At 37.0% G+C, this 121,896-nt stretch overlaps 1 protein-coding gene and 1 pseudogene across 6 annotated transcripts; both read left to right on the plus strand.

The window, feature by feature from the left end:
- The first annotated feature begins 14,102 nt into the window (after nucleotides 1-14,102).
- Nucleotides 14,103-121,580, plus strand: MAPK8 (mitogen-activated protein kinase 8). Of its 5 annotated transcripts, none has more exons than XM_082407138.1 (12): nucleotides 14,103-14,271; nucleotides 77,767-77,937; nucleotides 81,612-81,741; nucleotides 91,950-92,008; nucleotides 92,096-92,234; nucleotides 106,135-106,300; nucleotides 109,599-109,670; nucleotides 111,449-111,631; nucleotides 111,950-112,074; nucleotides 112,624-112,687; nucleotides 115,556-115,633; nucleotides 120,030-121,580. In XM_082407138.1, exons 2-12 carry the CDS (start codon nucleotides 77,816-77,818, stop codon nucleotides 120,173-120,175), a joined length of 1,284 nt encoding a protein of 427 aa, XP_082263264.1. In that variant the 5' UTR covers nucleotides 14,103-14,271; nucleotides 77,767-77,815; the 3' UTR covers nucleotides 120,176-121,580. The 5 variants fall into 5 exon arrangements, with proteins under 5 accessions (XP_082263264.1, XP_082263265.1, XP_082263263.1 ...); XM_082407139.1 differs by lacking the exon at nucleotides 109,599-109,670 and adding an exon at nucleotides 110,038-110,109 and having other exon boundaries at nucleotides 120,025-121,580; XM_082407137.1 differs by lacking the exon at nucleotides 109,599-109,670 and adding an exon at nucleotides 110,038-110,109.
- LOC309635648 (cytochrome c oxidase subunit 6C pseudogene) lies at nucleotides 74,099-74,514 on the plus strand (annotated as a pseudogene). Its single transcript has one exon. The product of its transcript is annotated as a cytochrome c oxidase subunit 6C pseudogene (transcript).
- Nucleotides 121,581-121,896: the final 316 nt, after the last annotated feature.

A 121,896-nucleotide genomic window follows, 5' to 3' on the forward strand; every position in this document is an offset into this window, starting at 1 on the left:
GGATAAGGTGATCAAACTCATGGAAAATTCCAAAAGTGGCAGAAATTGCATTCAAGAGCACGGGAATGATTGATGATGAGAGGTCTTACAGAGGAGCAGGACCAGGAGTCACTTGCTTTAATGACAGTCAACTGTGTGTCAGGGCTTTTTATCACATACACATAGTATATGATTCCATATGCACACACCCTGGTAAGTGGGGAGTATTATCCCCATTTTACAGATTAGGAAACTGAGGCTCAGACAGTTCAAATAATTTGGCCAAGGACACATAGCTATAACAGATGAGTTAGGATTTGAACCCAAAATAGTCAGACTTCAAAAACCTGTGTTCCTTCCACTGGAAGAACCAACACAAGGGAAAGCCTTGGAGAGCTGGAGAGGTCATTCTTTCTTTGAGGTGGAAAAGAGGGAGAAAGGATGAGTGGAAGGGCATAGGAATGTTGAGGCCAATGGGGAGAATTTGAAAAATCTCATGTCAGATGGCTTCTATCCTTCCAGGAAAGCAGCACTCAAAGTCACCTGCATGATGAGGTTCAGACTTTAAAATGGAAAGGATTTGAAGTGAATACTGGGAAGACCGAGATGGTGACCAATTTGGGAGGAATAGGGAAGATGGTGAGCAGCAGGTGGGCCCAAGGGGCTGGGGGCTGTGCAGAGGGTCAGAGAATCAGGAAGGCCAGAGGGAGGTCCAGTGAGGGAGAGGGTGACTGTGACAAGGCAGGGACAAATGCCAAAGCCTGGCTCAGTCCCTGATACTGCATGTCCTGTGGGTGGGGAAGGGCAGGGAATTTTTAAAGACCAGACACCCAGGTTTCAAATCTGGAGCAGGCGGTACCTGGGTAGTTTTTGAAGACGAATGAGCAGAAAGGGAGCTTTGTATACAAAGGAAGGAGGATCCTGTTAAATGGCATAAAAGGGGCCATTCCAGAACCAGGCAGTGCTGAGCAGGGCAGGGCTAGGCTGAACTGGATTTGTATGTACAGAAAGGACAGGAAGGGCAGGGGCTTGGAGGGAGGGGGACAGAGCCAACTGAGACTGGCAGACCAGCCAGAAATGTGAGGATAGAAACTAGGACCTGCCAATTTACTTACCAGCCTCAGGGCTGCAGTTTCAGCTTCTGTTAAGCTTACCTGTCAGGTGCACAGGCATCTGGAATGACTGACCTTGGTTAGTGTTGTTACTACCTGCTTAGATAAAATGTGGGTGGTGTTTTTCTATGAACCATAATTGAAAGGAAGGCACATCCTTGACTAAGATTTCCATGGCATTGTCCTATGGTCCAGCCCCAGAAGTCATGAGGAGGAGGCTAAGGAAGGGTCCTCATGACCCACGCAGGACCACCCACCTCAGGGTCAGATGCTGTGGATGCAGACATCTTTCCCCTGCCCATGACAGTTTGGGTGGCTCCTTTTCAGGAGCGATGAGCTGAATGGAATGCTTTGGCCAGGAAGAAAAGAAGACAAATGCAGAGCTCAGAGACAAAGCAGCAGTGCATTGGGGTCAGAAGCCACTGAAATCAGCTCTGCACAGAGGAGGAGCAGACAAGGGCCCTCAGCAGATGGAGATGAACACAAGTCAAGTCCACCGAAGGTGAAGCTTGAAGACACGGAGCTCCCGTGTCCTTTCTTCTCATGGCAATATATTCCAGTTGTTGACAAAGTGCTAGGAAGAGACAAACAACCCCTTGAGAGCCCAAGTGAAAAAGGAAACACTAAATTCAGGACAGGGGCCCATTCTTTGGTGGTTTCTCTACTCAGTAGGTGAGGAGCAGTAGATCTTCTGGATTTGTTCATTAAGAAAGGGTCCGGGCACACTAACTTCCCACCACTTCTTGCTCAAGTATTTTCCTTGATGGATGAGACAGCTTTAATACATAAATGGCCTCCCCAAATGTGGGGAGGAGGCCATGATGAAAGAAAGAGTGGGATACATTGTCTGGGATGTTTTTCTTTGCCCTTATCAAGTTGTTAAAAAGAAAGTTTTTCCAAGAGCAGTGACAGGGCAGTCCCATGTCCAACAAGGCAGACCCAGCATGCAGCATCCCATCGGTGACCATGACACCTGCTGGTCACCACTGGAACTACGCCCAACCACCTCAATCGTGAAATGCCACCGTTCTTTGTCAGCTGACCTTGAGGGCTGCTTGTTGAGCAACGCCGCCTAATTAAGGCAACTATACTTTAGAAATTAAAGAACCTTCCTCCATGTGTCCAGGGCCTGATAATCAATTTGACAGGGCCAGGGCCATGGTGGCCAGAAAGATGGCAAAGAGGTAGCAGAGGTAGGAGGTGATGGAGAGGAGAGGAATCCCATTGGTGAGAAGGAGGTGGTATTTTAAAGACATTTAAGATGTCTTGTTTGAAAAGAGTGTTGGAAAGAGGGTAAAAGAAGAATGGAAGGATTCTTTCCAAAGACAAGGTAAAATATGGGGCTCTAGTCCTATTTAAGAGTTTGATAATGATTGCATTAAATCTTTAGATAAATCTAGGGAGAACTGGCATCTTTGCAATACTGAGTCTTCCAATTCACAAACATAGTATGTCTCTCCACACATTTAGGTCTTCTTTAATGCCTTTCAAACAAGTTTTATCATTTTTTTCATAGAGGTCTTGCATAATTTGTTAGATTTATACCTGGATACTCCATATTTTTTATACTATTTTAAAATGCCTTTTAACTCATTTAGTACTTCTTTATTTTATTATGTTTGTTGGTGGTATATATAGAAATATAATTAATTTTTATATGTTGATTACTTTGCTAAACTTGTTTATTAATTATAATAATTAATCTGTAGAGTCTCTTGGATTATTTACATATATTTTATAGTTCCTGAACAATGACAGTTTGGATTATTCATTACCAATTCTTCTACCTTTTATTTCTTATCTTGCTTTATTGTATTGGTTAGGACATACAATATTGATTAGTAATGGAGATGGGCTTCCTCATTTGATTTCTGAATTGAGAGGGAAAGTTTTCAGCATTTTGCCATTAAGGATGATGTTTGTTGTTTTGAGTAAACACATAATAATGATCAAGGAAATTATTTTCTATTCAGAGTTTGCTCAAAATTTTTACCATGAATGGGTTTTGAAAAATCAAATGCTTTTTCAGAATCCATTAAGATGATCATATGATTTTTTCCCTTTCCTCTGCTACTGTAGTCAATTTTTTAGTTGATTTTCTAAGGTTAAATCAGTATTCCTGAAATAAGTTCAACTTGGTCATCATGAATTATCCTTTTTATATATTACTGGATTCAATTTGCTAATATTTTACCTAGAAACTGTGCATTCACATTTGTGTGAGTTTAGCTTATAATTTTCTTTTCTTTACTGACCTTTTAAATTATAAAGGTTATGCTAGCCTCATAAAATGAGTTAGTAGTATAATAAGAGAATTATTTATTCTTTGAATTTTAACTTGTTGATAAATCTTTCTGGGTCAAACAGAGTGTGGTAGGTAGCCCACTACACAAGTCTCCACTTCTTGGAGCTATGAAAGTTAGAAAATAACTTGACTTTGTATTATCTTTTTTTAGCCTGTTTTGGTCACACAGTGCAACCATTAACAGGAAATTCCTCCTTAAGTCTGCCATGAATTCCATTGTTTTACTTGTTCTGGTTTTGGACGATCACCCCTTCATTTTTCTCCCCACTATTCCGCTCAGTGTTCTATAAGGCCCCATTTTTGTGATCCTAAGTAGCCCACATTCTCTAGAAGATAGGCAACGAATGCTCATTACCGTGAAGTTATCACCACCAATGGAAAATTCCTAGAGCACAAGGATACTTGCACACAGGAACACTCATTTTGGAGGTCTTCAACATTTATGTTTAATTGGGAAGTAGTTGTCCTCCATGCCCCATCAAGGTGGAGAAGCAGCATGGCTTCCTGGAAGCCATTCCCAGCATGATCTGGCCCATCTCTATACCTGTAGGTATATCGTGTGTGGGGCAGACACTGACAGAAGGCTGTTGTAGAGCAATCCTGTGCCTCTTGGATTCCACTGAGCACCAGTTTGGATTGGATGGTCCCACTTTCTCACCCTTCTAGCACAGGTGTGGAAGAACCAATAAGTTCGGCAAGGGAAAGTTCTCTGTGATTTCCAAGGCCCTCCATCCTTGGCAAGGTTTGGGGAAGTGATGGACTACAGAGGTCAGCAGCTCATAAGTAGGCCAAAGTGATATTCTGGGATCCCTGGAGACTGGAGGAATTTGACCAAATACTGAGGTCTTACTCAGGCCTCATTATCTCCAACCTTTTCTTGATGTAAACTTCCTGGTACATCAAGTGAGTTCTTATAGAGGTACCCTGTTTAGAAATATTGGAAAATTTCCTTGTAAAGATTCATCTCTTAAAACCAGAGTGTCTTGGGGCAGGACCCAGGAATGACCAGATCTGTTTGTTACTGACATCAGGATCCTCTTAAGAGTCTTCAGTTGACTTAGGGGAGCAGAGGTAAGAAGGAAGAGGTAGGAAGAAGATTTGAAGGGCACAGAGCATGGAGGGGAGATGAGATTCCTGGCACTTTACATGTGGTGGGATAGAATCAGATTGGAGAGACTGACTAGAAGCTGGAGAGTGAATGGGTTTCCTGAGGAATCCAACCAAAGACACCAAGTCCCTGGGACAACGGAAATGTCCCATTTCAACCCCATGTTAAGCACTCTCCAGATGCTTTCTTTGCTGCTTTCTGCACTGCACCACCACCCTACTTCAGTACCTTTGTGGGACAGGCAGACTAGTCCACACCTTTTATACCTGGCTCTAGGCCAGTGAGGATCATGTTCAAACATGGAGACATTTAAACAGAGCAAGAAAGAAAGCTCCATTATCAAGCTCCACCCTAAAACCCTGGTATCTGACCCAGGTCTCTGCCCTGTACTTCCACCCTAAACACACACACACACACCCACAACCAGGAACTGCCTCCTCTTCTCCATGGGAACTCTCCAGAGTTCCCATCATTGTTCCTGCCTACCCCAGGGGAAATGTAGCCAAGCAAACTAGAAAGCACCCTTCTTTCTGGCTAGCTTTGTATTCAGAGAGTTTTGAAAGAATCAGGAATATGAGGGCAATTAAGTAGCAGGTAGTTTTTTGTTATAATTTTTCTTAACTTCCCAAACTCTAATCTGGCTATGTTTCTTCTATAATATGTAATACGTATGTGTATATGGTGAACTCCAGGCCCCTCTATCCTTGACCAAATTATAATATATGTGTGTGTATATATATATATGATATATGATATATATAATATGATGTGATGTCAGATGATAGATACCATATATCACCATGTAATATATATGTAATATACATAATAAATATACCATATACACATACACAGTGCTGAATATCTTTGTTTGTTCCTGTAGATTCACTTTCTGCCCTCTCACCTGCTCTGGGCTTGGGGCAGGGTGGGAGGGAACCATCTGTATGGACTGTATCAGTGGGCTCCCTGGCCTTCTGCTTGTGGCTCTGTTTAGCCAATGGGAGGCAATGGGCAATGGCAGTAGACAGAAGATGAGAGGTTAGGGTATTTATTCCCTCCCTGCCTATGTGTCGAGGGCTGTCTGTATCCTTCTACCACAGACCACAGCTCCTGTCAAGTGGCTCTTTCCTACAGCTTCCCTGGCTTGGCACTGAAAACCACTCCTTCCCCTTGCCCCTCCAGACCCAGGCGTGGTTAAGGCTCCCAGGTTGTTGCTAGCCCTAGGATAGTGCATCACCACCTGGTGGTTTCCTTTAACCCTTCCCACACCTCCGGAAATTGCCCTTTACTAAACTCTCCTTAATTACCCTGTCTGAGTGAGGCTATTTATTTCCTGTGGGGATACTGACTGATACAAACAGATAATGCAAATACTTTGCGCAAATCTTATTAAAATTAAAAGTTAACCTCCTTATAAAGATGCAGATGTAGAGAATGGACTTGAGGACACGGGGATGGGGAAGGGGAAGCTGGGACGAAGTGAGAGAGTGGCATGGACATACATACACTACCAAATGTAAAATAGATAGCTAGTGGGAAGCAGCTACATAGCACAGGGAGATCAGCTTGGTGCTTTGTGTCCACCTAGAGGGGTGGGATAGGGAGGGTGGGAGGGAGACGCAAGAGGGAGGAGATATGGGGATATATGTATACGTATAGCTGATTCACTTTGTTATACAGCAGAAACTAACACACCGCTGTAAAGCAACTATACTCCAATAAAGATGTTAAAAAAAAAAACAACTTAACCTCCTTGATGAGTAAGGCAGCCCCCACCCCCGGCCTCATCCTTGAGGTAATCCCTTGCTTGAAGTTGAGCATGTGGGATTCATCTCCCCTGTCTCCACCTTCACTTGAACCTTGCTGAGGGGAAACAAACCGATCAACAACAATGACACTCTCCCTCCAGGGATTCTATAGAGACACTTCTCCCCTCCTTACCTCAACTGCCCTTGGCCTCCCTGAAGACTGCCTTTTCAGTCCTCACAAGCAAGTGCAGGCTCTCATTCCCCAGGGCCCAAGCCCTGCTGTTTTGAGGGGTCTACTATTCCTTTGCCAGGCTTCCTTCTGCCATTTCCTTATTTCCTGACATTCACAAGGTATTTGGGACTGTTTCTATCCCATATCAACATTCTGGGTAAATTCAATGACCAAGGCAGGGCCAACTATTATAACTGCAGACCCAGGACAAAATGAGAACAGGAGGCCCCTTGTGCAAAAAGCAGGAAAAAAAAAATATCATTAAAGTTACTAAAATACAAATCTTTTTCCTTTAAAGTATTTTACTACTCATAAAATGTAATAAGGGTAATAATGATTCATGAGTAACAGCATAAACCTACAAATTACAAAAAAGATTGTATTTTTGCTGCCATAATTTTATATTATTTCATATTATTTATATTTGGTATCATAATTTTTATAATGAATATAATACTTTGTTATTATGGTATCTTGATTGATCATAATATTTTTCTGGCTCACTTTTCTGCAAATTTATTTGTCAGGGCATCAAAATTTATAGTTTTAACAACTTTTTAAAAATCAACTTTCAATTGATATAATTGAAAATGACATCAGTTACTCTTGGCAAGTGAAGATCACAAATAATTTTTGATACTTTTAAAATTTGAGGGGAGTTCCCTGGTGGTCTAGTGGCTAGGATTCCCGGGCAGCCCGGGATTCAGTCCCTGGTCGGGGAACTGAGATCCTGCAAGCCATGCGGTGTGGCAAAAAAAATAAATAAATAAAAATAAAAAACCAAAATTTGAGAAGGATCCTTCTATGGATGCAACGGCTGCTTGTGCTATTAAGAGTATTTTATAGGCTGTGATAACATCAGGATAAATTTCTCATAAATGATGTAAAAATATAAATTTTAGTATATCTGGAAATGATGATTACTAAGGAAAAATTTTTCTAAAAAAATTTAACTCAGTTTTATGTCTTATAATTTTAAATGTAAATTTATGCGATGCCATTTTAATATTTCCTCTGACATCTTCCGTAACTTGTGCAAGTTGAACAAGAAACCAAAGTAGCTTCATGATTTATGTATATTTCAAAACAGCTATTTGTGCATTATTGCTGTATTGCTGTATCATCAATTACAGGGAAAAATTAATCTTAAAATTGTCTTCCTCATTAATAATTGGTTCATCTGCAGCTTCATATGAAAATGGTATTCTTTTTCATTGAATAAAACAATCCTTAATCTTAATTTCTATTTCTAAGCCTGTAGATATTTGCTTTGCCATGTTGCAGCAGTTTTCAAAACCAGGTAATCTAAACTCTTTGAAGAACTCTAATAATTCCCTGATATGCTTTACTGCAATGTCTATGTTGCATTTTTATTTTCTAAAAAAGTACAATTTTGTAGCTAACAAAGTTATCTGCCTGAGTATGGGCAGTGTCTGTCCTTGAGTTCAGGCCAAAGAATTCATATTTCTGCAGATGCCCCAGGGATGGGCTCTGGAGACTGATGGGAAGGCGCCTCTCACTGGGGTCCCAGCCCTGCCCTCATGCAGATTCCCTCCTCACTCCTGGGCCATGGCCATTGCTGCCACCACTGCTGCTGCTTCTACTACTGCCGCTGCCACTGAATTTAGTCATTCAAATCTGGAGACTTTTGAAAGTATGGGAAGCACTATTAGTAATTACACTGGGGCCACAGGTGTAAACTGGGCCCATCCTGGACAACCTGGGACAAAAGGCTAACAGTTCCTTGACTACTCACTTTGAGTGATCTTTAGTTCTGCTTTAGACTAACCATTCACATTGGTGAACATGCTAGGGGCTGCTCTATGTTGGAAACAAACTACATGGTCTCCTCAAATTCCTCTCTGGCCATCTCCCTCTGGCATGCCCTTATGTGCATTGACAGCCATTCTCAGTCCTAAAGTACCAAAAACCTTTGCTCCTTGTATGGATTTTGCCCCAATCTATCTGTCCTCAACCGGCCTCACTGTCCTTCTTGCCCGGCCTGGACCCCACAGTCCTTATCCTGATCCTCCCAGGAATACTTTCAATTTCCTTGCCCTCCACCTTTACATTCAACGTGCCCAAGAAAACCCCAGCTCCTGGATACCCCCTCCAAGTGTTGTCTCTATTTCTCTGAGTTGACAAGGATTCTAGAGAAATGTCCACACTTGTGCCATTTTGAATCCTGGCTTTTGATGGCAACTTAGTACCACTCAAGAATCCTTGAACTCACCATTTACTTGGTACTCTAGCATTTCTTCACTCAGATCCATAAGCTTGTAAAATAGAACTGTTTGGGGTGAGGAGAAATCTAGTACCTTGTCTAGTCTCTTCACGGGGATTTTTGTTTCTGTGTAGTTTTCTTCTTTTGTGGTTAAAATCTCTGCCCCATAGGCCAGCTCTTGACACTTGGTTTTCTCTTTGGCTTGCTTCTTTGGGCCCTGTCCAGTCTCCCTCTCAGGGCTGCTGACCTCTGAAACAATGGGGGAATTCTACCTCCTAGATCCTGATGCCACACCCTGCTGTGAGGGTAGAGTGAGCCATGTATTTGAATCTGTCATTCTGTATGGTCCTATCTTCTCTAAGTATGTGGGTATGTGCCCACAAAAGGGGATCCAAACAGGATGGTCCTCCTCTCTTCGTGGGCACAGCCTTGATTGGTAGAGCCTGCTTGATTGCTTGGTGATAGAGAAAACCTCATGCCATGGCCCTGCCTTTGAGAAGAAGATATCTGTGACATCCCTATTGTTCCTGCTGATTCTAAGGGAAGGGAAATTCTGCTTTCTACTCTGCATAGGCTGACATTTACCAACCACATTTTACAAGGAAATAGAACACTGCAAGGGGGATGGGGAAAGTGGGCTGGGTTTGAGACCTTACCCAGCCTTCATGACTTAGCACCTCCAGAAATAAATTTCTCCCCTATTTATGCTGCACTGTTTATCCCTCAAGCTTCAGTTGGAGCATAAACTGCCTTGGATTCAGGAAAGAATACTCACTTTCTTCCCTGTGCAGTTGTCTTTCACTTAAAAGGGCCGTACCTTGAAGGGTTATGGCATTTCCCCCTGCCTCTCCCCAAGACAGATAGAAACCTTACTCTCCTCTCCCCAAGATGGAAACCTTACTCTCCTCTGCCCTCTTCTTAGCCCCACAACAAGCCTCGAGCTGGCCAGGCTGGTGCAGCTATGTCAACCCTCAACTGAGAATTAATCTTGCTAGTTTGGGCGTGAGGGGCAATGAAACTTACCCACAGAAGCAGGGATGTTTTTGTGTGGGAATCTGCTTCAGGAACAGGCCAAAGGAGCTGTTGAAATTCCTTTACCAGGTGGTTTCGTAACCTCTGCTTTCTAGAAGAAAGAACATCTTCTCAGGACCACTGAAGGACTTCAGATCACCTCTGGAGTCAGGGACAGGAGACAAATCCTGTCCTGCCAGAGGCCTCTGCAAGGCAGTAGCAGGAAAACACCTCTTCTGGCAACGCTTTTGCTTTCTGAGGGGCTCAAAATCCTGCCACCTGAAGACAATGACTTAACTCTAAAGTGATGCCAGAATCTCCTTCTTGCTACCCAATAACACCACAAAAAGCCTTTCTAAATTTATCTGAGAATGGTAGGGACTTTTGGCAGCGGTTGGGAGTTCATAGGGGTCTCCCTGACAAAGGGTCATTTTCTGAATGCCAGCCAATCTAACATGAATTCCAGTTTTACATCAAAGGTAAGGGAGGGAGCCATGAAGGTGGAGATGGAGATGAAGGCAGAAATGGAGGTAGAGACAGAGATGGAGATGGAGGTGGGGATGAAGATGGAGACAGAGATGGAGATGGAGGTGCAATGGAGATTATCTTCCCTAAAACAACCAAGGAAGAGGGGCCAGTAATGAGGGGCTCTCTTCTCTCTGCCATGGGACCTAGACAAATTTTCTGCAGTACCGGAGTTACAAATGGCAAAATTCCACTGGGCTGGAAGAGACTGTAGGTGAAAGGATTGTAAATGAGGCACAGAATCCTTGTTGCGAGATCTGATGAAAAGCCTTCTTCCTAAATATATATTTATTTAAGACAACAGCAAGGATTTTATTGTTACAGGACTTCAACGACATATTCTTTCCCTCCCACTCAATTCCCTTTGTCTTTTCCTCTGGGGGATAAATATTGAATATCTTCAATACCTGGATGTGGATGGAGAGAGGGCAATTTAGCATAGGTGTATCTACGCTTGGGAGGTAGGGGCAGAACTTGAGAAAAAAAGCCGATAATGAAAGAATTCCTCAGCTCTTCCTCTTTTTCAGAGTCAGCCCTCAGTAGGTTCACAAGGTACCACAATCAGTTAACAAGGAACAATGCCATGAGAAGGAAGAAGGAGGCCCAGAGCCATGTCTGGGTTACAAAAACGATTTTGAATTTGCATAACATCAGAGGTGATTACATTCAATCACAAGTAGTGAAATGCCTTCTGAAATCACACACATGCACATATACATACATAAACATGCAGGATGTCCTTTCTAGATGTAGATAATAGGAAGCTGACAGTGGAAGGCTGATGCTAAATCAGAAGCTCTTCCTGTGGAAAGAAAGAGAGGTGGTTAATAGCATTACAGAACTAGGCATGAAAATTGGGAGCTGTTCTGCAATACCCCTCACTTCACAACTGCTCTGATTGTCTTTTGTTACCTCCAGGTGTTTAATATTATCTGGTGGGGAGTAGGAGGTACTTGTCAATACTTCCACCTTCATGTCCAATCACACAACCTCCACCCCTCCATGCCCCTACCTCGCTCTTCCAGGAAATTTACACTCATTTTTTTCCTTCTCTCTTTTTTTTTTGTAAATTTATTTATGTATTTATTTATTTTTGGCTGCGTTGGGTCTTCTTTGCTGCACGCAGCTCTCTCTAGTTGTGGTGAGCTGGGGCTACTCTTCGTTGCGGTGCGTGGGCTTCTCATTGCTGTGGCTTCTCTTGTTGCAGAGCACAGGCTTCAGTAGTTGTGGCACACGGGCTCAGTAGTTGTGGCTCACAGGCTCTAGAGCACAGGCTCAGTAGTTGTGGCGCAAGGGCTTTGTTGCTCCATGCCATGTGGGATCTTCCCGGACCAGGGATCAAACCTGTGTCCCCTGCATTGGCAGGTGGATTCCTAACCACTGCACCACCAGGAAAGCCCCTTTTCCTTCTATTCTACCCTTCCCTCTCAACAGTCTTCCTATCAGATATAAAATATGCTTGTGTCTTCCTCCACTGCCTGACTCATCAATATCCACCATCTCAATTTTCAATGTCCCATTCATTCCTTAGCCCACTCTAAACTACTTCTGGATCTAAGTGCTCCAGGATTTTAAGCCTCCTCTTTTTTTGATATTATTGATCACTCCTTCTTGAATCACTCTCTCCTGGTTTTCCATCTACCTCCTGGCAGCTCCTTCTCAGGCTCTTCTTGTTTTGTATCCATTTAATGCTGAAGTTCCTCAAGCCTGGCTCTTGGCCCTCTTTTCTTCTTGCTCAGTACCCTCCTTCCCTCAGGCCTAGGCTAACTCATCCACACCCAAGGGTGCAAGTAATCACTATCTGTCAATAATTCTTCTCTTATCCACCTGAGCCCAGCTCTATATACCTGACTGTCAACTTGGCCTCTCTTTTGGGCAGATCAGAAGCCTTCAAGCTATTTGCTCTCACAATCTTTCCACTCAATCCCGTCCTCTTCCAAGATTCCCATCTCAGTGAACCAGCACCCACATCCATTTTTGGCCACATGCAAGAAACATGACTTTTCCTTGATGACTCCCTTTCCTTCACTGCCCACCTAATCCATCACCAAGTCCTGTGCACTGGATCTCCTAAAGGGCGCTCATAACCTTCCTCTTACTGTTTCCATGACCATCACCCTAGACCAAGCCTACACCATCTGCCATCTAGACTACTCCTATGTCAACCTGGCCTCCTTCCAACAAGGAATCTTTTCAAGATGCCATTCTGACCATGCTACTCGCTTTGCTGAAGCATGTCAGGTGCTTCCCATAGCACTTAGGATAAAGACAAGATTTTCAACATGAGTAGTATGGCTGCACTAGGTTTGGTCCTTTTCCAATATTCCAAACTCCATCTCATAGCTCCTTCCTCCTTGCTTTTCAAGCAGCACTGGTCTTTTCCTCAATTTCTCCAACTAACCATGCTCCCTGTCATCACATAACCCTTGCACACTAAGTTACCTCTGTCTGAAATATTTTTTGCCTAGTTGAATTTATTCTCAGTTCAAGAGGCAGTTCCTCAAGGAAGACTTTCTAGGCATTATTAATTCTATCAATTGGTTCCATAATACTATGTATCCATATCAATTTGTATTATAATGCAGGGATCATTTTGCATTGGTTTACTGTTATTATTTCTATATTACAGTGATTAAGTCTGTAAGCTCCATCCTATTGCCAGTGTTAGCTCAGTACCTGGCACAGAATGGGCATATAATAAATATTTATTTGAGAAATAAAGGAAGGAAGCAAATAAAGAAGTCTGAGAGAGAGGGAGGAATTAGGGAGAGAATGAAGAAATGAACACTGACATTTATGTTTCATTTCAGAATCCCTAGAAACAGGTCAGCCCAACATGACATGGAAGTAGTCTACCTGAATTCACTCATTTATTCAACAAATATGTATTATTCATGATTAAGGTAATATTTTTTTCTGATTATGAACATAATTTGGAAACCATGGAAAAATACTCAAAATATAAAAGAGAACAATTCACAGTCCAGTGATGAACTACTGTTAAAATAATTTGCCATGTTTCTTTCCAGGTTTTTTCTATGTATATATAGTATTTATATAAGTAGGATCATTCTGTATATATATAGACTTGCTTCTTTCTCTTAGTGATGTATGATGAACATTTTCCTGTGTGGTTAAGTATCCCTTGAACACATGGCATTTAAATTGCTAAAATGTATTCTATTGCAAGCATGTATGTGATTTAGACATCTTTCCACTCGTCAGATATTTAAGGGCTTGCCAATTTGTCACTTCTATAACTAACATATACATGCTTTGTAGTCCCCAGAGACAAATAGGGTAGTGCAAGGACTTTTGTAGGAAGTGGATTTGGAGAAAACAGGAGGCAGCTATTTCCAAGTGGCTAATATTTGCTTAAGGATTGCTGGGCCCAAAGCAGGTGTCCTCAGAATGTAACGTATTGTTAGCCATGGTAAAGAGCTTTTCGTCTCTCAGGTGTGAGCCCGGGCCGAAGTGCCTGATCCCGGGGCGGGTCTGCCTCAATCGCACCTGACCTTCAAACCCTGGGGCGAGGAGCCCCTTAGGCTTTGGCTGGGACTAGGGTACCGCCCCCGTACAGATGCCGGGCGCTCAGGCCGCACGCCGCCACGTGCCAGGAGCAAGTCTCCACCCCCTCCATCTTCCCGCCACGCCCCTCACAGTCTGCTCTCAGAGGCTCTCGAAGGCTCTCCCCGCAGCTCCACCTCCAGGTGACCTCCGCAAGTCCTCCCTGCCCCCTGCAGTAGCCCCGCCCCTGGACTGCGGGCTCCGCCCCCGAAATCCGGGCCCCGGGGCTGCTCCGCCCCGTGGGGGCTCTCGCGAAGCGCGGAGGCGGGGCCCTGCGCGATGACGTTAGCGGGCGTGCGCGGTGACGGGCCGCGTTCCTGTTACTCAGCGGAGGGGCCGAGGCCGGACGACGCGGCCCGGAGCGCGGAGCCGCGAGAAGCGCTGGGTAACGGCCACGGCGACCGCCAAGACGGCGCCGGTTCCCGCCGCCGGGCTTTCCTGTCGCCATTCGTTGCGCTGCTGGGTGAGTGCGGCGAGTGCCGCAGGGCCGGGGCGGCCGGCGGCCCCGCCGTGTTTATGTTATTGTGCTGCCGCCACCGCCTCTCCTCAGCCTTGACCCCCTCCCGGGAGTGGGGGCGGGAGCGCGCGGCGGGCGGGGGGCGCGCGGCCGGCGGGGGCGGTGTGGGAACAATAGCAGCCGGGGAGGTGGGGACCGGCTAGTGGGCGTGGGGCTGCTGGACCCAGGCGCGTCCCGGCCGCCCCCCGCCCCAGCTTCGCCCGTGGGTCCTCGCGCGCCCTCCTCGCGGGGAGCGCGGGTCCCGCGTCCACGTCGGGAGGGGAAAATGGAGCGGGAGGTGGGTGGCAAGTTCTGAAACACTTCGGCGAAGGTCCGGACGGAGGCGCCTAGGCGGCCCGCTCCGCCCTGGCTACCTCCTCCGGCGGCGGGCAGCCGCAGAGAGCGCTCCGGTGGCCCGGTCCCGACGCCTGCCCGGCGACCACGGGGACAGTGTTTTGTTTCTTGGTGGTTTCTTTGTGCTGATATTCTGGGCGAACGCAGGCGGCGGCGCCGAAAGAGGCTGGGGTGGCCTTCAGCTCCGGGCTGCGAGGAAGAGCCCGGGCCCGTAGCTTGGGCAGGAGGTGTCCGTCAAGCTCGGCGCAAGCTCCAGTGGTCAGCGCGCATTTCTCTTGAGGGTCATTTGGTGGTGACCTTTTGACTTTTTCACCCCACCCTCCCTTCTCTTTGTCTTGGACTTGAGTCCCAGTCCTTCGATGGGAGCCAAATCTGTTTTAAAGTACTGTGATGAACACTTTTCATTTTAATTTCTGAAAGTTTCCCGTCATATGTTTACTGTGAATTTAACATGTTGACTGCATGGTATCAGACAATGTCCAGTGGTTACTATTTTTGCCTCTGAAATTCAGTGATCTTTACAGTAGAATTCTGGTCTGTCAGTCCATTGTGTTTTGAGATAAGCATCTAAAAAGTACTTCCTTGGTAATTAGAACATCTGTTTATTTCATTCATTCGTTCAGCAACTGTTCAGTGTTGTACCCAGATGAGAGTTTGAGGGTAAAGAGAAATATCCTTTAACGGAAGAAGATACTTTGACTAAAATATAATAGATGTACCTTTAAGTGAGACGATTGTATAAGTGGTATGTGTTAAAGAAGGTATAGTTATACTTTGGGTCATTTTACTATTTTTTTAGTAGTACATCTGGAACTTCTAGCGTAATGTTATACATGTTAGGAAGTAGAGTTAGATTTGGTCTAAATGTACAACAGCTTTTATGTATTTCCTTACAGTCACTTGTAACGTTTACTTCAGAATCCCCTGCTGTGGGTTAAGCCTAGGAGGTCATATGCTGTCAGTTAACATGTTTAGTGCTGTATCTGACATAAGCAAGCAATCAAAATGTGCCTTCCTTGAGGACAGACCTGTCTTGCCTCTGTGTCTCTAGCACCTAGCCTGGAATATAGTAAGTATTCAATAAAAATCAGATTGATGAAAAGCTCTTTATAATTGGTAATATCTAAACTCGAGCCTTAGCAAAAAACGTTTAATGTTCTCTGTGAAGTTTTGGAAGCCTCATGCAAACTGTCACTTCCAGATGGCTAAATGATCAGTTCATATATATTATCTGTCCCGACAGTAGGGGCTTTTGAATCACTTCAGTATTAATTTTTTTTTTCTATCACTTCTAAACCATTGGCTATCCTAAAATTAAACCTTGTCTAAAATATTTTTTTAATATGTGTGTGTGTCTGTGTGTGATATGTATGCACACACAGACACAGACACACAGTGATATTTCAACAGGGTCTAAAATGACTGCATTTATCCTTTTGTGAATATTACTTGAAAAGTTTCTGAATACTCCTTTTTAAGTGGATAAGTTAGAACAAAGGAAACACATTGCCTAAAAGTTTTTTTTTTTAAGTTTTATTAGAAATGTTTAATTTTAAATTCTTACTTGTACTAATACTATTGGTGAGGCATATGGACCTAAAACGCAAAATAATATTAATTTATCTACATTACATTTCTTTTCCACTTAATACGTTTTAGCATTTGCTTTGGATATGAAAGAATTTGAGATGAGCTTATTATTCTCTGATTTAGAGTACAAATAAAGAAGTAAAATGGTACTTTGTTAAGATAAGGGATGAAAGTCTTGAGATACTAAACTTTACTGCTTTACCTATGTCAGATTCCAGTAAGGGTTACTGATACAAATCCTCACTGTCAGGCTATACATGTGTCAAACCAGAGTGGTTTTTTTTTGCTTTGTTTTATAAATTCTGTTGGTTTTAAAAAATAACAGCTTTTTCAAGAAACCCCATACTTATTAGCAGTCACTCCCCATCTCACTCTACATTATCTTTAAAGGAAGAGATAGCATTGATTCTGTTAGTATATTCCAGTAATGAATTTGAAAAGGGTTCCCTTTAAGTGTCCTCGCACAGAGTAGGAAACTATATCCTTCGTATTCCTTTATATCCTGGGAGAAAGGCCAGTTGGAAAGAAACTAGTTTAAGAATGAATTCTACCAAAAGTAATGAAGTTATAATCTTAACTGTTTGCTCAACGCCTAATATTATGGAAATAACCTTGTGATGATACTCAGTGCTCAGTGAAACAACCTGAAGTAATTTATTACGTGACTAGTCACAAACTGTCCTAGTGGCAGTTAAGAGCTTGTTCAATAGAAGCCCGATTCTTCATGTCTTTGTCAGTGAGTTGAGTTTTGACATATTTGAGTCATCTAGATAATTGAGATGCTTTGTTGCATGTGTATAAAATAATGTCTGATATTAAGATGCCAGCTCTCTAGAGGTCTCTGGTCAAGTCAGTGGTATGGATACTAGTCTTTCTGATTCATGTAGTTCAAGGAAGTCATTATAGCTACATAACTTTAGATATACGTCATTTGTCTATATCTGTGAGCTATGAAGCTTATTGTTTTAGTCATGAGTTCTTTACATGAACATTTACAGCTCTGTCTTCTTGCTCTAATGCAGATTAACTTGCGTTTTGATTTCAGAAATGAGTTCTGAGTCAATCAACTTTACTACCCAAAAGGTGACAGGAGTATTAAAATAAGCTATCCTATCAATCAGGGCAGTAGGTGGAAATAGACCTGTCCAGGAATCAGACCTAGGTTCACTTCTCAGTTCTGTCATCTGGACTTTGTCATCAGCAAGCTCTAGAGTTGTGGACGAGTGGCTAGAACTGTAAACAGGCTGTTGGAACTCTTTTTTTTTTTTTTTAAATAGGTTGTTCCCCAGATAGGTGGTTCTTCAGAAAATATATGGGGACAAAAAGAGTCCTTCTTGGGTGATACCAGAATGCCATGTCAAGAATAGCAAAGAAAGTTAGACTTTTGTAATCTACAGAAACAGAAAATTATTGAATCAAATATTTTCTGTAATATCTATTCTTAAAAGTCAAATAAAAAGCTTTTATTCGTTCCACAGCACCATACTTACTAATGAGACTTCGTGCTTTCAGATACTTAGTGGAAAATGTGAAAGTGAAGAGTTTATTAGCCTTAAGAAGATTGTGGTCAGGGATAAACTTAAGGCATATCTAAACAGTGAATTTATGTTCCTTTGAAAGATTATGAGAGGGCTTCCCACAAACGAACAAAAGCCTACCCCAAGTCTCTGGGCAGGCCAAATTTTATTGAAATCCAATTTTTAAAATTATATGTGGGTGTGTATGTATATAAGGCCTTTTAGAGAACTTTATTAACTGCCATTCTTTTTCGGGGTGGTGGGTTGTATGACAAATATAGCAAATATAGTGTAAATATATCCCTACGTCTCCTGTTACCCTTTGTAATGCATCCGGTTTGGTTAAAATCTGCCAATTCTTTAGAAAGTTAAGGTGCCCAAACTTAATAGTGGTTGCTAGCATGGATGTTATAGAGTCAGCCCTGAGTTACAATCCATGCTCCAAATCTAATTAACTATATGGCGTAGGCTAGTTCAGGTTTTGTAACATCTTTCGGCCTGTTTTATTATCTGTCAAATGAAAATGATAATAGCATATAGTCTCATAGGGCTATGAGGATTAAATTAGGTACTGCAACTACAGTACCTGGAACACTAGATTTAAGTATTAAGGAAATTTTAGCTATTGTTATCACTAATTATTTTTAACTTGGAACAAATGCAAAATGCCAAGTAAATTTAAAACTAATTTGATGTACAGTATACATTCAAATTCTCCAGAATATACCAGTTTTTTTCCCCCTCTGCATCTCTGGGGGTTTATTTAAAATTTGATCCTGTCATCTAATCTGAATTGATTGAAATGATTTAACATTTGGATCAGTAATCCTCTCTGCCTTAAAATTTGGAAATGTTTCCAAAGCAATATTAAAGGGAAAATTTGCCACATTCTCTAACACAAAGTTTTTCCACGTTTACCTTTCCCACTGCAGAGAATTGCCTAAGCTTTCGTAGGTTTATTTTGACAGATCTCTAAAGGAATGGGAATCCAGGAGCTGTGAATAGTTTATCAAATGTACCCACATTTGAAGAAAATGGAATACTGTTCATCTTTTAAATTTAATCTTACTGAAATCTTTGACTCTGTGTGAAAATTGCAAATTTGTAGAGACTGGGTAACCACAAGAGTTCATTAACCATTTTCTAGAGGTTATTAAGTAGCATCTGGAAATATTATCTTTCTTTTCTATGTTTTTCTAAGTTTTCTGTGTAGTATTTCTATGGTTATATTGGTCCATCAAATTTCTTGCTTCTTCTTGCAGACAGCAACTATGAGATGATGCTGGGTTTGCACAGGCAGTATTTATTGAGAAGCCACTCTATACCAAACCAGGTATTAAGTGATGTAGGGGCCATAGGAAGTCGAAGTCAGTCTCTACTTTCAATGAGTATAACTTGATGGGAGACGAGAACAAACATAAGTGCATTTATGTCCTAATACAAGAAACAAAGTATTGTTAGGCATTTCATTGGGAATTTCTTTAGGCATCAGGCCTGAGAGCTGGATGTTGGGGCATTTGGGGACTTCTGAACCATATATCTCTAGCCCTGCCTTTTAAATATACTGACTAGATAAACCACAAAAAGCGAGATGTCTTCTCTCTTGATTTCTGGTTAAAGTTGAGAGTGTGGTACAGATTAGTCAAAATCTAAATCAGAAGAAAAGGCAAACTTTATAGTCACCTCATCCATTTTGGAACACAACAGGACATCAAAATAAGTAAATGAAAAGTATGAAGATAGGTAGTAGAAAAGATGCTAGTCAAATGTTAACTGGAGTCCTCCAACTCTACTGTATTGAAGCTCTGAATACTGAAGGTTAGATTTATGGTAGTACTTTCTTAAGCCTTTCTCTGATATTGAGAAGTGTGGGTTCACTGCTTCCTGTTGCTGGGAGACCTGAGCCCCATCATATTTCTGGGGACACTAGAAAAGAAAAACAGTCAAGCACACCTGCTTTGCTTGGCATGAGGCATCAAAAGCATCAGGAGATTGCTATTTCCTAAAAGCTATTAATGGGAGTGGAAACCCACCATTCCCTGCCTTGCTCCTGAGAGGGTGATTCCCTCTCAAATGCCATTTGGGTCAACCAAAAGTGAGATAAAGGAAAGCCACCACTGTATAGATCTCCCTGTGACTTAAGGGTCACTTTTCAGTCAGAACAAAAACCGAAGCATCTGGCTTTGTCTGTTACTGTTGAGAATTTAGAAGTCTTAGTGATTTTAGTTTATTTACATTTTATTTATCTTTTGACTAAGTAGTATAATCACTTTGATTCAGAATTCCAAAGATTTAAGTAGATATACAGTAAAAAGTTTCCTTTCCACCCTGTGCAGCCCAGCCACCCCATTCCCTTGCATGGAAACAGTGTTAGGTTTCCTGTGAATCCTTCCAAAGATCGTTTATGTGTGTGCAGATAAATATACAGGTATATAATTACTTTCCAAAACCTTTGGTCCAGATGTATTTCAGAATTAAGGTTTGGGGGTTTTTTTGGGGGGGGGGCGGTGAGGGAGGACTGTGAAAAGGTAATATAGTGCATCTGCTGTATTATCCAAAATCCCTAGTGGGAGGTAGTGTAGCATCCCATAATCAAACACATTAATATTTCTGAATTGAAAGCATAAATAGTACAGTAAGGATAAATAAAAATTATAAATAGTCTTATGGAATTTTTGGTCAGGCTTGACACCAAATAGGTTTGTACTAAACTTATAAGAAGCTTGTATTTCTCAGAGCTTTATGGATTTCAGAATTGCCAGTGAGGGATTATGTATCTTACATATATATGTCCTCTGCCTCCCCCATTTTTTATGTAAGATGCATACCATGCACATACCCTTCACCTTTTGTTTTTAACTTAACTGTCTAGCTTAGAGGTGATTTCATATTAGTCCTATCAGTACATAAACATCATGCTTATCCTTTTTTTTTTTTAACACCTTCATGGTATACCATTTTTCTTAGCTTGGGCTGCTACAACAAAATACCATAGACTGGCTGGTTTAAAGAACTGACATTTATTTCTCACAGTTCTAGAGGCTGGGAAGTTCAAGATCAAGGTGCCAAGAGATTTGGTTCCTGGTGAGGACTCTTCCTGGCTTTCAGATGTCACCTTCTCACTGTGTCCTCGCATGAAGAAAGAGTGCTCTACTCTCTCTTCCTCGTTTTACAACACTATTCCCATTATGGGGGCCCCATCCTCATGACCTGATTGATTGACCTTGTAAACCTGATTACCTAGGTTATTACCTAGGGGTTAGGGCTTCAACATAAGAATTTGGGGAAGATTCAAAAATTCGGTCAGTAACACCATCATACAGGCCATACAGGTCATCATACATCATACAGGTCATTGTACATCATACAAGTTACAGGTGTAGCATATATTTAAGTAGTCCCTTTTTGAGGTACATTTAGGTTGTTTTCAGTCTTTTGCTATCAAAAGCCATGGTGCCGTGGATTACCTTGTGCATACATAATTTCACACTTGTATAGACATGTGTGGGATACACCTCCAGAAGTGGAATTGCTAGGTCAGAGTGTATGTGCATTTATAATTTCGATAGATATTACCGAAGGGCCATCTGTAGAGGTTGTTTCACTTCTACAAATTCCACCAGCCCTGGGTGAGGATGCCTGCTTCTTTCCTCATTGCCAGTATAAGTGAGATTAAACATCTTTCGTCTTTTAAGGACTAATGGTATTTTTATTATGAACTATCTATATCCTTGCCTATTTTTTAATTGCTTTGTTACTCATTTTCTTAGATTTGTAGGATTCTTTTTTTTTTTTAATTTTATTTATTTATTTTTGGCTGCGTTGGGTCTTCGTTGCTGCACACGGGCTTTCTCTAGTTGCGGCGAGCGGGGGCTACTACTCTTCGTTGCGGTGCACGGGCTTCTCATTGCAGTGGCTTCCCTTGTTGTGGAGCACGGGCTCTAGGCATGTGGGCTTCAGTAGTTGTGGCTCGTGGGCTCTAGGGTGCAGGCGCAGTAGTTGTGGCACACAGGCTTAGTTGCTCCGCTGCATGTGGGATCTTCCCAGACCAGGGCTCAAACCCATGTCCCCTGCATTGGCAGGCGGATTCTTAACCACTGTGCCACCAGGGAAGCCCTATAGGATTTATTTTTATAGGGAAATAGCTCTGTGCTATTTTTTGGAAATATTTTTTCCAGTTTATCATTTGCCTTTTAAATTTGCTTGTGATGGTTTTGTCATGCTGTTGTTTTTTTTTTCTCAGTAGTTAAGCTTACCAGTCTTTACTGACTTCTAAATTATATGCCATGGTTAGCAAGTCTTTCCCTAATTCCAGATTATATGAAAATTTGCAAATGTTATTTCTCTAATACGTCTATGAAGTGGAACAGAGAAGTGGGTTGGTAGGTAAGAAAAATATACGGTCCAGTTAGTAAAAAGGAGAATATGCAGGAAAGGAGATGGAGAGCACAGATAGAGAGGTTGGCCTTTGTTAGAGAGAGGTCTTCCATCAGATAGGAGGGAATGCGAAAAAGCTGTGTGTTCTTCCAAGGGAATTTGGTGGCTGGAAGATGAAGGCTTATCCTCTTGGCTTTCATCTTCTCTCATGGTTTCTGTTTTCTCATTGAGATTGGTATGGCCAGAGGGGGATGGGAGTCTTTGAATTAGTTTGCTAAGAAGTATTGATTATTCATTTAATGGTTAGAAGTCTTGAATTTAAAGTGATATCAGTCAGCCTGGTTTTGAGATTACCCACCCCCCAGCATTATTTATGTGGTTAGATACAAGCACAGGTAAGGCAGATGGTTCAATTCCTCTTGAGTGAGGTTTTGCCAGGTGTCACAGTTCTCCCGAGAAACAGAATCAGTAGGAGATATAATTGTGTGTATGTGTATATGAAGAAATTTCAAGGCATTTGCTTACACAATTATGGGGGATGACAAGTCAGAAATCTGTAGGGCAGGCTGGCAAGAATCTCTTGGACAGGGGCTGATGCTGCAATCTTGAAGCAAAATTTTGTCTTCCTTAGGAAAACCTCAGTTATGCTCTTAAGGCCTTTCAACTAGTGGATGAGGTGCACCAACATTATTGAGGATAATCAACTTAAAGTCAACTGTGGACTTTAACCACATCTGCAGTACCTTCACAGCAACACTTAGATTCGTGTTTGATTGAATAACAGGACTGTAGCCCAGCCAAGCTGACACATAAAACTAGGTCAGTATGAAAGAGTGGAATTCTGCCATTTGCAGCAGCGTGGATGGACCTAGAGAATATTGTGCTTAGTGAAATAAGTCAGAGGAAGTCAAATACTGTATGATATCACTTATACGTGGAATCTAAAAAGTAAAACAAATGAATGTCTATAGCAAAACAGAAACAGACTCACAGATACAGAAAACAAATTAGTGGTTACCAGTAGGGGGAAGGAAGGGAGGAAGGGCATGATAGGGGTATGGGATTTAAGAGATAAAAACTACTATGTATAAAATAGGTAAGCAACAAGGATATATTGTATAGCACAGAGAAATGTATCCATTGTCTTGTAATAACCTTTAATGGAGTATGATCTGTAAAAATTCTGAGTCACTATGCTGTACACCTGAAACTAGCATTATATTGTAAATTAACTATACTTCAATATAACATTTTTTTAATTAAGAACATTTTTTTTAAGTGAAAAGGAAGAGGGAAATGAGGGCTTTTAGAGGGAGTGCTTATAGAGGAGTGATGATGAATCATGAAATCTAACATGGACAAGAAAGGAGGTGAAGTCAGGATGCATAGTAAGGAAGTGGTAGCATCAATGTATTGGAAATTTCAATTAGAATTGTTGTGGGTAGTGCTCAGATGAAGTAAGAGAACTAGAAGGATTGAATGTGGTGGTCGGAGTGGGATGCTTGAAATAGAGATTTGACAGATATCATAGTTTCTGGCAATGATAATGTCCAGGGTAGCCTTGGGATGGGCTGCTGAGGTGGAATAGAGGGAAAAGAGGAGACCAAAGAATTAAAGGGGCTGAAGTATTAAAGGAGTCAGTCAGTCTGCATGAATGGTAAAGTCAGCAAATGGTGAGAGGAGTAAGGGTACATACTATGAACCAGTTGCTGATGTCCTAAATCAATGGGAGAATTGGAGGGAAGGTAGATGATGAGAAGGAATAGTAAGGATAGTATAAATTGGCTGTTTGCTGGTCACAAATTAGGAATTTCAGAAGGTCCAGTAAAGGATTTGGGGGGTGGGGGATGAGGAATTGGGTAAAATGGAGGATATACACAGCAGTGTGGCAATGACAGTTTGGGGAATAATAGATGACCAGGAAGAATAGGACTTTTTCTGGGATGTGAGATGTGATGGTATGAATCCTGCTACTAGGTAGGAGAAGGTGGCCATCAGTTCGATCGTTGGATGACTCTGTGGCAGTGTTTTTTAAATTGCCAGTCTTGACCCATTTGTGGGTCATAGAAGGAATTTAAGAGATCACAACTAGTGTTGTATTTTTAAATGAAATGCAATAGAAAATGTCAGAGTGTATCACAAGTAATAAGGGACTAAGATAAGAACTTTTAAACAGCTTTATTGAGATTTCATTCACATGTCATTACAGTTCATCTATTTGAAGTATGCAGTTCACAGTCTTTCTCATATATTCATGAAGTAATGCAATCACCACAATCTAATTTTAGAACATTTTTGTCACTCCTGAAAGAAACTCCATGCTTATTAGCAGTCATTTTCCATTCCTGCATGTGCACATGTACACACCCACACTCCCTGCCCCAGTCCCAAGTAACTATTTATCTTCTACTTTCTGTCTCTATAAAAAATTTGCCTATTCTGGACATTATGTAGCATGTAGTCTTTTGTGACTGCTTATTTCACTTAGCATAATGTTTTCAGGGTTCATTCATCTTGTAGCATGTATCAGTACTTCATTACTTTCTATGGTCTAATAGTATTCCTTTGTACAGATATATCACATTTTATTTATCCTCTCTTCAGTTGATGCGCATTTGGCTGTAATAAGTAATACTATCATAGGGACTTCCCTGGTGGTCCAGTGGTGAAGAATCTGCCTTCCAATGCAGGGGACACAGGTTCGATCCCTGGTCGGGGAACTAAGATCCCACATGCTGCGGGGCAGCTAAGCCCACGTGCCTCAACTAGAGAGACCACATGCTTCAAACTACAGAGCCCACGCACTCTGGAGCCCGCGTGCCTCAACTAGAGAGACCACATGCTTCAAACTACAGAGCCCACGCACTCTGGAGCCCGCGTGCCACAACTACAGAGACCACGCACCCTGGAGCCCACGCGTCACAACTAGAGAGAGAAAACCCGCATGCCACAACTAGAGAGAAGCCCACGTGCTGCAACAAAAGATCCCACATGCCGCAGCGAAGATCCCGTGTGCCGCAACTAAGACCAGACGTGGCCAAGAGTAAAATAAATAAATAAATAAATTTTAAAAAATAGTACTTAAATAAAATAAGTAATATTATCATGAACATTCATACACAAGTTTCTATGTGATGTATGTTTTCAGTCCTCTTGGGTATATCACTAGGATTGGAGTTGCTGGTCGTACGGCTAATTCCATGTTTAACACTTGGAGGAACTGCCAAACTGTTTTTCAGGGTGGCTGCACCATTTTACATTCCCACCAGCAAGGTATGAAGGTTCCAGTTTCTCTACATCTTGTTAATGCTTGTTTTTGTCTGTCTTTTGATACAGCCATCCTTAATGGGTATGAAATGGTATCTCCTTGTGGTTTTGATTCCCATTTCTCTGATGGGTAATGATGTAGATCATATTTTCATGTGCTTTGTGTATCTTGGGAGAAATAAATGTTCATTCAGACGTTTGCTCATTTAAAAAATTGGGTTATTTATCTTTTTATTAAGTTGTAAGTGTTCTTTATATAGTCTAGATACAAGTTCCTTATCAAACAGGTGAGTCACAAATATCTTCTGTTTTGGTGGTTGTCTTTTCAGTTTCTTGATGTTATCATTTACAGCACAAAAGATTTTAATTTTATTGAAATCCAATTTATACATTTTTTCTTTGTTGCTTGTGCTTTTGGTGTTGTATCTTAGAAACCACTGCCTAACTCAAAGTAATGAAGATCACTCCTGTGTCTTCTTCAAAGAGTTTTATAGTTTTAGCTCTTATGTCTGTGATTCATTTTGAGTTAATTTGTGTGTGATGTGAGGAAAGGATCAGACTTCATTCTTTGGCATATGGATATGTAGTTGTCTCAGCACTATTTGTTGAAAATACGGTTGACCCTTGAACAACATGGGTTTGAACTGCACTGGTCCACTTATATGCAGATTTTTTCAATAAATACGTAACCCTACAAGATACAGGGTTGGATGAATCCAAGGATGCAGATGTGGATAAAAAGAGCTGACTGTAAAGTTATACCTAGATTTTCAACTGCATGGTGGGGGTTCAAGGGTCAACTATACTGTGCTTTCTTATTAATGTCTTATCATTCTTGTTTAAAAAAATTTTTTTTTCTGGACTCTCAGTTTTATTCCATTAATCCGTATGTCTGTCCGTATGTTAGTCACTCTGCCTTGCTTATTTACTATAGCTAAGAATTGTTTTATGAAATTTGTGTTTCAGTTGAGTGTACTTACATATAGATATATACAGAGGTGTATATGTAACGGTTTGTGATGTAAAATGCTTGAAAACCTCTGATTTGAGCTTGTGGCTCCCTGCAGCAGTTCACTCTCTGGTGGCAATTTAGTGGGATGTGCCCCCTCTTGGGGAATGTTCCAATAGGGCAGGTTAGAGGGCCTGTCTGTGGGCACATGAATTCCTTTTAGATTGGAAGACTGATTTTTTTTTTTACTTTAGTAGGCATTGTGTTCTTTTTTGATGTATGTGGACCAAAGGAGGGTTTAGAACAACTGTGGGAATTCCTAAAGAATTAATCAGATGAATTTAAGGATTAGGAAATGAAGTATGATTTGAAATTTTGAAGTTAGCAGGGTTTTGTACAGGGCCAGTCTTTCATGGCCCACAGTTAAAAAAATATTATTTTAATATATTAAGCATGTCTGTATTGGATAACTTTATTATCTAGATCCTGTGTGTTTTTCTGTAGGCTACTGTAAGTTTTTATCATGTTGTCTTAGTCTCCTCCTTTTTATTAAGACATTATATGTGAAAAATTACAGAAGTAATTTAAGGATCATCTTAATCCAGCCAGAGACAAAAATGTTTCAAAGCTCGGCACTCCAGAGTCTGCCAAGGCTGGTCTATTTTATTTTTTCTTTAATCCTAGGATGTTACCCTTCGGGGTCCCAACATAAAACCAGGGGTGTTACCAGCCCCGTATTTCCGTACCCCCATACTTTGTTCGTTCCTTACCTCTGATATTTAACACCCGTTCTGTGCCAGCCTTGTAAATCTGTGAAAAGTTCAGCTCGGCTTGTTAGCCAACTTTATGGGATGGGCAGATGCCCCCTGAGAAAATGGCCACCACGTGTCTGGCTTACCTCTGAAGATTTTCTTTCTGTCCCTGATCTTAGCCTCCATACTTTTTTTTACTGCCTTTTTAGCACTGTGATGCCTTCAAAGAGGTATTTATGTTTGTTTTTCTAATTTTGCCTGGGGGAAGGGGATGTTCAGTTTTTCTCTTTGCTCTCAGTAGGAGAGTTGGTCTAAATTACCTAGTTCACCATTAAAAGGGAAAGCAATTTGTTAGCATAATGAAGTCTTATCTCATAAAATTCCCTATTTGAAATTCTATTGTATGTGGTTTTAGTTTTTTCTCAGGGTGAGAGTTTGGGTACCAGTATTCTTACATATACAGTATATATTCATTATATATACATTATAGCAGTTATTAGAGAAATGAAATAGGATTAAGAGTAGAAAAGGGGGGAAACAATTGGCAGAGAAAATAATATTGCAAAGTTTGGGAGAAAGATAAGACAACATTTTCATGTCTATCAGGAATGAGAAAGGGCAGTCACACATAAAAAGAACTGACATACTTATCGGCACGATATTATCATAGTTATAAGGCTGTAGAATCCTAGATAGTGTGGAGGAGGCAACGAGAAGTATTTACTCAGTTATGTTGAGTAAAATTTTAAAATTTGTTCCGCAGAGAAATCCCAGGATAGCTTTCTAAGTCATTAAATGTGGAGGGGTTGACTTTGGGGCTGGACTTAATGGTTGTGCCTTATAGCATTATATACTAGCACAGCCACTAGTATAGTAAGGCATTGCAGAGAGAACTTAATTCTATGAAACCCATTATTAATATGATATATGAAATGTTGCTGATTTTGATTTAGTGTGCTATCTTCATATATATTTATGTATGTAAATTAACTTACGGTCTTCATGAGTTCATGTATGTTGTTTTTCCTCCAACTCATTTGTATATTACTGAAATTTCAGAATTACAAAAATTATCTGTCACTCTTCAACCACTGTAATTGAAAAAAAAAGTATCTCTTTTGTAGTCCCTTTTTTCTTCTGAAAAAATAAGAGATACTGGAGGTGTTCAGTCTTAGATGAGTTTATCGGTAGAGTTTTGCTTGATGTTTTAAACTTTAGAATAGGAATTGTTTCTTAAACTGATTCCATCTCTTTCATGCCCCTAGTTTCCTAATGTTCATGCAGTGTATGTGTCATAGGAGACTGGTTTAAAATCCACGTTTGTTACACCTGCCCATAGAATCTGCTCTTACTATCTTCTGGTGGTTTACAACTGATCATTTAATCACCTTTTTTTTCCTTAAATGACTGTATTCTTCCACACCTCCCAGCTCTTATTAAGGATGTTCAAACATAAAGAGAAATTGAAAGAATAGGACAGTGAACACCTGTATACTGCCACTTGGATACAGTTGTTAACATTTCGTTATATTTGTTTATTTCTCTCTTAATAGAGACTTTTTTTTTTTTTTTTTTTTGCTGTATTTGACCCCTAAAGCATCTCCTAAAATTAACACATTCTCTTACAAATGTCATATTTGGGGGGCGGAAACCCTTAATATTTAGTCTGTATTTCAAGTTTTTCTAGTTGTCCGTTTGTAGTGGGTTTTCTCGAGCCAGAATTCAATCAAAGTTCATGCATTACATTTGATTGTTGTTACTTTAGTCACTTTTAACTTAACTACAGTTGTCCCCACCTCCACTTTTCTCCCCCATGATATTGGCATCTTGAAGAGATCAGACCAATCGTTTTATAGAATGTTCTTGCATTCTGGATTTGTCTGATTGTTTCCTTATGGTATTTAACTTTTATCCCTAACCATTGTGTTTCCTAAAAACAGAAGGTTGGGTCTAAAGGCTGCATTGTATTTAGATTTTTTGGCTTAGTTGCTCCTGTGTACATTGTATTGATTCATAACACAAGACATATCATATTAGGTTGTCTACCTGAAATGTGATCATTTGGTTAAGATGGTATTCACTAAATCTGTCTGTTATAAACATGGTGCCTTTGCAATTAGCAGTTGACTGGTGAGGTGATATTTTGGTTCCCTCCAAATATTCGGTTTCCCAGCAGCCTTTTACCTGATGTTTTTAGCATATATTGATAAGCCTTATCTAAACCAGTTATTTCATTTGGGGTTGCAGAGTGGTGCTTTTGTAACCTTATCATCCTTCTGGATCTATTAGCCAGCTGTCTTCCGTTAAAAAAACCTTTCCCATATCAACTGAGATCGAACTACAGTCCTACCCGAAAAGATGAGGGATATGCTTATTTTCCTTTGATGTATCAACTCTTTAACTCTGAGAATTCTTTCAACTCTGAAACTCTGAACTCGATTTCAACTCTGAAAATTGGTGACTGGTCATTTCCAAAGGTGTCAAATAATCTTATTTCTCTTTCTCTCTCTTGGTATCACAGAGATTTTTGGGGTTTTTTGGGGGGGGGTGTGTAGTCATTTAGTCACTATTCCTTTTTTTAGTAGACTTTATTTTTTAGGAACTTCAGATTTACAGAAAAAATGAGAGCTTATTATAGGGAGTTCCCATATACCTTGCACCCAGTTTCTCCTGTTATTAACATCCTACATTAGGATGGTACATTGGTTATAATTAGTGAACTAATACTGATACATTATCAATAGCTAAAGTTGATAGTTTATTCAGTTTTCCTTGGCTTTTATCTAATGTCCTTTTTCTGTTCCAGGTATCCCATCCAGGATACCACATTACATTTAGCTTTCATATTTCCTTAGGATCTTCTTGGCTTTGAGTTCTCAGACATTCCTTGAATTTTTTGATGATGTTGACAGTTTTGAGGAGCACTGTACAGGTATTTTGTAGGATGCCCCTTTATTGGAATTTGATGTTTTTCTTATTTTTAGACTAGGATTATGGGTTTTGGAGGGGAAGATCACAGAGGTAAATTGCCATTTTCATCACATAATATCAAGGGGACATACCATTAACATAATTTATGACTGTTGATGTTGACCTTGATCACTTGGCTGAGGTAATGTTTGTCAGATCTCTCCCCTCACGCCTTTCCTGGTGTGTGTGCTGTTTGGAAGAAGTCACTGTGTGCAGCCTTGAAGAATGAGGAGTTATACCCTCTCTCCTTGAGAGTAGAGTATGTGAATCATTTAGAATCCTGCTGCTTGAGAGATTTGTCTCTTCTCCCATTTATTAATTTATTCAGTCATTAATATTAGTATAGATTCATAGGTGTTTATTTTAAATTTTGGGTTATAATCTAGTACTACTTTATTTTGTTCAGATTGTTCTAGCTTTGGCCATTAAGAGATCTTTCAGTTGGCTCCTGTGCCCCTCTGATTTACCTCCATCAAAGTGGGTGTTTTTATTTGTTTTTGAGGACATCCTTACTTTCTGGCACTATAAGATGCTCCCAGCTCATCTTGTATATTTTCTGCCCCAGACCTAGAATCAACCATTTCTCCAAGGAGTCCACTTTCATTTTATTGGAGAATGGTATTAGAAACAAAGATCTGGGTGAGATGTGCTTGTTGCTTCTGGGATGTGGTTTCTTTTAGGAACTCTGAACAGAGTAAAGAAATGAATATGTATATATTGACACACATGTATATAAATATGTGTCTATATACATGTCTATAAATGTTTCTATGTGTAACCATCTGTGTCAGTATTAAAGTTAACATGAGTTCTTGCTGTCTTCCATTCTAATCCATTACCACATTAATCATTCTGGCATTCTCCCCTTATTGGTCATAAATTTCCTCCAACGGTGAGAAACCTGCCTCCCACCATACACCATCCATTTACTTAATTGTTCAGTTCCAGTATGTATATGTGTATAGCAGTATCAAAATTAATTTATACCCAAGTGGAAACAACTGTATCAGCTAGGAGGTTTCTCTTTTTTTTTGCTCCATTCGTTGGGAATTTTTCTGTATATAATCATCTCATCTGCGAACAAAAGCAATTTTATTTCTTCTTTAACAATCTCTATACCCTTGAATTTCTTTTGTTGTCTTATTGCAATAGCTAGAACTTCCGGTATGATACTGAATAGTAGTGGTGAGAGGACATGTTTACCTTGTTCCTGAGTTTAGAGGGAAAGTATCCAGTTTCCTACCATTAAGTATAATGTTAACTGTAGGTATTTCCTTTTTTTCTTTTTTTTTTGGTAGATCTTCTTTATCAAATTGAGGAATTCATAATCTCAAATTCTATTCCTAGTTTTTTGAGAGTTTTCTTTTATCATGAATGGGTATTAGATTTTGTCACATGCTTTTTCTTCTTCTGTTGGTATGATCATATAATTTTTCTTCTTTAGCCTCTTGATGTGGTGGGTTACATTTATAAATTTTAGAACCAGCATTGAATTCCTGGAATAAAATCCCCTTCATTGTGGTATAGAATTCTTTTAATACATTGTTAGATTTGATTGTAGATACTTTGTTGAGGATTTTTGCATCTGTGTTCGAAAGAGATACTGTTCTGTAGTTTTCTTGTAATGTATTTGATTTTGGTATTAGAATAATGCAGCTCTCATAAAAATGAGTTAGGGAGTGTTTCGTCTACTTCTATTTTCTGGAAGAGATTGTAGAGAATTGATATCTTTTTTTTTTTTTTCTTTAATCCTTAAATGGTGGAATTCAGCAGTGAAACTATTTGGTCTTGGTGCTTTCAGTTGAAGGTTAATAACTATTGATTCAACTTTAGGCCTATTCAGATTACCTATTTCTCTTTGTGTGAATTTTGGTAGATTATGTCTTTCACAGAATTGGTCCATTTCATCTCAATTATCAAATTTGTGGATACAGAGTTTTTCCTAATATTCCTTTATTATCCTTTTGATGTTCTTGGAATTAGTAGTGATGATCCATCTTTTTATTGGTAATTTGTGTCTTCTCTTTTTTTTTCTTGCTTAGTCTAGCTATACATTTATCAATTTTATTCATATTTTTGGAAAACAGCTTTGGTTTTTGAGTTTCTATTTTCCTGTTTTCAATTTTATTGATTTCTACTCTAATTCTTATTGTTCTTTTCTTCTGCTTGCTTTAGGTGTCATTATTTATTTATTTATTTTTGATGTTCAAATTGTCCCAGGTTTGGTCAGTGGGAATTTTTTAAGGTGACTACTCTGTGGAGCACGGGCTCTAGGCGTGCGGGCTCCAGTAGTTGTGGCACATGGGCTTAGTAGCTGTGGCTTGTGGGCTCTAGAGCACAGGCTCAGCAGTTGTGGCTCACGGGCTTAGTTGCTCTGCGGCATGTGGGATCTTCCTGGACTGGGGCTCGAACCCGTGTTGCCTGCGTTGGCAGGTGGATTCTTAACCACTGTGCCACCAGGGAAGCCCTACTCTGTCATTTTGATCTGACCTGGTTGGTCATGGAGTGCTTCCTGGCTTTCTGGCAGTATAAGATGTCTGCGTTTCAACTTGTACAGACCCTGACTCAACCTGGAACACTCCATTTCTTTAGGAAATTAGTTTCAGTCTTAATTTTATATGATTGTTCATTTCTTTCATTACATTTTGAACAGATTTGCCACACAGGATCAGCCTTTTTGGTTTTTTTGGTGGTCTACAGAACAACTAAGGCCTCTAGTCCATGCTAGCATTCAGTGTAACCTTCCTTATTTCAAAACCAGAACATTTTTCTGTTCAATTTAGGTGGGCATAAAGACACTTTAAGTTACATAGAGCCATACTCTTCTATGAAGTCCCTGAAAGTGATTTGTACTTCAGCAGTTTGGACTCCTACTGTATTCAGATATAATTGAACACCACATTGCTATACCATTTTAAGAAGCTAGAAAGTTGAGTATACAGTATTCTAAATGATTCGATTTGGCTTTTCTGCATTTCTACAATTATTTCATCATTTATTTTTGAAGTGTTTGAACTTTAACTTCAGGGTTTTGTTACTTTTTCTTTAAAAAATATTTACTATGTGCCAGCACTTTACGAATATTAACACTTATTTAATCCTTCTAACAACCTTGTAGGTAGAGATTATTTATTATTCTATCCTCTCCTCCATTTTACAGATGGGGGAACTGAGGCAGATGAAATTAAGTTAATTGCCCAGGATGATGGGGCCAGAATCGGTACTCAGACTCTGCTCCAGAGTCTGAGTTTTAGTCACTGCTTTGTGCTGCCTCTCCTCTGCTGGTTAAGTGGAAGAGTTGTTTGTGATTCAGCATCATGTTCTCCTTTCTCTTCACGTTAATTATGGCATAATGGGTGTGACGTTGCAGGCACCAGTTATAAAGTAATAGAGTTTTGAGATTCCTAATTGGAAGAATTCAGAGCCTTGTATTTCATTGCTCTGAGTTATTGGCCCTTTGCTGCAATTATTTTTGGCCAAGAGACAGACATTTTCATGAATAGTGGTAATCTCCACAAAGATTGAGGTCTCTTTTTTAAAAAGTTTATTAAGTGCTTTAAGAGTATGAATTTTAAAGTACTGTATTCTGTGATGATATAAGATCAAAGGAGAGTAAGTGAGAACACTTGTAAGGTATAGAGAGCTAAATATTTGTAATAAGTTTATTGGTGTACATAGTTCGTGCTGGCACTGTATAAGGAGACGTATTATTTTATGAGAAGAACATATTTTATTGGAAATCCTAGGTTCCTTGATCAGAATTCTAAGTTCAAGTTCTTTGATATGTTAACATGGAGTCCACTGCATACTACTTCCTGGTGTAATTTTGTCATTCTCTCCCTCCTTGTAGTTACTAAGACCTGCTGGTTCCATAAGGTCAAGGTACACTCCTTTTGAAAAGAATATTGTCCAGTGCTAAAGAGAGGAAGAGAGTAGTGGGAAGCATTTTTCCATTTTTTTTTAACCAAATGCAAATACATATAGAATATTGGGGAAAAAATAAAGATAAAAAGATCAGAACTATCCTTAATCTTGCTAATAATGTTTTGGTGTATTTCTTTTGATGTATTCTGTGCATGTGTGAGAGAGATATATATATTTATGCACATGGGTTCACGCATATATGTATATGTTTAAAGGGATCTAAAAGTAGTGTTAGTATATATTAATTGGGGACTAGAGTAATGATAACTGCTTTGATTTGATTAGGGATAAAGCCTAAAGAAATATGTTTTGCTTAAAAGAAATGTGTCCTTAACAGAGTAAGAATTTTTATAAAAGAAGAGATTTACAACATTGGTTTCTGTACCTTGGTCTGCTAAGGTTTACTACCATCTCTTAACTTTAACAGTGGAAAATATAGGAAGGAATTGCAAGGGTTCCATGAAGTTTAACTGTTTTCACGGTAATACTAAGATGCTATTTGCCTTTTTCCATGCTTGTTCTCAAGAGTTTTTCAGAGGCCATGTGGCCTGACCTGTGATGTGGTAACAGAGTGAGTGCAGAAGCACATGAGAGAATCCAGCTGTCTGAAATTAAACTGGACAGGAAAGGGATTTGAAAAAAGGTAAAGCAGTGACACTCTTCTCACTAGAGTTTTTAAGAAATAGTTATTTCCCATCAAAATGCTAGTTATATTAACATGTAGTAGGTTTGTTATTGTTATTTTTAAATAAGTTTTAAAAATTTAAATGCTCAGCTTTAATGTCTAATATAGTAAATATTGATAGATATAATCCACATAAATAAAAGTTCTTTGGGATTCTCAGTAATTTTAAAGGGTTAAAGGGATCCTGAAAACAAAAGGTTTGAGCTGCCACATTATATAATATTAAAAAATCATTTGTTAATATCACTACCTGTCTTATCAGAAGAATCTTGGGAAGCTGCCAGGTCTCCTATGGACAGGTATAAAATTTCCAAAATTTTAATTTAAAGTTAGAATTTTATCATTGGTTGTAAATACTGTCATTTGTTTTCCTTGAAGTAATAAGCTCACTTTGTTCATTTTCAAGAAAACATCTTCCGGATACTCTAGTCCAAGTAATGGTTTGTCTGTTTTCTTTCAAGTAAAATCGTGTTCCATGAAAAAGTGGCTCACAACTCAAATAGTTGCATGGTACTTTTTTTGACAACAGTTTTTCAGTACACAACAGAAGTGCTTGTGTGTACTTCCCATTTCATCATACAGATAATTTAGATCTTCCTGTTTTATATTGTACCAAAATTTAACAATTTAACTGCAGTGTGAAATCTGAAACCATATGAATAAAATTTTCTTGCTCTATTGTATTAAACCCATTGGTCTATCTTGTATTTAAATAAATCTTTTGCCCATGCATTGGTAATTTGGAAAATACTGGTTGAATGAGGTCTGCAGATCTTCTAAATGTTTATATATTTGATCATACCACCATTGCCATCGGGTGTTATAAAGACTAAAAGGCCATCACCAAAACCCCAATTGTGTCAAGTATTGGAGGGTCGAAATTGATACAGTTAATACTTGGGGGGGAAAAATCAGTAAAATTGTTATCTGTAGTCAGACTGATCAGCATAAAAAGAGAGAAGCCACAGATTATCAATATCTAGACTGAAAGAGGGACATCATAATATATCCTAGACTAAGGGAATATTATAAACAATTTTATACTAATAATTAAATAATTTAGATGAAATGGACAAATTCTTTTCAAAGATAGTGCATTACCCAGACTGACAAAACAAGAAAGCTGCGTATTTATTAGAGAAATTTAATTTGTAATGAAAAACTTTCGCACAAGCTCTGTGGCATCACAAAAGAACACTGATTTGATGGGGCCACTATGCCTAAAGCAGTAACTTTCAAACTTTTTAGTCTTGGAATATCTGTATGTAAAAATTAGTGAGGCTCTCAAGCAGGTTTTCTTTATGTGGGCTATAGCAATCAAAATTTACCTTATTAGAAATTAAAATTAAGAACTTTAAAAAGTATTTATCAGTTCATTTACAAAATAAACCAATTATAGGTTAATATAAATAACTTTTTTATGAAAAATAACTTTTCCCAAAGAAAATACAATATAATCTGTTGTGGTATCACAAGTTTCTTAGACTCTGGAAAATTCCTGTACATTTGTGAGAGAATGAGAGTGAAAAAGACAATGATAGGCATTTTTGGATTTACATTTTTGTTTTTCAGCACTTTAAAGTTGTAGTTTCCTTGTCTCTGGCTTGCACAGTTTCAGAGAACAAGTCTGTGGTAATTTTTATCCTTGTTTCTGAATAAGTTCTGGGAACTGTTTATCTTTTAGCTCCCTGGCAGTTGTCCTTTACCAACTTAACGGAGTTTTGCCATATGCATGTGTAGTTTGGTATTTGGCTGAAGACTGAGGAGGACTCCTCTGCTGATTTCTGGAGCTCTTTCTTTGAGTGGCTCTCTTCTCTCTACTCTGCCCTCAAGATTTCAGTCACTTTTCGACTTCCTAATCTGGCTTCTCAACTCAGTGAGGCTGCTGTGCTCTGTTTAGTGTTTCTGCACAGTTGTGTGGAAAGGGCCCCTAGGCAGAACAGCAGAGAAATTACAAGGCTTAACTTACTTGTTTTCCTCTTTTTTTTTTTCCCCAGGGGTTGAAGACCTAATTTCTCTGTTATCCAGTGTCTGATAACAGTATCATATTTTTTCCTCTTTCTAGTTACTGAAAGAGGGTAAATCTGATCCTAGTACTCCACCATGCCAGAAGCAGAAGTCAGCTTTATTAATTTTTATTTTAGAGTTTCTTCAAGAACTGTTGTTTTAAAGGAACTGAATTCTATTTAATATATAATGGGTAATATTGGACAATGATATATATATTTTTTTACTTTAGGAAAATCTAAATAACTATGGATGTGAGTTAAAACGTATTAATAGCCTTGGTAACTAAATGTAAAAATTAGTCGTCCCTCAATATCAATGGGGGATTAGTTCCAGTACCCCCTGTGGATACCAAAATCTGTGGACGCTCAAGTCCCTTATATAAAAAGGCATAGAACAGTCACCCCTCTGTATCTATGAGTTCTGTATCTGCAGATATGGAGAGCCAACTATAAGGGAAGAAGGCTTAGGTGGCTTCCAGGACACTCACACTTGAAGTAATAGTTTTCATTTTTCATTTGTTCAATTGGCAAATATTATTTGGTGTTTCTTATATGCCAGGCACATAGTATATATGTGTGTATGTATATAGTATATAGAGTGAATAAAACAACCATTCCCTGCCTTCTTGGAGTTATAGTCTAGTGGAGAAGAGAATTAATCACAAAAAATAAGTGGATAATTAGAACTTTGATAAATACAACGAGAAGAACATGGTGTCATAAAAGTGTATAAGGTTACCCAATTTAAATTGGAGAGTCAGGGAAGGTTCTGCGAAGGTGACAGCTGAACTGAAATTTGAGATTGGAAGAGTGAGCAGAAACTCAACAGTAAGGATAGGAAGTAGGTTGAGTAGAACTTGTTCAGAGCAGTGGCTGAGAGAAAGCATATGCAGAAGCCATCAGGAGAGGGAGGGCCTTGCATATTCTAAGGAACTGGGGGAAGGTTAATGTAGTGGTTGCAGAGTTGTATCATTTGCTGAGACAAGGAATACTAGAAGAGGATCAGGTTTGTTATTGGGAGATGTTGAATTGGAGATGGCTTTGGAACGTTCAGATGGAAATATTATGTAGGCAATTTAAATGGAAATATCATGAAATCAGAGGAGAGATCAGAGTTGAAAATACACATTTAGATCTCTTGTATTGGGTGGTAATTGCTGTGGATGTGGTTGAAACTAACTAGAGCAAAGGAATATAGAGAGAGAAGAGAATTCCTAGCCTTTGAGCAATTCCCATTTTTAATGTCCAGGTAGGGAGGATGATGACTCATTAAAGAAGCTCAAGAAGAACTGATTTCAGCAAACTAAGTGAATTATTAAAGAAGCTACATTGTATTAGTTTTTTACGGCTGCTTTAATACCACAAATTTAGTGGCTTGAACCAATAGAAATTTATATTTTCTCATAGTTCTGGAGGTCAGAAGTCTGAAATTAGTATTACTGGGCTGAAATCAAGGTGTTAGCAAGACTGTGCTTCCTCCAGAGGTTCTTCCTACTTCTGGTGGCTGCCACCATTCCTTGATTTGTGACCACCCCACTCCAATTACTGGCTCTGTGGTCGCATTGCCTCCTCTTTTTCTGTGTCTAATCTCACTCTGTTATAAGGACATTTGTGATGGCGTTTAGGGTTCAGCTGCATAATCTGGGATAATCTCATCTCAAAATCCTCAATGTAATTACATCTGCCAAACCTTTATTCTGAGCTGATTTTTTTTTTTTTTTTTTTTAACCTTTCTGGCTGCTCCAAGCGGCATGTGGGATCTTAGTTCCCTAACCAGGGATCGAACGTGCGCCCCCTGCAGTGGAATTGCCGAGTCTTAAACACTGGACTGCCAGGAAGGTCCCTGTTCTGAGCTGATTTTACCTACACAACAATTCTGACCCCAAATGTGTGGGTTTTTTCCTTATGCCAACCAATTCACCAACTTTCTGGACACCAACTGGTTGTCCTGCAATTCAATTCTGACACTAACTACTGGAGTTAGTGCAGACCCTACAGGTTAAGGGTTCAGTCCCACAAGATTGCCCCCACTTCAGATGCTAGTTGCAAGTCTGGGCCACAGGTACTTCTGACCAAATGGCTATGAAGTCGAGGTTGGGGGTGGGGTGGCTTCCTACAGCCCCTCCTCTCTGGTTTGATAATTTGCTAGAAATGGCTCTCAGAACTCAGAAAAGCACTTTACCTACTGTTACTGGTTTATTGTAAAGGATGAAACTCAGGAATAGCCAGATGGAAGGGATACATAGGACAAGGTATGGGGGCAAGGAATGGGCAGAGCTTCCATGCCCTCTCCAGGCACGTGGTGCTCCTAGCACCTTGATGTGCTCACCAACCCAGAAGCTCTCTGAACCCCACTGTTTAGGGTTTTTTTATGGAGGTCTCATTACGGGAACTGGGCCTAGTGCCCACAGTCTCAAAGGTGATTGGACAAAGGTGATAGACTCAATCTCCAGTCACTCTCCCCTCCTAGAGGTGGGGGGGCCAGTGGGACTGAAAGTTCCAACCTTATAATCATGCCTTGGTCTTTCTGGCTACCAGCATTCATCCTGAAGCTACCTACTGGCCTCCAGCCACCAGTCATCTCATTGGCATACAAGAGACATGCTTACTGCTTCAGAGTTTCCAAGGGTTTTAGGAGCTAGGTGTCAGGAACAAGGGACTAAATCAAATATATATTTCTTATTGTGTCACATTTAACATGTAAGATAACATTCATAGGTTCCAAGGAGTAGGACCTGATATTTTGGGGGGTGTATTTTTCAGCCTACCACATAAGGGAAGAGAATGCCTCAAGCATTCAATTAATTCACTATGTCTCGTACTTCTGAGAGATCAAGTTAAATGTGGATTGAAAAAATGTCCCATTGGTAGCCTTAGAGAGACCTGTTTGATGGAAGCAGAAGCCAGATGGGAGGTGTTAAGAGTGTAAAGGGTGTTTGGTAGCTAGAAGTTGCAAGACTTCTTGTTTGATAGCTTCTCTTCTATGAAAAGAAGGAGATGATAGAGATTAGAAGTTTGAAGAGAATGGAGAAAATTTTAAATAAATGTAGAGAGTGGAAAGTAATTTTACAGAGAAAAGAACATTATTGTGTACTCACTGAGGTTGATCATGAAGTGATAGTTGTATCTATCTGTCCTATTGTGTTACTTTTTCTAATTGCACTTGGGCTTAAGTATGAAGAAAGTGGATAGCTGGGTTTCCATCTGGGCTTGGGGTTTTGCAAGACAGGAATCTAAGGGGTTTAGGGTATTCATAAGAGTATTTTTAACAGAATAGAGCATGGAATTCAAGTTGCCTAAGAAATGAATATAGTAAAAAGAAGATAGATGGGTAAAAGGTACAAAGTTAAGTACTGGAAGGTCATCTGAGGTCAAAGAATGTTCAAAGTGAGGGTGGTTTATAAGTAAACTTCCAGAAAAAGAAGTAGTGGTTAGAGCAGGATACCTGAACTATGTTCTTTACAAGTTGGTCAGTTTCAAATGATGACTAGATCCAGGTAGTGACCACAGGAATAGGTGGTTAGGGTTAGGTAGAAAGGTAGATTATGTAATTGAGGATGTCAAAAGAACTGAAAGACCATTAGTTTGGAGAGTTTGGTCTCAGGGATGTTGATATCACCTAGGATGATAGCAGGGCTTAGGATAAAGGGGAAGACTTTAGGTATGAAAGTTCTCAGTGAATGTGGGAAGTGACTGAGAAGCTGGTAGATCATAGCAGCAAAGAGGGGAACTGGGTATTAAAGCTGAGTAACATGAACTTTAAAGGAGCAAGTTTTTGTGTATGTCTTACAAGAGTTTGGGAAGGATAGAAGGGAGCAGTGGGGAGTAAGCAAGATACCTACCTATACCGCCATTTGAGAGAGCAGCATAAGAAGTGGCGGTTTGAGAGAAGACAAGATTTCATTCAAAGCAAAGAAGCAAAGCAAAGGCTTGGAAAAAAGATTGAGGATATAGGGGAATTTGGAGCTGCAGTTATAGTGACTCCGTATAATGGTTTGGGAGCCTTGAGGAGGAGTGGAGGTCTTGGTCAAGGTCAGAGAGGTATAGAACTCCATGGGGATGATGATGAGCATTTGGTTGGGCATTACTTTTTTTTTTTTTTTTTTTTTTTAATGAAATGAGGAATGAGAACCATGATGAATTTTGTCTTATCCTTTTCTTTGAGACTATGGGCAGTAGGCCCAGTTCCCAAAATAATAACTAACTTGACCTGAAGTGAAAGTTTCAGTTGACTGCAGTCTTAATTTGCCTAACAAGGCAAGCACTGAATCTTGCCTAGATTTTTGTTCTATTGTTTTCAAGAGAGGGCATTGGAGGATAGGGGGCCAGAAGTGAAGGAGGCAGAGAAAAGAAGGTGGTACCATACATTAAAATATATGGAAAATTCGTGCTATAAAAGTATCAATTAAAAACATGGGTTATTTGATATGTGGATTTGTAGTATTTGAATTCTAGATGGATTACCCATTGAACATAGCACATTTCTGGTGTAGTTCCAGTTTCTCCCATTTAGGATACATTTAAGGAATGCAAATTAAATATTTGGTAAAATAGAGCAATATCAGAGTAAACAAAGATCGCATGCTATTTTGACTCTATTAATGGGTTCCCTCAGTGACCATAGATGATTTAGAAGCAACTGTAGTTGGTCACCTCTGAGAGTTATTGTAAGTAAATATGATCCAGGTGAAGCTTAGTAAGTTTAGGGTAACAGATTTGCTTCTCTATGTACATTTTTAAAACTGCACAGATTTTGTGAGCTACTTTTTTTTTTTTTTTTTTTTTAGCTACTTTTGAGTTTACAGATTCTGGTACTATTTATAACTCCCTGTTGTCTTTATTCCTAAAGAGCTGCCCCTGTTTAAGATTGTTGCCAGATTGGCCATCTGCTGTTGTTTCCCACTAGTCATTAGTTTTTCATTATGACTTAACCAAAGCAATTCTGTTCATTCCTGCTTTGGGGAGTTTCACATTAGGCCACTGTACAGAAGCTGACTGAATATCTTGTTGGTGGCCATTCTAAGCATACATTTCTAAACTGGCAGACTGTTTGCTTACTAGGATTTCATTGTTGATATATTCTCTAGCCTCACGATGCTTAGTGCAAAGATTAATCTTCCTGATTAAATTCAAAATATATTTGTTAAATATCTTCTATAAATAAGGCAATGTGTAAGTACTTTGGGAAGCTTTTCAAAAAGTAATAAAAATTTCTTCCACCCTCCAAGAGCCTGCAGTCTATGGAGAGATACCATATATATGAATTTGCCAAAGTCACGTAGTTATAATTGCTAAGACAAGTAAAGTTAAAATGCTATAGTAGTTCAGGAATTCTAGGTAAGACTGTGATATGATCATGCCTGTCTCTTATTCTGTCTTCTTCTCTGCCTGCTGAAATCCAGATAGAATCAGAAAACAAAATATAGGTAGATGCTTTCTAAAAGAAAATCATGTAAAACAAAGTGATGCAGAAAGATTAAAAGTTAAAAAACATGAACTTTAAAAAAAGGGCTATGAGATTGTAAAGGAAACCAAGAATAATAGTAATATCTGATGTGGTAGAATTCAAGGCATGAAACATTAAACAGAACAGAAAGGGTCTTTTTTTACTGATAGATCCTAGTGGGAGACTTTAACATACTTATCTCTGAGAGTAAAGTGTGCAGAGAATAAATAAGACCATAGGAAATGTTAAAGGTTTAGACAGACTTGTCAGGAACTGCCTGTTTCATGGCTTGATCCAATATTTTTGTGAATTGCCCACTTTATATTCTCTATGGTCGACTCTCTCTCCTAACTGCTGGGTGCCTTCTCAATTTGCCTTGTGAGTCAGCCAGTATACAAGCCTTGGGTTCTTTGTTATTTTCTGTTAGAAAGCTAATTGTAAATATTTTGTTAAATAAGTAAAATTAACTAGTATTTGTAGAGAATAAAATGAAATAGGAACATTTTTTCCTATTTCCAGGATCTGATTTTTCACACAAACGTGCACGTGCTCATGTGCACACACACACACGTACACACCCCCTCCCTGTCCAAGCCTATCCCTGAAGAAAATATAAAAGTGATTCAGTGTAGACTTCTGCTTCCAGAAAGATGGAATAGATGAACATTTCTCTATTCCTCCTGCTAAGTACAGCTGAAAACTGGACGTTATGAGTAAAACAAATATAAGACTCTGAAAAGTGAAGAGAAGAAGGTAGATGGTCTTAGGACCTCAGAACCCAAATAATAACATGACTGTAAAAATACTGAGTTTTCTTATTGCCTCATATGTTCTGGAATGGATATGGAGAAGCTGGCAACCCAGAAATGTTTGGTGCAGACAAAAGCCTTAAGAAGAGTCTATCCTCTTTAGCCAAGGATTAGGAATGGGATAGTGAGAGAGAAAACTTTTAGACAGTAACCCCTCCACTCCAGCCAAATACACAGAAAAAAATCACCCTGATTAGCGGAAGCCAAATGGGGACCTAGACTTTTACTCTTCTCAGTCATAACAAGGCAACCCCTCTCTCCCATGGTGTTAGTAGAGGTGATGGGCGAGGGGGGTGGGTGGGGACAGTGACAGTGTGCTCCTCCCAGCCAGGGCAGTATTAGTGAGGTTCCTGAACTCCCACCTTCACCCAGTATAACAAGTTCCTTTTTCCCTTCTCCCCCACCAGTGGTCAACGAAATCTAGTGAGGAAGCTGCACTTCCATCCCTGCCAGGCAATAATGAGGCTTTGTCCTTCTTCCCCAACCAGAGCAGTGGTAGAAGAAGCCTACTATAACAGAATGTTTAAATAAGATCCATAGTCTCATAACAGTACCCCAAGTATGCAGGTTTCAATTGAAAGTATCTTATATCAAGAACCAGAAATGTCTCAACTCAAATTAGAAAAGAGAGTTAATCTTGCCAACACCAAGATAACACAGATGTCAGAATTATCTGACAAGGATTTTAAAGCAGCCACCAAGAACAATTATAAACACACTTGTAACAAATGAAAAAATATAAATTCTTAGCAACGTTGATAAAATGAACCAATTACTTGGAAAGCACAAGCTACCACAACTCACACAGCATAATACAGATAATTTAAATAGCCCTAAACTATTAAGGAAATTAAATTTGTAATTTCAAAATGAAAACCAGACCTGGATGTTTTCATTGCCGCATTCTACCAAATTCTTGAAGAATTCAAACTCTTTGTACACAGTCTCTGTCAGGAAATATAAAATTCAGAAACCCCTTCCTAATTTCGTATTATGAAGCTGATAATAACCTTGCTACCAAAGTCAGACAAAGACAATACCAAAAACAAAAACAAAACCCAAAAAACTGCAGACCAATATCCCTCATAAGTGTAGATGCAAAAATTCCGTAACAGATTATAAGTAGAATATAATTCAGCAATATAGAAAAAAAATACACTGTGACCAAGTGGACTTTATTCCAGAAATGCAGGGTTGGCTGAATATGTGATAATTAGTCAGTATAATCAACTGTATTAACAGGATAGTGAAGAAAAAATCACATGATCATATCAGTTGTTGCAGAAAAGAACCTTTTGACAAAGTTGAACACCATTCATGACTAAAACTCTCAGAAAACTAGGAATAGAGGGGAATTTCCTCAACTTGATAAAGAACATGTGCAGAAAACAAACAGTTAAAGTCATACTTGATGAAAAAACGAATATTTTCCCCCTATGATTGGGAATAAGGTGGCAAAGATATCCATTCTCATAACTCTTGTTCAGCGTAATATTCGGAGTTCCAGGCAGCACGATAAGATGGGGGAAAAAGAGTGTACAGAATGGAAAGAGAAATTAAACTGTTCCTGTTTGCCTTTGTCATATGTGTAGAAAATCCCAAGAAAGCTGGAAAAAGACCTGTAGAACTAATAACTGAGTTAAGCAATATCACAAGATATAAGACTGACATACAAAAATTGATTTCTATACTCTAGCAATGAACATGTGGGAACTGAAATTAAAAATACAATACCATTAGCAATTGCTCAAAAAATTGAAATACTTAGATATGAATTTAACAAAACATTTATAGAGCTTGTATACTGAAAATTATAAAATGCTGATGAAAGAAATCTAAGACCTAAATAAATGCAGAGACATACTTTGTTTATAGGTTGGAAGACTCAACATAGTATAGAAATCATTTCCCCAAAATGGATATACAAGTTTAACAAAATTCCTATCAAAATCTCAGGAAGATTTTTTTTTTCGTTTGGAGAGTTTATAAATGCTTGATTTTTTTTTAATTTTAATTTTTTTATTTTAAGTATATTTGATTTACAATGTTTCAGGTATACAGCAAAGTGATTCAGTTATACATATACATATATACATATATATTTATTCTTTTTTAGATTCTTCTCCATTTTAGGTTATTACAAGATATTGAATATAGTTCCCTATGCTATACAGTAGGTCCTTATTGTTTATCTGTTTTATATATAGTAGTCTGTATCTGTTAATCCCAAATTCCCAATTTATCCTATCTCCCCCTTTCCCCTTTGGTAACCATAAGTTTGTTTTCTATGTCTGTGAATCTGTTTCTGTTTTGTAAGTAAGTTCATTTCTATCATTTTTTTAGATTCCACATATAAGTGATATCATATGATATTTGCCTTTCTGTGTCTGACTTCACTTAGTGTGATAATCTCTAGGTCCATCCGTGTTGCTGCAGACGGCATTATTTTACTCTTTTTTATGGCTGAGTAATATTCCATTGTGTGTGTTTGTGTGTGTGTGTGTGTATTGCATCTTTATCCATTCATCTGTTGATGGACATTTAGGTTGCTTCCATGTCTTGACTGTTCTAAATAGTGCTGCTGTGAACATTGGGGTGCATGTATCTTTTCGAGTTAGAGTATTCTCTAGATATATGTCCAGGAGTGGGATTGCTGGATCATATGGTAACTCTATTTTTAGTTTTTTAAGGAATCTCTATTCTGTTTTCCGTAATGGCTGTACCAACTTACATTCCCATCAATGGTGTAGGAGGGGGAGGAAGATTTTTTAGGTTTAGCAAAATTATTCTAAAATTTATATGGAAAAGCAAAGGAACTAGAGTAGCTACAACAATTTTGAAAAATGAAAAATAAAGTAGGGCAAATCACTCTACTCAATTTCAAGACTTATTAAATAGCTAGAATAATCAAGACAGTGTGGTATTGGCCCACAGATAGACCTGTAGGTTAATGGAACAGACTAGAAGGGCAGAAATAGCTCCACACAAGTAAGGCCAATTGATTTTTTTTTTTTTAATAAATTTATTTATTTATTTTTGGCTGAGTTGGGTCTTCGTTGCTGCGCGTGGGCTTTCTCTAGTTGCGGTGAGCGGGGGCTAATCTTCGTTGTGGTGCGCGGGCTTCTCATTGTGGTGGCTTCTCTTGTTGTGGAGCATGGGGCTCTAGGCCTGCGAGCTTCGGTAGTTGAGGCTCATGGGCTCTAGAGCGCAGGCTCAGTAGTTGTGGCACACAGGCTGAGTTGCTCCGCGGCGTGTGGAATCTTCCCGGACGAGGGCTCGAACCCATGTCCCCTGCATTGGCAGGCAGATTCTTAACCGCTGCGCCACCAGGGAAGTCCAGGTCTATTGACTTTTGATAGAGATGCAAAAGATAATGGAGGAAGGATAGTCTGTACAACAAATGATGGATATCCACAACTGAATATCCATAGGCAACCAAATGAACGTCAATCTAAATTTCACACCTTATACAAAAATTAACTCAAAATAGATTCACATATTTAAATGTAAATCCTACAACCATAAAACTTTTAAAAGAAAATATAGAGGAAAATCTCTGGGAGCTGGGGCTTGGTGTAAAGAGTTCTTGGACATGATCCCCAAAGAACAATTCATATAAGAAAAAAAAATGTTCTTCACCAAAATGAAAAACATTTGCTCTGTGAAAGACCCTGTTAAAAGGGTGAAAAGACAAGCTACATACTATGAGAAAATATTGCCAAACCACCTATCTGACAAAGGACTCATAATTAAAATATATAAAGAACTCTTAAAACTCATCGTGAAAAAAGCAATCTAGTAAGAAAATGGGCAAAAGACCTAAAGAAACATTTTACTGAAGAGTATATATGGATGGCAATAAGCACGTGAAAAGATGTTCAACATCACTAGCCATTAGGAAATGTAAATTAAGATTATAATGAGATATCTCTACACACCTTTCAGGACCATTAAATTTAAAGAATGACAATACCAAATGCTAGCAAGGATGCAGAAAAACTGAATCTCTTATACATTGCTAGTGGGAATGTAAAATGGTACAGTCATTCTGGAAAACAATTTGGCAGTTTCTTAAAAAGCTAAACATACTCTTGTCATATGACCCACCAGTCACACTCCTGGGCACCTATCCCAGAGAAAGGAAACGTGTCTACATGAAAAACCTGTACATGATTTTTCATAGCAGCTTTATTTGTAGCAACCAGAAACTGTTACTTGAGGACACTGAGGGGAAGGGGAAGCTGGGACGAAGCAAGAGAGTAGCATTGACATATATACACTACCAAATGTAAAATGGATGGCTAGTGGGAAGCTGCTGCATAGCACAGGGAGATCAGCTCGGTGCTTTGTGATGACCTAGTGGGGTGGGATAGGGAGGGTGCGAGGGAGGATCAAGAGGGAGGGGATATGGGGATATATGTATACTTACAGCTGATTCACTTTGTTGTACAATAGAAACTAACATACCATTGTAAAGCAATTATACTCCAATAAAGATATTAAAAAAAAAACAAAACCCAGAAACTGTTAACTAAAATGTCCTACAACAGAGAAATGATTAAACTAATCTGTGGTGTGTCTGTACTGTGTAATCTTACTTAACAGTAAAAAAGGAATGGGATATATGCAACAACTTGTATAGATCTTAAAGTCTACTCTGCTGAGTGAAAAAAGCCAGTGTCAAAAAGTACCTGTATGATTCCATTTAAATATTGGGTCAGCCAAAAAGTCCATACCATCTTATGGAAAAACTGAACAAACTTTTTGGCTGACCCAAAAAGTTCTTGAAATGACAAAATTATAGAAATTTTGAACATTCTTGAAATGACAAAATTATAGAAATGGAGAACAGATAACCGGTTAGTTGTTGCCAGAGATTAGGGCCAGGGGATGGAGCGGGAGGCGGATGTGACTATAAAGGGGTAGTCTTTGTGATGATGGAATAATTCTGTAGCTGATTGTGGTGGTGGTAGTTACACAAATCTACACATGTGATAACATGATACAGAAATGTATGCATTGTACCAAAGTCAGTTTCCTAGTTTTGATTTTATATTTATAGTTCAGTAAGATGTAGTCTTTGGGAAAACTGGGTGCAGGGTATATGGGACCTCTTTGTGCAATACTACCTTTGCAACTTCCTATGAATCTATAATTATTTCAAAATAAAAAGAAGGAATCTTAGCTAAAGCATCAGGTAAAAAATTCTCAGAGGAAAAAAAAACCTAAAGGCGCAGTATCTCTGAGGAGTTAATTGTGTGACATGAACTGGCTTTCATCCAGAGGGCATTTTTGAAACCTGGTAAACTAGAGTTTCCTTTCCTCAGCCTCAAGAAGCATTGAGGAACTTTGAGGAAATGATAAGTTCTTCCTGAGATGATAAACATAATAAGTCATCCTCTTACCCTAGAAGCTGAACCTCAGAGGGTTAAAGTGGAAACCCCCACCAATCCCACCATCCTTCAAGACTGCAAAGGAAATTGATTTTTCTCTATGCGTCTCAGTTTTTAATATGCATCAGAATCACCTGGAGGGTTGTTCAAACACGGATTGCTAGTTGACATCCCCGGAGTTTATAATTCAGTAGGTATGGGATAAGGCCTGAGAATTTACAGTTCTAACAAGTTCCTAGGTCATGATGATTTTGCTGGTTGGGGACCACACTACGAAAATCATTAATGTAGGTATGTGGGGGCAAGGTCATTGCTGAGAATTTTGAACAAACAATGGATGCTCATGTGGTTTGCATTTTGAATTTAACACCCCCTAGGTAGTCTAATACAATTTCCCTGAGATAACTTAATTTGGATTTACCCCTATAACGGTAGTGATCATATGCTGGCAGTGAGTCTTTCTAGGCTCTTGGTAGAAGTAAATACAGATTTTCATAGGAGAAACTCATCTCTATCCCAGGGCTGAAAGTTTTCCCAGAAATAAAATTCCAAGTTAGTAGAGCAGCTGACAGTCAAATTAAAAGCACAAGGAAACGTAAGTATCATGAGCATGAGCAGGAGTCAGCAGGAGACCTGCTAGGAAGTAAGAATAATCAGACATAAAATATAAAATAACTGCTTAATAAGTTTAAAGACATGTTAAAATATATTCCAAGGTTAAGAAACTATAAAGAATATCCCCAAAGATATTTTTAAAAAGCAGCTAGAACTTAAGAATTTAAAATTATACTAATTGAAACTTATAAAAAAATCCTCAAATAGATGGATACGACCACACATTATGTAAATTTGAAGAAGAGAATAATGAACTGAAGGAAACATCTAAAGAGATTATCCTGCATGTATTTGGAGAAACAGATGAAAACTATGAAAGAGAAGTTGAGAGCCATCTAAGAGTATCTAAACATTTACTTGGATGGCCTTCCATAAGAGAGACTGGGAACAGACAACAGTTAAAAAGATAATGGCTAAGAATTTTGTACAACTTAGGAACAGTGCTAACCTATGCATTCAAGAATCACAAGAACTCAAGCTGGTTAAATAAAAGGAAATTCTCAGCTTTGTTACAGTGAAACGGCAGAAGATCAAAGACAAAGGAAGGGTCTTAAAATTATCTAGAGAGGGAAGAGAGATTTATCTGCAATGGTGTCACATTTCGAAGACATTGGAGGGCTTCCCTGGTGGCTCAGTGGTTGAGAATCTGCTTGCCGAGGCAGGGGACACGGGTTCGAGCCCTGGTCTGGGAAGATCCCACATGCCGCGGAGCAACTAGGCCCGTGAGCCACAACTACTGAGCCTGCGCATCTGGAGCCTGTGTTCCACAACAAGAGAGGCCCCAATAGTGAGAGGCCTGCGCACCGCGATGAAGAGTGGCCCCCGCTTGCCGCAACTGGAGAAAGCCCTCGCACAGAAACGAAGACCCACACAGCCATAAATAAATAAATAAATAAATAATTTTTTTAAAAAAGACATTGGAACATAAGTAAAAAGAAAAAACAATCTAGAATTCTACACCAAGGGAAAAAGGGGAAATTCTGACACTTCAAACAGACAATTGGGAATTCTTCACTAAAGGAAATTTTGAAGAATGTACTCTAGGCAGGAGGAAAGTGATTCTCAGATCAAAGTCCTGAAATGTAAGAAGGAATGAAAAGCACACGAACTAGTAAATAGTTTAGCAAATCTAAGCAAATAATGATTTGTATAAAACAGTTCGTGTCTCATGGGCTTCTAAAAATGGAATTAATATATATGCCAATAATAATATATAAGTCAGAGAAGGGTGAATAGCTTTAGGTATTCTGAGGTACTTGTTGGTAAGAAGAGTAAAGATATGCAACTTTTCAGAGTCTAAATTAATCAACATGTATGTTATATAAAGATTAACAACTAAAAGAAATCAAAGGAATAACTTCTGAAATAGTGTAGGAAATGGAATAAGGAAAAGTATGAAATCCAAAAGAAGAAAAAAACAGGCAAAGGCATAGTTCACAGAACAAGTAGAAAATATAAAATGGTGGACATAAATCCAAGTATGTCAGTAACTATGTTAATGTATTAAGCCATTAATTTTGAGTGTCAGGCTGAAATTTAAAAATTCAACTATGCAATTTACCCCCCACCCTCCCAAAAAGGGAGAGAGTATAAGAAAGTTGAAAGTAAAAGGATGGAAAAAGATACATTATGCAAATACTAATGTAGATTTTTAAGGCAAAAAGTTCACACTGATAAGAGATACAATTTAATAGGGAAATAAAACAGTTCTAAATTTTACGTACCTAATACTGTGACCCCAAAATATGTCAGGCAAAACGAATGCAAGAAGGAAAAAAGACAAATCCATAAGCATAGCTTGAGAGTTTTCAGCTTTGTCATTAACTGATAGAACAAGTAGACAAAATACTGACATAAAACTTGTTTATAGTATCCTTTTTATCTGTTTCATGTCTGTAACATCTCTTGTCACATCCATTTTTTTCACCACTAATTTTGGGGGTTTTGTGCCTTCTTTCTTTTGCTTATTCTCACCAGAGGTTTATCAAACTTATCTTTTTTTTTTTCAATTTTCAAAAATTTTAAAGTGCACATAACATAAAATTTACTGTTAGTCACATTTAGTACATTTACAGTGTTGTGTAACCATCACCACTATATAGTTCAGAACATTTAATCACTCCAAAAGGAAACCCTGTGCCTGTTAAGTAGTCACTCCTCATTCTCCCAACTCTACCTCCTGGCAACCACTAATCTACTTTTTCTCTGTGTGGTTCTGCCTATTCTGGATATTTCACATAAATGCAGCCATTCACTAAGTGCACTTTTACTGGCTTAGTTCACTTACCCAGTATGTTTTCAATTCAGGTCATTCATGTTGTAGTATGTATCAGTACTTTGTTCCTCTTTATGTCAGAATAGTCCATTTTATGTATATACCATATACACATTTTGTTTATTCATTCATCAATTGATGGACATTTGGATGGTTCCCACCTTTTGGCTATTGTGAATAGTGCTTCTGTGAACATGGGTGTACAGGTTTTGTTTTAGTACCTATTTTCAGTTCTTTTGGATATATGCCCAGGATTGGAATTGCCGGGTCATATGAAAATTCTATGTTTAATTTATTAAACATAGTTCGGCACTGGCCAAACTGTTTTCCACAGACATTGCACCATTTTACATTCCTACCAGCAATATACAAGGGTTCTAATTTCTCTGCATTCTTGCCAACAAACACTTGTTATTGTCTGTCTTGTTGATATAGCTAGCCATCCTAGTGAATCTCATGGTTTTGATTTGCATTTGCCCGTTTGTTAATGATGCTGAATATCTTTTCATGTGCTTGCGGACCATTTGTATATCTTATGTGGAGACTGTTTTTGCCTGTTTTTTAATTAGGTTGTTTATTTTTTTGTTGTTGAATTGTAAGAGTTCTTTATATATTCTGAATCCTGGACCTTTGTCAGATATGAGTTGCAAATATTTTCTCCTATTTTATGAGTTGTCTTTTTAGCTTTCTTGATAACATCCTTTGATATACAAAGTTTTTAATTTTGGTGAAGTCCAACTCATCCTTTTTTTTTTTTTTTTCTTTTGTTGCTTGTGCTTTTGGTGTCATATCTAAACACCCATTGCCAAGTACAGAGTCAAGAAGACTTATTCCCTGTCCTTATGCCAATACCATATTGTTTTGATTACTGTAATTTTTAATGTTTTGAAATAAAAAAGTGTGAATCCTCCAGTTTTTTTTTATTTGTCTTTTTAAAAATCCATCTCTTGATTTTGCTGATCCCTGTACTGTTTGGTTTGTTTCATTAATTTGTGCTCTCATCTTCATTGTTTCCTTCCTTTTACTTTATTTGCTGGGATTATTTCATTAGTCTTTTTCTAAGTTTTTTGGATTGATACTTGGCTTATTAAGTTTTACTTTTTAAAAAATGCATTTTAAGGGTATAGCTTTCCATCAATATACTGTATAACTTTATCCCACCAATTTTAGTATCTTTTTTCATTAACTCAATTACAGATGTCACTTTTAGTAGTTTTTTGTTTATAATTTACTGTTCCATGTAGATATTTTTAATTTTGTCATTTTTTCCCCAAGGTTGTTACACAGGCTTTAACAAATCAACTAGAGAAGGTGTGGTTTGTGGGGTTTTTTGTTTTTTTGCCCCGCCGTGCGGCATGTGGGATCTTAGTCCCCTGACCAGGGATTGAACCCACGCCCCCTGCATTGGAAACGCAGTCTTAACCATTGGACCACCAGGGAAGTCCCACAAATCAACTAGAAAAAGACTTCAAAAAGAGGAAAACATGAAAAGATTCCCAATCTCATTAGTATTTAAAGAAGTAGAAACAAAACGAACTGAGATAGTATTAATTTACATTAAAAATTCTATCAATTTCAAGAATTGGTGTTACCACTTTGGAAAATAATTTGGTATCAACCAGTAAAGTTGAACATGTGCTTATCCTATAACCCAGCAGTTCAACTCCTAGGCAAATACCGTAGAAAATCATAAGCAAATGTGTATGGGAGATAACTACAAGAATGTTCATGGTAGCACTTTTCATCATAGCCCCAAATTGGAAACAACCTAAATATCCATCAACAGTAGATTTATTTTAAAAAGCCGGTATATTCATACAGTGCATTGCCATTCCACAGCTGCAGGCACACACACGTATTGCAGTTATAATGTCAAGTGAAACAAGCAAACCGCAGAAGAATTTATTCACTGTGGTTTCTTTTGTGTGAAGTTCAGTAACAGGCAAAACTGAAAAATATGAGCAAATACCTAGATTATGAAGCTTTGTAAAGAAAATCAAGGGAATGGTTTTCACACACTTTAAGATAAATGGTTACCTCTTGTGGATGAGAGAGAAGGATGGTGCTGGGGAGGAGTTTCAAGGATCCTGGCAGTGGGTGGCAGTTACATTGACATTCACTTTATTCCTTTTTAAAGTGTGTGTGTATACTTAATACACTTTTTGATATATAATAAATTTCATAGGATGAGTTCTTTGTTCATTTCTGCACCAATAAATCTATAATCTTGATGAAGTGGTTAATTTTTTTTTTCAAAGGAAAATATAAATAACCCAAGTAGGATCAAAAGAAGTGAGAAACCTGAATTGATAAATATTATGGAAGTGGTATCAGGCTAGCTGATTCCACTGTGAAGTGGAAATCTCACCCACTTTTTAAAAAGAGCTCCCCTGGACTTCCCTGGTGGGCGCAGTGGTTAATAATCCGCCTGCCAGTGCAGGGGACACGGGTTCAAGCCCTGGTCCAGGAAGACATGCCGTGGAGCAACTAAGCCCGCGAGCCCCAACTACTGAAACCCGCGAGCCCCAACTACTGAAGCCCGCATGCCACAACTACTGAAGCCTGCGCACCTAGAGCCCGTGCTCCGCAACAAGAGAAGCCACTGCAATGAGAGAAGCCACCGCAATGAGAAGCCCACGCACTGCAACGAAGAGTAGCCCCTGCTCGCCACAACTAGAGAAAAGCCCGTGTGCAGCAACAAAGACCCAATGCGGTCAAAAAATAAATAAAATTTTAAAAAAAAGCTCCACTTCTGCATTTGTATAACCGTTAGACATCATCACCTGATCGCATTACTAAGATCTCAAAATTGTCATGTCAGCTAATCTTTTCATCTTTCTGCTTCTCTGATGTTGTCAGTCTATTTTAGTTGACTCCCTTAGTTGACTTCTGATCACTACTGCACTTTATAACGTTTTCATTTTTCTCATGTTCCCAAGCTCTCTACCTCTGCCCCTAATTTCATATTGTTCCACAGGACCTCATGTTGTTTTTTCTGTGCCAAAACAGAAACCACTGAACGTGAATCCTTTCAACCTACCTTTCCTAGGCTTAATTAAATGCTTTCATATTGCTTATAGTGTAACGCTTATACTTTTCAAAAAGGAAAGGTATTTATAAATTTCGGCACTCTGTCTCCCTTTCAATTTTCAAGCCAGTATTGTTTTTGCCACTCTACACTACTAACATTGCTGTCTCTTGAAATAATATACTTCTCTAAGTTTTCCTTCTTACCTTGATTGCTGTTGTCATTTCTTCCTTTCTCCTTTCTTCACTCCCTTCCTTCTTTCTTCCTAAACTTTCTCAAAAAACCAAAACCTTAAATATAGGTCTTTCCTAAGGTGTTCTCTTAGCTTGCATCTTTCGTCTTATCAGTTCCTGTATAAAACAGTAATTTACATGATGTAATAATTATGTTTTCTACTTGGGTTAATAATATTGCTATCCTTCCTGGCACACAGACTAGAACGTTTTCAGTTCTAGCTTCTTCTTCATGTAATTCTCTTTCCAGTGTACTTCTTAAGTCTTCCCACATTTCCATAGACCTGGCCAGGTTCATTTGCCTTGTTTAAAACCCTCAGATGGTTCTGTGGTCTGTGAGAATAAATTTATCCTACCTTTCTAGCCCTATTTGCAGCAGTAGAGCCTTTGTCCAGAAAAATAGACATTTTTTACTCTTTCTTGACAGTTGCCGGTTTTACCTCTTTTTTTTTCTGTATTTTTGCTTCTTTCTTCTTACCATTCATTCTCTTCACTCACATTCCTATCCCCTCCACCATCTCTTCCTCCCTACATAGTGAATCTCAGAAAGAATGATACATACTGATACATAAGCAAAAGTTGTCTTTTTTCAGGCTAAATTCTTAGCCTTAAAGATTTCTGTAGCATTGCATTTGTATCTTTTATGACCCTTGTTTCTGCCTTGCATTAAAATGAACTTGAGTAAGTGTACTATTTTTGCTAACTAGTGTCTCTGCTGATTGGGGTCAGGGAGTCATCTTTATTTCCTCTTTGGAGCTTGGAACACAGTCTCTGTTGTTTATATGAACTAATGGGAAAAAATACAAACTCCAAACCCCATTTTTCTTTCATTACCCTCTTTATTGGAGGAGGGGGCATACAACCTAAAAAAACCATTAAATTTTAGAATTAAAGTGATCTTGCCACTAATTTATTCTAAGACCATAATATTATGGATGAGAAAAATTTGCCTGCAGAATTTAAGTGAATTGCTCAGTATCACACCATTCAAGTAATTTGTGGCTTCTGAAATTTTTAAATTTGACATTCTGATTTCCAGAAGCAATGCTGTTGATATGAGTACTTTGAGGAGTTTAATCCTCTCATCCTTTCTCAGGCCTGGAGTTTGTCTTCTGCATTCTCTGAGGGTCTTCCTCTCTGCTAGAAGGGAGGTGAGGGGAGATCCTAAGTGAGCTGGGGTTGTCATAACCCTAATTGGATGGAAATCCTCAGGCAGAAAGTTGGCATCATCATTTTCTTCGTTTAGTCCTATAGAAGTTCACTGTATTCTGATTCCTTTTTCTTCTTTCCAACAAGAGGCTGCCTCCTAAATCTTTCTTATTTTCTCTGATGGCTTTTACAGACTTACATGTAGTCTGATGGTTTTATGATTTTTAAGAAAAATGTCATAAGGAGGAGTGTTTGCTTTTAGTATTCATCTTTAATTATCCATAAAATCTGAATTCTGTCTGGACAGATTTGTCACCACTTTATCCTTCATCTTTCCCCAATACCTATTGATACTTCTTAGTTCTCTGCTATCTTTCATGGATTGTAATTTACTGTTCCCTCAAACATATACCCTATTATTGTTTTTATAGAGATTGGGACAATAGGGCATTTTTCTTACACAATTAAACTTTTTTCTCTTATCCACTAGATGGCTCAAGTGCATCACTGTGGCAGCTCATATAGACATTTGTGCGTTTTGTGATTTCTGCTTTCTGATTACTGCTTGCTTTTAAGTTGTCTTGATGAGTTCTTATCTGCACCAGTCATTCCAGCTTTACATGTATGTGATGGCAAGTTACCCCACATTTTCTGATTATTTACAAACATCTGAAAAGCAGCTGATGATTGCAATGTTTAGAAGATTCTTGTTTGTTTGTTTTGTTTTTTGCTTTCAAGAGCTGTTTTGGACTTGAGTTCAGTTGCCAATAATCTCTATATAGATTCCCTCAAACTGGGCATTCAGTTATTAACTCATTCTTTTCTTCCTGACTCATAGTCATTTTGAGTCATTTTGCAGAAAATGGTGGTACTTTGGGAGTTTTTGAGGCACTAATGTTACGGCTGTTTGCTTCGGTTCAGTAGCAATATCTGAGTGTTCCTGTTTTGGCACTGTGCTAGGCAGTGGGGGAAATACCAGATGAATAAGCAGGACATGTTTATCAGTAGGGAGCCTACCACATTACTTTTTTCCTTGAATTTCTGAAGCCAACTGATGGGTAGAATGAAATGGCTGATGGAGGTTATGTTTGTAATCAATCATGTGTGCAGTATGAGGAGAATTTTATCTCTTTTTGACATCATCCCTGTTGATATGTATGAAATAAGAATTTTTTTAAACTGTATTCTTTAGAAATATTTTGTGTTCATGGTTAGCTGTTTTGAGTTGTTAAGTGGAGAGGAAAGGGAAGTGAGACTGGCTGAATGCTCATCATGTGCCAGTTTCTTATTTTAATGTATGTTATTTAATTTGGTTCTCCCAATAACCTAAAAGACAAATACAAATATCTTCATTTTACAAATGAAGAAACTGAGGAATCAAATGGGTTAAGTAAGTTTGCCTAGGGTCAAACAACTAGAGGATGGAAAGGCAAAATTTGGATCCATATTAGACCTTTTTCAGTGCTCTCATTCTCTCCAGGCATCTGTGTAGTCTCCTGGGAAGATGGTGCTTGTACCTCCAAAAAGGGAACCTGGGCCTCTTTGGGATATCAGGGGTTGCTTTTGTTCTTTTGACCTAGAGAACACCATTATTTCCTGAAATGTCACCATTTTTAATAATTATTTTAACTGGTTGGATACTTATGTATCCTAAAGGCAGCAAATTCCAAGCAATGTATTGATTGATTGCCTTTGACAATTGATTTTTTACTAACCTTTGATATAAAAAAGTGTTCTTAGACTTTTTGGCAAATTAGAACAATTAGTCATACTGTCTCTTTGACAGATAACCTTAGAATGATAGTAAGCTTTGTATAAAAATTGATTTACCCAGAGAAACTGTTTGCACCTAACCTATTCTTCAAGCATTGTATATGCATATGCATATGTACATATTTTGTACCCATGGTAATAACTGTGAATTAATTCTATCAGTTTGAAAATATAGTTACATGATTTAAGGGAAAATAGGAAGTTATTGATCCAGCAATACACAAAGTATTAACAGTATTGTAACTAGATAATAATTTGTTTCTTTTCGTAAAACTCCCTCTTATTCTCTCATAAGGGTTTCATAGCTAAAATTGTGTAAAAGAGGAAATAAGGTTGTTATCCAAGGTTCTTAAAGAATCAAGACTGAAATAAAATAAAATAAGCAGTAAAAAAAAAAACCTATTTAAAGGGGGTTACTTAATTTCTCTGTGGATGTGGTATCATTTTTCTTGGCTCTGTAGTTTTTGTCCTTTTTCACTGTATCAGTAAACAGTCGTTAGGTACACATCCTTCAAAGTTTTCGAAGTTGACATCATATTTTCACAACTATTAAAACAAAAATAATCAGTACTGCTCACTTGAACTCTTTGATTTCATGTTGTATCATCAGATTTCAGTTAAACAATAACCAGAAGTAAATTTATACCTTTCATGTCATCTTATATATCATCCACACACTGCCTGAGATTTTTATTCCTTTTAATGTATTGTTGGGTGTTGACAGTATTATTAAGCATATTTACTAAATGTTGCCTTGTGTGGAAATTCCAAAACTTTGCCAACTCTTGATAACCAGAATAATGATAAACTAAAGAGAGTCTTATTCCATCTTTTGAGGGAAATGTAAAATTATTCATCTAACTATAAAGAATCTTTGGCAAGGGTGTTTTTTTAAAAGTATGTTGAATTCCTAGCCATTTTATTATTGATAGCTATGTATCTGTATGATATTTTAGGTATGAATATAAGGAACGAACTTTCAGTTGTCAAAAAATAAGCATGTTCAGTGAGTTGCAATTGTGGTATGACAATTGGATAACTATTATATCTTGCTGAATCAACTCCATCTAAATCTTAAGTGTGTATTGTATTGTTTAGTCACTTCCTGATTCAATGAGAAGTCACAATATGTAGCAATTTAATAGCTAGCATGTTCTACTTCATAGCTCACAGAATGTCCTTGGTGAGTAAAGTAAGTCCACAAGAAATACAAAACAGATGAGAATTCCTTTAGAATACAACTTATCTAGTCTGTTTCCTATAATTTGATGTGACTGTGAATGAATGTCCTTATGTAATAAGAGAGCCCTAGGTATATTTAAATATTTAACCCCCTGTAACTTACTGTTAGTTGGAAATGAAGCAAGGTTTTTAAAACATTTTTCCTGTGTCTTGTAAATATCATTGATTTGTTATTTTGCATTTTTTGACTGTGGTCCATAGGAAAAAAAATAACTTTTATTGTGTGCAGTACATATTTGTGTATTTGTGTGTGCATGTGAGTAAACAAAAGTTTCACAGATACTTATTAACACACGAGCTGTACTCTGATATTCTCTACTCTCCTGTTTCATTTAAAAAAAAAATTCTAATCCACTAAATTAATTTCATGACACATCAGTGGGTTGGAACTCATAGTTTGGAAACACTGCCATTTTAACTGAATGATTAGAAGGTATAAGTCCAAAAATCATCTGAGGTACCAAGCCCATGAAGGAAAATTTAATATTGATTGAGATACCTTGGTTATTTGTGCACCCCTACAATTAAGACCATTTTAGTTAATAGAAAATGTGTTTCAAGTTTAAAGGGGCATCATTAACCAGGACAAAGGATCAATCCTTGGTAATGAAAACATTCTAAATGTGAAAAGTCTACATTGTAGATAAATGTGATTTTGTTAATTATAAGTAATCATGATTATCATGTTTGGGAATATTAATATGCTAGTCACTTTATGTTGAATTTCTTTACATATTTTATCTTTGCTTAAACAAGAAACTTGACATTTCTTGGTTGACATAAAAGTTTACAGTCAGGAAGGGGATCAAGATAGAATAGGAAGACCCTATACTTACCTCCTTCCATGGCACACCAAAATTACAACTATCTGTGAGCAGCTATCTGTGAGAAAGACCTGAAGACTAGCAGCAAAGATTTTCTACAACTAAAGATATAAAGAAGGAGCCACAGTGAGACAGGTAGGAGGACAGAGACACAGTCTAGTCAGGGCCCACACCATGTTGGTGACCCACAAATGGGAAGGCTGTCACAACCACAGAGTTCCTTCCTGCAGAGCAAGGGGTCCAAACCCCACATCACATTCCCCACCCTGGGGGTCCTGCAATCTGAAGATAAGCCCCAGAACATCTGGCTTTGAAAACCACCAGGGCTTACGATCTGGAGAGGCAGAGGGCTGTAGGAAATGACACTTCACTCTTAAAGGGCATACACAAAATCTCACACACTGAGTCCCAGCACAGAGGCAGTAATTTGAAAGGCACCTGGGTCAGACCCACTTACTAATCTTAGAGAGCTTCCAGGAGAATCAGGAGGCAGTTGGGACTCCCCTGGGGATAGAGATGCTAGTGGCAGATACTTTGGGGATTTCGTTTTGCCCTATTGACACCAGTACTAGGAAGCACCATTTTGGAATCCTCACTCTAGCCCATTCATGCTGGGGGCTTGCCCTGCCCGCAAGCAGCCCACAGCAGTCACTGGGGAAACCTGCCCCACCCAGCAGAGCAACCTGGGCAGGGCCTCACAGCCAGCAGGGCCAGGGGCCAGTCCCACCTATCAGCATGCTCACAGCAGTCAGCCCTGCTACAACAGAAGGGTGCATGCAGCCCACATAGGGGACACCCCAGAATATTGGTGGCCAGAAGGAAGCATGCACCTGGGCCCCATAGGACGTCTCCTGCATAAGGCCACTTTTCCAAGATTTGGGAGACATAAAGGACCTACCCAGTACCTAGAAATAAACACCGAGAATTAGGCAAAATGAGGAGACAAAGGAATATGTCCCCAATGAAGGAACAAGACAAAACTTCAGAAAAAGAACTAAACGAATGAAATGGTGATAAGCAATCTACCCAATAAAGAATTCAGGGTAATGGTTTTACAGATGCTCACAGATGGTTTTACAGATGAATTTGGGAGAATGAACAAACATAGTGAGAATTTCAACAAAGAGTTAGGAAATATTAAAGAGCCAATCACAGCTGAAGAATATAATAACTGAAATGAAAAATACACTAGGAGGAATCAACAGTAGAATAGATGATACAGAAGAATGGATCAGTGATCTGGAAGACAAAGTAATGGAAATCACCAAAGATGAACAGAAAAAAAGAAAAAAGAATTTTAAAAATAGGTAGTTTGAGACCTCCGAGACAACATCAGGCATACTAACATTTGCATTATAGGGGTCTCAGAAGGAGAAGAGGGAGAGAAAGGGGCAGATAACCTATTTGAAGAACTAATAGATGAAAACATCCCTAACCTGAGGAAGGAAAACAGATATCCAGGTTCAGGGAACACAGAAAATCCCGAAAAGATGAACCCAAAGAGGTCTGCATGAATACATAATTAAAATGACAAAAATTAAAGGTAGAATCTTAAAAACAGCCAGTGAAAAGCAACTGGTTATGAACAAGGGAACTCCCACAAGACTATCAGCTGACTTTTCAGCAGAAATTCTCTAGGCCAGAAGGGAGTGGCACGTTATATTCAAAGTGATGAAAGGAAAAAACCTACAACCATGAATACTCTACCTGGCAAGTTTATCATTCAGAATTGAAGGAGAGAAAGAGTTTTGCAGACAAGCAAAAACTAAAAGAGTTCATTACTACCAAACTGACCTTACTAGAAATGTTAAAGGGAATTTTCTAAATGGAAAAGAAAAGGCCACAACTAGAAATAAGAAAATTACAAAAGGAAAAATCTCACTGGTAGAGGCAAACATACAGTAAAGATAGTGGATTAACCACTTATAAAGCTAGTAGGAAGGTTAAAAGACAAGAGTAGTAAAATCATCTATATCTGTAGTAGGTGATTAAGGGATACACAAAATAAATTTATTTTAAGATGCAAGACTTCCCTGGTGGTCCAGTGGTTAAGACTCCACGCTTCCTCTGCAGGCGGTGCAGGTTCGATCCCTGGTCAGGGAACTAGGATCCTGCATGCTGCACGGCATGGCCAAAAAAAAAACACACAACAGATGTGATCTATGAGGTCAGAAACATAAAGCAGGGTGGAGGGGAGTAAAAAGGTAGTGCTTTTAGAATGTGCTCGAACTTAAGAGACCATGAACAAAAATAGATTGCTATATACATAAGTTGTTATATATGAATCTCATGGAAACCAAAAACTGTAATAGATACACAAAAAATAAAGAGAAAGGAATCTAAACACTAAAGATAGTCACCAAATCACAAGGGAAGAGAGCAAGAGAAGTAGAAAGGAACAAGGAACTACAAAAACAACCAGAAAACTATTAACAAATGGCAGTTAGGTATATACCTATTGATAATTATTACTTTAAATGTAAATATAGTAAATAAATACTCTATTCAAAAGACAAAGTGCCTGAATGGTTTAAAAAAACAAGACCAATGTATATGCTACAAGAGACTCACTTCAGATATAAAGACACACACAGACTAAAAGTGAGAAGATGGAAAAAGATATTCCATGCAAATGGAAACAAAAAGAAAACAGTACTTAGACAAAATAGACTTTAAAACAAAAACTGTTACAAGAGACAAAGAAGGGCATTACCTAATGATAAAGGGATCAATCCAACAAGAAGGTAACACTTGTAAATGTATATACACCCAAAATAGGAGCACCTAAATCATAAAGCAAATACTAACGTGCATCAAAGAAGAAATTGACAATATACAGTAGTATTAGAGGTCTTAGCATTATTTTTTTGGATGTCTTCTCAGGCAAGGGAAACAAAAGCAAAAATAAGCAAATGGGACCATGTCAAACTAAAAAGCTTTTCTACAGCAAAGGAAACCATTAACAAAACAGAAAGGCATCCTACTGAATGGGAGAAAATATTTGCAGTGATAATCCTGATAACTAGTTAAAATACAAAATATATGAAGGATTCATACAACTCAATATCAAAAAAGCAAACAATCCAATTAAAAAATGGGAAGAGAATCTGAAGAGACATTTTCCCAAAGAAGACTTACAAATGGCCAACAGGTGCATGAAAAGATGCTCAACATCAGTAATCATCAGGGAAACGCAGATCAAAAACACAATGAGATATCACTGCACACCTGTCAAGGATGGCTATAATTAAAAAGACAACAGATATCAAGAGTTGGTGAGGATGTGGAGAAAAGGGAACCCTTGTGCACTGTTGGGATTATGAATTAGTGCAGCCACTATGGAAAACATTATGGAGGTTCCTCAAAAAATTAAAAATAGAACTACCATATGATTCAGCAGTTTTACCTCCGGGCATTTACCTGAAGAAAACAAAAACACTAACTGGAGAAGATAATGCACCCCACCCCCATGTTTATGACAGCATTATTTACAATAGCTAAGATATGGAAGCAACGCAAGTGTCCATCAATAGATGAATGGATAAAGAAGATTTAAAAAATGGTACCTTGCTATTTGTGACAGCATGGGTGGATCTAGAGGACATTATGCTAAGTGAAATAAGTCAGAAAGAGAAAGATAAATACTGTATGATTTCACTTATATGTGGGATCTATACAACAAAATGACTGAACAAACAAAACAAAATGAAAACAGACTCATAGATCAGAGAACAATCGGGTAGTTGTCAGAGGGGAGGTAGGCATGGTATTTGGTGGAAAAGGTGAAGGGATATAAACTTCCAGTTATAAATAAGTCACGGGGATGTAATATACAGCATAAGGAGTATGGTCGATAATATTGTAATAACTTTGTATAGGGGCAGATGGTTACTAGACTTATTATGGTAATCATTTTGTAATGTATTTAAATGTTGAATCACTGTTGTTCAACTGAAACTAGCATATTATTCATCAACTGTATTTCAATAAAAATGTTTACAGTTATATATAGGCAACTTTTAGTATAACATAAAAAATATTAAGTGTCTTGAGAAGTACAGATAAAATTAAGATAAAAATTATAATTTCCTGGCCTTATATGATGGCTTATATTTGAACACCTAGAAAGGATGGTGATGGTCATTTCTCAGAAAGAAACAGAGGCAAAAAGGCAGAAAAGTTTGACATGTTCAAGAAATTAAAAGTAGTCTATTTGGATGAACTTTGTTCTAGAGGCAGTTTTTAAGCAGAGGAGAGAGCTAATGTCTCTTGTAGTACCCACTTGCTACAGGAGATAGCAGATGGATTTGAGTGGGGTGAAATTAGGCAGGGAGATTAGTTAAGAATTCATTGAAGTAGTTTAGAGAAGAAGAAACGAGGTTCGGTAAGATAGTGTCTTCGGAAGTCGAACATTTTATCAAGATTATCAGAGTAAAATCACCATTATTTGTCCATCGATTAGATTAATTCATTCATAAATATTTGGGTATCTTCTGTACAATTCTGGGAACACAAGTGTGAACAAAACACATACTCTTTGCCCTTATGGGTTTTAGTCCAGTGGGAAACCCAGATGTTTACAATTTAGGGTGATGCATATGCTGCCATAGAAGGCCAGTGTGCCCTGGCAATGAGTGTCCTGACTACTAATCTTGAAGTCTCATGGATGGGTAGGTCTTGACCAGGGAAAATAAGCAGGGAGAAGTATGTTGCAGGCAAAAAGAAACTGTGTATCAGCTTGGAAATGAGAGAGAGACAGTGATACATTGTGGAACTGAAAGAAGTTCATTGTGGCTATATTTTGGGATTGGAGAGGAGGCCAGGACCAAATCATCCAGAGTACTGAAAAATCCTAATGAAAGGTTTGGCCTTTATCCTTTGAGCAGAAGGTAAACACGGTATGGTTTTAGGCAAGGGGGATTCAGGGTCAAATGTGCATGTTAGAACAATTATTTTAGTTACGGATATTTTAGTTACAAGTAAGAAACTTAAGCCAAAGGCAAAGAAAGTGGTCCAGGGAAGTTCAGCATATACAGGGGTAGGAAGTACAGCTGGACCTCACAAAGGTCTAGAACCAGAAATGGTTATCAATTAATATCAGGTGCTTTTGCTCTTGCTCTCCCTCATCACTGCATGTCTTGTCTCTAGCTCATGATACATTGTTTTTTCTTTGTATACCTGGCTTCTCTAACTACAAAGCTAACCCACAGCCCCTCTTAGCTTTTCTCCCAATTCCAGATCCCCTGGAGAGAGTCTGATTGGCTCATTATCTCAGTTATCTCCCCTTGGTCTAATCATCTATGGCCAGTAGAGCATATAGAATAAGTATAACTGCTTCAAAGCCCACCCCTGTCACAATTAAGGGGGTGCAGTGAGTTGTAGGCTGGACAGATTTCTCAGAATGAACCAACTTAAGAAGATCACTCTGGCATCAGAGTGAAGAATTAGGGGCAAGGGGATTAGAGGCCCCTTTAGGAGAATACAGCAATGCAAGCAATAGTTAATGTTGACCTGAGTTAGAGAGGTGAGTAAGAAGAGAATGAATTTGTGGTAGATTAAAGATTGACTCTCCAGAACTGCATGGTAAGTGGATATGGGAGGATAAAGAAACAAGGATAATGTCTGTGTTTCTGGCTTGTATAACTGAGTGGATGATGATAGCATTCCCTGAGCTGGAAGGACATAGGAGAGGCAAATTTGGTGGGGATTGAAGGAGATGGAGTGAATTATTCACTTTTGCACATGCAGAGTTTGAGGTAGCTTTGAGACATGTAAGTGGAAATGTGTAATGGACCACTGAATATATACATTTAGAGCAGAGGAAAAATCTCAGTGGTAGATAAATGTTTGAAAGCTAGTTTTACATGCTAGCTGAAGCTGTAAGAGTGGGTGAGATTGCCCTGGGAGAGTGTTAACAAGGGAAGAGAGCCAAGACAACCCTGAAGAGAGTCATTTTTGAGGGCTGGTAGGGGAAATGAACCTATAAGGGAAGACTGAGAAGGAACAGAAGGTAAGAAAAATCAGGAGTATGCAGTGTTTTGGGGAATCCAAGAAAAGAGAGTGTTTCAGACAGGAGAATATGGTGAACAGTGCCAGTTACTGCTGAGCAGCATAAGGAGTCAAGTTTTGTTGGGTTTCAGAGCAAGGAGCTTGTTGATGACGTTGGTGAATGAGTTTAATGGAAGTGGTGAAAGTAGAAGCAGAGGGTTGAGGACTCTTGGTGGGGGCAGTAAAGAGATCAAAACAGCAGATATAAACAGTGCTTGAGAAATTTGGCTGTGAGAGGAAGGAGAGAGAGGGATCAATAACTAGTGATTGTTTTTGACAGTGAAATAGGGTTTTAAAGTATGTATGTATTTTTGTTTTTAAATAGCAGGGTCTTAATCATATTTGAGTGCTAGGAGAAAGACTGATGATTACTTGAGTAAGATCAGGAGAGTTATTCAGAGTACTGTTACATTGTAATAGTGAAGAATGAAGCAAAAGTAAGTATTTGGACCCTGGTTTAGTAAAGGGAAGAAGTTATTTCCTGACTTTTCTCTGGCAAGGGATTGGGATTATCTACAAGTAAGGTAGGGTTGAAGATGTAAGGAGCAGTGGGACTCTTTGAAATAGACCTTGTAGAAATTAGAGGGGATAGCTGACTAGGGGAAATCTAGAATTTTCTGCCTGGGTTAGATTGAAGGCCTTGAACTTAAAAGCACTATGGACCATTGTGGTTTTTGTTCAGCAGTCTACGTATACGCTCAAAAGGAGACAGCTAGTTTGGTTTGTGCTGTGCGATTTCAGGTTGGTGCATTAGGAGAGATTAGGGCAGGGTTATTGTCATAGTGGTGGTCTATCTAATGGGCCATAAGCTGAGGAATGAAAGAAGTAAAAACATGAGAGGACTAACAGGAAAGTAGAGTTCTTAAAGGCCTGGGTGGGAATCCTTACGTGCAGAACATAAGTGAGAGTAACTCAGTGTGAGACTGATCCTAAAATGAAGGTGACACTAAAGGAAAATGAAACAGTAGTTTCTTTGGAGAGTTGCAGCCTGTATTGCTGGAAGAATAGTACTGCTGCTAATAGAAATAGATGTGTAAGGAAGAGTGAGTTTTGGAAGGAAGAAAAGTTTGATCTTCACTATTTAGAGTTTGAATACCCATGGAATATCCATACTGAGATGATCAAGAGGCAGTTGAAAATATAGGAGAGAGGTCAGGGCTGGAAACGAAATTGGGAGTCATAATTGAAGCTATGACTTTACCAAGGAAGCGTAATATATAGAGTGATAAGGTGGTATTAGGCACGGTGTGCATTTAAGGAGTGGGAAGTAGAGAAAACATGCTTGCAAGGTTTGAGCAATTTACAGAGAAACTTAAGAGAAGTTAAAGAGGAGTTGACTGAACAGGCCACTGGATTTGGGAATTCTTGAGTGGCTCTCCAGAGGGGTCAAGAAATAGTGGAACATGAAAGGAGATTGTAAAGATGTGAGGATTAACTGTGACTTTTTGGCAACAGGTTTATTGCCAATGAATGATGCGTATTATATGTGATTTTTAAAATCTCCCCAGTATACTGACATTTAAAAAACATAACTTTGCTTTAAAAAATTTTATTAGCCAGCTTCTGGCTTTCTGAAATGGAGTACACTGGTCATTTAATTTCTTAAAGCCTCAGGAATATCATAATTAGTGATTATTACTCAGCACTGTAATACTGCTAGGACCTTCTGAGCACTGTTAGGACTTGTTCTTATACTGAGTGCTTCCCGTGTGCCTTGTTTTTTGATGGCTTCTTCTAAGTCAGTTGACGTTATTATTCAAGAATCTTTTTCCTTCAAAGTATTTCACTGTGTTATAGCTTAAAATTGTTAGAGAATTAGAGAGTTCTTTAGGAACAAATAAATATACTTAGAGTAGTTAGCACTGTTAACATTTGTGAATCGAAAGATCCAAACCAAAAAAAAGCTAGTCATTTTATCACTTCTGCCAGTTGGCATGTTGGACACCCATGTTATGTTTAAATTGTCTTCTAAGTGACTTCATGAGGTTTTTCCATATGTAGGTTGTTGAACTACTCCTGAAAGTCATATATCTCTTTAGAGGGTCTGAGGGGGGAGAAGATTAGAGGAGAAAACACTTAATATCTGCTATAGATTTATGCAGGAAAAAAATCTGTTTTTAGTCTCTGGCTTTTGTTGCTGTTACTGTGTTAGTAGTGAAAAAAGAGATTTTTATGACCCAAGCTGTAGGTCTTAGCCAGTGAAGGGCAACTTGAAGATGAGATAGAGCTTAAAATTAAAGCTGTTTCTGAGTGATTGATTATAGTTTTGTAGCTGGACAATTAAACCTTTTTACTATTCTTGCAAATCTTCAACTTAGATTTGTCATACCTGGTTAATACAATCAAATGGAAATGCTTTTTTTCTCCCCGTCTTGCTGAGCTTACAGATTCTGAAAAATGGTGTAATTTACTCTGAAATTCAGTGTTTTGTTTTGTTTTGTTTTGTTTTGTTTTTTCCTGCTGGGAACAGGCACATTTAATTACAGAAAGCTGTTTGTCATGGAATCATTTTCTTCTAACACCAGCTAGCACTTTTTAAAAATTCTGATCATAATTCCATTGCTGGCAAGATAAACTAGTGGTAATTATATGTGGAATTAACTAACATTAATAAAATTCCCTGTAAGATGCATCTGGGACACTTCTCATTTGCTATTCCCAGTTTGTGGTTTTAGAAAGTGTCTCTGGTGGTGGTTGAATGCGATCAACATTTTCTTCTCTTGTGAGCCTAGAATCTTATTACTAAAAGACTTGGCAAAAGTTATTAGAAAATGGCAGGCATTTGAATCTTTCTCAAGGAATAAGTTATTTTGCATGATCAATTTTTTGGATAGTGGAAGAATTTACCCAGGTACTGCACTGTACAAAGGTACCCTTAAAACTATGTATTCTTTCTTGTATAAGAACTCATAAAAATTTTATAGGAATTTACAAGTATGAATTTTTTTAACTTTAAAATGAAAATATCTTTTGAGTATCTTGGGAAATAGTATATTCTTACAAATTAGGTTACCTGTTTTTATTGAATTGAATGTCATTGAGAATATTGGCATTGCATTTTAGCCACTAACATTAATAATCTAAATACAGTTGAGCAGCCCAGAGCCAGTTTCCTAATATTTTGAGATTTTTGCCGTTTTGAGAACAAAGTAATTTAAAAATTTTGGATACCATCTAACTGAAATGTTGATGATAATTTCATAACCATATTGGGTTCCATTACATAAAGTGTATTATCATCATTTGTTTAAAAAGTAGCCAGCAGCCTGTTACTTTATGGCTGAGGACACTGCTATAAAGTCTTGAGATCTTTAATAAATAATTTGAATATCTAAATCTTAGAAACTAGTTCTGAGGTTTTCATGTAGCTAAAGTCATCCTCAAAGTACAGAAATTGTGAAGGGATACCTGTCTAAGCATTATTTTGTGGTTGGAATGTAAAAAACCTACTCAAGTAACCTCAATTAAGGTATGGATATACAATGGAATATTACTCAGCCATAGAGAAGAATGAAATAATGCCATTTGCAGCAACGTGGATGGACCTAGAGATTATCATACTAAGTGAAGTAAGCCAGACAGAGAAAGACAAATATTATATGATATTGCTTATATGTGCAATCTAAAAAAAAAAAAAAATACAAATTGAACTTATTTGCAAAACAGAAATAGACCTGCAGACATAGAAAACAAATTTGTGGTTACCAAAGGGGAAGGAATGGGGGAGGGATAAATTAGGAATTTGGGATTAATGTATAAACACTACTATATATAAAACAGATAACTAACAAGGACCTATTCTATAGCACAGAGAACTATACTCAATATTTTGTAATAACTTATAAGGGAAAATCTGAAAAAGAATATGTATATACTGAATCACTTTGCTGTACACCTGAAACTGACACAACATTGTAAATCAACTGTATTTCAGTTAAAAAAATTTACACACACAAAAAAGAATTAAATCTATTTTATGAGTAGATTGTACAAAATCCAATTGCGGAAGTACAAACCAGGCCTTCTTTCCCCTACCTTCTTTGTGGGTGGGGCTCTGGTTCTCCTAATAGAAAGAATTCATAGTGGTCCGGACACCAGGGTTATCTCTTGGCTGGAATAATTTCTTTCTCCACTCGTGGGTAGCTAAAGAATGTGCTAATTATACTAGTGATTAAAGTCTGGTTTTCTTAGTTTGGTGCTAGTAACAGCTGTGTCTGAAGCCTGATCATCATGTCTCAACCTGAGCCCTCCAGCATGTGCTTAGACCTGGGCTGGCTCATTGTTCATATTGGGTCTACTGCCTTGTTATAGAAGAGAAATCACTAAGCCCAAGATTTTGTACTGCTTGCACACCACCCAGTGGGGACTCTCCTTCCTAGGGAAAGAAAAAAAGCATAGTTTGTGAGAGACAGAAATAGCTAATCGACCACAACTTATTTTGGGGAAAGGAGGGAGAGGAGATTACCGTAGAATGCACCTTATATTTGATATATTGTTTCTACTTATGTCAATTTAATTGTGGACAAATCTGTTGTTTGAGTGGGCCATGTTAGTATATGACATAATGGTATTTCTATATTAATTACTTCAAATATAATTGAAGAATAAGCTTTGAAAAATACGTGGAACTGAAATAGATGCATTTACATAGTGGCAGTTGAGATCTGCTCTAGAGGCCACTTGAGGGCTTTTAAGAGTGATGTTAAATTTAATAGGAATTTTGAAACATTGACTTAGGTGTGAGGCCAGGAATCTCTGACTATAATCTGAAAGTAGTCAGACTTCATTAGTTAGACCTAACCTCATTTTAAAGGCTATTACCTACTTGCTGAGAAAGCAGCCCTAAGCAATTCCTTAGCATAGATGGATACTGTAGAATGTGGTTCTGCCACCTTGGCCATAATTGATAAGCCCAGGGCAGGCCTTTGACCCAAGGGTAGTAGTCTGTGAAGTGGCCTGGTATGAAAACTGCACAAACAGCAGTAATGGGCGTTAAACTAATCAAGCACATATCTCTTTTTTCTCCGGTAAATTACTCCTTGAGAGGAGGAGAATGATGGACAGTTCGTAATGGGAACTTATAGTTACAGTTTGTTCATTTGTTGTTCATTCAACACCTATTTGAATGCCTAATATTTGCCAGTTACTATTCTAGGCTCTGGTGATTTAATCATGAACAGAGCAACTTTCATGCTTTCATGCAACTTACGTTGAGGGGACAGATAAGTAGCATGTAATAGATGTCAGTAGTGTAAGTGCTTTGAAGAAAAATGAAGCAGGCTGAGGAAGAGTGTGTGATTAGAGGGTACTATTTTAGATAGACTAATCATGTAAGGCATTTCTGAGAAGCTGATGTTTGAGCAGAGTCCTAAGTAGAAGATGATGAGGGAAAAGTCAGCATGCAGCCATCATGAGGTAGTAGAAGCCAAGAGTTATACAGAAGAAAATTTCAGAGTAGAGTGAGATGTTATATTAGTCAAGGTTCTCCAGAGAAACGAACCAATGTGATGGGTGGGTAGATGGATGGATGGATGGATATATGGATGGATGGGTGGATGGATGGATGAGGGAGGGAGGGGCGAGAGAGAGAGAGAGAGAGAGAGAGAGAGATAATAGAGGCTGACAAATTCCAAGATATACAGTTGGCACTCTGGAGACCCAGAAAGCTGATATAACTCTAGTCTTAGTCTGAAGGCCTGAGACCCAGAATAGCCGATGATGTTAAGTTCTAGCCTGAAGGCCAGCAGGCTCAAGACTCACTATTTCAGTTCTAGTCTGAAAGCATGAAAAAAATGATATCCTAGCCTGAAGGTAGTCAGGTAGGAGGAGTTCCCTTCTACTTGCAGGAGAATAAACCTTATCATTTTTATTCAAGCCTTCAGCTGTTTGGATGTGGCCCGCCTACATTGAGGAGAGCAATATGCTTTACTCAATCTATTGACTTAAATTTTAAATGTTAAAGTCATCCACACACCCTCACAGAATCACCTAGAGTAATGTTTGACCAAATATCTGTGTACCCTGTGGCCTAGTCAATTTGACACGCAAAATTAACCATCACAGAGGGAGTCTGCTGGTAGCCATAAAAGCAAGATGAGTAAAGATAGATAGGCTCCAATTCACCCCAGTGACTTATTGTCAAGATTATCTGACGATTAGAGCTTGAATTATGAACTTTGTTGCATTGCCTGAATTATTTTACAGTTGTCTGTGAGGCCTGGCTTTATGGCTCTATTGAACTCACTCTTTTTTCCCTGAGTACTTTTTATATAACTACTTAGTTTAACTCGTTTGTCTCTACATTCAGACTCACCAGACCAACCATTTTATGGATGGGCCAGCCTGATAGCAGTTGAGTCTTGTTTCTTGTATAGACATTAAAGAAATAAACCTTGGGTTATAAAAGCCTAATTCAGCCTTTTTTTTTTTCTTGCTTATGAAGGAAAACAATGGTAAAGATAAACAGAACTTTTAAAAGTGATTTGTTACTTTAAAAAAGGTTCACATTCTTGGTTAACATTTTTAGCAGTTACTTATTAAATTATACCTCTTTTGAAGAGCTGACATGTTTTGGAAATCTGAGAGTGTAGGAGACACAGTCCTTGCCCTCAGAAAGACCACAGTCTGGCAGTAAAATCTGCATATCTAAATATACAGCAGGGTAGTTTTGATGAGAAATTAGGTTCAAGCTGGAAAAGGCTTCATGAAGATTATATTTAAGCTAGTCTTTGGTAGGTAGAATTTGGATAGCTACAAAAAAGAGGTCAAAGTATTTCCCAAAAAAGAAAGGGCAATGAGTAAATCAGGTGAAAGAGTTTGGGGATGATAATTTAACCGCGTTGACCTGAGTGTAGTGTTCTTGCAGAGGACTATTTTGAAAGCTAAAGCTGAAACTCAGTATGTCCACAACATTCTGTTGCATGTTAACCACTTTGAGCCTCAGCTACTCCTCTATTAAATGGCATAATAATGCCTATCTTTTCTTTTATTCCTATGAGCCTCATGACCAGTCACATCTAAATTCTATAACTATAGTTTCTTTGGTTTTAATCCACAAAGAGGCCTTTTTGAGTAGCGAAATGAATTTTCAGACTCCATATCATTTCCTCCTCACACTCTTCCTGTTCCAGCTTCCTTATGGAGAGAACAGTACACCAAATGAATCCTCTGTAAATCTCACCAGTATCCTTAATGCCCTTATCTTAGAAATTGTTCCTTCTGTCTCAGTCTTCTGAAGGTATTTTCTGATGGCAGTGCTGCATTAGTATCTCTGTATGGCCACACAATGTGCTTTGGATCCCATTTCTTTCCACCTTTTCAGAGATATTATGCTAACTGAAACCTCAGATTTCTTTTTCACTCTCCTAGTGTCACCCTTCCTATCTTTATGGGTCTTTTCTATTAGCAGATAAATATGATCAGGTTGTCTTTATGTTATATATATTATGCATGCTATGCTGTAGTATATTATATATAATATCTAATCTAATCATCCTCCATTGACCATATACCTTTCTCCATCAATTTCCTCGTGTCTTCTCCATCAACTTCTCTAAAGAAGTAGTTATACCTGCTTAACTTATTTCTAAAATCATATCCTATTCACACCTAAGCTCATTCCAGTCTACCTTCTACCCCCATCATTCTATTCTAATACCCTTCTACCCCCATCACTCTACTTATTTGATATTTCTGTAGCATTCAATACAATTGGCCATTCTGTTCTTGAAAACACTCTTCCTTTGGCTTCTTCAGTGTGTTCTCCTCGTTTTCTGTGTATGTCTCTGGCTACATCTTCTCTGACTTCTTTGTTGGCTTATCTTTCTCTAATTGCTCATTAAATGTGGGTATCCACAAAGCTGACTCTTAGGCCTTTCTTTTCTTACTACTATATCCTCTTGAGTAATATTCTTTCTCATTGCTTCAATAACAGTGCCAACTCTTAAATTTATATTTTTCACCTAGACTTCTCTGAGGTCCAATTCTGTATCTAGCTACCAAATTGATATTTCCATTTGGATGTCTCGGTGAGGTATCTCAGACTCAACATGCTTAAGACACAACATGTTTGTAACTTGACCTCTTCCTTCATGCCTTCTTCAGCACCAAGACTTGTTTTATTTTGGACTCAATATAGTGTATGGATGAAGGACTCAAATCCTCACTCTAAAAAAAAACAAACCTCACTTTACTCTTTACTAAATTTGCAACCATAGGTAACCTTTAAAGACTCAATTCTGTCATGTGTAAAATGGAAAAACAATAGGTCCTTTCTTAACATAATGCAACATCAGACAAAATGAGTAAATGGGACTTATACTTCCAGCCAAGATGTAGTAACAGGGACTGAATTTACTCTCTATCCATAAACAATTAGAAAACCTTCACAGGACTGTTGTGAGGATTAAAAGAGTATAAGCACTTGAAACAGGACCCAGCTAAAGTAAGCTCTATGTAAAATTTTGCTTTTATTATTATTAAGTATAGATTTGATGGTAAAAAAAATTGTGGGATGAAGCTCTGAAGTGCTGCTTTAAAGGTAAATTATGGTATTAAGTGTTTATATTATAAAAAGCAGTCCTGGTCCATTTCTCCAAGGACGTCGTTGTTGAGCTGTCAAGGAGAAAAACTACCATGGCTTCCAGTTCTTTGACAAAACCTCAGATGCGTGGCCTTCTTGCCAAGCGTCTGCGATTTCATATTGTTGGAGCATTCGTTGTCTCCTTGGGAGTTGCAGTTTTCTATAAGTTTGCTGTGGCTGAACCAAGAAAGAAGGCATATGCAGATTTCTACAGAAATTATGATTCCATAAAAGATTTTGAGGAGATGAGGAAGGCTGGTATCTTTCAGAGTGCAAAGTGATTTTGGAATATAAAGAATTTCTTTGGGTTGAGTTCCATGGAAGTTTGTCACTTACCTGTGTTCCTGAACTATGAACTACTAATATCTGGGCTAAGGAATAGTTTCTCATGATAAATAAACGATTAACAAAAAAAAAAAAAAAAAAAAAAAAAAAGCAGTCCTCAAATCAGTACTCTTAAGCTTCCATCTTAAGAAACTAAAGGATAAGGGTAATCGTAAAACAAAAAAGGGAATAAAGACAAGAGCAGAAACCAAAGAAACAGAAAAGTACAAAACAATAAAGAAAAACAGAAATTAAAATTTGGCTTTTTAAAAAGATCAATAATAGTGATAAAATTCTAGCCAGATTAATCAGGAAAAAAAGAGAGAGGATGCAGATTACAATAGCAGGAATGAAAGAGGACACATGTCTACAGATCCTATAGACATTAAATCCAACAATTGAGATGAAATGAGCAAATTCCTTTAAAAACACAAACTACCAAAAGCTCATTTAAGAAGAAATAGATAACCTGAGTAGCCCTATATATTTTTTTAAAAAATAAATTTGCAGTTAAAAATCTTCCTTCAAAAAATCTCTTGTCCTAGAATGTTCACTGAGGCATTCTATCAAACATTCAAGATGAAATAATATCAGTTCTACACAGAGTCTCTCAGAAAATAAAAAGGAGGGAATAATTCCCAACTCATTTTATGAGGTCAGCATTTACCCTTAGCATGAAAGAAAACTACAGACCAATAGCCCCCACAAAAATATATGGAAAAACCTTTAATGAAATTTTAGCCAACTGAATCAATAGTATTAAAAAAAAAAAAAGATAATACTTTTTACCAAGTAAGAGTCATTACAGGAATACAAGTTTGGTTTAACGTTTGAAAATCAATCAGTATAATTCACCATATGAAACTACTAAGAAAGAAAAAACATATGATTATCTGAATAGATTCAGAAAAATCATTTGACAAAATTTAATGCTCTATAGTGATAAAAAACTCTCAGTAAACTAGGACTTGAAGGGAACTTTTTCTGCCTGTTAAAGGGTGTCTAGTAAAATCCTGTAATTTACATCACACTTAGTGGTGAAAGACTGAATGCTTTTCCCCTAAGGTCAGGAATGAGGGAATGATGCTTGCTCTTACCACTTCTATTCAGGATTGTATGGGAATTACAGTCAGTGCAGTGAGGCAAGAAAAGGAATTCAAAGCCATCCAAATTGGAAATGAAGAAATGAAACTGCTTGTGTGTGTAGAAAATCTCAAAGAATCCGCAAAAAAGACTACTAAGACTAATAAGTGAGCTTAGTACAAAGTTATTATACAAAAGAATTAATTGTGTTTCTTTGTACTAACAATGAACAACTGAAATTTAAATAAAAATAAATTAACGTAAAAACATTCACAGTAGCATCTAAATGTCAATAATACTATGGAGAAGTTGAACAGAATTTTGCAAGACCTGTGTATTGGAAACTATAAAACATTGCTGAGGGAACTTAAAGGAGAACCAAATAAATGGAAATGAATATCATGTTCATGGATCAGAAAACTCAAAATTGTTATAATGTCATTTCTCCCCAAATTGATGTTTATTACTCAGTACAGTTCCAGTCACTATCTCCACAGGCTTTTTTGTAGAAATTGCAAGCCTATGGTCTGTTAACTTAGGCAGAGTTAATGAGACTTGTGGTTTCAGACAGTCTTCTCTGGAATATTACATGACTAGTTTTGTTATTGATTTTGGAAATGTTTCTCTGGGCCTTTCTTTAATTTATCTAAATCATTTCTCTGCCTTCACAATTGCTTCCAGTTTATTTCTTCTAAAGCCTACACTGTTTAAACTTTTTGTTTAGTTTTTGTTTATTTTTAACTCCACCTACCTAAAACTTCTTTTTAATTTTAATTTTATTTCTTTCATTTGGCTTAGTTCAGTAGCTCACTGGTTTTCCTCTTGCAGCTCTTGCTCCCTCTCTTGCAGTATAATCTCCAAGTAGCAGCTAGGGATCTAGTCAAGGCACTCTCTTACTCTGCATTTTCCAGTGGCTTCTATCCTACTCTAAGAATTCAGCTATTATGTGGATATGATTACTTAGGTCTGCATGTGTGTGCACAGAATAAACTCATCCACCTGCTTTAAAAAAAGAAAAAAAAAAGAATTCAGCTATTAGAATCCAGTTCATGAGCCTCTTCATGATCTGGCCCCAGGGCACAGCACAGTGCCTGGCACATGGTAAGCATTTAATATATGTTGAATTAAATCTTTGCATTCTAAGTCTTATCAGAATTTTTTGTGTGTTTGTTTTTGTTGTTAGCATTGTCTTGCAGCCACACACACAAAAATAGTAATTCTTTAGACCTAACTGGTTTCTCAGTTTATTGCAGGATATGGAGAGTAGGTTGGAGCTGTCTTGCATGCATTTTAAGGCTCACTTTATTTTATTTTATTTTTTGGCCACGTTGTGCGGCATGTGGGATCCTAGTTGCCCGACCAGGGATTGAACCTGCGCCCCCTGCATTGGAAGCGTGGAGTCTCAACTATTGGACCACCAGGGAAGTCCCTTGTATGCATTTTAGAATAGGCCAGTTTTGTCTAGTAAGGATGGTTAATAAGGTTTGTCAGTAAGCAGTACTCAAACGGGTAGGAAAAGACTGCTTTGGCTTTTAATCAGACTAATTGTAAAAAACTGGTCAGAACTTAGGTTATGCTTTAGATGACCCAAACAGTTCAGAACAGCATTGTTTTGTTTCATATCCCAATATACTAAAGGCTTCTCTTATAGTTTCTTATTTTTAAAATAACTTTACCTTATATCTTTTTTTTTTTAATCTTATATTTTCTACCTTGATTCTCTTCTTTCAACCGTTACAACCTCAGCTTATGCATTACACCCAGATGTTGCTGTTGGGGATCAGGGGCTCTGTTATAATGACAGCAAGGTGCTGCTCTGCGTTTGTTAGTTTTTTTCTGTAGGAGTGATATGTGATAACTGGCTTACTAGCCTGTCAATTTGTTGTTCCTTCCATGAACACTCAGTGAGATTGTGAATTATTTTTGAATGAAAGTTTATCAGTTACAAAAATTAAGGTTTCAACACTATAATAAACATAGAAAGGACTAGTTTAAACTTTTAAACTGGAAGTGACCTTAAAAACAGTTATAAGTATTTGCTTTTTGTTTTTCTTTTTTAAACTATTGGTTGTTTCTTAAGTATAACAGATGCTAACCAGGCTCTGTGGTAATTTTTTCTTTCTAACTGTGTTTTTTAACAAAGCAGCTCTTTTAACATCTAGCAATCTGTGACTAGAGTGATGACTTGAATTTTAAGATTAAGCAAATTCATTCTGTTAACATCACATTTTGTTCCGTTTTGCAGCTTCTCGGTGAATTTTTGGATGAAGCCATTAAATTAATTGCTTGCCACCATGAGCAGAAGCAAGCGTGACAGCAATTTTTATAGTGTAGAGATTGGAGATTCTACATTCACAGTCCTGAAACGGTATCAGAATTTAAAACCTATAGGTTCAGGAGCCCAAGGAATAGTATGGTAAGTTTTTACTTCCAAAAATTAGGCAAAGAATCATTAACTGCTCTGTTTTCTTCTCTCATAAATTCCTTGGTAAATATTTAGCTTGCCTCAAAAAATTAAAACTATAAAATTTAAATTAAAGCTATAACACAGTAAGTTGTTTTGTTCTGAGATTAATGGCTTTTTTATTATTCATAAAACATAATTTTAGAAATCAGCTCTGTCATCTTTAAGTATAAATTATGATTAAATACTTGGTCGTAAGCCATGTAAAGATAGATATGTGTATCAGGAAAGAATAAGTGGCATGCTTGTTAATTCCATGTATACATTTATTCCCATAGCTAATTGTTTAATAAGAAGCTTCACTTAATCATCACTTTTACACTGTAATGAAATTCTGGAATATCATAAATCTTATTTTACACTGGGGAAAAAAGTCAGCTAATATGTCACTGTATGTGTTTCAAAACTCCTATGTATCTTTAAAATTGATCTACAAGCTAATTTTTACAAAAGGCCTAGGCTTTATAGATCAGCATAATTCCTTATAAACTGAAAATCAAAACACTCTTTGGGACAGTTCTGTTAATAATTTTAGGTTACTAAGTTAGTATAATAAGCTAGTGTTGTAGGGAATTCTAAGCCTCACTCAAGCATAATTATATCTTTATTACCTCTTCTTGAACCAGATTTGTTTTGGAATCTATTAAAAAATCCTAAGTGTTTACAACCCTGCAGTTCTCCCAGGTTCTAGAAAAACTTTTGCCTACAGCTCTTGCATATGTACAGAAAGAGACATATGTAGGGCTGTTCTTTGCAGTACCATTTAAAATAGCAAAAATTGGTAATAGCATCAAATCTATCAGTAGGAGAATAAAAAATAATCATACAGTGAAATACTCTACAACATTTAAAATGAACTGGAGCTTATATGTATCAACAAGGATAATCAGAAATGTAACGCTGAGTTTAAAAGCAAGATGTAGAATATACATACATTATTATACTGTGTGTGTGTATATATATATATATATATATATATATATATGTAGTTTAAAGTATGCAAAACAGTACCATATATTTATGTATGCAAAAGTATAAAAACATTCATAAACACCAAACTCAGGATAGTACTTACCTCTGAGAATAGAGAGAAGGAAGGGGGCTTTACCTATAATAATATATTTCTTTTAAAAAAGTTCAGAGGAATAATGGTAAAATATTAGAATCAAACAAATTTGTGTAATGGGGACTGTAGCATTTATTCTCTTTTCTGTATTCTTAAAGTAATTTATACTATCACAAACTACAGAAGCTGGGTCATTTTATAAAGCATTATTGGCTGATTGGTTGTCATCTTAACTGATCACATTTAACCATCCACAAATTAAATTTAAGGAAAATGATGTGGTAATATCAATATGGTAAGAATTCTGAAAGCGAACTCTTGGTTCAGATTCTAGCTCTCTGATTTATTAACTTTGTGACTCACATGGCAAATTAACTCTTCTAAAGCCTGTTTTCCCACCTAGTATACAGGGTTGTTGTGAGGAATATATTATTTATAAAATACTTAATAGTATATTAAAAATATATTGTTCCTTTACCTTCACTTATCCTCAGACAAGTGCTTTTTGAAATTTGTGTACCAGAATTTTCTTTTTTAATTGCTTTGGAAGGTAACCAACCCCTGTCCTAAGGAATAAATGCCTTCAAATTTTTGCTTATTCCTTCACAAAACATTACTATGAAATAGACAAATAATAAAAATTTTTTTTAAACTCACTGTTGTACTACTGTCAGAATCAATTGAAGAACTTAATTTTTTTTTTAAAGGCATTATTTTGGGCCCCAGTTATAGATGGTAAGATTCATTGGGTCTGGATTGGGGCCTCTGAGTCCCCAGGTGTTTCTAATTTGTGCACATTTAAGAATCAATAATTATGGGCTTCCCTGGTTGCGCAGTGGTTAAGAATCTGTCTGCCAATGCAGGAGACATGGGTTCGAGCCCTGGTCTGGGAAGATCCCACATGCCGCGGAGCACCTAAGCCCGTGAGCCACAACTACTGAGCCTGCGCTCTAGAGCCTTTGAGCCACAGCTACTGAAGCCCGTGTGCCTAGAGCCTGTGCTCCGCAACAAGAGAAGCCACCGTAATGAGAAGCCCACGCACCACAATAAACGAACATGCAATGCAGCCAAAAATTAATTAATTAAAAAAAAAGAATCAATAATTAGAAATCTAATTTACTTGGATACAAAATAGTTCAATCAAATACTTGAATTTTTGTATTTTTAGAGCTTGATATAGCAGATAAAAAATTAATAGGAATGAATTTAATGGTTAAAAATAAAATACTTTGTCTGAAACAGTCAAAACTTCTAATCATTTTATGTGACCCCTAATGTTTTTTGTTTTGCTTTTTTTTTAATTTGGGAAGAACATATCTGTAAATAACAGCATTTTCTAAGTAAAGATTATAATATGTATGTTTTGGTGTGTATGTATCTATATGTATATAGGCAATAGTTAATGGTATATATAGAATGTATAGATGTGTCCTTTTATGCAGTACCAATTTCTTAATACATAATTTCTTCACTGTATTTGATATAGTAAGATTGCCACAGAACAAACTCAGGTTTCCAGTTAGGTGAGAGAATAATTTTAATCAGTAGTGTGGTGACTTTCCAAATATTATATAAACAGAACTCATCTTTTATAGTATGTTAGGTGGTCCAGTATGAAAAGCACGACCTCATGTCTTAGTCTTCTAGTCTCAGCTTTGCTTTTAACTTTCTGGCTGACCTTGGACAAATTACTTAACCTCTCTGGCCCTATATCAGGCAGTGATTAATCCAAATGATTTTTAAAAGCCTCTTTTAATCATAATATTCTATAATTTTAAGACACTTTACCTTACTTGTGCTATACGTTCTTTGACCTGTCATTTGCAAAATGTGCCATTTGGTCAGAGTCATATGGTAGAGGAAGATATGAAGAGTTAATGAGTATAGTGTTATATTTCCCAGAATTATAGATGTTTCGTTAATAGTTATGAAACAGCTTCTGATGTCCTGAAGTCTGGCATTTATATTTATAAATACCTTGATTTTTAATTTCTCCTCCAAAACAAATTTTAAGTGTTTACTTTTTATAAAATAATCTTTCATCTAGATGCCTCTATATGCACTTTCCTCTTCTGTATTCATTTTGTTGTGTCTAAAGAGGAAGTGATGTAGTTATGTAGAATTCTTCAACAGGTGTTTTGAGTAGAATTTATGACCACATGTGTTCTTTATCCTGTCTTTCCTTGGTGCAGATTTGGGGTGAGGGATTCATTTGGGCTCTAAGCTATCTATTAGACCTGAATACTCATTAAACATTTGTGCATTGAGTGCCCATTGTATGCTAGGTGGATCTTGGATGACACCCAGTGAACAAGCAGTCTCTTTCTTCACAGTCCATTTTCACTTTTAATCCATTAGCATTTTAAGAAACAGTTAACAATGCTGTACACTGTTGGAATATGCTCTAATAGGTATAGAAGAGACATGTTGAGCATCAAGGGCTGGAAATTGGTTCAAATGCATTTATCTTTGGAGAAAGTGAGGAATCTACATGAATGTTTCATAAATTCAGTTTTGCAGATTTTTAAGCTTTTTGTTGTTTTTGAATTTCTTATTACAGTGCAGCTTATGATGCCATTCTTGAAAGAAATGTTGCAATCAAGAAGCTAAGCCGGCCATTTCAGAATCAAACTCATGCTAAGCGTGCTTACAGAGAGCTAGTTCTTATGAAATGTGTAAATCACAAAAATGTAAGTGAACATTTTAGAAAATTTCTTAAGTATAAATGAAATCAAGATTTGTTCATGAATACATGAATATAAAAATCTTTTAAAATAGTGGGTGCTTTAAATTGTTCTTTTGGATCGAAGCATTGCTTAAAGGGATATATAAATTTTTCTGAACTTTATTAAATTATATTAGAAGAAAAATAGCTTATGAAATTAAGATTGTGTAATTTTCTGACATTTAATTTGCAAAAGGAGTTTTAAAGAGGTAGATGTTTTAGAACTTTATTTAGGCTTGATCTCATCTTCTGCTTTTTTGTTTTTCTATTAAGCTGACATTTCGGAAAACTGGAGCCTGAGCACAGAGATGAAATTGTTCCCATTATTCTTTGACATTGGAACTTTATTTAATAATACTGGATAAAGCAGTTTACCAGAAACTTTAAAAAATATTTAAATGGAATTAGTAAAACATTCCTAATTCTATTTTCTAATGATTATAAAGACTTAAACCTATGACTTTCGCCCCTTTACACTTTTTAAAACTTATATTAAGCATACTGATACTTTTATGATTATTTTAATGGAATGATTTCTCCAAGATGAGAGGAAATAAACTAGGAGTACATTATACAAGGGACAGTTTTATGAAGTACTAAACCCAAAGCATCTGACTGGAGATGTGTTGTGGTGTTTGTCCAAAGGAGTTTATAAAGAGCTCAATACTTTCTGATTGCAGAAAACACAATTTACCACATTTTGAGAGCTAGCTATGTGCAAGCCTCTGTGTATTGGAGTTAGTAGATTAGCACCAAGGGAAAAAATTTATGGAAATTGAGGATTAGACTCCTTTTTGAGGGAGCTTACAGTGTTATTTTGAAGACAAAATAAATACATAAAGAGTTAAATATCAGATGTGATAAAGCAGTAAAAGTTTAATTGTCAAATTATGGCAGATAGAATGCAGCCCCACCCATCAGCAGACAAGCGGATTAAAGTTTTACTGAGCTCTGCCCACCAGAGCAACACCCAGCTCTACCCACCACCAGTCCCTCCAATCAGGAAACTTGCACAAGCCTCTTAGATAGCCTCATCCACCAGAGAACAGACAACAGAAGCAAGAAGAACTACAATTCTGCAGCCTGTGGAAGGAGAACCACATTCACAGAAAGATAGACAAAATGAAAAGGCAGAGGACTTTTTACCAGATGAAGGAACAAGATAAAACCCCAGAAAACCAACTAAATGAAGTGGAGATAAGCAACCTTCCAGAAAAAGAATTCAGAATGATGATAGTGAAGGTGATCCAGGACCTCAGAAAAAGAATGGAAGCAAAGATTGAGAAGATGCAAGAAATGTTTAACAAACACCTAGAAGAATTAAAGAACAAAGAAACAGAGATGAACAATACAATAACTGAAGTGAAAAATACACTAGAAGGAATCAGTAGCAGAATAACTGAGGCAGAAGAACGGATAAGTGACCTGGAAGACAGAGTGGTGGGTTGACTGCCACGGAACAGAATAAAGAAAAAAGAATGAAAAGAAAGGAAGACAGCCTAAGAGACCTCTGGGACAATATTAAACACAACAACATTCACATTATAGGGGTCCCAGAACAAGAAGAGAGAGAAGAAGGATCCAAGAAAATATTGGAAGAGATTATAGTCGAAAACTTCCCTAACATGGGAAAGGAAATAGCCACCCAACTCCAGGAGGCACAGAGAGTCCCAGGCAGGATAACCCCAAGGAGAAACACGCCGAGACACATAGTAATCAAATTGGCAAAAATTAAAGACAAAGAAAAATTACTGAAAGCAACAAGGGAAAAACGACATATAACATACAAAGGAACTCCCATAAGGTTAACAGCTGATTTCTCAGCAGAAACTCTACAAGCCAGAAGGGAGTGGCATGACATATTTAAAGTGATGAAAGGGAAGAACCTACAACCAAGATTACTCTACCTTGCAAGGATCTCATTCAGATTCAACGGAGAAATCAAAAGCTTTACAGACAAGTAAAAGCTAAGAGAATTCACCACCACAAAACCAGCTCTACAACAAATGCTAAAGGAACTTCTCTAAGTGGGAAACACAGAGAAGAAAAGGACCTACAAAAACAAACCCATAACAATTAAGAAAATGGTCATAGGAACATACATATCAATAATTACCTTAAACATGAATGGATTAAATGCTCCAACCAAAAGACACAGGCTCGCTGAATGGATACAAAAACAAGACCCATATATATGCTGTCTACAAGAGACCCACTTCAGACCTAGGGACACATACAGACTGAAAGTGAAGGGATGGAAAAAGATATTCCATGCAAATGGAAATCAAAAGAAAGCTGGAGTAGCAATACTCATATCAGGTAAAATAGACTTTAAAATAAAGAACGTTACAAGAGACAAGGAAGGACACTATGTAATGATCAAGGGATCAATCCAAAAAGAAGATATAACAATTATAAGTACATATGTGCCCAACATAGGAGCACCTCAATACATTAGGCAATTGCTAACCGCTATAAAAGAGGAAATCGACAGTAACACAATAATAGTGGGGGACTTCCTAACACCTCACTTACACCAATGGACAGATCATCCAGACAGAAAATTAATAAGGAAACACAAGCTTTAAATGACACAATAGACCAGATAGATTTAATTAATATTTTTAGGACATTCCATCCAATAACAGCAGATTACACTTTCTTCTTAAGTGCCCACGGAACATTCTCCAGGATAGATCACATACTGGGTCACAAATCAAGCCTCAGTAAATTTAAGAAAATTGAAATCTTTATCAAGCATCTTTTCTGACCACAATGCTATGAGATTAGAAATCAATTACAGGGAAAAAAACGTTAAGAACACAAACACATGGAGGCTAAACAATATGTTACTAAATAACCAAGAGATCACTGAAGAAATCAAAGAGGAAATCAAAAAATACCTAAAGACTAATGACAACAAAAACATGACGATCCAAAACCTATGGGATGCAGCAAAAGCAGTTCTAAGAGGGAAGTTTATAGCGATACAAGCCTACCTCAAGAAACAAGAAAAATCTCAAACAATCTAACCTTACACCTAAAGGAACTAGAGAAACAAGAACAAACAAAACCCAAAGTTAGTAGAAGGAAAGAAATCATAAAGATCAGAGCAGAAATAAATGAAATAGAAACAAAGAAAACAATAGCAAAGATCAATAAAACTAAAAGCTAGTTCCTTGAGAAGATAAAATTGATAAACCATGAGCCAAACTCATCAAGAAAAAGAGGGAGAGGACTCAATAAAATTAGAAATGAAAAAGGAGAAGTTACAGTAGACACTGCAGAAATACAAAGCATCCTAAGAGACTACTACAAGCAACTCTATGCCAATAAAATGGACAACCTGGAAGAAATGGACAAATTCCTAGAAAGGTACAATCTCCCAAGACTGAACCAGGAAGAAATAGAAAATATGAACAGACCAGTCACAAGTAATGAAATTGAAACTGTGATTAAAAATCTTCCAACAAACAAAAGTCCAGGACCACATGGCTTCACAGGTGAATTCTATCAAACACTTAGAGAAGAGCTAACACCCATCCTTCTCAAACTCTTCCAAACAATTTCAGAGGAAGGAGCACTCCCAAACTCATTCTATGAGGCCACCATCACCCTGATACCAAAACCAGACAAAGATACTACAAAAAAAGAAAATTACAGACCAATATCACTGATGAATATAGATGCAAAAATCCTCAACAAAATACTAGCAAACAGACTACAACAACACATTAAAAGGATCATACACCATGATCAAGTGGGATTTATCCCAGGGATGCAAGGATTCTTCAATATATGCAAATCAATCAGTGTGATACACCATATTAACAAATTGAAGAATAAAAACCATATGATCATCTCAGTAGATGCAGAAAAAGCTTTTGACAATATTCAACACCCATTTATGATAAAAACTCTCCAAAACGTGGGCATAGAGGGAACCTTCCTCAACATAATAAAGGCCATATATTACAAACCCACAGCAAACATCATTCTCAATGGTGAAAAACTGAAAGTATTTCCTCTAAGATCAGGAACAAGACAAGGATGTCCACTCTCACCTCTATTATTCACCATGGTTTTGGAAGTCCTAGCCATGGCAATCAGAGAAGAAAAAGAAATAAAAGGAATACAAATTGGAACAGAAGAAGTAAAACTGTCACTGTTTGCAGATGACATGATACTATACATAGATAATCCTAAAGATGCCACCAGAAAACTACTGGAGCTAATCAATGAATCTAGTAGAGTAGCAGGATATAAAATTAATGCACAGAAATCTCTTGCATTCCTATACACTAATGATATAAAATCTGGAAGAGAAATTAAGGAAACACTCCCATTTACCATTGCAACAAAAAGAATAAAATACCTAGGAATAAACCTACCTAAGGAGACAAAAAACCTGTGTGCAGAAAAGTGTAAGACACTGATGAAAGAAATTCAAGATGATACCAACAGATGGAGAGATATACCATGTTCTTGGATTGGAAGAATTAGTATTGTGAAAATGACTGTTCTACCCAAAGCAATCTATAGATTCAGTGCAATCCCTATCAAATTACCGATGGCATTTTTTACAGAACTAGAACAAAAAATCTTAAAATTTGTATGGAGACACAAAAGACTCTGAACAGCCAGAGCAGTCTTGAGGGAAAAAAACACGAAACTGGAGGAATCAGACTCCCTGACTTCAGACTATACTACAAAGCTACAGTAATCAAGACAAGGTGGTACTGGCACAAAAACAGAAATATAGATCAATGGAACAGGTTAGAAAGCCCAGAGATAAACCCACACACCTATGGTCAACTAATCTATGACAAAGGAGGCAAGGATATACAATGGAGAAAAGACAGTCTCTTCAATAAGTGGTGCTGGGAAAACTGGACAGTTACATGTAAAAGAATGAAATTAGAACACTCCCTAACACCATACACAGAAATAAACTTAAAATGGATTAGAGACCTAAATGTAAGACTGGACACTATAAAACTCTTAGAGGAAAACATAGGAAGAACACTCTTTGACATAAATCACAGCAAGATCATTTTTGATCCACCTCCTAGAATAATGGAAATAAAAACAAAAATAAACAAATGGGACCTAATGAAACTTAAAAAGTTCTGCAAAGCAAAGGAGACTACAAACAAGACGAAAAGACAACCCTCAGAATGGGAGAAAATATTTGCAAACAAATTAACGGACAAAGTATAAACAACTCATGCAGCTCAATATTAAAAGAACAAACAACCCAATCCAAAAATGGGCAGAAGACCTAAATAGAGATTTCTCCAAAGAAGACATACAGATGGCCAAGAAGCACATGAAAAGCTGTTCAACATCACTAATTATTAGAGAAATGCAAATCAAAACTACAATGAGGTATCACCTCACATCAGAAAATCTACAAACAACAAATGCTGGAGAGGGTGTGGAGAAAAGGGAACCCTCTTGCACTGTTGGCGGGAATGTAAATTTATACAGCCACTATGGAGAACAGTATGGAGGTTCCTTAAAAAACTAAAAGTAGAATTACCATATGACCCAATAATCCCACTACTGGGCATATAGCCAGAGAAAACCATAATTCAAAAAGACACATGCACCCCAAAGTTCATTGCAGCACTATTTACGATAGCCCGGTCATGGAAGCAACCTAAATGCCCATCAACAGACGAATGGATAAAGAAGTTGTGGTACATATATACAATGGAATATTACTCAGCCATAAAAGGGAACGAAATTTGGTCATTTGTAGAGACGTGGTTCGCTCTAGAGATTGTCATACAGAGTGAAGTAAGTCAGAAAGAGAAAAATATCGTATATTAATGCATATATGTGGAACCTAGAAAAATGTTACAGATGAACCGGTTTGCATGACAGAAATAGAGACACAGATGTAGAGAACAAACGTATGGACAACAAGGGTGGAAAGTGGCAGGGTGGGTGTGTTGAATTGGGAGATTGGAATTGACATGTATACGCTAATATGTATAAAATGGATAACTAACAAGAACCTGCTGTATAAATTAAAATTCAAAAAAAAATTATGGCAGATGGAAAGTAAGTGTTGAGATTTAAGGAGAAAGAAGATTGTTGTGAGCTTTAATGAAACGGGACAGCTTTGGGGAAGGGTGGACCTAGACTATTTCTTAAAGATGGAGTAAAAACTGGGTTATTGAAGGAAGGGAGCCTCCCAGAGAGGAAGAATAGTATTTAAAAAGAGTCATAGAGACAATCACCAAACTCATGTTAAGTAATGTTATCATAATATTTCTGTCGGCGATTACATTTAAAATATCAATGTGTGTGTGTATATAGAGAAAGAAATCTGTTTGAAAAGTAAAATTTATATATAATATATGTAATCAGAGATACATATGTTATATATACATATGTGAGATGTATGACTTATTTTTCCTTATCCACAGAATTCAGCTACCATGTATATATAAATAAACTTATTTTATTAACCAGAAAAAAAAAAAAGGCATAGAGATAAAGATTACAGTCAGTCAGTGATCGGGAAGAAGTTGCGTCAGCCATTCTTGTTCTAGATGGGAGCCAAGTATGTTGCTTGTCAAGATTTTGCTGGTGGCCTCCTGCCCTGGAATAGAACTGCTCGTACCCCTTGGAGCCTGTTTCGTGGCAATGTCGTGGTGGCATTACCTTGGTTTTGCATTGGGGAGAGACGGCCAGTGACACCTACCTCCTGAGCCTGGGTGACTGCAAAGAAAGATGGTTCTGTCAACTAAATGGAGGGCATGGAAAGCTTGTTTCACATGATTAACCCTTTAGTGGAGGTGGCACAGATTCATCCAGGTAATACCCTTGGCACCTAGAAGAGTGCTTGCACGGAATAGGTGCTCAAAACATAACTTGTTCAGTGAATGAATGTGAATAAAGATAGGGAAAAGAGGAATGGTAATGGAATTTTTCCACTCCCTGATGGATGGATGCTTTTGTAATGTCTTGCCTTTTTGTGCAAATCATCTCTTCATTGGTCTAAACATCTCTGGTGTTTCCCATTCCCTTCTTCTTTTTTTTTTAATTGAGGTAAAATACAAGAACAATAAAACTTACTATCTTAACCATTTTTAAATGTACAATTCAGTAGTGCTAAGTACATTCATATTGTGCATTTTCCACTCTTTTCATAGATGGTTTTGGGTTTCCTTTTCAACTTGGTCACTTATCTCCAAATGCACTTGGATATGTCACCTGGTACACAGTACTGCATGTCTGATTGAATCCTCTGAGAGGAGCTGAGGCTTGTCATCTCTTAACTGTGGACATTGTAATCCTGTTTGGAAATCTGGTCACCATTTGACTCACATTATCTAATAAGCAAGTTATTCTTTGTCATAGACCAGCTAATAGGTCTTTCCCATTCTTTAGTATAGTACTTTCTGTATCTCCCTATTCAGTTTCATATGTGAAATCTGGCTCCTCTTACTAGACTGTTGGGGATTGCTTTCTTCTTTGTTCTGATTTTTCACTTGTTGGCTTCACTTACCAGTTTTGCTCAGGATGCCTTCATAATAGTTGGATTAGTTCATTAGCAACCTGCAAAAATTACATCTCTAACTATAAAAATTGCCCATATCTCCCAATTGTTATTAGTGACAGTTTCAAAAATGCCTTTTTGAAATCTTTATATATTATATCTGGTTGCATTTCTCTGATCTGCTGCTGTTCTTTGTTGTTACTATTGCTGTTGTTGTTTTTATTCACAGAAGTATAAAGTTTCCAGTGAATTTTTACGTGTTCCTAGTAATTTTTACTTCTTTTAAAGTAGTCATATTCCACCCACTTAATCAGTCCTTGACTTTTGTTTGTCCAGTATATGATTGATGTAATTTTCTTTATTTCTCTTTTTGAGAAGCAAGACAACTGTCCCTTTTAATCTTTTTTTATATAACCGCTTTCTTATGATACAATTCACATATCGTACTATTCCATTTAATTCAGTGGTTTTTAGTATATTCACTGATATATGTGACTATCACCACAGTCAGTTCTAGAACATCTTCATCACCTCAAAAAGAGACGCCATTCCTTTAGCTCTCATTCCCCCATCTTCCATATTCCTTAGTTCTAAGCAACTGCTAAACTCCTTTCTGTCTCTGTATGCCTTTCATCTTTAACACCTGTCTTCTACTCTGGGATTTCCCAGATATTAATGGGAATGGTTTTACTAATTCTCCAAGTCTCCAAGTGTACAGTTTATCTGGTTAGGAGACATGAATTCGTTTAGAACAACTAGATACTTATTCCTCTGTCTTAAACAAATTTGTTTTACCCTCTCTGATCTGAAAAGTACTTTTCTGAATTTATTCACTGAACATATATTTGAATGCCTTCTATAAGCAAAGCTTTATGCTTAAATGAGTAACATGGATTCTGCTTTCATGAAGTTTATGTCTAGAAAAACATTCCCATTCCTAAGTATAATTGTCAACAGACATTTCAAAAATATGTGTGAGGTGTTTTCCTGAATGCTGGAATTGTAAAGGGGAATAAGAGGCTGTTGTGAAAGGGAGACTATACTACGGTGTGTTAAATGCCATAATAACATATAAGATATTGTGGGGACAAAGTAGAATATTCAGGTCTGTCAAGGACTAGGGGTTGTCAGACCCTACAAAAGAGGCCTATCTTGAAGGTTTTTTTAGTAGTTTCGTAGGTAAATGACCAACATAGGGAATAGTATGTTTAAAGGCCTTGACAGTTTTTTGAAAACAATATTCTTGTTCAAGTGTCAAGTTTAATAGAGAGCTTAGCAAGAGAAGTGGGTTGATATCCTGTTATGGAGGGCTTTGAATGTACTGCAAGGGAGTTTTGGCTTTTCTTTTTTTGGTGGCATTAGGTTTTTGAGAAGGTGAGTAATATGATCAGGTCTTTTCATTACCATATATTATAAGCAGTAAAATGGTAGCTGGATTTGCAGAAAACCGTTGTTAGGGAACCAAGTGTTAGAAGTTACTATGGCATGAACAGTCTAAATGAGATGTTAGAATCCTCAGTATAAATAGTGGCACAGGGAGTGAAAAGAAGAGGTTGAAATTCAGACTAACAAAGAATGGCTGGCATTCTTTTAAATGTTTATTATGGTACAAATATTGAAAAAAGTCAAAAATCACTCTCAGCTTTCTATTGTAAAACAAGACACTCTGGAAAAGTAAGGGGTTTGGGTTGGAAGGATAATGAGTTCAATTTTATATTATTTTGTGAGACCTCATGTGAGGTAGCTGTGAAAATCTGAGACTCGTAAACTAAGCAAGGACTTCTAATGAGTATTTGGAAATTATCCACATAGAGGTGTTTGGAGAAAAAGACATACATAGTATCACCCAGGAAAAGGGTACAGATAAAGGAGGAGGATTAAAACAAAATAGTGGGAAAGAGAGCATGCCTATGGATAAACCAGTGGAATAGACTGGAAATGAGGAAAACTGGGAGAGTGCAGTATTATGAAAAACCAGGGGGCAGAAGGGCTGAGATTATATAGAAATATTGAGTTGGATAAGAGCTGGCAGAAGGTATTTAAGATTTGCTTACAAATTATGTAGAGGATTGTATAATGTAGGTTCTTGATAATTGAATGTTCATAAATGGAATGGATTTTGTGGAGCTCTTCTGTTGATATTGTGTGTGTGTGAAGGCTGTTTTTTTAGAGCAGTTTTAGGTTCACAGCAAGATTGAGAGAAAGGTACAGAGATTTCCCATATACCCTCTGCCCCTGCACATGCACAGCTTTCCTTATTATTAACATCCCCCACCAGAGTGGTGCATTTGTTATAATCAGTGAACCTACATTGACACCTCCTTATCACCCAAAGTCTATAGTTTACATTAGGGTTCACTCTTGGTGTTGTGCATTCTATGGGTTTGGATAAATGTACAATGACATATATCTACCATTATAGTATCGTTCAGAGTATTGTCACTGCCCTTAAGATCCTCTGTGCTTTGCTTCCCTCCCTGCCCCCACCCCCTGGCCGTAAAGTTTTAATATATAAAATAAAAGGGATTACTTAAACTTAGAACATAAGACTTGAAAAATTTTACACTGAAGGTGGCTTTATTTTAATCCATGTATTTGCAGTTCCCAAATGAAAATATTAAGGAATTTCTAATTTTCCTGTTTCTCTGCTTTTGCCACAGATAATTGGCCTTTTGAATGTTTTTACACCACAGAAATCCCTAGAAGAATTTCAAGATGTGTAAGTGTGATAATTAATATTTTGTTAATACATTGTTCTTCGATTGTTACTGTGTACTTTAGCTGTCATATTTTTTCACCCGTGAAGTTACATAGTCATGGAGCTCATGGATGCAAATCTTTGTCAAGTGATTCAGATGGAACTAGATCATGAAAGAATGTCCTACCTTCTCTATCAGATGCTGTGTGGAATCAAGCACCTTCACTCTGCTGGAATTATTCATCGGGTTAGTAGAAAAAACTATCATATTCTTTTTCTAATCATAGAGGTATAATTCATGTAACATAAAATTAACCATCTTAAAGTGTACAATTCAGTGATATTTAGTGCATTCACAACATTGTGCAACCACTACCGATACCAAATTTCAAAATATATTCATTGCCCCAAAAGAAAACCGCCTACCCATTAGGCAGTAGCTCCCCATTCCCCTCTCACCCCAACACCTGGCATATACCAGTCTGCTTTCTGTGTCCAGGGATATACCTCTTCTGGATGTTTCATACAGGTGGAATCATACAATATATGACCTTTTGTGTCTGGTTTCTTTAACTTAGCATAGTGTTTTCAAGTTCACCCATATTGAAGCATATATCAGTAGTTCATTCCTTTTTATGACCGATTAATATTCTGTTGTATGTATTTACCACATTTTGTTTATCCATTCATCCATTCATGGACATTTGGGTTATTTCCACCTTTTAGCTTTTGTGGATAGTGCTGTTATGAACATTAAGGTACAGGTATTTGTTTGAGTTCCTGTTTTCAGTTCTTTTGGGTATCTACCTTGAAGTTGAATTGCTGGGTCATATTTAACTTTCTGAGGAACGAACAAACAGTTTTCCACAGTGGCTACACCATTTTACATTCCCAGCAACGGTGCACGAAAGTTCCATCTTCCCCAAATCTTTGCTAATACTTAATGACTTTTTCATTCTAGCCATCCTAGTGAGTATGAAGTGGCATCTCATTGTGGTTTTGACTTGCATTTCTCTAATGACATTGAGCATCTTTTCATGTTTGTTGGACGTTTATATATCTTCTTGGGAGAAATGTCTATTCAAGCTCTGCCCATTTTTTAATTGAGTTGTTTATCTTTGTTGTTGAGTTATTAGAGTTCTTTATATATTCTGAATACTAGACCCTTATCAGATAAGTAATTTGTAAATATTTTCTCCTAATTTGTATGTTGTTTTTTTTCACTTCCTTGATCTCTTTTGATATGCAGATGTTTTTACTTTTCATGAAAATCAGTTTATTTTTTCTTTGGTTGCTTGTCCTTTTAGTGTCATATGTGAGACTCCATTGTGAAATCTGAGGTCATTAAGATTCACCCTTAGTGTTCCATCAAGAGTTTTATAGTTTTGGCTCTTACATTTAGGTTTTTGACCCATTTTGAGTTAATTTTTATATATGGTATGAGATAAGGTGCCAACTTCATTCTTTCGCTTGTGGAAATCCAGTTATCCCAGCATCATTTATTAAAAAGACTATTGTTTTCTAATTGAATGGTCTTGGCACCCTTATTGAAATTCAGTTGGCCATAGACTTAGGGTTTTATTTTTGGACTCGTAGTTCTCTATTCCATTGGTCTTTGTGTCTGTGCTTATATCAGTACCACATTTTTTTGATCACTGTAGCTTTGTAGAAAATTTTGAAATGGGAAAGTGTGAGTCTACCAACTTTATTCTTTCTCAATATCATTTTGACTATTCAGGGCCCCTTGTGATTCCACATGAATTTGAGTATCAGCTCTTCCATTTCTGCAGAAAAGGCTGTTAGAATTTTAATAAGGATTTCATTGACTCTGTACATTGCTTGGGTAGTTTTGCCATCTTAACTATATTTAGTATTCAGATTCATGAACACAGGATGTCTTTCCATTTATTTAGGTTGTATTAGTCTGTTTGGGGTACCATAACAAAATACCACAGACTGGGTAGCTTAAAAAACAGAAATTTATTTTCTCACAGTTTTGGAGGTTAGAAGTCCAGGACCAAGGTGCGAATAAATTCAGTTTCTGGTGAGATCTCTCTTCCTGGCTTGAAGATAGCTGCCTTCTTGCTGTGTCCTCACATGCCCTTTCCTCTGTGCATGCAGGAAAAGAGAGCAAACTCTGGTGTCTCTTTCTTTTCTATAAGGACATCAGTTCTTTTATATTGGGGTCCCACCCTCATGACTTCATTTAACCTTAATTACCTCCATAAGGGCCTGATCTCCAAATACAGTCACATTAGGGGTTCATGTTTCAATGCTTCAATGCTTGCATTTGGGTAGGGAAGAACACAGTGCAGTCTATGACAGATCTTCTTTTATGTTTTATAGTTTTCAGTGTAGTTTTAATTAACGTCCTTAGTTAAAACCTTTTCCTAGGTATTTTATTCTTTTGGAAGTTATTATAAATGGAATTGTTTTCTTAATTTCTCTTTCAGATGGTTCATTGCTAGTGTATAAGAAACACAACTGATTTTTGTGTGTTAGTCTTATATCCTGCGTCTTTGCTCAGTTTATTCTAATAGGGTTTTTTTTCCTACAGTTTGCTATATATAAGATCACATCATCTGCTCAGTAGTTTTATTTCTTCCTTTCCAATTTGGGTACCTTATGTTTCTTTTTTTGTCTAGTTGCTCTGGCTAGAACTTCCAGTAAAATGTTGAATAGAAGTGACAAAAGTGGGCATCTTGTTTTATTGTTTATCTTAGGGGAAAGACTTTCAGTTTTCACCATTAAGTGTGATATTACCTGTGGGATTTCACTCTTTATGTGTCTGAGTAAGTTTCCTTCTGCATTGGAGTTAATCACATTTTGCAGTTAGAGGGTACAGACTCCAAAAGACTACCCTCACTTCAGACTAGCTGGCTGCAAATTTGGGGTCCCCACAGCCACTCCCAGGTTCAGTAATTCACTAGAATGATTCACATAACTCCAAAAAGTACTACACTTAAAAACTTTATTACAGCTAAAGGATACAAATTAGAACCAACCAAAGGAGGAGATGCATAGGGCAGAATGTGGGAGAGTCATGGAGATTTCAGTCATTCGTCCTTTTCCTCCCAGCCACAAAGTATGAGAATGTGTGCGGGGTATTGCCAGCCAGGAAAGTTCACTCCAAAGTTTTTTTTGCTGCTCAGGCACATACTGCCTGCCTGGCTGACTTTTAGTCTCCAACGCTTCCTAAGGTTCACACTAATACCTTTACTCTCCTGTTTCTCCAGAGGTTGGAACTGACATGTGTCCCAAAGCCCCAGTTATAAATCACGTTGTTAGACTGTCCTGTGACAGAAACTCCCAGGCAAACAAAGACACTGCTGTCAGTCAGACATTCCACTGGCCTAGAGATCACGTGTAGCTGAGGGCAAATATCACACGTGTCTTTACATAGGGCACATACCTTCTATTCCTGGTTTAAGTGTTTTTGTCATGAAAAGATATTGGATTTTGTCAAATGTATTTCTCCATCATTTGAGATGATCATATATTTGTTTTTTCCTTGATTCAATTAATGTGGTATATTATACTAGTTGATTTTCATGTATTGAATTACCCTTGCATTCCTGGGATAAGTCACACTTGGTCATCGTGTGCAATCCTTTTTTTTTTTTTAAAGGAAATTTTAATGTCATTAACATATATCGAAGGTCATTATTATTATTTTTTTTAAGTATTTATTTATTTATTTATGGCTGTGTTGGGTCTTCGTTTCTGTGCGAGGGCTTTCTCTAGTTGCAGCAAGCGGGGGCCACTCTTCATTGCGGTGCTGCAATCCTTTTGATATGCTATTGGAATTGTTTTGCTAGCATTTTGTTGTGAATTGTTTGCACCTGTGTTCATATGTGATCTTAGCCTGTGGTTTTCTTTTCTTGTGATGTTTTTGTCTGGATTTGGTATCAAGGTAATGCTGACCTTAGAATGAGTTAGGAAGTGTTTCTCCCTCTTCTGTTTTTTGGAAGAGTTCGAGAAGAATTGGTCTTAATTCTTTTTTAAATGATTGGTGGAATTTGTCAGAAAGCTATCTGATCCTGAGCTTTTCTTGTTTGAAAGATTTTGATTATTGATTTACTGTCTTTACTTTTTATAGATGTGTTTAGCTCTTCTGTTTCTTGAGTCAGTTTTGGTAATGTTGTGTGTCTCTAGGAAGGAAATAATCTGTTGTCCATTTCATCTGAGTTATCTAATTTGTTGGTATACAGCTGTTCATAGTATTTCTTATCAATCCTTTTTGTTTTATAAAGTTGGTGATAATGTCCCAACTTTCATTTTTTAATTTATTTATTTGTATCTTCTCTCTTTCTTCTCCCTTAGTCTAGGTAAAGGTTTATCTATTTTGTTGATCTTTTTAAAGAACCAATTTTTGGTTTTGTTGATTTTCTTTATTTTTCTGTTCTCTATTTTGTTAATCTCTACTTTAAGCTTTATTATTTCCTGCCATCATCTTGCTTTGGGATTAGTTTGCTCTTTCTAGTTTCTTAAGGTGGAATGTTAAGTTATTGATTTGAGATGTTTCTTCTTTTTTTTAATTAATATTGGTGTTAACAGCTATAAAATTGCCCTCCAAGCTCTGTTTTTTCTGCATTACCTAGATTTTGGTATATTCAGTTTTCATTTTCACTCATCTCAAAGTATTTTCTAATTTCCCTGTGAATTGTTCTTTGACCCATTAAGATTAAGAATATTAATTTCTACAAATTTGTGAATTTTCCTGTTTTCCTTTTCCTTGATTTCTAGCTTCATTCCATTGTGGTCAGGGAAGATACTTTGTATGATTTCAGTCTTTTGAAATTTATTGAGACTTGTTCTGTGGCCTAACATATGATCTATCCTGGAGCATGTTCCACGTGTACTTTAGAAAGATAATGTATTCTGAATTTTTGGAGGGAGTATTCTATATATGTCTGTTATGTCTAGTTGGTTTATAGGGTTGTTCACGTTCTCTATTTCTTTATTGATCTTTTGTTTAGTTATTTTGTCAATTAATGAAAGTAAGTTATAGAAGTTTTCAAGTGTTATTGTGGAATTATCTACTTGTCCCTTCAATTATGTCAGTTTGTGATTCAGGTGTTTCGGGACTTTGTTGTTACGTATGTATATGTTTACTGTTGCTTTATCTTCTTGATGTATTGACCCTTTTATCAATATGTATTTTGCTCCTTTGCCTCTTGTAACAACTTTTGACTTACAGTCTGTTTTGTTTGATATTAGTATAGCTGTTCTATCTCTCTTTTGGTTTCTATTTGCATGAAGTATCTTTTTCCATTCTTTCAACTTGTTTATGCCTTTGAATCTAAAGTGAGTCTCTTGTTTACATAGCTTACAGTAGAATCATGTTTCTTTTATCCTTTCTACCATTCTCTGATTTTAGTTGGAGAGTTTAATCCATCTACATATAAAGTAATTAATGATAAGGAAGAAGTTACTTCTGCCATTGTGCTATTTGTTTTCTATATGTCATATCCTTTTGTTCCTTAATTCCTTCATTCCTGCCTTTTTTGTGTTCAATTGCTTTTTTTGCAGTGTACTGTTTAATTCTCTTCTCATTTCCTTTTCTGTATATTTTTCAGTTATTTTCTTAAAAGTTACCTTGGGGGTTACAGTTAACATCTTCAGCTTATAACAATCTGTTTTGAATTATTACCACATTAGCATCAATAGTATACAAAAACTCTGCTTCTATACAACCTGTCCATATCCGTTTATGTTGCTGTTATCACAAATTACATATTTATATACTGGGTTCCTGTTAAGGTAGATTTATAGTTGCTTAATGCATTTGTCTTTTAAGTCATATTGGGAAAAAAATAGGAGTTAAAAACCCAAAATACAATAATACTGACCTTTGTATTTACCTACATAATTACCTTTACCAGTATTCTTTATTTCTTTATATGACTTCAGGTTACTGTCTAGTGTCCTTTATTTTCACCTGAAAGATTCCCTTTTGCATTTCTTCTAGGGCAGGTATACTAGGAACAAACTCCCTTAGCTTTTATTTATCCCAAAATGTCTTAATTTTTCCTTCACTCTTGAAAGATATTTTTGCTGGATATAGAATTTTTGTTCGGCTTTTTTTTTCTTTCAGCACGTTATATGTGCCATTTCACTGCCTTTTGGCCTCCATGATTTCTTTTGAGAAACCATCTGTTAATATCATTGAGAATCTCTTGTAATTGACAGGTTGCTTCTCTTTTGATGCTCTCAAGATTGTCTGTCTTTTGGTGGTTTGAGTATAATGATTGTCAGTGCAGATCTCTTTGCTTTTTATCCTTTTGGAGTTCATTGAGCAGTTTGAACTTGTAGATTCATGTCTTTCATTAAATTTGGACGTTTTCAGTCATTATTTTTTCAGGTATTCTTTCTGCCCTTTTTTCTCTCTTCTCTCCTTTTGGGATTCCCATTATGTGTTTGTTGGTATGCTTGATGGTATGCCGTGTCTTGTTTTCCTCAACTTTGATGTTTCGTTCCAGACAGAGTAAGTTATTTATTTGGCTTGCAGTGGTTTCAAGAAATGCTGTCTGTCCAGCCCTGGACCAGGGTCCAGTACTAAGAATGCAGGCTGCTTTCTTCAAGAACCCCCACCCACCCAGCCAGCCAGGGAGATGGGTAGGGCAAGGGCTAATAAAAACACCACCCATAAATATTTTCTATTGTTTTTAAGTTGTTTTTTTCTCGATTCTGTGTTCACTTGGTTGTTGTAAACCTTTGACTATTTTCACATTTCTGAAAAAGTTTATTCTGATCTTCTGTGGAGCTATCTACTTCTTTGCCATTTTTGCTGACATCACTGCCTTTCATCATATTCTTGTGGTGATGTATTTCACTGATTTATATAGATTAATATAAGGTTATTTTTGTTCTTAAATGAAGCAGTATATAAAATATCCTGCTATCATTACCAATTACATACAATTAAGTATTCACCAGTGTTGTGTTTCTTACATATTCTGAAATATTTTATATTTTTGTACTCTGTTTTTTAACTAATTTATTGCCATATAATTCACATACCATACAATTTACCCATTTAAAGTGTACGATTCAGGGTTATTTATTATATTCAAAGGTTGTATAACCATGACCACAATCTAATTTTAGAACATATTTGTCCCCCTTGAAGAAATCCTGTACTGTTAGCCTTCAATTTCCATTCTTCCCTGACCCCTTCAACCTCAGCCCTTGACAACCACTAATCTACTTTCTGTCTCCATATATTTGCCTATTCTGGACATTTCATATAAATAGAATTATGTAATATGTGGTCTTTTGTGGCTGGCTTCTCTTACCTATCATAATGTTTTCAAGATTCATCCACATACATATCACGTATCACTATTTAATTTCCTTTTATTGCCAAATAACATTTCACTATATGGATCTACCACATTTTGTTTATCCATTCATCACTTAAGGGACTGTCACTTAAGGGATTATTACCATTGTCTATCATGAGTAATGCTGACATGAACATTTGTGTGCAAGTTTTTGTGTGGGCCTATGTTTTTGTATTTTAGTTTTAATTCTAGCTTTTTCTTTAAAAGTGTTGCATCTAATTTGAAAGGAATTTCTTGAAAAATTATTTAATTCAGTGGAATTATATCTTCATTCTATGCTACCTTGTATCAAATAGCCTAACTCATAAAAGGAAATAAATACATAGTTTGTGCTCAAGTTAACTATTTTAAACTAATTATGTATCTGAGATATTCAGGCTTCTCTTTAGTTATCATTCTAATTGAATTGATTTGTATATTCCATATAAAACTGCTATAATATTATATGTAAATGCCATCTTTAAGCAACATAAGAGAAATCTCTTTAGATGGGCGAGTACATTATCCTCCTCATCCCATGCTCATATATTGTTACAAGCAAGTGAGTTAGACTTCTGGGTTTTGTTTTTGTTTGTTAACTTTGTCCTATGGATCAGGAAAGTAATCTGCAACCATGGAAGTTAATTTGATTATAGTAAAGTAACATCTTCCAAATAGAATATTTTCAAATTAATGAGGGTAGCAGGTGGGTAAAACAGACACATAGATCAAATGACAGAAGGTTGAAAACAAAAGAAACAGTAAGAAGCATAAAAAGGAAACATTAAATTACAGAAGACCAATATATAACATAATTTGTAGATGCGATTACCTCTTCATTAAAAGGTCAGATTTTGACCTACACACAAACCCACCACCAACATGTATATGTTTCTATAACGCAGACAGTTGTAGCTAACTCCCAAAGGCTGACAGCAAAGGTTTTGGCAAAGATGTACTGGGAGAATACAAATGTGAAAACAAGGATATCTCTATTTAATGAGGTGAAGTTGAATACTGTTATAAACCATCATTTTATAACGATAAAGGGTATAATACACTTATTCGGATAAATAACTGTCAAGAACTTTATACGTGGAGTAGTGTTGCAGTCTGCCAAGTTTAAACTGTAGAAAATAGAAGAACTGCACGAACGCAATGATAGTTATTGGGATGTTCTAACATACTCCATTCGTATAGACAGATAAAGTGTTTAAAATATAGTACAACTATAGAGAATTTACACAATAAATTTGAGCTAATTAGAGACATATTGGGGTCTGTTACCTATGATGAAAAATATGCCTTTATCTTAGATCAGGCTGTTTGGGAAACAAACTCAAGGATGGAGATATATTGACATGTAAGAAGTTTAATGGGGAGTCCCCTCAGGGTCAACATCTGTGGGGAGTAAAAGAAGTAAAAAATAGACATAGGGAGAAATGGGATGCAGTCACTCTAGAGGCCTCAACTGGTGACTCAAGCAGACCTTGGTCTTGGAGAGCAGACTTTGGAAAAAGTGGCTCTCTGTGGCTGAGGGCAGTTCCTGGAGAGAGATTTGCTAAAAACTGTCAGTAGTCAACACTGCTAGAAGCTGGAAGAATGAGTGCCTAAGTCCTGAACCCAGGCTCAGAGCAGGTATCACAGCACCCACCATAGGCCACCCCTGGTGCCATTTGTTCTTACTTCTTTCATACGGTAAGGTCTGGAAACTGTTTTTCCAGGATTTTATTTGATGTCTGTTCCTTGAGCAAGTTACAAGAAGTTTAATGGGATAAACCATAGCACCCATTTCTGCAGCTGGTCTTGAGGCCACAATTGATACTCACCTCTGTGCTCTACTCCTGAATTCCCCTTACCCTTACCTACCCTCTCTGCTTGTCTGAGATTACTTGCTTGATAAAATAACCTGAGCTTTCATCCTTTAGGGGTTCAGTACAAGTCAGGGTGGGGGATGGAGTTCCACATATTTGCTCAGAGATCCAAGCTAAGCTGTATAAGGCTCCAGCATCTAAATAGTTGCTGGTCCCTGTGTCAGGGGAAGAAAAAGCCAGGTGGAATGTACTGTGTCTAAGGCCATGGGCAGAACTAGTCATAAGGACCTGCCTCATTGTAAGGGAACTAGGAAATGGGGGGAGGCAGACTTCAGAATGGTCTGTGCCATTCTGCTCTGCTTATCAAGCATTCCATTGCTTCCTTTATTCCACACCTAGTACCTAGTCACCCCCTCCTTAGGGAAGATAACCCAGAGTCCTAGCCTATCAAGGCATTTAGTGCTAAGTGATACATAGTAATCTCTACATTAATCCAGATATTTATCCTTTTGGTCCAGAAATATTAGAACTAAAATGAACAAATTATCTGGTCACTTGCATCTCCTCCCCCTCCCCCCATTCTCTAGATACGGTGGTCAAACAGGGTCAGGGTAACTACAATAAACAATCCCATTTGGGAAATTGAAAAATGCAGTCGTTATTTATTTGTAATTTGGAATTCTGTTGTGTAGACATTGTTAGCGTCCTTTTGCCCTTGTGGTGGGGAATACTACTCCTTGATTAGACCCTGAATCTGATCTCTGCAAGGAGCACTCTGTCCACTCTTCTCTGCGGTACCTGGCTCCACCCTGTGGAGAGTCTTTTCTGCTAGCCTTCTTGAGTATATCTGAAGTGGGTATTGGAAAGTGTGTTCTCATTGGGGGCTGCCCATGTTTCACAGGTTCCTATCTGTTAAAGATTGGAGGCCCAAGTGTCACTTTAAGACAGTCTTTAACCTGGACACTATTGACATTTTGGATGAATAGTTCTTTCTTTTGAGGGGCTGTCCTGTACATTGTAGAAAGTTTAGCAGCATTCCTGGCCTTTACCCACGAGATGCCAGTAGTACTCCCCAACTGTGACAACCAAAAATGTCTTTAGACATTGCCAAATATCCCCTGGGAACAAAATTGCCCTGATTTGAGAACCATTGTTTTAAGGCTAAAACAGTCACAGGCTTAAGGAGTTGTTTTTTTTAAATGGTACATCTCTCTTAGAAACTCAGGAGACTTCTTATCTTTTTAATTACAGTTCTTTTCAAAGCACATCTGGTAGCTCACTGGCTGTATATTCTTGGACTTAATGTCTACCTTTATGTTTTCAGGCCTCTGTTGGCAAGTCTGAGGTATTTTCATCAATTGAAAGATTGTTCAGGTCTTCTTCCATCAAAGGCTTTCAGAATTGTTATGTGAAAATGGTGCATTAGAAACAAATTCAAGATATCAGTGGCTTAAAACAACATTTATTGCTTGCTCAGGGATCTGCAGGTTGGCTTTGTGGCACTGCTCCAGATCATGGGATCAGGTTCAGGGTTTGTTTCATGTCCAGGTTTTAGCATCCAGGCTGAAGGAGTGCCTCCCTGGGGCACATCCTTTTCTCATGGTGAAAGAAGGGCAAGAGCCAAGCTAAATCAATCAAGCACATCTAAAACTTCTCTTCAGATTTGATGAACATCACATTTCCTCACATTCCATTGGCCAGAATTGGTTGTAGGCCCATCAATAAGGTGAAGAAGTATATTGGGTTAGGAGGTGGAGATATTTGCTGAGCAACCCGCCATTTCTTCTTTTTTTTCTTTTTTTCTTTTTGAAAGGTCTAGTAGCATTTAGCTTTCCCAGAATGGCAAGGCCTTGAAATTCTAGATTCTCTGTTCCCTTTTATTTCTTCTTATGAAGTGGCCAGTTCTTTGATTTGTAGCGAATAGCCACCTATACCCACTACTAAGGTTTTGCTTTTCAATCTCCTTCTAGAGCAGGGGTCAGCAGACTTTTTCTGTAAAGGCAAGGCCAGATAGTATATATCTTAGGTTTTGCAGATGATAAGATACAGTCTCTGTTACAGCTTCTCAACTTTATCATAGTAACACAAAAGCAGCCATAGACAGTAGGTAATGAATGAGTGTGACTGTATTCCGATAAAACTTTCTTCACAAAAACAGGCAGGCATTAATTTGCCAACCCCTGTTCTAGAGCTCAAGTTCATTATGCAAGTGCTGTGCCTTCCAAGTTATTGTAGGTGACAGTGTCATGAAATGTCTTGCTGCTCTATAACCTGGATCACCTTTCCAACCTTTGATATTAGTTTCCCTGCTGCCTGCTGCTCAACTACTAGGGTATGATCCTGTGTTTATAATAGTAACACTGTACTCCTGTCATCAATTTCAGTGTTAGTCAGAATAGACTAGTGTAACAGAAAACATTCTTAGGTGTCTCTTTTACTCTCACACTACTACCATAATGCTTCTCACACCAGATGTGAGGTAGTTTTTCCCACACCAAACAATTCTCAGATTCTCTGGACACCAGCCTGGGTATTCTACAATTTTACTCAATTCCAGGTAGACACTGTCTACCTGGAAATAGCATCAGATCCTCCAGGTTAAGGGCTCAGTCCCACAAGATTGCCCCAACTTCAAGTGCCAATCATAATCCCAGGCTGTAATTTGGAGGTTCCCACAACCCCCTCCTCAGATTCAGTTAATTTGCTAGAGTGGCTAACAGAACTCAGGAAAACATTTTACTTTCTGGATTACTGGTTTATTACAAAGGACATAACTCAGGAAGAGTCAAATGGAGAGATGCATAAGGCAAAGTATGTGGGAAGGTGCACGGAGCTTCCGAGCCCTCTCTGGGTGCACCACTCTCCCAGCACCTCCATGTGTTTACCGGAAGCTCTCTGTACCAGTCCTTTTGGGTTTTTATGGAGGCTTCATTACATAGGCGTGATTGATTAAATCTTTGGCCATTGGAGATTGAACTCAGTCTCTAGCCCCTCTCCCTTCCCAGGAGGTCTGGGGGCTGGTGGGACTGAAAGTTCCAACCCTCTGATTATTTTGTTGGTTCCCTGGCAACCAGCCTCATCCTTTGGGACTTTCCAAAAGTAACCTCATTAAGTCAACTCTGGTGTAGTTGAAAGGTACTTCTTATGAATAACAAAAAGCACTCCTTTCACCTTTATTGCTCTTATCACTTAGGAAATTCCAAGGGTTCTAGGAGCTCTGTGCCAGTAATTGGGACAATGACCAAATATGGTTTTCTTATTATAAATCACAATATCACAACTAGGTTATTAACAAATAAACACTTGAGTTTTCAGTGACTTAACACAACCAAGGTTTATCTCCCACAGTATGTGTCCAGTACGGGTCCTAGTGGGGTGAGGACTCTGCCATACATAGATGCTCAGCAGCTCAATATCTAGAATGTTACTAATCACCAAAGCAGGGCAAGAGACAAAAGGATGTTATGCACTGGCCCTTCTATTCTTGATTCCCACTCACATCCCATTGACTAGAATTAATCACAGGCTGGAAAAATGTGGGAGAGAAGGTGGACTATTGTTAGTCCACTACATCTGTCACACATTCATACAAGTTCAGTTATCCTTCACAGGTATAGATAGCAATGCAACTTAAACATCTGTAGAAAGGTACATCTTGATATGCAAGGATGAATTTCAGATGATATTCTTTTTTGACAGTTTCTTTTCCTTAACAAAAGATGTCTATTTTTTAAAAATTGTATTTTGTTCTTAATCTTTCCAAAATAAAGTGTTTAAGGTTGAAATCTTATTTCTAGACTAGAATGCAGTAGCATGAAGAGCCATTAATCATTAACCAACACTATAGACACTGAAATAGTATCAAAGCTCATAATATTTATTTTTGAACATGCAATGTTACTTTGCAGAGATATTGTATTTTGGAAATAGTGACAACGTATTTACAGGATAGCAATAATGAAAAATTTCATTTTCTGTTTCAATAAGCCTGTTGATATCTATTTTTAATTTGATAAAACCTATAGATTACATATCGCCTAACCCATCCATGATTGCATATCAAAATATGCTAAAGACAGCATACATGCTTCTCTAGATATAGACATTACAAAAGTAATTATTATCTTTCAGGCCAGCTTTATTTTGTGTTACATCAATCACTGGTATTCAATGTATGTGAATTATACTGCTTTCTTTGGTCTCTTGGTTCATAATAGAATTCATGGGAGCTAACAGGCAAGATGGGTTGAAGCCATGAGTGTTTATGCTGCTGCCTTTTAATGATCATAGCACAGAATTCCTTGAGGTTGGGTTCAGGTGGGAAATTCTTCACAAAGACATTATTTGGTAGCATCAACAGCAGGTAATTTTATGGATTAGTGGCACCAAGACAATGGTGTCCTACCTCAACTGGCAGTCAAAAATTTTATGAACAAATTTGTATGATTTCGGTTGGGAAATCAGTGATGGAAGGACTCATAATGACTACTTCGATCCTTTAGAGTTGAACATCTGCCGGTTTGAAAGGTCAAGTGACATGTGCTTGGGTTGACATAGAATGGCCCATTGTTGGTATATAGTATCTATATAAAGCTTGTTTTGACTTTAAAATGGGATCTTTTAAAAGCTGGTAATTTAGTATACAAGTGCATATAAATGCTAACTTATGAATTCTCTCTTACTTTTACCGTAATAGTTCTTACGTGAGCTTTGAGATGCCTTTCCAAATTGCTTTCACACCACTTGATTGAAAGTTTCTAGCTAATCATAATTTCTAGCAAATAAAGCATTACTAACTTTTAATAACTGTATATATTCATAAATTTAAAATGCCATCAAGCTAATTTCTCAGATTTGCCTATTATGATGAATCTGTGCATTGATAACGATTACAGTGAGAAAAATGAACAGTAACCATGAATTGTTTTATAAGTGATCTCATAACTTGTGGACTGCAAAATATTTGTTTATATCATAGCAGCCATTTTTTTAATTTTTATTTTTGAAGGACTTAAAGCCCAGTAATATAGTAGTAAAATCAGACTGCACTTTGAAGATTCTTGACTTTGGACTGGCCAGGACTGCAGGAACTAGTTTTATGATGACACCTTACGTAGTGACTCGCTACTACAGAGCACCTGAGGTCATCCTAGGGATGGGCTACAAAGAAAACGGTCAGCAAACACTATTTACTTGAAATACTGTTCTGATTTATTTGCTTTTGTTTATCAGATTTCTTATGTAAATACTTAAATTGAAGTGCATAGAGTTAAATGTATCACTGTATGAAATGATGTTTATCAAGAGTTTGAAAGTAACTACAAATTCTGTCATAAATGTTTGGAAAAACTTGGGGCCCCTGTTTATTTAAATACAAATACATAATCATCAAACTACCATTAGATAAAGAATTTGTTGCCATGGCCCCTGTAACAGAATATATACCATTTTCTTGCCTGTAACTTGAAAATGAGCATTCTTAACATGGGCTCAAGAAATCTTAAGTTTGCATTAGTGATATTTGCACACATTTCCAATCCCATGACATTAAAGTTAATAGCAGTAGCACTTAGTGCAAACTTTAAGGGCTGCAATAAGGCCATTCTGCATAGCTGATGGATAATTAATTTAAGGTTGCCTTTCGGAGAAAACAGTGTTTCATCAGAGCCCTTGTGTCCAGCCTTAAAGAAATGGCATTATTATGTGCGAGTATAGTCAGTTATATGTATCAGCATTAGAATCAAGGTTGAAGAACATTATCAGGCATGTAGTTAATGAATTTTAAAAAATTTTATGCATAAATATATATATATTTATACTTAAGAAATTTTGTTGAATCTCAGTCATTTAAGAGATGAATAAGTCTACACAGGATTTTATTGACTTAAACTGTAACTTTTTAAATGTGGTAACTTAATCCAAAATACTTACTAGAATAGGACCTAGACATTTTTTCTAGCAAAGAATCTGAAACAGCAGTTCACTTTGAATCAGGAAACTGTATCAAGTCAATTTTTGGGATTCTTTTTTATAAAAGATAACATTGAACTGAGGATTTTAGCTTAATTTTCTTTTCTGAGCTCATTAAAAACACTTTAAATATTTACTACTATTCTCTTGTTCTTAAATAAACATACTGTTCTGTTGTCTTACTCTTTACCTAAAATTGCCTTATACCGTGTAAAATCCAGTGAGCTAGATTTAGTATTAGACTCTTTTTTTTTTTTTGAGAATTTCTGCTTTAAGTGACCAGCATGAAGATTGTTTTTGTATTTGCTGTAAAACCATTGATTGTCACAGATAATGTATAATGTGGCACTCTGTCCTATAATTGTGATCTTGGGAGCTCCCTACCAGAAATTACCACCAAGAAAAACTGTCATGTAAAGAATTGACATGCTTTCCTTTCTTAGATAAGAATTATATAGATCTACCTTACTGCCTTTTTTTTTTCTTTTTTTGGGCCCCAGGAAACTGAGTCAAATGTAATGTTTAATTATGATAACTACATTAGCCAGCAAGGTTAAACATGAGAATTTCTGCCTTTTAGTAACACCTTTCACCCACCCCCACGTGTTTTAACAACTTTATTTTATATGTCTTTTATTGAAAGCCAGCTCAAAGCTTTTTGGAAAGTGCGAGATAATGGAATATATTTAAACTGCCAAATAGACTAAGCCGTTAGACCCTGTAAAACTCGTTTTATGCATGAATCAGGCTTATCATATTCTGAGGAAAGTCTTCATTAACTCAGACAGTATCTTCTCTCATGCTTGCAGCTTTTGAAATCTGTTTTAAGATGTTTTTCTTAAGATTATGTACATAAGTTGTATCCTGAATATTTAACTAAAGCTTGCTATTCTCTATAAAGTCCACAGGGAAAAATTATTGTAATAGATTTTTGCCAAAAAATGAAAACCCTGGAAAAAATTTTTCTCTGAACTGATTTATGAATGTTAACTTTTCCTCTAAAATTTTGTCCTTGAAAGTTGAACTATGCCATAAATATAAAAAGATTTGTATGTATTTTAATGTGAAATTTTAGGGAAACTTTAGTTCCACAGGATTTCTAACATTTGTTCCTAATCTAGCTCCTAAAATTCTATAATGAACTGACAGTCTCCTTATGAGTGTATGAGAAAGTACTGACTTTAAGTTCCCAAGTCCTCCTGCATGGGTAAAGGGTATATTTCTAACATCTATTCCTGCCCTTTTCTTCTTTTGCCATTAGAGAATCGGGGCCTTCAAACTTCAAAAACAAATGCAAGTTTCTAAAGCTTTCCTTTCAAATTGCTCATTCCCCTCTTGTATTAAACTGCAAGCACCTACTCTTTTTGTCTGATTTTCAAACCCAAAGATATAAAATGTCAGGGTATGTGGTTAGTTTTAATGAAACAGGTGGAGATCCTCAAATTACCCATTTCTATGTCTAGCAGATTCTTTTCAGTATTGACTGGAGCTCTCATTTAAAGTTGACAAGGGTCATGGGACTTCCCTGGTGGCCCAGTGGTTAAGACTCCGCATTTCCACCGCAGGGGGCACAGGTTTGATCCTGGTCGGGGAACTAAGATCCTGCGTGCTGCGTGGCCAACAAAAAAAAAGAAAAAAATTAAAGTTGGCAAGGGTCAGTAAGTCCACTAGGAGACTCTGTAGATAATAAATCTGTGGGAACTTTCATACTGTATTCAGCCAAAACCAACTTCTTAAACCAAAAGTGTTTTGGTTCTATGGGTTTAAAACACTTTAGGTGGAAAACATAAATATACTTCTTTTACTAAGTTTTTTTGATTGATTATTTGTTCGTTCTCTATGCACTTGTTCCTTTTGGGATAGTAGAGTAAATGCAGCATGGTGTTGCCAAGGAGAAAAATGACTTTCAGTTCAGAGTAAACATAGCACCTCTCAAAACGAATTTATGAACTCCAACTTGAAAATTTCTGAAGAGCTTTAGATTAACTTTTTAACTGTAATTATTCATAGAAACATTGTTTCTGTTAAGTATTTTAATATACTAGATTATTTCTGCTCATGCTTTTTTCTTTTATTTGACTTAAAGAGAGAGTATAATGCACAGTTGAACCTCAAAATAGTATAAAGAGTTTATTTTTTAAATTTTGCTACCTCATGTACATTTTCAGCCTTACTTATAAGATTTGTGTTTGGTTCTTTTTCATATTTTATAAATAAATTTTCAAGGGCAAAATGTATAGGTTTTTCAAATTATGTGATTTCTGTGCATAGCTCTCACTTTAAATTAGATACGTAGTTAAAACGCCACACTTCACATTTGCTTTTGTGAATCAAAGCCTTTTGACAAATATTTTGTGTTTTAAATTATTCCATTAGCTAAAATTAAAATCACTTTTTTCTTTTGGTGATATTTTGCAGTTTTTATATAATGCAGTCATATTATGCTTCTTTGATTTTAACGACCTTTTGCTTTGCTTTTCCTTTTGTGCTGCAAACATATAGTGGATTTATGGTCTGTGGGGTGCATTATGGGAGAAATGGTTTGCCACAAAATCCTCTTTCCAGGAAGGGACTGTATCCTTGTGCTGCTGCAGCAGTTTAATTAGTTAGGTGATGAACTTCCTTATGTTCTCTAATGAAAATGAATATAGTGAACATTCATACAAGTGGGTTTTTTTAAACAGACGTAAAGTTTGTGGCTGTTATAGTTCAAAAATTGTTGAGATATGAAGCTGAAATGTTTGTAGGCTGCATCTGGCAGTAGGAAATACAGTCTCTGCTGGTAGTTAGAGCACATTCACTGTCACTCATTTTTATTTTATACTGCTTTCTATAATTTTGAAGTATACATGGTGTGTGTGATTTTTTTTTTAATGTTTATATATATTTTTTTTATTTTAACCGAAATCTTTATGTTAATGTCATTGCATTTTGTTTTCAGTTGACATTTGGTCAGTTGGGTGCATCATGGGAGAAATGATCAAAGGTGGTGTTTTGTTCCCAGGTACTGATCGTATCCTTATCTTTGGCCTAAAATGTAGTTTCTAAAGGTCAAAATGTATGACAGCACTTCAGCTTGGTCAGGTATAATGTATTTTGTCTCTCCCTAATAAGAAAGTATTGTTAAATTACTTTTTCAAAATACCACCTGCTATTTGACATAGACTTTCCTTTCCCTAATTTATTGGTTGTTTCATATGTTAATTCTGAAAACTGCTCAGGTTAATTATCCACAGTTATTTGCTGGCTTTGAGTTGATTTATTTAACCTAAATCAAAAGTCATGGCTTGCATTAAATTTTCTAATAATTATACACTTGAGTAAGTCTGGAAGTACTTAGGACATAATATGAATTTTGGAATTGTCTGTTGCTTCTGGTCATCCTTTTGTTTTGTCCTCCCCACTTCCTTTTTTGTTTATGTGCTGTGTGTTCTATGTCTTTTGGTTATTGTCTCATTACTCAACATAACATACTGATCTTCTCATCTGAGAATTTCAGCAGTAATAGTTTTACATGGTGATGAGTAGATTTGGGTCATGATTTTTGTTCATCTGACTGACTACTAATATTTATGGTAACAGTGATCTGTTATGTGTCTATCAGCTAGTGAAACTTAAAATTGTTTTAGGAAGAGGAATGGGAAAAACCATATTCACTGGGTTACAATAGGAAAGTTTTAGGTCTTAGTCCATGGGGAGGAGTTTGAGGTGTAAACGCTAAAGATTGGAAGGAAAGAGACCAGAGAATTCTAACCTTACACCTTAACCAAAATACTGAGTCATTTTCTTAAATTTCAGAGCTTTAAAAAAATTTTATTAACATAAGCTGAACAAAGAATGGCAAAAGGAAATGCCATCATTTTTATTGCTACTGGTTTTCTGTTAGTGTAGACAACTCAAAAAATGCAGGACATGTAATAAGAAATATTTCTTATCTTCTCAGAAATGCATTCACATTTTCTGATAAGCTGGAAGGAAAGGCAAATTTTGTATTCTAAAATTGTGTACAGTTTACATTTAGAGTCCTAATGGGTAGTAATTGTCATTTTTCTTTGAGCCACTTATCATTTGTATTTAGAATTTGTGTATTTAGAATTTAAGCTTCCATTTTTATGATAAAATTAGTATTAGTAGACACACACATGCACATAATAAATAAGGTTAACAAAGCTTGTTTACTGATCCTTTTTGTCCACCTACAATCATTGCCTTTTGCAAGGTGGCTGTAAGATTTATAACTGCCACATTCTTTCTTAGGATTTTTTAATTGCCATTTTCTTATTTTAATATGGATATGACTAATATGTTGAACATTAGATACACAGTATTTTTTCTTAGCTACTTGATATTAGATATTGATCAGTGGAATAAAGTTATTGAACAGCTTGGAACACCGTGTCCTGAATTCATGAAGAAACTACAACCAACAGTAAGGACTTATGTTGAAAACAGACCTAAATATGCTGGATATAGCTTTGAGAAACTCTTCCCTGATGTACTTTTCCCAGCTGACTCGGAACACAACAAACTTAAAGGTACTTTTTATAAACATATATCTTTAATTCCATTGTGGGTAGGTGGGTGGTTGTGGAGGGGGTTTATGAGAGTGTATTCATATTCTCATGGGACATATCATTGTCTCTGGGTAATGGAACAATGTGAGGTTTTAGTTCTTTTTAGTTATTTTTTTGTAATTTTATATTTTTTAATCATATGTATGACCTAATTTTATAGTAAATCTATTCTGTCTAAAACATTTTTTAATAAATGATAATTTCAAGTTTCTGAAATTTATTGATAATTTTAAAGCTTTTATGAGATACATGTACATTAACGTCTCATTATTTTTGCAGCCAGTCAGGCAAGGGATTTGTTATCCAAAATGCTGGTAATTGATGCATCTAAAAGGATTTCTGTAGATGAAGCTCTCCAGCACCCGTATATCAACGTCTGGTATGATCCTTCTGAAGCAGAAGCTGTAAGTTCTTTTCTTTAATGTTTGAAGACCATATTATACTCTTAGAGTTAGAATTAAAGTTAGGTTTGGAGGATATTTTTTTAATTTTAACTAAAAATATAATAAATGATGATGGTGTTTTTCTGTTTTTGCATGAAAAGTTTCTTAAGAGAATGAACATATCCAAGTACCTCCTATACAAAATAAAGTTCCCTCCCACTGTTTCTTGCCTTTTTGCCATGGTACCTTGTATGCTGAGCTAGAATGTTGAGCACTTTGGGAAAACATCTTAACTTAGTTGTAAACAAATTATTGTATCCAAAGCATAGCACAATTCTATGATATAAATAAAATGTGACAATTTCAAAAACAGGAAGAAAAGAAAAAGATGGTTAAACATCTTTTCTCCTGTCACTGTTCTCTCTACAGGAGATCAGTGTTGATCATTGATCAATCTTGGCCTAATGATGTATTTTTCCAAGCCTTCTGTCCGGCTAATATTTCAAATAATTGTAAAGAATTTATATACTCCCAATAAACTGACTCAATTATTGTTGCCTTGTTTTTCAGCCACCACCAAAGATACCTGACAAGCAGTTAGATGAAAGGGAACACACAATAGAAGAGTGGAAAGGTAACATTCACCAGATTCTTTAAGATGAAGCTGAAAGAGCTCTGGCTTTCTATGTTGATTTATTCATCGTTTTAGGGAAGTGAAAGATATTTTCTATTATTCGTAACTGATATTTGATAATATGATTTTAATATTTTTACAAAAGTAGAGAGTATGTCTCCTTCCCTCACTGACTTAATCCTAATGTCTTTGTTCCCCACCCCAGACAAAGACACATTTGTGCTTTCTGGAACTTTTATGTTCTTCCATAGTCTACAAAAATACAAACTTGTGTGTTTGATGTCTCCCCCTTCTCCTCTCCCACCCTGTTTTAATCACATATGGTTGTATACAGTGCACACTTGCTTTGTTGATATAATCATATATTTTAGAGATTTTTCTCTCTTGCTCCATATACCTGGCTCATTTGGTTTAATAGCTGGTTAGTGATCTGCTGTTCGGCTGTGTCACAGGGTTCTGTATCTAACAACCATTTGAAGAGCATTTATGTTGTGTCTAGTCTTGTTACAAACAACTCTGCAGTGTTCTTGTGCACATCTGAGAACATGCCTGTAAGAAAAATCCTACAAGGAGATTAACTGGGCCAAAGGATATTTTTCAGTTATTTCCAATTACTCTCCAAAGAAATTGTAGCAGTTTACACTTCCATCAACATTTTATGGGAATGTCTCTTTTACCCCCACCCTCACCAATGGAGTGAGTTAATTTTTAATCTTTGCATATCTAATAGTTTTATTTTATTTTTTTACTTTGGTTGAACATTAATAATGCTTTGAAAGTCATGGCAATGTTAAAATATTTCTTTCTTTAAAAGATTCCCTGGGACATTTCAGCCAGGTAATTTTTAGATCCTGCTTGCCTCCATTTATATTGTTGTCATTTGATATTTTGACCACTTTTGTAACTACATGACTTTGGACAAGTCACTTAAAATCAGGTAGACAGAAGACATGTTATTAAGAGCTAAGAACCTAAATACTTGGAAGGCAAAAATATAAACCGGAGCACGTAATCCATCTACAGATTTATTTGGGAGGAATGAATTTGATTCTTTCTTCTTAGGAATAACCAGAGATTAGTTTTCGCTAAGTCGACTTTGGGAAACATATAGTTAGACTCTGTAGAGCCCACCAGAATGATAGAATTGGGTAGAACCTAGTGCATCTATATATGTAATATACAGGAGTATAGAAACTATAGATCAGAGTATGTATTAAAGTATCTAACCTGATATTTTTATATATCATTACATTTACAATAAACATTTATGGTATTTCATGGAATCTTAATAGGCCACCAATTGTAAAACACACTATTATGTACCACTAAGAAAGAGAAAACAATGCCAGTTGTACTGCACTATTGATTATAGATGCAACCCAGTTTCAAAGATATTAAACTGTGAAAAAAGTACATCTTAAAATCAGTGAAACATCGTATTTTCACTTGTATATGGTTATATCTGGGATTTTTGATTACTGTAAACATGTTTATCTTTATTCTGTATCTTTTTCTCCTAGCCCCAAATGCAGTTTAGTAATTACCTACAAAGTCCCTTTTTCAAGATCTGCTTAAGAATTTTAGCATCATAACAGAAAAATTCATTGCCGAAGCCATTAACTACAGATTGCTTTGTCTAGTTAGTACTCCTAATTAGCTTTGGTTCTTCTGCCTCAGTCCCATTTCACAAAGGGGTATTTTCTCTCTCTTTTTAATCCTCCTATCCGGAATGCTTATCATTCCTTTTTGTTTCTTTAAAGAAAAGCATCTCCCATTCTTTCCTCTATCAAGACTTCCTGTTTTTCTTCCCCAGCCCAAGTAGGTTACCATCGCAAGCAAACTTAGGTGTCTCCAGCTCTTGTTCATCCCAACATATCCACTTGTTTTACCTTATTATCAACATAAATGTTGCCATACCCTGTGATCAGAAATCATTTATTGAAAGTTTAATGTAAAGAATTACAGACTCCTTGAAATTCTGTGCAACATTTTTTGTTTATATATTTTTCTCAGAAGAGGGTTCATTGCTTTTATGCAATTTTCAAAGGATTTTATGACCCAGAGAAGATGATGAATAATGGCAATGTTAGCATCCACCAAAAGGTTCTTCTTAAGTCGGCATTCAGACTCATAAGGCACATCACCCTTGACATCAGGGTCATGTAGAAGACATATAGGGCAGGAGGCACACTGCAGGGCAGGATCTGGTGTTACTCTTCAGTTGGAGTAGTCCTCCCAGCAGTCCACCCACTGTCCAGAAGCCTAGTTAAGGAACAAGATTCTAATGAAGAAATCTTCTTGACAGTCATAGCATGCCATGCTTCAACTCAGAAGGAGTTAAAGTATAGTTACCTGATTCTTTTCCTTTAATAAAAATATATTTATATTCTATTCTGATTAAAGAAGGTTCCACATACTCTTGCATATAAATCTTTTAACAGATATCAGGGTAAGTACCTACAGTGTACCAGGTACTATGCCAGGGCTCAGGAAATAGAAGTTAAAGACAAATTTGATTCAAGCCCTCACTGAGAGAATTAAATTAGCATTTGCTGTACAGAATGATATGGTATAGTACAAAGTGCTGGTGGAGTAAAAAAGATAAAGCTTCTAACCCCAGCTCTATATTAATCCAACTTTCGGAATATTACAGCAGAGACTTTGCTTCTTTCAATATAATTCATGGTTGAGGATCAAGAAATTGTTATTAACACCTTTGAATCTTAGGCTGACACTTCTGGACCCTCTGCCATTGCAGGAACACCATTCGAAGTACTTAATGTGTGTAAAAATTTTTTACTTAAAACATACATATCTTGGGAGATTGCCTCTCAGACTTTGAAAAGTTTTTGTTCACCTCTTTTTCAGAATTGATATACAAAGAAGTTATGGACTTGGAGGAGAGAACCAAGAATGGAGTTATACGGGGGCAACCCTCTCCTTTAGGTTGGTTACAATATAAGCTTAGTTAAGATTACAGTTTACTTCTTGTGTTGTAATCTTCAGTGGCCTGAAACCTTCAGTTTTTTCCATATTTAGTACCATTAGTATTCAAAGTTTATTAAGTATAAGGAATACAATTTCTGTGGTAAATTTGAAAGCACTGGTACACTGTTCTATCAGTACATTGTACTAGTATATCAGTAACTGACTTCATGAAATGCATATCTTTTTCTTTGCTACTGACATCCCATTGAAGAACAGAAATTTAAAACATTTTGTTGTTGTTGTTGGCATTGTTATCCTTAAAGAAGAAATTTCTCACAATTCAATATATTTACCTTTCTGTGATTTAACAATCCTTACTTTGGATAAATAAACTAAAACTTCATGGCAAAATTCTGTACGGGATACCAATTTTGTACATGATACCTCCTTCTCATTTTGAATTTTTGATTTGTTTAAGGCAGTAACATTAAAACTGCTGTCAGAAGGTATTCTAGCTCTTAAGAACATTGGTTTGCAGGATTTAAACATTTTCTTTTATCATAAGCTCATCTTATATTAAATTTTAGTACTTGTAAAAGCATAAAGAATTTAAAGGAAAAGTTAAATGACAGGTAACATGTACATATTAAGTACATACTACATGACAGACACTGATAGTTTTTGTACTTTGTTTCATTCAGCACCCCCAGAACCCTGAGGAAGGGGTTGTTGTGCACATTTTACAGATGAGGAAACAAGTTTAGAAAAATTAAAATGATACAAGACTATAAATCTTTTGTGTAGAAAAGCAATACTTGAAGCCATGTTTATCAGTAACTTCAGAGGCATGGTTTTTCCAGCATCCCATATGGCTGGCAACAGAGAATAGGGCAGTTTTGGGGAAGAGATTAAATTTGAGCTGAACCTTGAAGGCTGAGTAATGTTTCAACAGGTAGGTCTTGAATTTGCGTGAAACTATGCCATTTTAATCCTTCTAAAATTCTATACATTCTAAGAAAAAAATTGGATATCATATTTAGCATCAATGAAGTAAGATTTATAGGTATATAGTTTTAGGTGCCCATTTTGTTGTACTATGAACATATATTTGTTTAAATAATTTTTGTAGCTTCCTGTGACATTTTTGGTTATATTTTGAGTTCTTTTAATTCTTTGTTTTTTAAACCTTGATCAAGAATGCAGTCTTCCAAATTTTAATATAGATCCTCTTGAAAACATAACTTGGTTTCAACAGCTTTTTACCTACAATTAGCTGTAACAAAAGCTATCTTATAAATGCTTTAATAACTAAGTTAGTTAATTAGCTTTATATTGATATACAGTAGTCATATAAGTGAATTGTTCATGATGGAGGCTTGAATGGAATTTGAAAAGTCCATTATTAGGGAGAGTTTTATACTTTAGCATACTGTCCTAGTGAATGGCACATCCTAAGTGTCAAATGTTTGAGTAAACTTAATAATCTCATGAGATAGATAGAGCAGTTGTATTTGTTCTTAATTTATAAGTGAAAAATTTGAATCCTAGACAACACTTGACTATGGTTACAAAACAAGTCAGTGGAAAGGACAGGACTGCAAGTTTCTAGACATTTTCTGGATTCTCAGTTATAGCTGGCAAAGAAGAGTGCTAGTAAATTAATCTGTTATAAAAATATTCAGTTCTTGATTATATGCAAAAACAGAAGATACAGTATTTGATGACTCAAAATATCAGATAATCACAATACCATTTCGACTTGATTTTAAAAAGTAAATATTTTTCCTTCTGGATTGCCTCTTATCTTTGTTTTGGTTTGGCTAATACTAAAATGAGTTTGCATGCCTTTGAGTGTGTAGAGTCACTGAGAGGGAAATGACCCAGACACCTGAAATTAAAGATTTTTCCATATTATTGCTGTTCAGATATTGAGAATTTACTATTGACTTGGCCCAAAAGTTTGTTTGGGTTTTTCTGTACCATTCGGGAAAACCCAAATGAACTTTTTGGCCAACCCAATATATTACTTTAAAGGTCAGAAGTAAACAAGTTTTTTTTTCCTTAGGTATTTGATTTTCAGATTAAAAAGTTAACTGTTTAATTATGATGCATTTAAAACTAATACAACATTGTAAAGCAATTATACTCCAATAAAGATGTTTAAATAAAAGTAAAATCAATTCAAGTGAAAAAAAAATTATTAGATTAAAAAATTTGGATGAAATAAAATTTGGATAAAGAAGTAGAGGCATGAAAAAGTATATAGAACGCTTTTATGATCTGAATGTTTCAGTACAGGTCTTTGAAGCTAGCCATAGTATTGTATACTCTTTAGTCAGAAAAGGTGCATTCTATAGTGTACCAATTGAACTTTTAAAAGTTTAGTATCTTCATTTTACTCTGGCTGGGAGCCTAATGGGTTCTTGGGTCTAGAAGGTTATCATATTTCTCCTTTTCCTCTCTTCTATTAGGCCTGAAGTACCCAGTCTGCTTTTCTTTCCCAGTGCACCTCCCATCACCTGCTCTATCCCTTGTGGTTCCATTCCTTTCTGTTTCCCAGTCCCTGCCCCACTGCCCTAAAGATTTGCCTATTCCCATTCCCTAGCTATTTCATTGTTAGATTTGAAGACAAGCTCTCAGAGGACCTTTCATATTTAAGTGTTTTTATTGCTTGTCATTGGACACAAAGGAGGGATAATTTCAAACAATGAGGTGCTGGGTTCTGGAACAGTGGTTTTCAACCTGCTTAGTTTTAACATCATTGGGTCCCTGAAACTCACCCCTATTCTTATTGCTCAGTTTGAAAACCATTGGTTTTTATTCCATGAATGTGTTCTTAGGAACTTTTGTATAACTTGCGTTATTTAATATACTCAAATTTGGAATGACTCTTATTTAGTGATCATGTAGTTCAAAAGCACTTACCTCGTGCATGAATCACCTTTAACTTTTCCCCACCCCACAGTGTCATTCCCTTCCCTTCCTGACCCAACCCCCTTGAGAGGGTTTTTCTATAGGTTAAGTATTCCTGTTGCTTTTTAAAATCCAGGAAATGCTTGTTAGGCTATACTTTTGGTAAAGGAAACAGTCTCCCCCTACTTTCATGTTTAATAAGTCCATATTTGCATTTACCAAGTACTTATTAGAACTGAAATAACAAGACCTGAGTTTACCTAACTGGTGCACTTGTGTCGCTCGGCAAGTCATGTAACCAAATGGGGCAGTTGAACTAAGGATCCTTTGAATTAAAATGATTTTAATCTTCGTCTTGGCTTTTGCTTTAAAACAAGATGTACCAGAAGGATTGTTTGGACTTTACAGTGAGAAGATATCATAGAGCATTTTTTATTAGGGTAGTTTTTTTTAAAATTTATTTTATTGAAGTATAGTTGATTTACAATATTACATTAGTTTCTGGTATACAGCAAAGTGATTCAGTTATACATATATACAATAGTTTGTATCTGCTAATCCCAAACTCCCAATCCATCCCTCCCCCACCACCCCCTCCTGCTTGGCAACCACACGTCTGTTCTCTATGTAAGTCTGTTTCTGTTTCATAGATAAGTTCATTTGTGTCATATTTTAGATTCCACATATAAGTGATATCATATGTTATTTGTCTTTCTCTTTCAGACTTACTTCACTTAGTATGGTAATCTCTAGGTCCATCCATGTTGCTGCAAATGGCATTATTTTGTTATTTTTTATGGCTGAGTATTCCATTGTATATATATACCACATCTTCTTTATCCATTCATCTGTCGTTGGACATATAGGTTGCTTCCATGTCTTGGCTGTTTAAATAGCGCTTCAGTGAACATTGGGGTATATGTATCTTTTCAAAGTATAGTTTTTGTCTGGATATATGCCCAAGAGTGGGATTGCTGGATCATATGGCAATTCTCTTTTTAGTTTTTTGAGGAACCTCCATACTGTTTTCCACAGTGGCTGCACCAATTTACATTTATTAGGGCAGTAGTTTTTAACTGTTTGAGTCATACATTCCTTTGAGATCGTCTCTCCAACAAAATGCAATGCAGACAGTTTTGCATGTATTATTAAGTGTTATTCACACACAGTCTGAAGCCAATTCATGAGTCTTGCCATAGGACCATTTCTAAATATGGCTTGGACTTAACAATTCTTGTCCTGAACTGAAAATGAAAAACAAATTAGTAGAAAGGACAGGACTCCAGGTTTCCAGACATTTTCAGAATTCTTACCTCGTAGCTAGCAGTGAAAAGTGTTTGTAAGTGAGTGTTGTGTTGAATATCACTTGTGATTATTTTTAGTGAGCCTTTTAAAACCAAAAGAAAAATTATTGACCACTGGAGGTAGTCAGTACAGTACAAGTAGCTCGGTCTGCAACTCTGTCTGCAACTGATTTGCTGTTTTGTTTCTCATAGCACAGGTGCAGCAGTGATCAATGGCTCTCAGCATCCATCGTCATCATCGTCTGTCAATGATGTGTCTTCAATGTCAACAGATCCGACTTTGGCCTCGGATACAGACAGCAGTCTAGAAGCATCAGCTGGACCTCTGGGCTGCTGTAGATGACTACTTGGGCCTTGTGGGGGTGGGAGGGATATGGGGAGTTGTTTAGTCATTGATAGAACTACTTTGAAAACAATTCAGTGGTCTTATTTTTGAGTGATTTTTCAAAAACGTAGAATTCATTTTGTAGTAAAGTAGTTTTTTTTTAAATTTCAAGTGATGTAATTTAAAACTTAAGTTGTGTTTTAAAACAGCAACAAAACTGTATTTTTGCTGTAATTAACTGTATAATGTAAACCTAATTATTTTATCATGGTTTAAAATTTTTGCATATTTGCTTTATCTTATGCTGCTGATTTTTTTTTTTTTTTTACTGAATTTGTAAGATTTTGTTTATCAAAGCAACTATTATGTGGTGACTTGCCTATATCATGAATTATTTAAGATTTTTATAGTTTTTTTTAATTAGATTTTATTTCAAATGTTTTGTTCATGATGCTATCCTTTAGGGTTATGTGCTTATCAATGAAATAACCCCAGAGGAGTGAGGGAAAATAACCTATAGCCAGTTATATTCAGGAATAACTACTGTAAATGATGAACGTGTTAAAAAAAACCTCCAATATTTGCTACTTGCCAATTCTAATTTAGTTACAACAATTGGTAAGTAATCCTACATGAATTTTGGCGAAATCCCCATCATCTAAATGGTAGAATAACTCAGAGCATGTCTTTGAAGATGTTGGGCATCTACCACCACCCTCCTATCCCCCATCCCACCCACCAAAAGTAAAGTAAGAGAATATGGTGTTTTCTGCAAATTTGTGGCATGCTCAAAGCTTATGATCACGTAAAGTCAAGAGGATACTTCATGAATAATACATTTCAATGCAAATAAACAGATGGTTCACCTTTACTAGCTATGAGCCTGTTTTTGTATACACAGAGTTAATCTACTCAGGCTGTAGGTCCCAGCAATGATCTAGAGTCTGGTCTTTCTCTTTCCTGCAGCCTCGGGCCCTTGGACCTATTTGGTTTCTTGTTAGAGTGTCAGTCAGTTGAGCACCAGTTCTCAGGGTGTTTCTGGCCATTTGATTCTACCTGTGGCATAATCATATTTATACTAGCTGTTGGGAGGTTCCAAAGCCTACTTAGATTTCTGTAGGTGATGTATAAAATGAGCAATATACCGTTCATCTGAAAATAGTAGCACACAGCCATATATAGGATATCATTTTCTAAGGACTGTTTCTTCACATTGAGCAGAGCAGGCATAATTGGTGGTTATTTAGTCTGAGTCTTTCATTTTTTTATACCTGATTTTCAATAAAACACACAATGTGGATGTTGAACAGTGTAAGAATGGTGCTGCTCCTGACAGTTGTATGTTAACTGTTTACATTTTATATCTGCAGAATTATTTCTCTATAACTGAATTTTTCTTAAGTAAAATGTCATTGAAGTCTCATTATCTCTGAAATATGTTGTCTGTAATGCCCCAGGCACTTTTTGTTATTTTTGGAACAAGAGGGATTTCATGTAATGAACTGGAAATGCATACTTAAGTAAGTGAAAGGTTCTAGGCAGAAAGCCCAATGGAATTAATGACCAGCAGGAGCAAGAACTGGTGCGGCTCAGCGTGCAGCGTCTGAAAGTCCACTTGGCATGTTATTCATATATTCAGTGCAAAATTCGTTTTGAGTAAGGTATTTTAGGTCATTGTTAATGTGCAATATTTAGGATTAAAATACATTAATAGCCATTTTATATGCTTTGAAATAGTA

This window comes from Balaenoptera borealis (genome assembly GCF_965194805.1).
Source record: "Balaenoptera borealis genome assembly, chromosome: 10".
NCBI lineage: Eukaryota > Metazoa > Chordata > Mammalia > Artiodactyla > Balaenopteridae > Balaenoptera > Balaenoptera borealis.

Bases quoted from the DNA above. Each gene is read 5' to 3' on its own strand.
- MAPK8 (XM_082407138.1), top strand. From the start codon at position 77,816: ATGAGCAGAAGCAAGCGTGACAGCAATTTTTATAGTGTAGAGATTGGA. The intron at 92,009-92,095 runs GTAAGTGTGATA...TCACCCGTGAAG, and splicing joins CTAGAAGAATTTCAAGATGT to TTACATAGTCATGGAGCTCA. The intron at 112,688-115,555 runs GTAACATTCACC...CCTCTTTTTCAG, and splicing joins CACAATAGAAGAGTGGAAAG to AATTGATATACAAAGAAGTT.